Source organism: Muscardinus avellanarius, assembly GCF_963383645.1.
Source record: "Muscardinus avellanarius genome assembly, chromosome: 2".
NCBI classification, from domain to species: Eukaryota; Metazoa; Chordata; class Mammalia; order Rodentia; family Gliridae; genus Muscardinus; species Muscardinus avellanarius.
In genome coordinates this window covers 55,455,778-55,599,956 of record NC_137787.1, presented here as the reverse complement: position 1 = coordinate 55,599,956, position 144,179 = coordinate 55,455,778, and the positions used below count along the sequence as shown (strand labels likewise).

General features: G+C 36.0%; 1 protein-coding gene across 1 annotated transcript; it reads left to right on the top strand.

Annotated features, from left to right (window-relative positions):
- Nucleotides 1–44,918: 44,918 nt before the first annotated feature.
- UBE2E3 (ubiquitin conjugating enzyme E2 E3) lies at nucleotides 44,919–127,263 on the top strand (the record flags this gene model as incomplete). The annotated part of the gene is made up of 5 exons (XM_080688991.1): nucleotides 44,919–45,112; nucleotides 46,889–46,939; nucleotides 121,106–121,238; nucleotides 125,546–125,693; nucleotides 127,124–127,263. The coding sequence occupies 5 exons, from the start codon at nucleotides 44,919–44,921 to the stop codon at nucleotides 127,219–127,221; spliced, it is 624 nt and encodes a 207-aa protein (XP_080545117.1). The 3' UTR covers nucleotides 127,222–127,263.
- Between the last annotated feature and the right edge of the window lie 16,916 nt (nucleotides 127,264–144,179).

Sequence of the window (144,179 nt, the reverse complement as noted above, 5' to 3'; positions counted from 1 at the left end):
TTTATTAACTTTAATTTTAAACTTTTTATCATCATTACTTGCAAAGCTATTTCATCATGAATTCTTCTAAAGCTTACAGGTTTAACTTTTATGTTTAAGTCTACATGCCCCCATATTTTTTGTATATGATATTATATAAGTAGGGGTAATCATGTTTATCATTTCCCATATGGCCATTGGTTGAAAAACTTTACTTCACTATAGAATAGCTTTGATACTTGGCTGCCAAATCATTTTATCATATGCAAATGGATAAATTGAAGGCTTTTTATTTTGTGCCATTGAGCTAATTGTTTATATTTTTACCAGTACTATACTATTTTGATCACTGTTTTTATACAACTCTTAAAATTAAGTAGTGTAAGCCTTCCAGTTTTTAACATTATTTTGTCTATCATAGGTTCTTTAAATTTTCCATATCAGTTTTAGAAATGGCTTGTCAGCTTCTTAAAAGCTTCTTAAATCTTGTGGCTGTTTTTATTAAGATTCCCTTGAATACACAGATCAATTTGGAAAGAATTTACATTTTAAAAAATATTGAATTTCCCCACCAAAAACAAGGTGTATTATTTTTATCTGGGTCTGCTTTAGTTGTTCTTAGCAATGTTTTATAGTTTCCAGTGTACCATTTCTGCACTTCTTTCGTTAAATTTATTTTTAAGAATTGTATGGGTTTTGGATGCTACTATAAATGATTTTTAAAGTTTTTTTCAATTGTTCATTGATAATGTAGAGAAAAATAATTGATTTCTGTACACTTGGATTTGGATTCTCAACACATTAAGTACAGTTATTTTTAGAAGTGTTTTTAAAATATTTTGGGATTTTCTATACACCATCCTATAAATATTTTTAAAATATTTCCTCTGTTTTCTAAGAGTAAGTCTGTTTTCCTGTCACTAAGTTGGCTAGAACATTCATGGAGTACAATGTAAAACAGAAGTGGTGATGGAAGGAGTTTTATCTCAACAGTAAGCAACAGGATTTTTGTATGTGTGTTCCATCAGATGGATGAAGTTTTCATCTATTCCTAGTTTCCTGTGAATTTTTGTTTTGGTGAATTTGTGAATGAGTGTTCATATTTTGTCTAATGATGTTTCTGCCTTTCTTACAATGACTATGGGTTTTCATGCTTTAATCTGCTACAATGTGACCCAAATTATATTGATTTTTGAATGTTAAAATAGTTGTACGTTGTATACTAAATCCAGTTTGGTCATGACATATTTTAGTTTTAATATATCGCTTAATTTGATATGCTAATATTTTGTTAAGATTTCTTGCATCTGTATCTATTAAAGATATTGGTTTATCATTTTCTTCTTAGAATAATGTTATAGTTATTTAGTTCCACAGTTTAGATGATAGTATTATGCTGGCCACATAACTGAATTGAGAATTGTTTTTAATCCTATCCTGAGTTTACATAAATTTGGTATTATTTCTTAGTTACATAACTAATAGAACTCATCAGGGAAGCTATCAGGCAGGCCCAGGGGTTTTTTGTATGAAGAGTTTTTATTAAAAAGTCTATCTCTAGCTGGGTATAGTGGCGGATGCCTATAATCCCCTTGGGCAGCTGAGACAGGAGAATCACAGGTTCAAGGCCAGCCTCAGCAACAAAGTGAAATTCTGTTTCAAAATAAAAAATAAAGTGGCTGGCGGTATAGCTCAGAGGTAGAATGTCCCTACCACAAAAAAGAAAAATAAAAAATAAAATAAATTCAATTTTTATAATGGTACAGGTTGTACTGGTTCTTTATTGCTATGTAGCAAATTATCTCTAAATTTGAGCTGCTTAAGAGAACAAACAATGATCAAGTCACAATTCTGTGAGTCAGGAATCCTGGAGCAGCTAATCCAGAATGTCTCATTAGGTTTCAGTGACCAGCCAGCCGAAGCTGCAGTCATCTGAAGACTCCGTCGGAGAGGACCCCACTTCGAGCTTACTCACACAGGATTCCACCGGGCTCAGGACCTTGCTAGTTGTTGGATGGAAGTTAAACCAGTGACCTACTATCACAACATGACATCTGGCCTCTGACAGAGTGAGAAATCTAAGAGAGAGAGAGAGACCAAGTCAGAAACCAGAATGTCCTTTTAACTGAATGTCTGAAGTGGCATGTGATAATTTCTGTTGTATTCATTTGGTCATGCAGATCAGTCTTGGTAGAACACAAAGATGTAAATACCAATATTGCAAAAAACACAAATTAACACAATGCTCAGGAGTAGAAAAATGAAGGTATGCTTTACACAATAAAGAAACATTGGTCCCAACAATATAGTTACAAATATTGTTGAGTGTCCATCAAATGCCAAATGAAGAAAGGTAGCTACAAATGGCTATGAATCAGCAAACAGGCATATTCTTTGGCCTAAGATTCTACCTGTAGGAATTTACCTTGAGAAAATACCTGAATGAGTACAACTAGAGTTATGTGCAAAGATTATTCAGTGTTATTTAGCAAACTATGCAAAAAATATATGTTTTGAAATAGAAAACAGATAAAGTTAGTATTTCATAGCCACAAAATTATTTTTAAAAGAATATTCATCAATATTGAAAATATTTTAAAACTGGTTTTAAGTAAAACAAAACCAAGTCATGATATAGAGCTTTCATAGAATGATCTCACTATAATAAATATGTATGTATAAAGAAAAGCCTAGAAGTTATTACACAACATATTAAGTTATTTAAGTGGACATCTATTGTTTTATCTTATTTCAAATCTATTTCTTGTTCTCCTTCTCCTAATAACAAAACTCAATTATCCCTCTCTTATCTTTAGTGCAGTGACTGGGTGAAATTAACTCAAAGCCAAGGTCCACCAAAGAGTTGGCAAATGACCCTCAACTAGTCATTGTATTACCAGCCACAAATACTGATTCAGGGATAGGATTGAGAATCAAACCCAAGACTTTTGCCTGAACTTAAGTCTGCAGCCAGAATAGCCATGTTGCTGTTGACAGGAGGACAAGAGATGGAGGGAAACCTGATGGCATCATTTGATTCTGCATCTTCTGCTAACCCAGGGTCCACACCTCACTCAGGCTCTCATTTCTTCCCCACCACATACACCCCCTACTTTCATTAGCTCTACTACATGGCAGTTGGACTGAACTAGGAAAAAGGAAGAAAGGATAGACAGACAGAAGGAATAATAATGAAATTTAGTATTTTGGGGGGCAGTGCAAGTTGATTTTAGACAAATGAAGACAGATACAATGTTGTCTTCAAATAGATTAATGACTCACTTATAGAAACACAAAAATAATTATATTTCATTCAATGATACAGAGAGATATGTTTGCTTCAATATAAGCAACATAGTATTTTAACATTTGAGTTGGATAAAAGTAAAATGATATCCCTTGCATTTAGGGTACTGGAAGAATCCAAACAGGTATTGTATGGCAATCTTCAGAGTTTTATACAGGAGATTCATTCCAACTCTACCAGAAAGGCAGACAAAATGACTTTTAAGCCACTTAGACTGGATGGGTAACTAATTAGGGAATCCTAGGCTTTGTTTTATCTTTTCATTTCTGAAATAATAAATTAGTTCTCACACAACACACTTGTTTTTAACATAATTCAATATATGTCCAAGAGAGGATATTTGGGGAAAAGCTTTATTTACAATTTTCTAGTAGCAAAAATAATGAGGTTCTGATCTTTCTGTGACTCAGAACAATCAATAGTCAATGCATTAAATAAAAACAACCTATCAGGACAAAATTTCATTTTGAAAAATAAGACTAGTACTCTTCATTACACTTAAGTTACTCTGAAGTTTTCTTTAGATAAATTTTAAAAGACTACACAGAATATCAGGGAAAGCAAAAATTATATTTTTATTGGAATGGGACTCGTGTTTCTTATGCACACATGAGCATGACAAAATAAAAGAAACAAAAAATAATGAGTCTCTAAACCTTCAGAATTTGGCTAATAGAATAAAATCCCAGGTCCTTATAAAAATTTACACCTAAGTATTTCTCTAAACAATAAAAGTTTTATTTTGATAGATATCTTTTTACAAATGTATAGACACATTTATTACTTTCTTGACTTATCAGAGACTAAAAAAATATTTTTAAAATGCCTCAATGACCCATACAATTATGATATGCTCAACTAAAAAAACTTAAAGATTTACACAATTATCACTGTAATACTCAGTTTATATTGATGCCCTCAGAGTCTGCTGAAGCATACATCTATACATAAAATCCTACATTAGCACCCCATTGACATATGTTTTCTTTTTTTGTGTGTGTGTGGTACTGGGGGTGGAACCCAGAGGCTCTCTACCTTCGGGCTATACTCCCAGACCTATTTTTGGAAACAGGGTCTCACTAAGTTGCTGAGAGCCTCACTAAGTAGCTGAGGCTGGCTTCGAACCTGCGCGATCCTCCTGTCTCAGCCTCCCAAGTGCGGGGATTACAAGCGTGCGCCACCACGCCTGGCTGACATATGTTTTGATTAGTGTGATTCCTTTTTAAATTTTTTGTTTTTCTTCCTTACTGTCAGGTTCTAACCTGTCATTCTTTAATGCTGTTCATAAAGCTTTTAACTCAGAACCAGGGAGTAGAATGGGCATTCTGAAGGGGAATGGGGAGTTTTGGTCAAAGGATGCAAACTTTCAGATAAAAGATGAATATATTCTGAAGACCTAATGTACAGCATGATGAAAAGCCACTCTTTATTTTGAAAAATGGACCCTAGTAAAGAACAAACGTACACTTGAAAGACAAGATCAAAATAATGGACTGAGAGCTGGGCGTGTTGGTGCACACCTATAATCCCTGTACTTGGGAGGCTGAGACAGGAGGATCAAAGGTTCAAGGACAGCCTCAGCAAATAGTGAGACTCACATTAACCTAGCAATAAACTGTTTCCAAATAAAAAATAAAATCAGGGTAGGGGTGTAAGCTCTAAGGTAGCATGCCTCTGGGTTCAATCTCCAGTAGCACACGCGCACACACACACACACACACACACACACACACACACACTAGTGGACTGAGTTCCCAAGTGGGCCATTTCTTTCTCCGAAGAATTTAAAAAAAATAAAAGAAATACTGTTTGGTATGGTGGCACATGCCTATAATCACAGTACTTGGGGGACTGAGATAGAAGGATCACAAGTTCAGGGCTAGCTTCAACAATTTAGTGATACCTTCAGCAACTTAGCAGGACCCTGTTTTAAAATGAAAAATAAAAAGAGCTGGGGATGTAGCTAAGAGGTAGAATGCCCCTGAGTTCAATCCCCAGTACCAAAGGAGGAGGAGGAGGAGGAGGAGGAGGAGGAGGAGGAGGAGGAGGAGGAGGAGGAGGAGGAGGGGAAACAGACATTCTTCCTTTAAGTTATACTGCCACCCCTTTTCTTCTTTCTTTTATTTATTTATTTTTTTCTGCAAAACTAGGGACTGAACTCAGGGACATTCTACCTCCAAGCCACACTCCCAGCCCTATTTTTTAATTCCTCAGTTTGAAACAGTGTCTCATTAAGTAGCTGAGGCTGTGAACCTGTGATCTTCCTGTTTCAGCCTCCCAAGTACTGGGATTACAGGCGTGCCCCACCATACCTGGTTCACTTTTCCCTCCCTCCCTCCCTCCCTCCCTTCCTTCCTTCCTTCCTCCCTCCCTTCCTTCCTTCCTTCCTCCCTTCCTTCCTTTCTTCCTTTATTTATTTGAAACAGGGTCTCACTAAGTTGCTTAGGGGCGAGAGTCTTGCTAAATCGCACAGGCTTATCTCAAACCTGAGAGCCTCCTGTCTCAGCCTCCTCATAAGTACCGGGAGTACAGGCATGTGCCACCACATTCAGCACAGAATGTATGGCATTTTTACAATGAATTCATCTGCAGTTTAAAATTCCTGGAAGAGAAAAAAGTGGAAAATCTTAGTTCCTGATGTCCTCCCCTGCAATACTAGAGTGGCAGAGACCACTCTAGTATTGAGAATTTGTGATAGTTTTAAAACCATCAAAACTTGATGGTTTGTAGGAGGGCTGATTCCTAAAAGAAAAGGAAAATTGACAGAGACAAAACATGTTTAACATGCTAACACTTGTTACAGGAGACCTTCTCTACCACCACTGCCATCATTTGTCAAGTTTTAGGAAACTTGATCTTTAAAAAAAAGAAACTGTCCCCTTTCAGCTTAACTTGAGAAGAATTCACATTTTCCATTCAAATGCAAATAGCTTATAAGAACAGTGATGTTTAGAATATACATAAATTATATTATTAAATCTATAAAAATTTTTCTTATTAGTTTTTCAAGCTATGACTTTATTTAGTTCTGGAAATTTCCAAAGTATTATTTCTTTAAATATAACTTTCCCACTATTTCATTTAAACACTTCCTCCAGAATTCCTATTAGAGGTACATTAGAATCTCCCCATCTAAGCCTGGCACTGTGGTGCATATCTGTAATCTCAGTACTTGGAAAGCTGAGACAGAAGGGCCATGGATTAGAGACCAGCTACAGCAATTTAGCAAGGCCCCCAGGAACTTAGCAAGATCCTATTTCAAAAATTTTTTAAAGTTTGAAAAAGAAATAAAGGGCTAGGGGTATTGCTCAGAGATAGACTGTCCCCCCACATTGAACTCAATCCCCAGTACCCCTGGTCCCCCCAAAACACAACAACAAAAGTCCTCCACATCTATCTTCTCCAAATCTTTAATTGCCTTTCCATGTTTTAATCTGCTTTTTCTTTTCAATATTTTGGGTGAATTCTTCAGACTCTCTTCATTCATCAATTCTTCTACTCTACCTATGTTTCGATGAATATATTGCTGCCTAATAAATCTTTCAAATTTCAGTAGTTTAAAACAAGAACAACTTATTTCTCACAAGTTTGTGGCTAGGTGAGTTTTCCTGTTTCTCTTGCCTGGACTTGATCATGGAGCAACATTCACCTGACAGGTCAGCCAGGGCCTGGGCTCTGCGGGGCCCAGGGATGACTAAGAGGCTGAAAGCTTCGCCCACGTCCTCTCTCACCACCCAGGAGGCAAAGGCAGGCTCTTCTGTGCTGGTGGTTTCATTGTTCCCAGCAGCAGGAGTATATGCTCAGGTGTTTTTGAAGTGTGTACTTGCGTCACCTTGGCTAGTGACCCATTGGCTAGAGAGGTGGGGAGATACAGTCCAGCTGTTGATGAAGAGATGACAAAGACTGTGTGGCCACTGTTTTCAAACCACCTGGCTAGAGCCTAGCCATCTATATTTTGTTCTGAAAATATTTTTTTTTAATTTCCAATATGTCTGGTTCTTTGAATATCCACATTGGGGAGGCAATTGAGATTGAGCCTAAGAGGATTCTATCTTCCAGCTACATCCAGCCCTTTCTTTCTTTTTTCCTTTTTCTCTTTCTTTCTTTTTTCCTTCTTTCTTTCTCTTTCTTTCTTTCTTTTTTGAAACAGGGTCTTGCTAAGTTGCTGAGACTGTCCTCGAACCTCTGATCTTCCAGTCTTAGTCACACATGTTCTAAGATTATAAGCATGTCCACCATGGCCAGATTGCATATATTTTTAATATACATTTTGTTTCATATATCACCTTTGTTCTTTGTTGTAAATATCATTATTTGATCTCTCTCTCTCTCTTCTTCTGAGCTACATACCCAGCCCTTTTTAAATTTTATTTTTAGTTTGAAAGAGGTTCTCACTAAGTTTCTAAGACTGACTTCAAATCTGTGACTCTCCTGTCTCAGCCTCCCAAGTACTGGGATTATGAGCATGTACCACTGTGTCTGGTTTTATTTTTATTTCTGAAATTATAAGCTTATTTCACCAGATGTGACAACTGCAATGAAAAAAGATTGTTCCTTGGCTTGAAGTTATTATAGCAAAAGCTGAGACCCTATAAAGCTAAGCATTTGGAAAGAGAAAAGAAACACTCGCTTTATGGTGAGTATATCAAATGCAGATGACTCAAGGCTTTTCTAATTCAAATATCCAAGTTCTTCTCTATCTCAAAGCAATGAAGAGATAAAACAGAGAGATGATACCCAACCAAGACGCAGGTCACTGGGGAACAGGCCTAAGCACCTTAGACACAAAGCTCAGAAAAGCGTTGATGGATCCAAAACTGAACCCAGGATGCTTGTTTTTAAAAATAGCCGGGCGTGGTGGCGCATGCTTGTAATCCCAGCATTCGGGAGGCTGAGACCTGGAGGATCGTGGTTCGCGGACAGCCTCAGCTACTTAGTGAGGCCCTCTGCAACTCAGTAAGACCCGGTTTCAAAATAAAGAATAAAAAGTAGGACAGGGGTGTAGCTTGGAGGTCAAATGCCCCTGAGTTCCATCCCCAAACCCACACAAAAAAAAATTGACATGGCACACACAAAAAATAAGTTAATGAATATCTTGTTAAAACTCAAATAGAAGCCAGGAGTGGTGGCGCACACTTGTAATCTCCACATTTGGGGGGCTGAGAGAAGAGGATCGCAGTTTGTGGACAGCCTCAGCTATTCCTTAGTGAAGCCCTTTGCAATTCAGTGAGACCCTGTTTCAAAATAAAGAATAAAAAATAAGTCTGAGGGTGTTGCCCAAAGGTAGAATTTCTCTGGGTTCCATCCCCAGTACCACACACACACACACACACACACACACACACACACACACACAAACACCTCAAATAGAAAAATTCTGAAAGTTTTTTACAAGAAAAGGAATAAATAGTATTAAATATTTAGTATATATTAGTATATATTAGTATAGTCTAAGAGTATATAAAATGCCATTAACACTGTCCTTATGAATAAATATCATTTTATCTGAGATGACATTCGAAATATTTAACATCCTTAAGGTGTGGGCAAGACCTATGTAGAAGGCTGCAGAGTCAACTGGAGCAAAGGTACAGAGGCTCCTCACTAGCCTGACACCGCACATCCCACACTGGGTTGTAGGAAGTGCAGTGGGCCTCAGGGGAGCAACAGGACCACAGAGGTAAGGGACTATAGCTATGAGTAGTAGAAACTCTATCATAGTGACTTCTAAGAACAGGCTTTCATGTCATAAAAAAAAAGATTAGATGTGAGTATCTCAGAGCTTGGCCAGCTGCACAGTGACATCATAAGGGACCCAGGCTCTTTTCAATTGTTTTGCACCACCCTAGCCACTCTTATTATGCATTCATTCTTTTTTTTTTTTTTTAGTGTGGTGGTTGTCATATGCAGGGTCTTACCTATGCTAACCAAGCAATCTACAACAAAGGTATATCCATTCCTGGTCCTTGAGTTTCAGGAAAAGATAAAATGGAAGAGGGAAGAAGTTGTTTCTATCTTGGGAGAGCTAAAACTTTTGAGGACTTTCAATTGCTCCTTTTGCAGTATTATGTTGTGCTACCTGCTCCAAATGGAGGTCAGTACTTTTGTGATCCAATATATTTTGTTACCTTGAATAAAAATAAGAATTTATTAATAAAGGTAAAGAAGAAAATAAATATTGGCTGGGTAAAAAGCAGCATATATCTATTAGTTTGGATATGTGTGTCCCCCTAGAAGTCTTATGTTCAAACTTAATCCCAATGTGATGGTATTTGGAGGTGGGACCTTTGGGAAATAATTAGGTCTTGGTATATCATGAAGATGGAGTCCTTGTGAATAGGATTAATGCCAGGATAAGAAGAGGTCAGTGAACTCGCTTGCTGTCTTTTTGCCAGGTGAGGATACAGTGAGAAGACACCAGTGTACAACCCAGAAGAAACCCATTGCCAAAAATATGCTGGTCCCCTGATATCAGAGTGTCAACTCTCAGAACTGCAAAGACCAAATGTGTATTCATGAGGCCCCCCAAGCCTATGGTGTTTTGTTATAGCAGTCCAAGTTGGTGAAGACAATACCATGCTTATCTAAAACTCCACTGAAAATTATAGTTGACTCTATCAGTAAGGTTTTTAATCTTTCTAAAAAAGTCTTAAAATAACAATGTACAGTTTACTCTACAAGGTTTTAACATATGTATTGTGTCACTCAGTAAATTTATATTCAAATCACATTTGAAAAAATGTTTATAATCCCAACCTCATGTTTAAGTGGAAATCAATGTACTACTAATATTCTATTTCCAAACATGTATAAATAATCATATTTCTAAGCCAAATTTCATCCATGTTAAAAACCGATATATTCTTCAATGATGATCACATAAAAGCTCATGAGTGAGTGTAGGTTTAATTTTACTATCATTTAAGAAGAGAAAAAGAGCATAATTTTTTTAACTATATGTAGACAAGGCAATAAAATGTAAGGGAATTATTAACTTAATTTCTTTTAAATCTCAGTTACCTGCCACTTTTAGGTAGTGACTTTTTGCTCTTCCCAATCCTGATTCTTTTCTAAGGTGATCTTCAGTTTCCTTGTCTTTTATATTTTTGTTTTACTTAATTTTCCTCCTAATCATATCATAATTTTTACAAAAGATGTATAGAGGTTTTCTCCAAATTTCCCAGCACTTTTTACCTCTACTCTAAAATCCAGGATTCCCATCTGTCTGGGAAGAAGCTTTTCATAGGTTCCCATGCAGCAAATGCAATGCAGTAAGTTATGCTCCCAGTTTAGAAACATCTGCAATGAAATAATATGTAAGAGTTCACTGGAGAATAACCTTTGCATATAATGTCTGAGCTTTGGCTTATTTAATCTGAATTCCAGTTTTAGAAGAGAAATGTTCTCAGAATAGTTTTCTTCTGGCAATTGTTGATACTGCTGAATCCTCTCCTCTCAGTGCAGCAGAGTGAATGGAAATCAGGTAGAGACAAATGTATAAAAATGATGTCTCAGTGAAGTACATAGAGTGTTATAATGCCCAATTGAAAACTAAACAATTCTTACCGGGCGTGGTGGCGCATGCTTGTAATCCCTGCGCTTGGGAGGCAGAGACAGGAGGATCGCGCAGGTTCGAAGCCAGCCACGCGCGCTGGCTTAGGAGACCCTGTTTCCAAATAAAAATGTAAAAATAGGTCTGGGAGTATAGCCCGGAAGTATAAGGGCTTCCAGAAACCCCAGTACCACCAAAAAAAAAAAAAAAAAAAAAAACTAAACAATTCTTTGGGGAAAAAAGTAAAGGTTGACAAGACAATTCTTGAGTAGACATTAGTTCTATATTTGGACTCTACAAATGTGCAATTCAAATTAACTCAGTGTAAATACACTAAAATACTTATTACATGGGTTTAAGTTCATTTACCCTGCAATTTATGTCACTAATGACAGGTGTGTAGTCATGACCTCTTTTTCTTCTTTTCTCAAAGCCCAGACAAATGCCTGTTTGACACTGATTGGACTCAGTGAGTCATCTATATCTAATTAGAGATAGCTTTAAACTTGGCCAGAATTTGGTGACACTATAAAATGTCATATCCTGCTAATGAGACTATAAATTGGTTGAACTTTTTGGAAGATCATTTGGTAACATATCAAGAATCTTAAAAAGGCATAGCAATTCCACTGTATGCTTCTATCTGATTGCTTCCTTTTATTAAAAAAATAGCTTTATGTAGAAAGATGTTTATCATAGTATATTTGTAAACGAAAAAGGGGGAAATAACCTAATTATTAGGTTATTGGGAGATCATCTAACATATGGTCAAAGATAGAGTGAAAAAAGTAGTTTTAAATACTGTACATAATATCACCTAAATTTTACAATTTTTCATACAATAAAGACCCAAAAGAGAAAAATACTGAAAGGAAATTCAACCATGCAGCAGTCATATCTACATAATAAAATTGCATCCTTCTAAGAAAACCTTATTCACGTATCTGATCAATTCCTTAGAATACATTCCTAAACAAAATTATCCAGTATGAAGTATATGGTTATATTTTGAGAGTTGTAGGCGACATCTTCAAATGGTCATCTAGCCAGGCATGTGAATGTCACACACCTGTCGCCCTAGATACTTGGAAGTATGAGACAGGAGGATTGCTTCAGACAAGTTTGAGACCAACTTAGCAAGACCTCTTTAAAAAAGTCAAGTAGTCATCAATGGTATTATACCAACTTTTATAAATTCACTGTTAGCAAACTAATTCCTATCTGCACCTGACTTTTTAAATCTTCTTTATGTTCTTTTATTGTCCAAATTAATTAAACTAAATGTGAAATTACAAGAACTAAAAAATTATTACAAATATATAAGACATGGATAAGTATATAGTATTAGAAATGCAGACATAATAATGTAGAACATCCCCTACCCAACAGGAGTTGGGAATTTCTAGGAACCAGCCTAAGACATACACATCAATCAAAGACCTGCCTACCTTCCTCCCTTTAACTGGCTGGTGAATATTTTTATTAAGTGGCTCATCATCCGTATCACATTAAAAGTGCAAAAAAAAAAAAAAACACACACTCCTCTGGCATCCTCATTGCCACCAGTGGCACATCTTTTCCTCACACTTAAAACTTGTTCTGTCTTTGATTTCTCCTCTCTTGTCCACAATATTGTGTCACCAATTCATAAAAATTTCCTGAAACTTTCCTATCTTTTTCCCTATTCCTATACCTCCTTATCCTAGCACAGAAATTTATTACCTCTCTTATACTACACACACACACACACACACACACACACACACACACACACACACAGCACCTACTCTGCATATTATGCTATGGTAATGATATTAGACAGATGCTGTCTCCCCATTATGGAATTTAGAGTCCAGCAAGCGAGGCAGACAGAACATAAGTGACACATGATATAATTAATCATATAACGACAACTGATGATGTTTCGCAGAAGCAAGACTAAGAGTTATAACAGCAAATAACTATCTGGGTATGATGGTGCATGCTTGCAATCCCAGTACTTGGGAGGCTGTGACTGAAGGATCACAAGTTCGAGACCAACTCAGTGATTTATCAAGACTCAGCCACAAAGCAAGACTCTGTTTCCAAACAAAAAATAAAAAAAGCTAGAGGTATAACTGCCCCTGGTTTCAGCCCCTAGTAGCCCCCCCACACACACACACACAAGCAAATAACTATAGACATCGAGTCGAGCTCAAGTGAGGATTTCTTTTTTTTTCTTCTTCTTGTTTTTCAGTACTGGGGATGGAACCCAGGGTCATTCTACCTCTGAGTTACACCCCCAGCCCTATTTTCTATTCCTTATTCTGAAATAGGTCTCACTGAATTGCAAAGAACATCACTAAGTAGCTGAGGCTATCCTTGAACCACCATCCCTGTCTCAGCTTCCCAAATTCTAGGATTACAAATGTTAGGATTTCTTAGAGAACTGCCATATACCTTGAGCTCTTAAGCAGCTGCATTAACTTCTGTGAATCAGGGAGACAGCAGCCTAGGCATTAAGAATAATGTCATGTCTTCAAAGAAATGGAGGGGGATATGACTTGTGTCATTTAAGACTGAGGGAAAGCCAGTTTGTACACAGGCCAGGGAGAAGGAAAAATGGCCTTCTATGAGGCTGGCAAGGCAGGGTGCCAGGTTGGTAGTTCCTTGTAGAATGTGTAGTACATCACAGCCCTCAGCCTAAAATTAGCTTCTCTGCCTCTAGGGAAAAATCCTTCAATCATTATTACCACTACAAGTAGGTAGATTACCCTAAAAGATCTGTTGGAACATATCAGCCTTCTGTCTAAAACATAACAGGAAAAGAATAGCATCAAAAACTAAAAATCATCATGAAGTGACTCACCACTGACAAGAACCCAAGCAGACTCCTGAGGCTTCAGTATGGATTGAATTGTATTTCCTCAAATTCATATATTAAAGTACTAATCCCCTAGTACATCATATTATGGCTGTTTTTGGAAATTAGGATACTATAGAAATAATTGGTTAAAATGAGGTCAAGCCAGTGTTGGGTGGGCGGCTAATTCAGCATGATCAGAGTCCTTAAAAATGAGAATATTTGGACACATACACACTGGGAAAATGCAATGTGACAATGGCAGTTTTGCTGCCATGAGACAAAGAAGTACTGAAAGTAGGAGAGAGCCCTGGAACAGATCCTTCACCTTTATCTCTGATCACCACAATACTCTCTTCCCAAAGGTCTCGAGGTTTTTTAGAACTAAAAAAGGTTTAGAAAACGTGGGTCTGAGATGACCCTACATATAATAAGGCATATTAAATTCAGAAACCCATAATTTAAGTGTCTTGGTTCATTTTGTGTTGCTGTCACAAAATAACTGAGTCTGAGGACTTTATAAAAAAAATGTTAACAATTCTGGTGACTGGGTGGCTGCGAAATCCAAACAGGATGGTGCAGGTATCAGGGAGAATCCCTCTGATTGGCTTATAACATACAGGAGACTTAGAAAGGTGAATGGCCTAGTGAGGAAGGAACTAAGTACTTGAATGGCCCTGCTGTATAACAGCCCTCTTTCATAAGAACTAATCTAGTCACACAGGACTTGACCACTCATTAATTCCTTCCTACTAATGGTGATAACCATAATTTGATCAACTCTCACTAGGCCCCAGCTCTTAAAGTTTCTAGCACTTTAATACCATTACATTGGGAACTGTGGACCCAACATATACACCTTTGGGGGAGAACTATGTCTAAATCATAGGATTAAAAACGATACCACAAATAAAGATATATTCCTATCCTATTAAAGGTCTAGTTCTAGTATTAAGTATAAATAAAGAAAATTAAGCAAATAAAATAAAATAGCTTTTAAACAGGATGATAATGTCTGCCATTAATTATTCAGACATGCATAGTAATCTATGTGTTTTTTGGGGGGAATGGTTTTTCAAGTTATAAAATAGAAACTCTTGTCTTCCTAACTAGATTACTATTTGTTCATTAAAGCCCAACAGAAGTAGAAAGTTATATTTTCATGGTGATAGTAACTTACTTGCTAGTTTATTTTAAAGAATCACTATCTAAAGACATATGTTAGTGTGTGAATAAAATATGGCTAACCTAAACTTAAAATAAAATGATTTCCCCTTTTGTTAAAAGGAAAAGTTAAAGGATACTAATGGTAATAGTTCAATGGATATGGTAGTATCTATCACAAATGATGGCTCTTATATGTCATATTTTGATTATAAAGAATCCAAATTATGTGTAAACCTAAAAAATTCACTTGATACAAATTCTGAATAAGCATAAATTATGATTTTAATAACTATTAGAGAAATTGTGCTCAGAATATGCTGTCTCAAAAGTCACATAACATAAATTTATCTAAAACATTAACTTATAAGGCTTTCCTTTTTCTATTTGTTTTTATTCCCATAAACTTTACCTGTAATATACTGCTATTTTGTTTTGTATCTGCATTTGAAATACAGAAAATGGGTTTTTACTAGGCAGCTGTAAGAGGTTCCCGAATGGTCCCTCCTCCCTCTGTTCACACCCGTGTATCACCTCCCCTTGCTGGCCTTAGTGACTCACTTCTAAAAAGTACAATATGACAGAAGTAATGTTTTATCCCTTTTGAGGTTATAAAAAGACTACAGGTCTGTCTTGAATAGTCTTGCTCACTCTCTTGTTCATTCTTAAATCTTGCTTTTTCTTGAATTGCTCTTAAGGAAGTCAGCTACCATATTGTGAGGCAGTCCTGTGAAAACATACTTGTGAATTATCTTGGAAGTGGAGTTTCTGAGGCTTGCCAATAGCCACACACAACTGAGCTCAAAAGCAAATACTTCTTCAGATGAGATGACAGCCCTGCATGGCAGCTGGATTGCAACCTCATGAGCGACCTTGATCCAGAATTATCCAGCCAAGTCATTCCCAAATTTCTGATTCACAGAAACTGTGTGAGGTGATAAATATTTCTTGTTTTAACTCCTAAACTTTGGGATAATTTGTTACACAACAATAAATACCCATTACAACATTTAACTCATCAGTTTTGTTTTGTTTTGTTTTGTTTTGTCTGGAAGTTTGCCCAATTATACTTCAGGGATTGGGAGTGGTTACATTCAGTAGAGATTTCTAAAGTCAACCATAGTGGAGTATAATGCTCATTGTGTTCTACATGATGTGTGTAAATTTATTTTTAAAGATTTTGGTGAAATTCCTCACAAGGAAAAGAAAACAATAAGAAGTAGAAACTTAAGTATTTTAGTATTTATTATGTATAATAAATAGTCATGCCACTGTGTTTAGATGCATATATCTTCAAATATAAAAAATCTCTCATGTATTCAGAATATACGGTTCATTCATTCCTTCCTTCATTCAATTTCTCATTAATCTTTTAGAAAGCAGCTGTTGAGCCCCTATTACGACCAGTCATTGCACTAGGAAATGGAGGTATCAACTGGAGCACAGACAACCTATTGTAAATAGTACTTACAATAGAAGACATTTAATTGACAGAAATGGAAGTTGGCCATGGGTGTTATTAGCATAGTCCAAGGCCTTAGGAGGATGAGGAAAGGTTTCCTTTAGAAAGATATACCTGATAAATAGTATATAATCAACTAAAAGAACACATGAGAGAGTATTTCAAGGAGAAAGGTGTGTGCCAAAGCAGAAACAGAGTTTAGATCTTTGGAAGCACTTTAAGTTGTTTATTATAGCTGTAAGGGAACGAGTGGAGGTTTATGGTGACAGTAAGAAAGAAAACTAGGGTGATGGCAGGGTAGACCTTCAAAGGATCTGTGTACCAACCTAAGAATTCAGGCATAGCAATTTATTTCCCACAGATGAGTTACATCAGAATCACTTGAAACACAAAAATTATAGACTGCCATGTTGCACTAGAGACCCACTGAATCAGAATCTGAGAAAGGACATGAGACATTCCAATAAGCTTTCCTGCAGTGTTTGTAAAAATTTGTGTTAAAAAATGGGCCATTTTTGTGGAAAAACAAATTGTAACTGACACCCACGAGTATTTCCAAATGAACTACAAACAAAACAAAATTGTGAAACCAATGAAATTTAAACCTAATAACATCAATTTAAAGTGTGGGATGATACTTGCTGACCTAAGTCACTGTTTCCGTAGAAACTATAAGTCTGCATGCTGCTTCAGTACCAGATCTTTAAAGTGTAGCCTGTCGGTGTGATTGTATGTCACATGATGACTCATCTACTACTTTTTCTCTTGAACTGCTATGATTTTTTTCATACAACTCACTTTGATAGCATTTCATCTTAAAATTTTTATGAGCCAAGCATGGTGACACATACTTGTAATCCCAGTACTTGGGAGGCTGAGAGAGGAGGATTAGGAGGCTGATCCTGAATTACTGATAGTCTCAGCAATTCAGTGAGGCCCTCTGCAATTTAATGAGGCCCTATTTCCAAATAAGAAATAAAATTGGACTGGGGGTGTAGCTGAGAGGTAGAATGCCCCTGAGTTCAAGCCTCAGTACCACAAAATAAATAATTTTATGAATATTAAATCCATGTACTCCCTAGGGTTAAGTTAATTTACAAGTGACTAAAAATCCAAACAACTAACTTAAACTGGATGTATATTTATTAACCTTTCATAGAATCCTGGAAAGGTGATACTGGCTTGGTATAGTCTGAACAGCATCAGCACCACAGGCTTCTTGTACACTATCTTGTTGCTCTGCCTACATGACCCCAAATGAATCTAAACCACTCAACTAAGAAGGCTACTGTAGGACTAGGCATGAAACTAGATTCCAGAGAAGAATGGGGAAAAAAGGAAGGAGAGGGCATGCCTTTTCTTTGTAAGGATACATCCCAAGAGACTCCACGTGTTACCTTTAAGAATATTCCATGGCCTCACTGAGCTGAAAGGAATGCTGGGAAATATAGCCTTCATAATAAGCAGCCATGTCATATTATTACTGAGGAAAAGGAGACAAAAGATTACCTCATTCTTTTCTTTTATCATTAGCCAACAATACAAAAATAAAAATAGAGCAGGACATTGAACAAGATGGTCACTGAAATCATTCAGAACCTGTTGTAATTGTCTTAGATAATCATGAAAGTGAAAGTAACACCTTATTTTTTAATTTTATCACAAGACCCAAAAGAAAATAGGACCCCAGCTTGAGTAAAAAAGGTGAGATTAAAGTACAGTCAGATTTCAAAATTAATGCTAGACAATGTAGAGCCATTAAAAAGTGTGTAAGTGTGTGTGTGTGTGTGTGTGTGTGTGTGTGTGTGTGTGTGTGCACGCACATACACAAATGTGCATGCCGGGGATTAAACCCAAAAGTACTCTACCATTACCACACCCCCAGCCCTTTTGAGATATTTATGTTCCTAAGTTGCTGATGTTGGCCTTAAACTTGAGATTCTCCTGCCTCAGCCACCAAATATTCTGGAATTACAGGCACACACCACTGAACCCTGCCCATTAATGAATTTGTAAGTTTATGCTAAGAATATACTAGTTCTCAAGCTGAGATGAGCTATACCTAAAACCTGTAGAATTGATTTCTAAACACGTTCAACAACATATGTCTTGTCTATGTGATTAAAAAAAAAACAAAAGTAGAACATAATCTTCAGTAAAATCAGGGACTGAGCACAAGGTAAAGGAGGAGAACATTTTAGAAGGCCTGTATTAAATAGTTTGACAATCCTTTATAAAGACCATGCTGGAAGAACTATAAAAAAGGTATTTGAAGAATACCCTAGGAATGTGAAGTCCAGTAAAGGGTTTTATTTCAAATGACAAGGTAAATTCAGGGCGTTATCAAGTCACTAAACTTTCTGTTATTTAGAAGATCAACCTGGGTAGACTTACATTATTATATGGCTTGAACCATGTGGATATGGATAGCCTTGCTATGTAGAGTCTTTGAGTAAATGAGGAGCGACAGGAACCATTTGCTCTTACATTTATTCACCTGCCAATGTGCTACATGCTCTTTGTTTTCTAAGTTTCAACTGTGAGTCACATATTGTTCTACATATTGAGAATGTTGTGAAAACAAAATAAAGTTGATCCCTGTCCTCTTGGTATTAACACTTTAGTGATGAAGAAAGATGCACGGGGAAATAAATATTATATTATAAATTGTGGTAAACTCGCTTACAAATTGTGACATAAAGAGTAAAGGGCAAAACCAGAGGTCTAAGTAAGAGACTGTAAGGCGATTTATGTGTAGTACTTTCTCTGAAGGAAACAATTTTCATTTTAAACAATTTTACAGATAATTATGGGATATCCTCTTAGAAAAGTCACAATACATTATATATAGAGAGAATGGAACTTGGAAAAGAAGCTGGCATTGGAGTTAAAGATTTTGTGTCCATCAACGTATTAGAGTTTAGTTACAGCCATGGATCCTCCTTAGAACACTAGGAGAAAATATATACAGACATCAAATTGTCAATTATTTCAATCAGAGTACTTTTTGCAATAGGTTTTCAAAGCATCTACATTGATTAATTTTATTCTGAGAATCGGTTACATTCTTGCATCAGTACAGGATCTAAAAATTATTTTAAGTAATATTTTTATTCTTTTTTTGCAGGTCTGGGGGTGGAACCAAGGGGCATTCAACCTCTGAGCTACACCCCCTGCCCATTTTTTTTTTTTACTTTGAAACAGGGTCTCACTACGTTGCAGAGGGCCTCACTAAGTAGCTGAGGCTGTCCACAAAACGTGATCCTCCAGTCTCAGCTTCCAGAATGCTAAGATTATAAGCATGTGCCACCATGCCCAGCTTCACGTAATTTTTATTAAATAACATTATTAATAAACACAAAAATTGTTACTAATGGGGTCACTGTGCTTTCATAAGTTCCATTTTGAAAGCGTGTGAGACTGAGAGACAGGCTTAATGCTTAAAGAGCACATTATGCTTCGATAGCTGCCAGGTTCCCAGGGTTGGCTTCAGCACATACTGTGGGTCCACAGGTTGGTAACGGCTTCAGCACATACTGTGGGTCCACAGGTTGGTAACTCAAAATCTTCCACCTTAGTTTCCTTCTCTGCAAAATGGTGATAGGCCTTGTACATGTGGAGGGAGGGGAAAAGATAAGGAAAATGCAGACAAGCCTGTGATGCATGACAGGTTCTCTGATTGTTGGTCATAGTCTTCCCGTTAAAAGAATCGGCAATGGTAAGTAGTAGGAGTTTATGCTTGTTCTGAAAAAGCAAGTGGGACATTTAGGGCTATAGAATTATCAATATTCTGATATTTCCCGTTAATGCTGCTATTTCTTATATGACCACAAAAGATAGGTTTGTTTCTTTCCTGTGTTTGAGGTAGAGGCATGGGAGACAAAGGAGCAAGGAACACAGATTTTTCAAGATCTCCATTTGTTCCTGGGATTTCCAATGCTTGTTATTGCTAATAAGTGTAATATTTCTCAATTTCAGACGTGTAAGATTATTATTCTTTATTGAAATATTATTATTTTAATATATGAATACTATTAGATTTCCTTAATTATTGGACTTGATGTGGGTAAGTTGAAGAGCTTATTAACTTTACCCCTTTGTTCTATTTAAACATTTTTAGCCTGAGAATGCAGTATTTTTATAATTCAAAATAGTTAAAATTTTTAACAAAAAGTAAACAAAAAAATTGAGTTACATAAAAAGCTAGCCAACGTGTGACTTTAATGGAATCCTAAAAATGTTCATCAGCAATAATACAGGTAGAAGTGTCCTTCTTCCTTTTAATGTAGAAGTAAAATGGTTTAAAAGTAGGAGTGAAATGCTTTAAAATTTGCTCTATTGTTAATGTTTTCCAGTGTTAACTTAGCTAACTCTGTAGAAGACTTCATTTTAAAGTGGGTTAGTGTCATGAATAGCCGTCAAGGCCAGAGGACTGCTCAGGACAATGGACTTCCAACGTGCTACTTTAAGAGCTTCTTTCTCAGGAACTTCCTGTCAGCCATTAAGTATGGGAATGTCTGAATTGAAGACAAGATGCACTCCCTTGAGATTGGAGCCAAGCATTAATTTCATTTTTGTTATGATGTAGATGGTGATAAATGATGTGTATAACATTTTTAAGTCTTTACAATGTTTTTGCATCTATTATCTCATTCTTCAGAATCACTGTGTGGAACAGGCAAATATAGGTAAGATTCTACCTTTAAGACCATTTTCTAATGGTCTGTTGTGTCTTTTTCATATAAGCTGTTTTGTTAGCTATACCAGCCCAAGCTTCTGACTTCATAGCCCGTTGTTTGTTTGTCTGTTTTCAGTATTGGGGATGGAACCCAGGGCATTTTACCTCCAAGATAGACCCCCAGCCCTATTTTTTTATCCTTTATTTTGAAATAGGTCTCACTGAGTTGCAAAGGGCCTTACTAAGTAGTAGCTGAGGCTGTCTGCAAACTGCAATCCTCCTGTCTCAGCCTCCTAAGTGAATGCTGGGATTGCAAGTATGCATTACCACACCCAGATTCCCATTTTCCAGCTAGTTAACAGAAATAATTATGAGATTAAATGTGTTTTCATTTGTTCCCTAGCCATTTATGTTTCTTCCTTTGTTAATTGCTGGCTCTTCATTTTTGAACAATTTTCTACTGCTTAGTTTGTAATTTTTTGTTTATTTCAGTGAGGTCAAGATAGTATATGTATTAATAATTTGTATAGGTATTGCAAATGTCTTCTCTCTGGTTATAGGTTACCTGTTCAATTTTCATGGTATCTTTTGATAAAAGAAATGCTTCATGTTAACTGAATTTAATTTTTTTTCAATAAATAGGTCTTTAATCCAGGCAAAGCTTAATTTTATACATTGGAGGGATCTAATATTTTTTCCCATATGAAATACCAAGTGTGCAAAATGCTATTATGCAACAAAGGCATCTAATTGGCCTTTGTCCTTAGGGCTTGGGACAATTTATTGAGTGGGATCTGGATCTATTTATTAAATTCCATCTTCCCCCCACTGTTCTGAACAGGTAGCATGCTCATCTTGTCTCTATTTATCTTGAGCAGGCCTTTTTTTTTATTATTCCTATGCTTATACCATATTGCCTGATATAGCTTTTAGTTTGGGTATTTGGAAAATCACACATTTTTCCCCACTTGCTCATTTTCAAAATTATCTTGGCTACTTTTATTCCCTTTCTTTTTCAGGCATATTTTAGAGTTGGCTTTGTCAAGTTACACACCAAGATTAAAGTCAAGATTCTAATTGGAATTGCTAAGAATTTACAGGACAATTTAGAACAAATTGATATTTTGTACTATAGAATCTATAATTATTAACATAGTAATATACTTTATTTAGATCATTTTTATTATTTCTAAAATCTTTTAATATTTTCCATAAAGATCTTGCACTTTTTTTTTTCAGCACTGGGGATGGAACCCAGGGCAGTCACACTCCTTCTCCCAGCCCTATTTTTTTTTTAATTTTTTATTTTTTATGTGTGTGTGTGGTACTGGGGGTGAAACCCAGGGGCTTTTCTACCTCTGGGCTATACTCTCAGACCTATTTTTTTTTAATATTTTATTTGGAAACAGGGTCCCACTAAGTTGCTGAGAACCTCACTAAGTAGATGAAACTGGCTTCCAACCTGTGTGATCCTCCAGTCTCAGCCTCCCAAGTGCTGGTGTTACAAATGTGGGCCACCATGCCCGTCTCCCAGACCTATTTTTTATTCTTTTTTTTTTTTTTGCGGGTCTGAGGATGGAACCCAGGGGCATTCAATCTCCAAGCTACACCCTGCCCATTTTTTTAATTCTTTATTTTGAAACATGCTCTCACTAAGTTAGGAGGGCCTCACTAAGTAGCTGAGGCTGTCTTTGAACAGTGGTCCTCCGGTCTCAGACTCCTGAATGCTGTGATTACAAGTGTGCACCACCACACCTGGCTTTTACTTTGTTTTGAAACAGGGTCTCACTGAATTACAAAGGGCCTCACTAGGTAGCTGAAGCTGCCCACAAACCACGATCCTCCTGTCTCTGCCTCTCAAATGCTGGGATTATAAACATGAGCCACCACACCCGGCTACATGTTGCAATTTTAAGTCAATTCTTTTAATGACTTTTGAATTACTTTTTACTGATACATAGGAGCATAACTTATTTTGGTATTGACTTTTCTTACTACCTCAATTTGCTTGAAAAGCTAATAATGAGAACAAACACATATATGATGCTTATGTACTAGCATTTACATATATAAGCTCAATCTGCAGAGCTACTCAATGATGCTGATATGGGTACTATCATTTTTCTTATTTTACATATGTAAAACTGAGGAGTAGGGTTCAAAAAAAAAAAAAAAACTCCAGTGTCAAACATGGAATAAGTGGCAGAGTCAATATTTGAAGCTCTGCTAACTGGCTCCAGAGACTATGCTCTCAATCATTAGGTTATCATAGTTCTCTGTAGAGGTTTTTTTTTTTTTTGGCATTTTCATGTGGATAATTATCTGTGAATAATGACAATGTTACTCCTCCCTTTCTTATACTTACACTTTGTATTCCTTTTTCTTAGGCCACTATAATCTTCAACTCAATATTGAACATAAGCTATAATGACATGTCACCTTGTCCTGCTCCTGATTTCAAATATACCAAGATTTTACTGGTAAGATGTCATTTAGTCCTCACAAAAGCCCTGTGAGAAAGCAGGTAATCATTACTGCTGCCATTGTATAGACATAGGAATCAGTCTGGACCCAAGAGTTGAAATAAACAGGCTCAGTATCTTACAACTCAAGTTTTAGAGCTAGAGTTTTCATCTAGGTCTATTGATTCCAAAGCCTTTTTCTTAACCATTATTATTTCCAATATGCCCTTGCTGCGTGCATAAGTATGTATGTGTATTTATAAAAAACTAAGAGGTAAAACCATACATGTTCCCTTAGAATTGCTTTTATTTCCAAAAGAAATAGCTAGATCATTGTTAAAAGCAAAAATTTGCACAGACCTCCAATAAGCAAGACAGATAAAAGTGATTGCTCTGGATAAACCTGGGATGGATGATCCAAAGCTGAATCTGTTCTTTCCACCTGCCCTCGTAGCCCCCCTGGAGGTACCTATGATTCCCTCAGCACCTGGAACTGAACCTGACACCTCTGATTTTGACTCTCTTTCCTTTTCTAAGCTCATGGTAAATAGTTGTCTCATTTATTGGAAACTGATACATATCTTCCCTTTACCCAAGTTCTTTCCCAGCAGTTACTGGGGCACTGAACAGGTCAGAGTCCCTCAGACACTATTTACTGAACCTCAGTTGCAATGGCCTGAATGGAGACATTCTGTGTTGGCCCAGGACTGGTTTTTCCTACTTGTTTTGCTTTGTTTTGTTCTGTTGGTTTTTTCCCCTACAGTACAACCAATCTTCCAGTTGTCTAATAGCAATTCAGTAGAAGGAAAGAAGTCCTCAAAGCTTTCTTAAATTACATTTTTATATGCTTCAGCGACAGCTGATCTCAGAAATAAGTTGCTGACGGGGGTGGGGACTGAGCATCTGCTGAGAGATTCTCAGCTGGCTGTTCTGTACTAGCAGTCTGAGTGTCACTTTTGCACCAGGATTTTCAGAGAATGTTTCAAAATTAATGTACACTATTTGCATATAGTTTATACTTTTCTACTTATGGAAGGGCTTTCTATAGACATCGTACAGGAAAAAAAACAGGTTATTATATTCATCAAACTACTTCATTATCTTCATTATGTTATGACCTCCCTCTTTTGGTAGCCATGGGTATGGCCTTCTACTCTAGACATCCTAGAATATGTCACAACTTTAATGGAAAACTCAATATTTTACAAAGAAAATTTCCCTAATTAAATTATAATAATTCTAACAATGTACAATGTGTACAATGTGTATCTAAATTAAGCATAAGTGGTATGTTGCATAATGGTTCCTAAAGACATCTAGGTCCTAAGTCCTGGAACCTACAAATATTACTTATGTGGTAAAAGAAAGCTTATAGATGTGATTAATCTTGCAATGGGAGGATTATCCTAAAGTATCCAGGTGAGCCCTAAATGTTATAGCAAGGATCCATGTGAAAAAGAGGGAGAGATTTGACTTAAAGGCCACAGGCCATCTCAGCAGAGAGGCAGAGAGAGCTGTTCTGATGCTATGCTATTGGCTTTGAAGGAGAAGGAAGGGGCCACGGGCTGAGGCATGCTAGAACTGCCGCTCTAGAAGCCAGAGAAGTCCAGGGAATAGATTCTTGCCTAGAACCTCTGGGGAGGGCACGGCTCTGCCAGCCCCTTAACTCATTCCAGTGATACTGATTTCAGATCTCTGCTTGGCAAAATTGTAAGAGAATCAATATTTGTTGTTTTAAGATACAAAGTATGCAGTAATGTGTTCTATCAGCCATAGAAAAAATAATACAACATGGTTTGTACTGTACATGGCAAAAAAGATAAGAGGAATTTTTTAGAAATCATAGACAAAGTAATTATAAAATTATCACTGTGTAAATTTTCAAACCCCTGAGAATTCTGGACTAAGAATTTATAATCTGAAGATTTTGTTGTGTCTACACCATCTTCCTCTTTTTAGGTTAACTCTTAACCCACTAAAATCAACAAAAACCATAGAACAGTATCAGTACTGGATATTCATATCAGTTCTTATATAAAATGAGAAAAAGAAAAAGTACTGAGTTTTCTCAAAACTATAATTATTTGCTTTTAAATGTTATATGCTTTATTAGTATTTCTTTGTAAAACCATGTTCTATATTACACATTGCATACATGTATTGAAACATCACATGGGAGTCCATTAATATGCATAATTTTATGTATCAATCAAATTTAATAAGAAAATTAGAGAATATGGCTCAGATATAGTCAAACTTCTATGTTTTTAATAACACTGTTTTAGTTTTTTCTTTCTGTGAATCTGCCAATCAACTATCTATTTTTATTTAACTCATTTGCCATCACAATAAATAGATTTTAAATGAAAAAGTTATATTTGAAAAGTAAAACCATATTATAACAGGATTTTTTTTTTTTTTTGCAGTACTGGGGATAGTTTTTATTATTTTGAAACAGGGTCTCACTGAGTTGCAAAAGGCCTCACTAAGTAGCTGAGGCTGTCCTTGAACCATGATCCTCCTGTCTCAGCCTCCCTCCCGAATGCTGGGATTACAAACATGTTCCACCATGCCTGGCTAACAGGATGTTTTAAAAAACAATATTAAGTAGTAACAAGGCAGCAAGCAAAATGAAAAGTTAGCAATTAGCCCTACCGTTTTTTAGAAATTCTACTTGTCTATTAATTCTATTGGTCTATTAATAAGCTTAATAAACATTTACTAATGCAGACCAGTCAATCATAAAATTATTCTATTTTATTATCTATTTTAAGTACATATATCTGATGCGTCAAGTTACCACAATTCTGGGACAACCATGGTCAGCAGATTAGAAGTCTAAGGTGAGTCTCACTGGAGGAGGAGGTTCTCTTCAGAGTCTAGGGGAGCAACCCTCTTGATTTCTCCAGCTTCTAGAGACTCCTGCATTCTTTGCTTTGCAGCTCCTTCCTCCATCTTCAATGTCAGCAAAAGCAAACTGAGTCCTTTTGATACCACATCTCTTTCTCTGACTCCTTTCCCTGATTCTTCAGCTTTGAATGATCCTTATGACTGAATGGGCCACCTGGAAATTATAGGATACTCTTCCTGTTTGAAGATCAACTGATTAGCTTCCTTAATTCCATTTGCAACCTTAATTTCCCTTTGCCCTATAATGTAAAGTGCTCACGAGTTCCAGGGTATAGAGGACAGACATTTATTGGGGGAAATGAGGAACACTATTCTCTATATTACATTAACAAACCCAGCTATAATATCAACCAAGACAGAAGTATTAGAATCAATGTGTCTTAATTTTTATTATTTCCTTAGGATAAATTATGAGCATTGCAATTGCTGAGCTGTTGTAAAAGTTTTGAAGCATATTGTCAAATGTGCAAAAACATCCAGCATAATCATTTAGTCACTACTCAAATATACTTCTCTTTAGCCTTCCTTAGTCCCAGAGGCAAAATAATAACAAATGTTAGGTATTCTGCTAAGAGCTGATGATACAGCATTGAGCCAGCGAAGTCCCTGCCTTTTGATGAATGTATAGACTTGTTAATAAGACATACATTAATTAGATAGCAACACACAAATGTGTTAAAATGAACTAACTTAGGTAATCCTTCTACATGTCCCTTGTACTTTGTATGTAAGTCCATTCTGACAATTACCTCAGTCTTGTTTGCTTAGCTGTGTTTCTCCTTGCTAGATTTAGTCACTTGAGGGCAAGGACAATCATTTGTCACTAGAGTGTCTAAATAAGATCAGGGTCTCTGGAATCAGACTGAGTCTGCATGCTGGTTCCACACTTAATGTGTCTCTGGACAATTTTTTTGTGTGTGTGTGTGGTACTGGGGATGGAATTTAGGGGCATTCTACCTCCTAGCTATACCCCCAGCCCTATTTTGTGTTTTTTATTTTGAAACAGGGTCTCACTGAGTTGCAAAGGGCCTCGCTAGTAGCTGAGGCTGTCCACAAACTGTGACCCTCCTGTCTCAGCCTCTCAAATGCTGGGATTACTCTTTGGAAAATGATTTAACCTCTCTATGTCTTGGTTTCTTTATCTATACAATGGTGATAGTTGTAATGGTTACCTTGTAGTACTGGGCCTGAAGCGAGTCTATAGAACAGAGAATAGCACTTGACATGTAACCATTGTTTATAATCATAAATAACTGCTGGTTATAATCATCTGTACAAATGGAGTACAGTTTAAATGTTTATAGTGTCTAACATCTTAAACATGTTAACTTAATATACAAATCCACTTAGATATATTAATAATTCTGAGTTTTTAATAGAGTTCGTAGTTTGACAAATATAACTACTCTTAAAAATTAGTATATGCTTAGCTGGGCGTGGTGGCGCACGCTTGTAATCCCCGCGCTTGGGAGGCTGAGACAGGAGGATCGTGTAGGTTCGAAACCAGCCTCAGCTACTTAGTGAGGCTCTCAGCAACTTAGTGAGACCCTGTTTCTAAATAAAATATAAAATGGGTCTGAGAGTATAGCCCGGAGGTAGAAAGCCTCTGGGTTCCACCTCCAGTATCACACCCACACACAAAAAATTAGTATATGCTTAGTTTGGCATGGCCGTACATGTCTGTAATTCCAGTATTTGGGAGGCTGAGAGAGGAGAATTGTGGACTCAAAGCCAGCTTCAGGAACTTGGTGAAACCCTGTTTCAAAAAAAAAAAAAATGCCTGGAGGTGTAGCACAGAGGTAGAACACCCCTGTACTCAATCCCTAGTAGCAAAAAAGAAAGTATGTGATTTTGCCATATTACATGAAATTAAAAATTTCATTCTAAAATACATTATTACTTTATGAACCTCTAAGACAAACTGTTTTCAGCTAAACTATAGGGTAAACTATTACATCAAATTAAAAAGTCAATTCTAAAATGCATCATTATATGTCAACATATAATAGAGCAACAGACAAGTTCATGCAGTATCAGCAATGACAACTGTATTGCAGAGGTTGCTTGGCTGAGAGTGATTTAAAACAGCATTGATTGGATGGTACATTTCAATCTCAGAGATGTTAAAATGTACATGTTAGAATCAATAAAATTATATATATGTAATATCTATCTATCTATCTATCTATCTTTCTATTAGGAATATCCTTAGAACATGATTCTTGATTTCCACCCTTGGTAGTAGCTGAAATGGTCTATGATGGGGGATGGTTGCAGTTTTGCTGAGACACATACTGCACACGTTTCCTGTCTGGTGCACAGGACACGGTTACTCGGCAAATGAGCCTGGTGGGTTGAGCATTCAACACAGTCATGAGTGCAACAGTGCAGAAATTCACACTCCTTGCCACTCTGTGCCTAAATTTATGAACATGCAAAAATTTACTATAGCCCTCATGAATGTCAAAGGCCTAATGTGGGGCAGTTATAAACAAATAACTGAACAATTCAAAATAGCAAACATTTATTCAGGCCTTATCATGTGCCAGGCACTATGGTAAGGGCTCTGTCAACATTTTCCTACTTAATCTCCCACAGGCCAGGCATGGTGGTGCATGTTTGTCATCCCAGTTCTTGGGAGGCCAAGACAGGAAGATCACAAGTTCACGATCAGCCTCACCAACTTAGTGAGGCTCTTTGCAACTTAATGAGACCCTGTTTCAAAATGAAAAAATAAAATAGGGCTGGGAATGTCTCTCAGAAGTAGAATGCCCCTAGGCTCAATCCCTAGTAACACACACACACACACACACACACACACACACACACACACACTCAAAAGACTCCCATAATTAACAGGGTTACCTAAAAGATGTATAAATATACCTATCCCCCTTTTTTTATGAAAAAATTAAGTTCCTAGACTAGATAAGTAATGTGTATTAGGAAACATGGGTAGGAGGAGCCAAGCCAGGATTTGAGTCCTTATTTGTTTGAATATAATTAGCATACTACATTGTCTTCTATATTAGTTACATGGATTACATCTAAGCAAATACATAACTGTTTTCAACTTATTAAAATTAAGTTAGAGGGGATTTTTCATTCTGTGCTCTGATTCATCTTTCTTACTGGATAATTCAGGAAAACATACTTTATAAAAGTGAACATAATTTAAAGAGCAATAATGCAAAATATAGATTTATCCTAGTTCACTATACTGAAAATGTCTAAAATTAACTTACTAATTATACCCGCTACTTTTTTTTTTTTTTTGGTGGTACTGGGGTTCCTGGAAGCCCAAATACCTCCGGGCTACACTCCCAGATCTATTTTATACTTTTTTAAAATTTGGAAACAGGGTCTCTTAAGCCAGCGCGGCTGACTTCGAACCTGTGCAATCCTCCTGTCTCTGCCTCCCAAGCGCGGGGATTACAAGCGTGCACCACCACGCCTGGCTAATACCTGCTACTTTACCAATTAAAACTTATGCATTGCCTTAGAACTAAACAGTAATGTGCATATAGAAAATATATATATGTATATATTAAAACACTTCTTTGTAAAAGAATTGATGAATTAAGAATAGTTATTGAAAGAACTCCACAAATTAAGAATAGTTATTATAGATCAAAATATTGGGAAGCTCACCAAGTGCTGTATTCATATATTTACTATCACTCTGAACTACATATATCATGATATGACACTACAATGCACCAATAAAAGTATATATAAAATATTGAGGAAACTTATTCACTTGTGTAGTTGTCTTAATATCATCTATAAATTTATTTATTCATTGGTGGTACTAGGGTTCCTGGAAGCCCTTCTACCTCTAGGTTACACTCCCAGACCTATTTTATATTTTTTATTTGGAAGCAGAATCTCTATGCCAGCGAGGCTGGCTTCAAACCAGTGCAATCATCCTGTCTCCGCCTCCCAAGCGCGGGGATTACAAGCGTGCGCCACCATGTCCGGCTATTTCCTTATAACAGGGTTTTACTAAGTAGCTGAGGCTGGCTAGGAACCTGCAATCCTCCTATCTCAGCCTCCTAAATATTGGGATCACAAACTTGCACCACCATACGCAGTGGTCTATAGCAATTTGAACAATCACTAATATTTGCTCTTTAATTTATAAAATAGACATTCTTTTCTTACTATTTTTCTATTCATGCGTTCTTAGCATCCCTGTCACTAAGTTGGATAAAACAGTGGTTTTCAAACTTGATTAACTACTGGAATGACTTGGGAAAGTTTTAAAAATTCTAATGTCTATATCTCACCCCAGAGTTTATTATTAAATTGATTTAGAGTATGACCTGTGCATCAGGACTTTTAAAAGCTCCCCAATCATGCTGAAATGATTATCATATGCAGTCAAAGCTGAGGACAACTAATATAAAGTTATATAATAGAAAATACATCTGTGAGTTTGAGAAAAAAAGCTGACTCAAATAGCTTAACAGTGATTCTTTTGAATTAGCTACAGATTTCAATGTATATGTTATATCTGTTCTTGTAACACCATAGATAATGGAGACTTAGTTATGCTGCCAAATACACAGGCATTTCACGGACAAAAAAAAAAATGAAACCAGATCATTATCTCATTACAACTCTGCTCCTAAAATTATCTTATTTGTTTCTGGGATTCTGTTACAAATTTGTGTTTGGATCTTAGCACCAGAAAATCCAATAGTACTACTGTCTTGGGGGAGGGGAGTAGATGTGGCAGTAACAAGGTTTAAAATTTATAACTTGCCATCTTGGGCAGTAATCCTGGCCAAGTTTCTGAAAAGACAATTTGACACACTAATAAAACTTCTGCCAAAATAATCTTTTGCAGAGCCAAAGTAACTTTAGGTATGATAAACTGGCCCCAAAACATGAACTTATGAAATAAACAATTGTTACTGGCTATCTGTATTTCTAATGTTGCTCTTTGCTTAAAAAACATACACAGCAGAAAGCAATATTTTATATAGCAAGTAGTAGAAATCAAATAGGCCTCCAAATAATAATAATTTCTCTTCAGATAGAATTTTATAATTTTTAAAGATTCTTCACAATCAAGTTCTTTACTTTGGTTTCTATGGTGATTTAAAGTCACCTCACTTCTTGGTAATGTTCTTTTTTAAATAAAGGTTTTTATAACTCAAGCGGTTTGCTAATAAGGTAATTTAAAAGAAAATTCATGATTGGTTGATGAGAAGCGATCATGATGCTGTCAAGAAATATAAGTAATTCGCTAGGCTGTTTATATCTGGTATTATTGCTGCTTCTAATTAGTATATTTACCTCTGGTTCAGATTCTATCATTATTCTTCAGTTCTCCACTTTACATAGTTCTTTAGTGTTATATCTTCTAAATAGACAATTGGCAACCGCAGTAGCAAACACTGCGTAAGAGGAAAATATGACCTCTTAAGAGGAAAGTGTCATCTACTGGGATTTGATGTTAGCAAATGAATATTCATTCAAATAAACATCTGTTACTTCCAGAAGCCACCACAGTAAATCAGTTCTAAGAAGTTTTATAGAAATGAATATCATATCACCTTCCCTTACCCCAAATCAATCTCTCTGCAATGGGATCCCTTTCCTTTGAATTTTACATCACACATATAGCAATAAAACACATTGTAGCTACTTAGCTTAGGCAATACAGAGCTTAGGCAGAGAGATGCTCCTGAGGTCAGTCCCTGAAAGCCCTTTTTAATTCTTTCATAATTGTGGCACCCAAGTTAGGTGGGTTTGTAAAGTTTTGTGGTTGTGAATGCTGTAATGATGATCTGCATTTACAGTGTCTTTTAACAAACAAATGTTCATTCTTGGAGTGAATTTACTATCTGTGCACACACATTCACATGTATATGTATATAAAAACATTCATACGCAGTCTGTTTTACCAAAGTATACTCAGATCAAGCTATTAATCCAAAAATTTATAGCAGACTAGATACAGATTGCTTAGTAATTCTGGGAATTTTCTCCAGACAACTCCTTTAAATGTCTCTTATTTTTATATACATCACAGTTAAATGCACAAATATAACTTATCAATGTTTTATGTTCTCTACAGAAGCTAAGAAACTTCAGTATTCTCTTAACTATTACTCAGCCTACATTAAGCACATACACACTCTTTATTCCCATTATCAAGTAAAGAGTCTAATCAATGTTAATATGTTCCTAAATATGAATCTGGTGCTATTTTATAAATGTAAAAGAAAATGTTAAATTTTAATAAGAAATACTGTGTATTTAATATTTGGCCATCTCTTCTAATCCTGAAGTAGGATATCAAACATTATCATTAACAATCTCTTACTTTTTAAGGATTAGTCTGCTTCGGGAGACTTTCATTCTGTTAGGAATGACTAGCCACCAGGTTACACACCAATAAGGAACAATTGTGAATTAACTTTAGTTGTTCTCTTTTAATGGAAACTGAGAGCATAGGATGATATATACATTTGGTTTAACAAATACAATAATTTAAAATTTAGGTCAACATTATAACAGGCTGAAAGGGTTAGTAGAGAAAAGGGACATAAAGAAATGACATAAAGAAAGAGAATGAACTAGTGAGAAACTGGTAGAAGAGAAAGTGTCCAGAAGCACTTTCTAATGTTTACAGGTACTCCCTCATATGTCTCCTCTCATTGGACAGTCTCTGTCAACCCCATAATCCAAAGCAATCCCCATGGTGCTCCTCAACCACAGCTCTTCCTCATTCTTCACTGGCCGTCTCTCCAGCCTCTCTCAGAGGTCCTAATCATTTCCCTGCCAAGTGGGGAGCAAATGATGCTATCAGCTCCTTCTCCTCCTTCCCATCCTCGCACCTGGGATGCAGCTTCTTTGCTCAGCAGTAGCAGCACACAGACCCTGAGAGTCCATCCTTTACTAATCATGTGCCTTTGGGCAAGTGGTTTTACCTTTCTTTGTTTAGTTTCCTTGTTTGTAATATTAATGTATACTAAGTTTCTGCCCGTTGGGGTGATTTAGGGCACTGTATGAGTCAATGTCTATAAATGACAGCATGAAAGATTGTAAGTACTACAGAAATGTTTGCTATATTTATTGCACAAATAAGTACTGAGTTCCAGCAGAGTGCAAGGCACTGGCGATACAATCGTGATGGCAGAGAGTGGGTGAGAAAGCCCAGTATCTAAAGTATCTCATCTAGAAGGTTAATTTCTCAATTTTAATCTCTTTTTTAAAAAGAGGATAAACTGGGCATGGTGGTGCATGCTTCAATTCCAGTACTTGGAAGGCTGAGACAGGAGGATCAAACAGGTTCAAAGCCAGCCTCAGCTACTTAGTGAGGCTCTCAGCAACTTAGATCCTGTTTCCAAATAAAATATAAAATAGGTCTGGGAGTGTAGCCCAGAGGTAGAAAGCCCCTATGTTCCTTCCCCAGTAAAACACACACACACACACACACACACACACACACACACACACACACACGCACACACACAATAACTTGCTACAATGCAAAAAACAATTCAACTGCAATTTTTAACTATATAATTATCCTAAGATAGAACTTGTTTCCCATCTAGTCAACCAGTGCTTACTTCCTCAGAGCCTGCTCCATGTGTGTGCACGCTTATGAGCGTGTGGATTGAAGGTCGACATGTTACCCACATTAAAAATGGTTTTCTCATTTGTTAAATAGGCACTCAATGATTGTTGAGTAGGCATACAAATTTGCCTTTTGCATCTTCTGGCCTCCCCTCTAATGTACTCAAGGATGGTAAAAGCACAATTCTAAGGGGCTACTTATTACATAAAGAAAAGGTTTTAAAAGAAATTCATTCCATTTGTTTTTAGGTGTGAAGCTCTTGTTCTGGGTCTTGAGGTCCTCCCTCTTAAACCATCCTCTCAGATTACAAACCCTTCAGGGCAGATATGGTATTTTTGGCACATATCTTCTATCACCATGCTTTGTCCATTAAAAGGTATTTGTTATATATTTAAATGAATAAAGTATTTGCTATCCAAATCTTTTATTTCCTAAGTTCAATGTGTGTGTGTGTGTGTGTGTGTGTGTGTGTGTGTGTCTAAGCAACAGCCATACTGTAAGTCACAGACTTTTTAAAAAAAGATATTTTTTAGCTGGTCATTGTGGTACTTGCCTTAATGCCAGTACTTAGGAGGCCTGAGATAGAAGGATCACAGGTTCTAGACCAGCCTCAGAAATTTAGCAAGGCTCTTAGTGAATTAGCAAGGCCCTTGGTCAGACCTTCTTTCAAAATAAAAAAAATTAAAAGGGTTGGGGGTATTGCTTGGAAGTAGGATGCTCCTAAATTCAATCCCCAATAATAACAATAAAAACAAGAGCTATTTTTCTAAAGACAGAAAAAAAAAATCAAGTTTAGAGTTAATCTGGCCAGGAAGTAGAAATCTCACCTGATACAAACAACATTATTAAAATGAACAATGGCATCAATTACTTTTTTTTTTTTACAAAATTCCAAACAAGCATAATTACTGGCACGCATTTCCCCATTTAAATTGACAGCTGGTTTGGACACACATATGTTCATTAGCCAAAATAACAGAGGGAAATGGAATGGCTGGTTATGGTATACTTTATTTAAGAAAGACACATTTTTAAAAGTCAAACTGAATTTCAACACTTAATCAACTCATGTAGATACCTATGGCCTTAAATAATTGCTGGCATAAGTCTTGTCTTTAAGTACTGTTAGTGTTTAAAAAAAAAAAGCAACCAACCATATTACTTACTTCAGTTTGTTCAACATTGCTTATTTAAACAAGAATATAAATTGTTGGGATTCCAGAATTGGATCTGACCTTCAGACTCCTTCATCTTGCTGATGAAAGTTCTGACATGTAAGAGGCTGTAGTATTATAGCCAGAACTAGAACCTACCGGCCAGCTTTCTGCATCGATAGCCATAATGCTCTGATTAAGAGGTAGAGAAAGTTGCATCAAATAAGCAACAGTTTTATTCTCTATCAATCTTCCTAAATCCTTCTTCCAATGAGTCTGAGATTGGTTGAGGCTGATTGGTGTTAATCTTCACTACAAGCATTTAGCTTTATAGAACACATAACTTGATCTCATCTGTGCAGACATTTTATTAAGAGCTAAGGAACATTCTATTGCCCTACTGTGGCATTAGGAAAGAACATAAACCTGTAACCCAATAGTCATTCTCTGACCATGTTTCTATTAGAAGTGTGGTTATAAAATATGGTCATTGTTCTCCCTAACATTCATTTCAGAGGTTAAGTTCATATAACAAAAGCCCTTATTTTATTTGAATGTATATACCTGTTGTTCTTTAATTTCTCAAAATACTTTTGGATTCCTGTATTCTTGGCCTATATTACTTTTCAGGAATATTGGTTCCATAAATATCTGTATTCTTGGCCTATACTACTTTTCAGGAATATTGGTTCCATAAATATATTAGGAAGTATGAAAATATCATTTTTCTTGTCATTGCTATTCTATAACATTTACTTTCCTCAGCTTTCAATGTGAAGTTGACTTAATCATCATTCAGAAATTATTTTCTAAATAGTACATGCCAAGTACTGAATGAGAAAGAGAGAGAGAAAGAGAGAGGGAGACCCTCTCTTAATTTTAGTAGGGGAGAAAAATATTAAAGAAATAGTCACACAAATATTTATTTACAAACTGCGATAAGTATTATATATGAATTGTTATAACAATATTACCAAATATGTATTTCCATATCAAAAACAATCTCTTTCATGTGTATGGACAAGAGTGAGAAAAGATGTCAGATTTCCAAGAACTTCCTGATGACACCCTGGTGACTTAAGAGACTGGACTCTGCCAAAATAGATATGAGAGAATCATGAAAAGAGGACAGAATTCCAAACTTCTGCCTACTATTCTGTCAGAAGCTAGCTAGGGAAGCCATTTAGTGTCTTTGACCCTCAGTTTTGTCAACACAGCCTAGTACCTCAACATCCTCTTTCTGGATTATAAATGTTGGTACCAAATAGTCATTACCTGATGAGCCTGAGTTGGATTTGTTCCCTATTTCTAGTGCATGCACATGTACACGTTCAGACACACATACACACACACGCACGAGTATGTATTCTTACTCAAAATTATTTATGGTGTTTGTTTTAACCCACTTAAAACACTCTGCCATATTCACTTTATCAGAGTTCTTTGGGGATGTTACAAACCAAAGAAATTAAGATCATATGCACCTTGAAATTTTACTAACATACCTTTGCCATCTTTTGTAACTTATGATGTAGCTCTAGAATGGACCTGAAAAAACCTAAATTATTACTCTAGACATGGAAACATTATCCATATAAAATATTTAGATTTTTTCCTTAGTTCTAAAGATATTCACTAGAATATAAACATGTTTACAATGTCAAACTAAACTATTTTATTTGCAGCACCAAATGAAAGCATATTGCTCATTATTGAGTCTTTTCCCCAATTAAATAACTATGTGTACAATACAGAAGATCTAGCCAGAATAACAAGTAAACAGGCTTCATAATCCAAAATGATTATTTGCATATTTTTCCAAATCTCTTTTATATATTTTCTCACAAAATCATTGTGTATACAATTTTGTTTTCCGAAGCAAAAATCATACACCTAACCTGATTTTAACCTGAGATTCTGTAAAACATCTCAGAAAAATTTAAGTGACGTTAGGTAAAAAATCAGTTAAGAAAATGGTATACATCTCTTGTTAGTCTTAACTAAGCAGGACAAGAGCTGAACTTACAGGAAATAATTTATCAGCAGAGAAATTGATGATAAAATGATGGCTGTATAATACACACACACACACACACACACACATATATATATATATATATATTTTTTTTTTTTTGGGTGGTACTGGGGTTCCCGGAATCCCTTCTACCTCCGGGCTACTCTCCCAGACCTTTTATGTTTTTATTTGGAAACAGGGTCTAGTAAGCCAGCACGGTTGGCTTCGAACCAGCACGATCCTCCTGTCTCTGCCTCCCAAGCGCAGGGATTACAAGCGTGCGCCACCACACCCGGCAGATAGTTGTATCATATTTTATCAAATGAATACATCATAATTTATTAAGGCATGGCTCTTATGTTGTACAATTTGAATGGTTTTCATTTTTATATGGTATAAATTACTTTGGAATATACATTGTCAGGCATATGGAATTAAATATTCTGGGTTATTTCCTTAGGATAGATTTCCAGAAGTAGAATTACTAGGTTAAAGGGTATGAATATTTTTATGACTCTTGACACCCATTGCCAAATTGCTTTCCAAAAAGGTTCTATCAATTTACATTATATATCCTACCAGCAATATAGGTAATGTATTACCCTACCACCAATATAGGAAAGTGCCCTTCTCATAATAGTCTCACAGGTATTTGGCATTACACAGTTTTTAAATGTGTAAATTTTGTAGGGAAAAAACATTCTACCTTGTTTTAATCTGCATTCCTTAAAATTTTAAGGAAAAAGGATGCTTTTGTATATAGTTTAATAACCTTAAATTTTTGATATGTTTTTTTCTCTGTGTTTTGATATTTTCATAACCCTATTCAGAACTGTCTTGGATACATACTAATCCCTCATAGTACAAACCATTTCCTAAAGTCTGTGGTTTTAATTTTGTGTGTATGTGTTTAGGAAGGCATATTGCGGATTCAAATTTGTACCTTGTCAAATACATGGTTGCTCCTGTAATTTTATTTTTTAGTGCTAGGCATTGAACTCAGGAGTACCCTACCATTGAGCGACATCCCCCATCCTGTTTTTTTCTTCATTTAAAATAAGGTATTGCTAAGTTACTTTATGCTGGCCTTGAAACTGTGATCTTCCTGTCTTAGCCTCCCAGTACTAGGGTTATAGATGTGGGCCGTCATACCTAGCTTTTGTTGCTTTTTAATATACTAAATAATTACTCCTATTTATATTAAGTATTTATATTATTCTAGTCTTTCTAAGAAGTGACTTTTTAAAAACAACTCTTTATGTTGATGCATGATAAAAGGCATGATTTTAAGTGATTTTTTTCCATGTTGGCAGTAGTTACCTTAATATCATTAACTACAATCCTTCTTTTCTGTGTGTTTTAGATTAAGTCTCATCTGTCGCATATGAAGTTATCTTTTAGTTACTTATTTCCCAGAGCTTATTATTTTATTTACTGTGGAGTATTCTCATCTGTCTTTTCAGGATTTAAAAAACAGTCTTCCAGTCAGGCATGGTGGCTCACTCTTGTAATCCCAGTACTTGGGAGGTTTAGACAGGAGAACTGTAGGCTCATGGCCAGCCTCAGCTACTGAGTGAAGCCCTACACAATTTAGCGAGACCATGTTCCAAAATAAAGATTAGAAAATAGGTCTGGGGGTAGCTCCGAGGTAGAATGTCTCTGGATTCAATCCCTAGTACTGCCAAAAAAAAAAAAAAAAAAAAAAAGTATTTTCTTATATCAGCTTTAACATTTTGACAAATTCTACTTTCATCCTCTTTCTTGAATTTATAAAAACATACCAAAAAACTCTATTAAAACAAAATAGCATATATTTACATCTTTTTTCTCTTCTTCATAATAGTGGTACTCGCTCATTAAAGAAAACTAGGAAAATACTGGGCACAAAAGAAAAAAGGTTATTCTTAGTCACTCTAAAATATAATTAACCACATGGAGTATTTTCCTTTTAGACATTTTTGCTTTGCTTGCTGTAAAGTTACGGTGCATATTCATCCAACAATATTTGTTGAATGCTTACTCTGTGCTGGAGACTACTTAGGCTTTAATATCAGATTAAAATCATAATGTTTTTTATTTTTGCCTACTAATCACATTTATTTATTTATTTATTTATTTACATATTATTTTTATAGTACCAGGGATTGAACCCAGGGACATTCTACACATCCAGCCCGATTTTAATTTTTATTTGAAACAGGATCTCTCTACGTTTCTGAGGGCCTTGCTAAGTTGCTGAGGTTGGCCTTGAACCTGTGATTCTCCTGTCTCAGCCTCCCAAGTACCAGGATTACCAGTATGCGCCACCTTGCCTGGCTCACCTATTATTTACATAACTGCAAATTTCATTACAGAGGTGAATCAGTTTGCAATCATTATCCTGTTGTTAGACATTTTCAATTTTATTTTCTCCACTTTATGGAATGTTTCCTTAAGATACATCTCTTAAAGTAGAGAAAATTGGTAAAAGGTTGTGACTATATTTAAGGCTCTTTTTTTTTTTGTGTGTGTGTGTGATACTGGAGATGGAACCCAGAGGCATTCTACCTTCGAGCTACACCCCCAGCCATATTTTTTATTCTTCTTTTTAGGAACAGGGTCTCATTGATTTGCAAAGGGCCTCATTAAGTAGCTGAGGCTGTCATCAAACTGGGATCCTTCTGTCTCAGCCTCACAAATGCTGGGATTATGAGTGTGCACCACCACGTCCAGTTTAAGGCTCTTGATACACTTTCAACTTGTTTTTTAAACAGCTTTTACTGTTCTAGATTTTTACTGTTCCTGGAAATGGACAATGGGAAGGTTTTTGTGTGTGTGTGTCTTGAACCAATTTCCCAATAGTAATTATAATCCCTATTATTTTTGATCAGTATCTCACATTTCTTTGATAACTAGCAAGGCTGAAATATTTTCAGTAAGCAAAATAAATCTTTAAAAATTGTTCTACGTATATCTTTTGCACTACTGAAGTGTTTGTGTTTGTTTCATGTGTATGAGCTGTTTAAAGAATAAAGACATGGCCCTTTTTAGAATTACCTTCCTCTAGAGTTATGTCAAAGAAGAAAAGAGAGAAGAGATGACTGAGTTAGCTGTTCTGAAGACCCTGAAGTCTAACCATGGCTTCCAAGTCTTCTTGTCCCTAGTGTCCAGCCTCTGGTGTGGCACCAGCAGGCTTTTTCACATGACACCTGAGGCACACCTGGATGTTAAGCAGTCCAGTGATTCTGGGGTCCAAAAGCACCAGGATTAACAATGCCACACTTGGCTCTGTAAACTATAGCTGGCTGAGAAATTTCTTTCTAGTAAACTAATCATTTTTAGGGGTAGAAAGATAAAATTTTATACCTAGAGGAAAGAAGGATACAAGGAATTAAAAAGCATCAGAAACAACAACAACAACAACAACAACAAAAAGGGGGTTAAATGACAGGGATCAAGTGGGAAGAAACAAAAACCCTAAAGTTAAACAAATAATTAGTTTTTATTTTACATCTATTACATGAGAGGCATGTTTCCGGCCATGTTGTGTGAGTTATGGTCTATAAGCCCTACTTTAACCTATATACTTATTCAATTTAAAGACTTCTTAGGTAGCTGATGTGTGTGTGTTCATTCCTGTATAAGTAGGTGACACTGAGATCCACTGAAAGGTTCAGGAAAAAATGTATTGGAAACTAGACAGATGTAAGGGATTCTGGGGCTTGCCTTGCCTGTCCTTAATAATAATGAGTGGTCTGTTTTGGTTATAACATTTGGTGGAAAAAAGAGAAGAGGCAATTACATTAATATCTGTTGTGATTAGAGTTGGGGTCCTCTCGGGATTGTGAATGAGAGTCTGGCAGTACACCCTATCAACAAGGAGTAAAAGAGATGGAGGGGGAATCAGTCTTCTTGTGTTAGCTGGTGTCTGCCTCTGTGGTATATCACTTTGAGGAACCTTATGGAAATTTTTATACATATTATGAAATAATTAGTGTTAGATTAAAATTTATATGCCTTCAAGAGTGCCTATAAAACATGATCCCTGATTTCAAAGATAGACACAGAAAAAAATAAGGGAAAATAAGTACAGAACAAAGTGTCCTATGAGGAAGAACTTCACATTAGAAACAATTTGTACCTCACAAATTGCTTCTAGTCAAGGTAGTGATGTTTTGTTACCTTACAGGAGAACTATAAGCAAGAAATAATCACTTGAACAACACCTTTAGTCAGTGGATGGGAGGGAGCTGGGTACCTGACATTGTGGGGACAGGCCATTACTCTCCCCAACTTTAGGGACCCATTCATTCTCTTTATGGTGACTTAAACACCATAGAAGGCATTAATACTGCATACCTCTGAAGTTCCAGGTGTTTTTGCCAAGAACACTATCTATAATATCACTGGGCCTGTTGATCCCTCTGGATTCAGTTCGATGTTACTTCTTCTAATCCATAGTCCCAACTCCCCAAATTCTAAGATGCATTAATAATTCCTAGCTACTACTTGATAGTTAATAATGTTCCACTCGCATTCTGTATACTCCTTTAAAGCACCACTTCCCATTCTGTACCTATTTTCAGGATGCCCCACTACATGTTAATCTGGCAAGCACATAATCCATATTTCACTCCAATTTCTCCAGCATTTAGTAGTTTCTAAATATTCTGTTGAAGAGGACTCTATGACTCAAAATTTACTGAAGACTCCTGGTCTTTTTGAGCAAGGGATGTACAACCTTTGATACAACCTCCTTTTACATATGAGAAAAATTAAGTTAGAACATCTAACTTATGCAGGGTCACATACACTTAGCAGAATGATTAGAATCCAGTTTCCTTGTTGGCTTTTACTTCTATAAAAGATGCTACTAAAACACACTATCTTTATCTCCCCGTCTACCAGCCCCATTCAAATCCTACGAGCAACTGGCTTGGGGGCCTTCAGGATATTTTTGAGACACTAAATATTCTAAAAGAAATCTCCTTTAACATATAGCATAGCTTCCCCGTTCCAAGCAATTCCCTGGGAATTGCTGTAAAGTTGGGGGACTCTTATGCTTATGTTTTCACTAACAAACTCTTCCTACAAAGCACCCTTTGATCCAGTCAACTAAAAAGTGTTTGTCCACATGAACTCTGTGTTTTGCCTCGAGAAACGAGAGGCATTCTTTCTGTTCATTTTGGCCAGACTATCCTTCCTGTCAACCTGGAAAATTCTAATTATCTGTTCCACTTCTGGACTGGGAACCAGCACGAAGTAGAGCGACTTGGCTGAATGAATGAATGAAGTTTATGTGTCTAGCCCCATATGGCCTTGATAAAGTTCACTTGACTGAGGTGTCTTTGGAGAGTTAAGGAAATGCAAGCAACCCTTTACCAAAACTTTTCTATCTGGAGAAAAAGTAATGCTGGCTCACTCCATCTTTTCTTCTTTCCCTTAATTCCAGTTCACTTATTATTACTTCCATTCTCACTTCTTCCATAAACGTGTCATTCTCCCAGTACCTCTGTCCCTGGATACTTGTGGGAGAGGGATCCACAAATTCCTTTGACACTCCATCACTGGGACAAGTTCTGAGTAGCTGGAGAAGGTCTGGGCTGCATACAGGAAGTTTTTGTACTTCTATGCGCTTCGTGCCTGGGGCAAAACCTGCAGAGGCCACCTGAAGATTCTGCAAAAAGATCTGTAGAACTACCCTTCCCTCTCTGCATCTGAAGCTTTCCAGTGTGGACATTCTGACCCAGTATCACCTAGGGCTTCTTCTTCTTTTTTTTTTTTTTTTTTTTTTTCAGAACTGGCACTTCGCGTGCAAGGCAGAGCAGTCCTGTAGAAAAAGTGTCAGGGTAGAGGTCCCCTCACCAAACCCAAACTACCTGTCCTCACTTTTCAAAATCTTAGGCGGGACATTTAAATCACTGTGTGGGGTTTTTAACTTTTGAAAGCATCCGAAGGGCAGCCTCCTTTGGCCGGCTGGGCGCCCAAAGGTCAGCAAAGGCTGGTCCCCTGGTCTCAAAACCCTTCTTCTACCTGCCGCCAAGCGCAGGACCCCACCGGGCCCCTCCCGGAGCTCACAGTCCCGCGCTGCGGGCTGCCCCCCCCCTCCACCCAGCCGCCCGCAGTCTCCGGGCTCCCCGTGGGGACGCGGGGTCTCGGGAGCGCGCGGGGGCCGCGCAGCCCCGGGGGCGGGGAGCGCAGTGGGCAGCCTCGCCCCGGGCTGCCCAGGCCGAGAGCCGCCCGCGCCCCCGCCGGCCCCGGCTCGGGCTCCGCGGCCCAAGGCGCCGGGGCCGCCCCGCCGGGTCCCCGCCGCGCTCTTTGTCCTGGCGGCGCGCGGGCCGCCGCGTGCGCCCCCCCCGGGTGCGCGGAGAGCGCGCGCCCGCCGCCGCTCCGCCGGGCCCGCCGCGGGCACGCGCACGCGCGCCGCCGCCCCTCCCCCGCGCGCGCCCGCCCGCCCGCCGGCCTCGGAACTTGCTGACTGCGCGGCCGGGAGGAGCCGAGCCGAGCGGAGCCGAGCCGGGCCGGGCGGCGGCGGCCACAGCGCCCGCGCGCGGGGTCCCCGCGTCCTCCGCCGGCCTCGCCCGCCCGCCGAGCGCCCACCCCCGCGCCGCGCCGCGCCGCGCGGCGCCCCCCTCCGGCCGGAGCCCGGCACTGCACGGCCCCGGCCACTTTCCATGTTCCACACTCCCCGGCCGGAGCCGCCGCGGCTTCTTTTCCTCCCTCCCCCCGGCCCCCCGGCCGCCTCCATTTCCTCCGGGCAGCGCTCCGCGCCTCCCCCTCAGCGTAGCGGCGCCGGCGGCGGCGGCCGAGGTGAGCGGCGGCCGCGTGGGGCGGCGGGGGCGGGGGCGCAGCTTTGTTCGCGGGGCCGGCGGCGGGCGGCGGGCCGGGCCGGGCCGGGCCTCGCCACAAAGGGCCGCGGGCTGCGGGGCCGCCGCCGGCCGCCTCGCCCGCGCCGCGCGGAAATTTGTTGCACTTCTTTGGGGCTTTTGTTTGTTTGTTTTCCCTCGGGCTTTTTTCCCCTTCCTCCCCCTTCCCTCGCGCTCTCGCTCTTTTCGGTATTTTGGACAAAATGTCGGTCCGCGAGGTGGAGGCTGAGCGAGGCGCCGGCGCGGCGTCGGGAGCCCCGCGGAAGGTGCAGTTCGGATCCTGCTTTTCCCAGGGAGGCGGCTCGGGCTCGGCCCCGTGAATCTTCGCTGCCGGCGCGGGAGGCGGCGAGGGGGTTGATGTATTTAAAAAAAAAAAAAAAAAAACCAAACATTTTCCCCCCACCCCCTCCCCGTGTGTGGTGTTTAAAGGGTTTACGTGCACCGAGGAGGGATCGCCACCTTAAATAAGCATATGGGCGATTAACAGGGTATGTTTTCCTCTTGGGAAGGGAATTTGGTAGCTCTGACCGGTGTCAGTCTGTAAATATTTAGACGTTATTAGTGAGTTTTTAACATTTTTCAGCGGGATCTGTTATTTACAACGTGTCATATGTTATTAATGCTCGTTGCCTAAGTTCCCTGGCAAATCTGTTTCGTGCCTTCTGAGAAAGTAGACAATTGATAGATTGTCCAAGGGATGGAAAAAAATGTGAGTGGGTTTTCTAACTTGAGTTTGGTAAATCCCTTAACGTTGGCGTTGTAAGACTCATCACCTCCCCTGTAACCTTGCGGTGCAGTAAGTGTGAACACTTTGGAAGCCTTTGCAAACCTAAAGTCACCCTACGATTTTAGGTGCATAGTAAAGGAAGAAAATGGTGTTGATTAATGTCCTAGATTTAACATTTCTCCCCTGCTTCTCTTTGAAAGTTTTAGAAGACATAACTTCACCAAGATGTCCAGTGATAGGCAGAGGTCCGATGATGAGAGCCCCAGCACCAGCAGTGGCAGTTCCGATGCGGACCAGCGAGACCCAGCCGCTCCAGAGCCTGAAGAACAAGAAGAAAGAAAACCTTCTGCCACCCAGCAGAAGAAAAACACCAAACTTTCTAGCAAAACCACTGCTAAGTTATCCACTAGTGCTAAAAGGTAATGTGTAAGAGGAGGATTAAGCACATTGTCAGATTGTCTTCCAAGCAGAGGGATGCTTGTGTTGGTTGTATACCAGTAGCTATAGTTCAGAAATATTCCACGGTTAATTTCATTTGTACTTGAATGAATTGGGATTCTTTAGGTGGCATATAAGTGACCTCACTAGAATTATACTTTAAAGCAAACTTATTCTGTACTTTGGTAAAGTTCAGGATGAATGTCCTGGGTAGAGATTGGGCTGATGTTCTGACAGACTGCAAGGAAAATTTGGTGAACCCAAACTAGATGATACATTGAAGATGTTTCCTTTTGTGAGTCATATTCTTTTTAAGTGAAATTGACATATGTAGAGATCAGCAAGGTCTCTCTTGATGAAACTTAATGATCAGAAATGATTACATTTGCTAGAAAAATTTTAAATCCTTGGCTGTGGCTGTGTTTGAAAGCAGGTTACAAATTGTGCTTAGAATTTGCTTTTAGTTTTACAAACAAGGTTGTAAATCCTGCAGTACAGGTACAACTTTCTGAAGTTATAGTTATCCCTCCTTGCTCTTGTGAGGGCAAATAGAACTGAAAAGTAGCCATTTACAATTTTAGATGTCACTTGTAGATTGAAAACTTTCATTGTCCTTTTGCCTCTTCACTCTAAAACTTGTGGATATGCTTGACATGTTAATAATACTCAACAGTAGGACAAACATATTTTGTTGGGTATAAGTGAAAGATCATTTGTTTCCTGCTGACTCTATTTTCTGTGATGGCAAAAAGAAAAAATGGGACTCCATCAATGGCAGTAGTATCCAGTGCAACTCTAGTAATTATGCATAAATTGTATCTTTAGCATTACCTAGTATTGACATTTTGTTGATTTTTATTGATCCAGAACTAAAGGAAAAAGGAAATGCAGAAATTGATCCAAGAATTGTTCTACATAGTGATTCAGAAATATTCATAATTTTCTGTAGATTTTTACCATTAATCAAGTATTAAAAATTCGAGATGTTTTATTGAACAGCAGCAGTCTTCGAAATACTTTGAAATCCATCTCTATTTGTAATTTTGTGGAGAGGAACATATCAAACACATCTTAAGTTTTGAAAGCATTTTAAATTTGAAGGAAATCAGATTGCTTCCCTTTCCCCCTTTAACTAAATGTACCCTTTAACTAAACGCAACACATCTTATCCTCTTTTCTCCAAAATTATTAAATTTAAGTACTGTCCCTAAGCTTAAAGGAAATAGAAGTAGTTAAATAAGAATGCCAGCATAGTCTTTGGAAGTTTTTCATGTAAATTTTAAACTTTTTTTTTGACAAATAAAATATTGTCAAACTATTAATGTGTTCTTACAGTAGTAGCTCGTTAGTTTTTACCACAGTAAAAGTGACTTGAAGTCATTGTGAAATATTCTAGTGCTTTCCCTCCTCCTTTTTTGTCTCATTTGCATATAAGCTTGAAAAGAGAATTTCTTTGGTAAAAAGTGTTTTAAAATAGATTTTATATTCTTTATTGAGTAGTAGTGGAGGAGTATTTCTCAAATCAGGTGTAAATGACTTATCTATTGACAGTAGCAAGTGAGGAAAAAAGCTGTAAAGTTTCTGTTAAGGGATTTGGGTTATGCCTTTGAGAACAAAGAGGAAGCAGCCATGTTAGCATTACTGAAGGCAAAGCCAGCCTTGCATTTAACTGCATGGTGGTAGAGGGCAGTGTAATTCCCCGGTTATTCTGTAGACTACCTCAAATCCTTTTTTGTCTGTTCTCATTTCACTAACAGAATTCAGAAGGAGCTAGCTGAAATAACCCTTGATCCTCCTCCTAACTGCAGGTAAGAAACAAATTTTGTTGTTTTGATTTTAAATTGTGGGAGAAAGCATTGAGAGTTTAACGTATCATCCTTGGATATATATGTGCAGCAGAAAAGGCTAAGCTACATTTGCTTCCTTAGAGCTTTGCAAGTGCATTAAACTAAACTGTCAAAGTGAATTAAACAAAATTGGGAGAAAAATACTCTTTAGCATGTATCATATATTGTGAACTTATGAATACACTGATTTTGTGCTTTTTGCTGAAATTGGTATGATTAGTGCTGATTTTTCTGTTGTATTTCTGTGAAACATGTTTATTCGCATGTATATTGCAGAAACTTCTAAAATTTTAAGATTTAAGTTACTGCTTGTGTGTAATCTGAACTGACCTTCCAAATTTAGGAATTGCTGAATGTGGTGTTATAAAATGTAAATGCAGTAAAGAGGAGTATGGTTTTTCTGTTTGATTTATTCAGTAACTTGCCCTAGCAAATGTTACTTGCCAAGCTAATGGTTTCAGTTGTTTTCTAGAGAATGTCTTGTTGGGATTATTTTTTAAGCAAATTTTGTAATTAGTTGGGAAAATTCTGAGTAAGTAGTAAGTGATTTGGAATCGTAAGAATTATTTCAGGAAAACTCAGGTAGAGTAATGTAAAATTATTGGTTGGCATGAGAGATGCATTGAAAGTAGCTGATTGATAGTGTTTTTCATTGCATCTTACATGTGCTTGGTTTGTTTTTAAACAGTGAGTATAGCTCATAAAATTAATCCTGTTTAGAGAGCAATAGTGTAAATAATTTGCATAGAGAGATGTACTCAAGACTAAGAGGGGCTGTTGTAATTAAGGCACTATTATGGTTTGATGCAAAAATGTTTGTGTCTAACCTGTGTTTTTGTTACAAATTGTGTTCATTTAATGTTGATCAGACTAGTCTCCAAAGTCTACTTGAGACATCATATGGTGTAGTCTATTTGCTTCTTATTGTGCTGTGTTAACCATATCCTCAATTAAGGTGATCTGATCCTGATTTATCCAGTGAATTAGCGACTTATATTTGTAGTTTAAACAATTTTAGTTGTGAAAATAGGCATTAATGTGAATTATAAACAGATAGTGCTATGTCAGATATCAAATTATTAGTTAAGAGCTGTGCTGTCTAATAATGTATCCACTAGCTATACCTGGCTATTGACTGTTTCTGTTTTTGCTAGTCCAAAATGAGATGTGCGAAAATGTGAAATACACATTAGATTTCAAAATCTTAATATAATAAAAGAACACAAAATTTAAAAAGACATATATCAAAATGTGAAGTTTGATGTTTAATGAATATTATTAAGATTAACTTCAGTTTATCATTGTGGCTTATATTTTTGTTGAACAGTGCCTCTTAAGAGAATTAAGTAAAACAGAGTATTTTCCTTCTAGACTTCTAAACGGTCTGTCAAATCTGTAGTCATTTAAGGAGGTCAAGTTAAATTTGCTCTGTGGAAGAATCACTTAACTTGCAGAGTGTATTTTGATATTTCCCATTATGAAAAATGTAAAGATCTAGCAATTTAAAACCCTTAAAATGTTTTAAAATTGCACATGAGGTCAAACTTTCTTAAAGATTTCTGTTGATATTCTTCAAATGACATAAACTAGTGTATGCGCATATGTCTAGAGATCACAGTAGACATGTGTTGAATGCCCTCAGAGCAGTAGCCTAGAAACCTCCTTCACATGTTTAACCTAGGAATGTTTCCACAAGGTTACTGATGATTATTTTAAAGGGAGTAGAATCTGTCTATGAGTTAGAAAGTAAGTTTCACTTACATATTTTTATATACTGGATTTTAAATAGTTTGTGAGATGATGCTTAACATTTAGTTATTAAACAAGTGAAATAACATAGAATACTGATCTATTTGTGTTGTCCCTTGTCACAGTCTTTGATGATTTTCAGCTATTTCAGATGACATCCTTTAGTTATTCTTTCATACTTGAGAGGTGTTTTTTTGTGTGTGACTATAAGTGATTAAAGAGGAAATACAATCTTAAGTGTTGGTGTAGGAGATGGGAAGTTGCTTCTTATTACTTTGGGAATAGGCCTTTTTTCTATATATCTCACAGGTTAAAAAAAAAATCCAGGTAATTTGTGTGTCTTTGGATTCTTTTGGTTAGGAAAAGGTCTAGACCTTGTCCTCAAGAGCAATTTGGAATATTAAGTGTTGAGTGGAGGCATTTCAGAGTCTCTATAGTAAGCCTAAATTTGTATTGTGTTTTTGCCTTGAGGTCAAATACATGTTAGATTGTGGTGGTAATGTGTTTTTAATTCGTATGTGTATAAGTAAGAATTTTAACTTTATGGTGGTTGTATGGTTTAAATCTGTTAATTTATTTTGTAATAAAAATGGGATTTCACATATATAAGTATGTTTAGAATGTGGGTTCATATTGCTTAAGATGTTTGAAATCTAATACTTTCTACTTTCAAGTCTAGTTATTTAATCAGAATTCCATTATGGTTTGGAATATGATTTTTACAAGCTTGTCAAAGTATGTGACAGATTTAATTCTTAGGGAAGAAATGTAAAGTATGTCTGTGTACATTTAAGAAAAAGTTGAATGAAGTACAGGAAAACTCAGTAAAACCAAAATTACTCAGACTTGAGAGATTTCTTGTAAATCTTTTCCATTTTAATTAAAAGAATAATTTCTAGTCATGTAGTTAGGTCTCATATACATACACACAGACATCCAGGGTAATAGAGTAGATTTAATTCTCAAATTAAGTGTGTGGCTTTAAACATGTTTGATTATAGCCAGGTGTGGTGGTGCATACTTGTCATTCCAGCACTTGGGAGGCTGAGATGGGAGGATTACAAGTTTGTAGCCAGCCTCAGTGACATGAGACCCTCTGCACCTTAAACCCTGCTCCAAAATAAACAACAAAATCGGTGTGGGAGTGTAGCTCAGAGGTAGAATTCCCTTGAGTTCAATCCCTATTACCCTACAACACACAAAAGAGTTTATGTTTCAATAGGATTGAAAAAAAATTTTCCTGATAGAAAGCTTGATAAAGGTGTTGTTAGTGTTATTTCTGACATTTCAGGTTTTAGGTATTGGGGAGTCATGGGCCAATGTATTCTATACACAGGGATATAATATTTATTAGCTTAAATTTATACTCTTTATATCCTGTGTTTTACATTAGTGTATAAATAATTGATACACCAATGAGAATAAAGGGAATTTGTGGGCAGTCAGTTCTGTTTTTTAGAGAAAGAAAGTTATTGACTAGAATTGTTAAGTAATGTGTTAGGATATTTATGTTCTATTTATTTCCCAAAGGGCATTCTTGTTTAAATATAGTCAGCTTTGGGCATACAAAAAAAGTTTAGAAAGATACTGAGTTTCTAACTTAATAGCCATTTTTCTCATATGTGAAAGAGTACAAATAACACTTCTGAAGTATTTGCTAATATTTTATATTGAATCTCTGTTTAAAAAAAAAAAGACATTCTGGGGTATTTGTAAATACTTTTTGGGTTTGGGAAAGGCCTTAGTGGGGATAGTACAGTTTCAAGTTTGTATTATGAATAGTATGTTGATGAGTAAAACCTGAATCCAGATACCATGATACTAGCAAGTTTTGTTAGCTTCTTTTTTTTAAAAAACAAGAATAAGTTCTAAACCAGAAGCTGGCAACCCTTGCTCATAAGTCTTAATTGTGTGAGGAAGAACTCTACTTCTTTCTGATAGTTGCCATTCTTTCTGCCATTTTCCAGCTTAGACTAGAACTTTGCCATTTTTAAGGTGATCACAGACCAGCAGAGTCTGTCTGCATCACTGGTGAGATTGTTAAAAGTCAGAATGTTGCTTCTACCTAACCAGAGGCACCAAGTCGGTCTGAATTAACAGGATTCCCAGCCGAATTCTCTGTTAAGGTTTGAAAATTCTGGACTTGGAGCATGACAGACTGACTAGGTTTCCAGTCATGCTCTGCCATTTACTGGCATGTCACTTTGCTTAAATTAGAGGATGTTTTTGTCCTTCAGTTTCCTCAGTTGTAAAATGGTTAAAATGACACCCCTTCCACCTTAGAGGACTGTTATAAGGGTTAAGTGAATATATTTAAAGTTTCATAACAGTAGAAATTGATTCAGTGAAGTAGCCACAGCATGATTTAGTAGGAAAGACAGTTTAGCAGCATGCTGTTTCATGCTCTCATAAACATCCTACAAAAGGAAGAATTTATCTTAATTAATTTATCACCTAATTATTGAGTACTTATCAAACTGTTTTTAATGTTAGTAAAGGCAGTTCCTTGGAACTTGAGTAAGAAATGAAATTGTCAAACACATTGGGTGTAAATAAACAAATGTTATATCCTTTTAAAAATATCCATAATGTTAGTGAAATTTATTCAGTTACGGATGCTGTTATTGGTGAAGTATACTAAAAATTTTTAGATAGGGATGACGGTTATGTTTTTCTTCTTTATAAATATCCCATTTAAAGATTTGTGATTTTACTGAAAATGTGATTGTATGAATATTTTTAAATTCACACTCAAAATGATATGGTTTATCAGTTCCTTAAACATGGTATGAAATTCGAGGCAAAACAGTAACTTTGGATTGGAGAAAATTTATATTTTTTATAATTGTGTTACTTAATATGATTATTTAAAGATTAATAGCTGTTTTTGTTTATAAACAGATTGATAATCACAGTAACCCTGATCCCCCCATATATACTAGTACAGAATGACTTAGTACTAGTGTTATTAAAAACATTTTCCAAAGGAGTGACTGACTGTATTAAAAGATTATTCCTCTCTTTTAAAGTTCACTTTTTAAATTAGACATCTATACATTCATTGCAGATACTTTAAGTAGAAAGTAGGTGAAAACATTGTGTGTTTTTTTAGAAGTTAAATGATTATTTTGCCACTACATGCTGCAGATGGTTGTTTTCCTTTTTGTAGTTAACCATTTGGTACCTTTTTCTCTCCTTTAATACTTTGCTCTATCAGCAGCTGGATTATGTTTAGTTATCAGGAAAATCAACAAGTCTTATTAGAGCACAAGGACATTCAGATCAAGAAGGGAGAACATGATCTTGTATTCTTTTCTCTACAAATATGAATTTAAAATACCCAATAAAATCACTTCAGATCTAGAGAAGTAGAAAATGATTTCTTTTTCCTCCTATACTTTTGACAGGGAATTATGCTTGGGGACATAGAAACCAGAAGATGAAATGTCTTTAAATTTTTAATCTTTTGCATCTGGTGGTTCTTAACTAGGACAGTTTTTGCTTCTCCCCCAACACTCATTGTAGGGGGCTGTTGTTTTTACTGGAGATGTTTTTGCTTTTCAGCACTGGAGAAGGGGGATACTATATTTAGCAGGTGAAAGCCAGAGATGATGCTGTTTACCCTTCAATGTATAGCAAAGAATTGTGTGAATGAAAACATCTGTAGTACTAAGGTTGAAAAACCCTGCTATAGATATTTGTTCCTATATGTTGCTTTTTGAAATTTTGAATAATTTACTTCTGTTTTCCTGCTTTGTTAGTGATGCCTGATTAAATACATTGACCCACACCTTCCTCCATCCTAGTGTCCCTACTGCCTGTCAATCCCATGCTAGAATTACATGATATGCTTGCTATCTGTATGTGTGTTACTTTTTGTGTGAAACCACATGAATAGCTACCATGAGTACTTGCTAAATTAAGGTTTTTTGAGGTCAGTGATGCTTGTAGCAGTATTTCTATTTTTTTATATCTTCTACCAATTAGTAATACCTCTGTATGATCTAGCTGTAGACTGATTGTATCTATTATGTTCTACTAGGAATCTTGAAATAACATCAAGGAGAAATATCACTGGAAAATCATCAACATTCAGTTTTACATTGCATTATGTATTGGTTAGAAAGCCATGTGCTGTTCATTTGGTGTTTGCGTTCATCTTTAAGACGATTTAGAAGCTACTTCCGTTCTATTATCACAAGTCCACAATCCTTTATTTCAAACTCTTGGTGCCAGATGTATTTCAGAATGCAGAAAATTTCAGGTTTTAGAAAGGTCACATAATTTGACTTATTGTATGTAGTATCCCCTGTAGTACTCCATAATCAAATACATTAATATTTTACACCAAGAAATTATGAATATTCATACTAAGTGAGCTAAGTAAAAGCTACAAATAGCTTCATAGTTGGTGTTGCTACCAGGTGATTTTGTGTCACCCTTAATTACCTTAAAAGTATTTGTGACCCCATATTACTTCTAGTTTTATAGTGATAATGACTGCAACTACTACTCATCGTGAAAGGGTGTTTTATAGTCTTGCTTTGCTTTCCTTTTCATCTGTTTCTTAATAGCTGATTTTAGTTTCTCAGTTGTTATTTCTGGAGCATTGCTTTTTTTATTTTATAATTTGTTTGCTTAACTAGAACAAATGTTAGATTCTTGATTTTAGAATTCTTTTTTCTTAAAACCAAACTGTAAATACAAGTTTCTTTTAATGTTCTGTGTATATTGGATTACTTTTCCACTTTGCTTTCAAAATAATTAACTTTTAATTGTTGTATTATCTAGGTATACAAAATTACACAGAAAAGAAGAAACCCTTTATGCAGAAAATTATACTTTAATACTTATAAGTATTAAGATACTTTAACACTTAAAAATAAAACATGCCATTTTTATATGTTCATTTTGTCTTGTAGTATTTACGTACAATTAAGCTATAAAATGAGACATTAAGTTTTGCTAGCTGTGTTATGATTACAAACCTAGGTTAGTGGCTTGACATATAAAGGTTTATTTCATTCATATTAAGTCTACTGCAGGTCCACACACTCCTGGGCAGCTCTTCTACTTGTTAAGTCAGATTCATGCTGCTTGTATCCTGTAGTTAGGCCATTTGAAATGTGTGTCCAGGCAAGAGCTGGAGGTTCAAATGCCAAATTTAAATGCTTTGGTCTGGAAATAAGGCATGGATTAGTCATACAGCCTTGACTACCAGCAAGGTGGCTAAAAAATATGAGGGAGTATATGGATATTTAGTGAAAGATCCATTGCTCTGACATAAAGGATATGTACTTCCATGAATAGGCAACTTTCACCCTCTTTTCAGTAGTAATTGAGTACCAACCTGGCATTGTACTAGGTTCCACAGTACAATAACCTATTAATACAGTATTTTATTTAATTCTCAAAGCAACTTAATGAAGTAAATATCTTTATTTTTGCTTATATTTCAAAACAATTTAAGAATTACTGAGACACTTGCCAGATGTCATATATGTAGTACATATATATGACAGATCTAAGGCATAAATCTAGGCTTACTTATGATGGTAACAATTTTTGCTTTTATACAGTACTGTTTGAAAAAGCTGGTATAAGCATTCAGCGTTGATTGTAGTCCTGTGGTTACATGCTTAGTATATCACCTTGGTTTTCTTATCTCTTGAGGGATCCAAAATACTGATCCTGTAGGGCTTTAGAATCTGGCAGGTAAGGTCTAGTAGTGAGTTGAAGCAAGAAGAGCATCTTTCTTTAGTTTAGAGGTGTTAGCTCTTTATATTTTTCCTTTCATTTCCTTTCTTTTTTTCCCCCCTTCATTCAGAAGTATTTTTTTTTTTCAGGGAGCATTCCCAAAGTTGTCAGCTCTCTTGTCCTCTTTCTTTTTAAGGACAGAGGAAAGGAATTGAATGTGATTATAGTGGAAAAAGTAAATCTTTCCTGCTTTGTAGTTCATTGTTTATGGCTTTCTTGTAGGTAAAAAAAAGCATATAAAATTTACCTCTACATATTTTTCTCTGGGTTACTGTGAAACAGTCCAAAATTTATGGAGTGTTTTGAGGCTGGAAACAATTCTCTGCAGATAATAATTCTTTGTGCTTTATAAAGGAAAGCTCCAATCACATAGCATTTTAGAGGATTTTTAAAGCTCATAAGTCAGCAACATTTGCATGTGTTAATCTTTTAATACTGGTACCAGTTCTGAATTTTTTAGAAATTTGGCTTATTAGTTTCTTATTTATTTTCAGTACTTTGAAAGTTTTATTTAAATACTGCTTTTTCCTAAACTTGTGATTTTATGCAAAAAGTATTTCCAGATAATAAAATTTGCTTTTTTCTAATAAGTCTCTATATAAGAGAAGCTGGTTTCTTTGAGCAAAACTAGCCTAATGTTCTGAGGGTTTATATAGCTCCTTTTTTGTGTGTGGCACTGGGGATATAACCCAGGGGCCTTCTACCTCCAGGCCCTCAGACCTGTTTTATTTTTTATTTAGAAACAGTGTGGCTAAATTGCTGAGAACCTCACTAAGATGCTCTGAGGCTAGCTTCAAACCTGCACTCCTGTCTCAGCCACCCAAGTGCTGGGATTACAAGTGTGTGCCACCAAGCCTGGCTATACAGCTCATTTTAGGTCAATGAAACTAGTGAGTTTTATGGATCAGATCTGTGTCTTCTCTCCTGTTTAAATGTAATAATCTGTCTTTTCTCTTGTTTAAATGTAATATTAAAAGCCGGGCGTGGTGGCGCACGCTTGTAATCCCCGCGCTTGGGAGGCGGAGACAGGAGGATCACGCAGGTTCGAAGCCAGCCGTGCTGGCGTAAGAGACCCTGTTTCAAAAATATAAAATAGGTCTGGGAGTGTAGCCCGGAGGTAGAAGGGCTTCCAGGAACCCCAGTACCACCAAAAAAAAAAAAAAAAAAAAAAAAAAAATGTAATATTAAAGTTATCATTCTAAAGATTTGAGATTTTTGTCTCTGTTAACATTGATTTTACAAGCATGCATAGGTAAATAGCAGAAGCTAATTTATGGCATCTATTTTGGATGCAACAGGTTTTAGTTAACCATCAGAATAGTATCACTACTGAGGGTCAAATTTTTAGGATTGTTAAAATTTTTAAAATGCTAGCCTCTTCTGCTTGGTTTTTGGTATATATAATAATTTTTTAAAATTTTATAATTATCTGCAACAAATAACAATTTTAAAAGGAATTAGGGTTTCACAGTACAAACTCATTGTTTGAGGTTTAATCTACCTGTTTTGGAGGTATTCTGACCGCTTATGTCATTCCAAAGTTTCTCTGCTATTTCACTGTCTCTGAGTAAATATACCTTATCATTCTGTTTAAGTTCCACCTTGTCTGGGGAAAAATAAAGATATCTCTAGTCCAAAATTGCTTTGGGGAGTATAGCTCCATATCTTGCTGTGAATGAGAGGCCTAGGGAAACATTAATTTTGTTATTTTATTTTATTTATAAATCATCATGATGATCCTTCCTTTACACCCATACTTCTGTTTGTTCTGTTTGTTCCCTTTCTGAAGGTGATTATTTGCAGTTTTGCAATTTGAATTTTTACAGGCCTTTTACAAATGGATTATTATTTTATGTTGAGTTTTAGTACGTCAAGAATCCCTTTATGCAGAGTACCCAAGAGAATGGATCTCAGAAGATTGTGACTACATATTTTTATGGCTTTCTGTTGCTTTCTGTAGTCTTCTCAGTTAACAGCGACAACAAAATATATACGGTACTATAAGCACTAGCCTTATGATTTTTTTCTTGTTTCACACTATATTCTAAGTATTGTGGGTTATTTGTTGGATTTGTGATACAAATGCTTGTACTAAATTTACCTGGTATCACAATGAAGAAAAATGGTATAATAATGAAGTAAAACCTGGCAGTTAATTACTTTAAACACAAAATTAGGGTCATGTGACCTAAATGGATTTCAGTGGCAATTTTAACTAGTGTACCTTTAGTTTTTATTTTATATATACCAGTGTCTTTTAAAAAAAATTAAAAGATTTTTTTTGTTGTTGTTGTACCTTCCGAGATGCTTAATATCCCTGTTGCTATTAGTGGACTTTGTTAAAATATTATGTTCTTTTTTAAATCCTAAAATATAAATATGTTGCAAAATGACATGTTCCAATCACTTTTCCCTTCTGCTGAGGTTTATTAACTTTTTCAATTATATTTTTATTATAGAGAATTTGCAACATAGGAAGAAAGACTAGTATGAACCCTAGTGTTGCTTTCATCCTGTAGCAATAGCTATCATTGTTTTCACCCTTCCATATCATATTAAACCACATCTCAACATTATTTCATTTGTATTTTTAAAGATAAATCTATCTTACTATTCATTCTCAAGAGATAAGAGACTCCCTTTAACCATAACAACATTTATAACTAAGTACTTTTATAGTAGTACTGTAATTATTCAAATTTACAAGTGTCTCATGAGTATGAGACATATATCCCTCCTCTACTTATTTGAATCAGGATCCACATAAGTAGGTACATTGTGAGTGATTGATATGACTTCTGTATTTTCTAAATTGTAAGCTTCTCCTCAATTTATTTTTTCATTTTTGCAATTATTGAAGAAACATGGCTGTTTTCTAGAGTCTGTATTTTCCTTATTGCATTCCTACCATGTAGTTTAATATTTATTTTTGTTTTCAGCATTTTTTGTAAATTTGAGGACAAATCATGAGGCTTAATGAAATTCAAGCTGAATTTTCTTTTTTTTTCTTCTTTTGGCAAAACTTCTTCATAGGTGGTAGTACGCTTTTCTATCTGGAAGCATCTAAGATTTGACTGTGTTTCTGTGATATTAGCAGCCATTGGAATACATCTCTAAAGAAACACCTTCATGTTCTGTTTGGTTACCAGTCCTGTAAGTTACATAGTAAAGACAATAAATGCATATTCTTTTTCCTTTGTTTACCAGATTTTGTTTTGGCTTCTTTCTTTTTCTAAATAATGAGTTGGTTTTCTAGTGTCCTTTTCAGAATCATTAATTCATACTTTTTGTGTTTAGTCTGGCAGTATTTTTGTATGTTGCTGTTGTCTTTACAGGACTTTCTAATTTTAAATACACTTCAAGTTAAATTATCTTGCTTTGAGAAAACTTAGTTGTATAAAAACTGCCTGGATATATTTGATGGTAAAATAATGCAAATTAATGCATTTGACTTAACTGTTGCCCTAGATATTATTTTAAAAACTTAATACTTATTGAAACTATTGTAATAAACATATGACATTTTTTAACCCACTCTGTCACTTGTGGAAAGATAATTAAGTTAGCATTAGAATAACTGAAATATTTTCATTGGAACTGGGGTCTCAAGTTTTGAATTAAATGGAACAGTAGATTCATGTGAAAGGTGAACCTCTAACAGAATCAAATTAATCACAAGAATTGAATTAAAAATTAACCCTCTTGTTTCCTACAAGGCAAGCAGCTTTTTAAATGTTTAGTGTTTCTCATGGGGCACCTTAGGCATTTTCGGCTGGATTTTGCTTTGCCTTGGAGGATATTAAATGTTCATAAACCCAGCTGACTAAAATCTACCTCATTATGTTGTGGCTATTCCACCCACCCCCAGTTTTTAAGTGTATGGGGTCAGGGAATGATTTATCATTTCCATTTGCAAATTTCTGATCTAGATTCCACATTGTAGTGACAGCACACCATAAGGCTATAATAAACTATTTTTATATAGCATCACTTTCAGTAATACATAACTTTTAATAGATTTTTATGTAAAGTCTATCATGACCAAGTTTGTGTGGTTTTTACTGCATATATAATTATCTGTTATGTCAAAAATACTTTTTTCTCCAGCACATTTCTTACTTTCCCTTGCTCTGAAGTCACATAGTAAATTTGAGCTTTGTGATGAATTTAACATGTTTATGTGCATATACTCTTGTCAGTATGTGATGTTTTTTATGCTTGCAATCTTTTTGTTTGTGAATTTTATTTTATGTACAGGAAAACCTGTTTTCTTAATAGGTTTTTCTGTTAGCTAATTACCTTAAATGGTGCTTTTCCTTTTCTCTTATTTCTAATCTTTATCCAATTCTTAATCTCTTTGTTCTGAGAGATATTTTTTAAGCCTGTTTTATTTTGTCATTTATTTTCTTCTCTTTAACCACTTATCTTTATGTGTGCGTGTGTGTGTGTGTGTGTGTGTGTGTGTATAGCCCGTTCTCCATTTAGTGTGTTATATTTTCCTTGTCTTTTTATAATCTGGTTTTTCCTAATCCATTTATTTCAGAAGGATCATTTGGTAATCTTGTCAGTATTTTGTTCATTTGACTCATTCTTCATACTTTTGTATACCCACCTTATAACTTTAGTTTCTTTTTTTATTTTTGGCAGAACTGGGGATTGAACTCGGGAGCATTCTACCTCCAACATATACCCCACTAGCCCTATTTTTTTATTCTTTATTTTGAAACAAGATCTAAGTTGCGGAGGGCCTCACTAAGTACCTGAGGCTGCCCGTCAAACTTGTGATCTCCGCCGCCCAAGTACTGAGATTACAAGTTGCGCCACTATGCCTGGCTTCATCTTCTTCTTTTTTGATGTTCCAGAAATCTCTCTTCTTACTACATTTTATTATTTAGTGTTTCTTCCTATAGGCTATAATCTATTCTTTTCATCCTTGTATCTTTTATCCTTTCTCATCTCTGCACTCATATCACGTTATTTCACTGCTTCCTTTTGATTATGGAATTTCCTCAGAATCTCAGTGGTTGTTTACCAAAATTTTCTGTGTTTGGGTCCTAGATTAACCTTTATTTTCATTTTCTATTATGTATAAAAGCCCTGTGTCCTAGCAAAAGTGAAGTGTTTCTCACCCCCTGGCTATAAAGTGTGTTTTCTGGGCTCTGCACCATCGTTTATCTTCTCTCATTTCCTAGAATAGCTTTTATCCTTCAAATCCTAAAGATACTTTAATGTCTATTTCAATCCTGTGCCTTGTTGTGAAGCCTTTCCTTTACATATCTTACAAGAGACTTACATGCTATTTATTTCACTGGTACTTACTGCTTCTTGTCATGTTCCCTTGCTTCCAAAATGCAGTAGGCACAAGAACTGGGTACAGATTTTATGTTCTTTTAATTTTAGCTCTTAGTATAACACCCTTACACTAAATATGAAAATAACACAGTTGAAATTTAGTTGAAAGTAGTTCTGAGGCTAGTACCAAGCAGTGCTGTTTTGACCATATATCTTGGTTTACGTATATTATCTTTGAGTAAATATTAGTACAGTTTTTCACTTTCAGAATTGCCTGTTTGTATGATAAATTATTGGATCAGGTTACTGTAATGCTATAAATGGGTGGTGTTCAGATTGGGCTTGATGAATCAAGAGATTGTTGTAATGAGAAATTACCTAAATCAGAGATTATGGTTGAGTAGATTGAGCGTGGCCTAAGAAGGTATATTTTAAGAAGCATGTCCAAAGATTCCATAAAAGTGGTCTTATAATCATTCTTTGAAAAATAGCCCCCTGAGGCGTACAGCTTTTGTTGGGTAGGGAGAATGGGGAAAAGTGCAAGAGAAGATAACTGAACTGCTGTTTTTCTTTAATGAAGCTAGAGAAGAACAGGTAAGAACATGTTCTACTTGATCTAAATGGCTAGGTATTTTCTAACCTAAGCACCCCTATACTTTGCTTTTGTCATTAACATAGAAACCTTTTAGTGATAGGATGTGGGGGAGTCCATGTTAGAACATTAACCCTAAGTGTTTGAGTTAATGAAAGCATGAACATTTACAGTGAACAGCTAAAAATTGATGCAAATAATAACTTTGTAAAATGTAGTTTAGAATAAGATTGAGTGAGCTAGAACACTGGTTCCCTAAATCTTACTAGTAGGTATTTCCAAAGAAAAGAGTAAAAAAATCTTTACAGTAGTCCTTCCTACAGATAAAGAGGTGAGACATCAAAACCATGAATTAATTAGTTATTTTATAAATAACACCTTTCAATTCACAGTTTATATATTAAATACTTTTTTCATAGATTTAAGGTGAGATGTCTTAAACTTAAAGGGGTGGATAAGTTTCTATGTTATCTTTTATTCTGGAGCATAAGAAAAGATGGAAAACTACTTTAAACATATTTTGAGTCAAATATGGTTCAAATTCTCAAGCGTCAAACTAGTATTACTAATAAATGTTTAATTTCACTGATGAACAAGATTATTAAAATTGTAAGAACAAGAGGATTTCATTTATTATGATATCCCTCTCCACAATAGCAAGGTTGTTGGTTCCTAGGCTTCCAAGAATGGCAGTTTCTGGTACTCTGATTTATATACCACAACAATATGCTAAAGAAGAGAAATTGTTGAGTACTTTAACATATACCACAATGTCAAAAAGAAGCATTTGGTATATTTTATCTATCATTTGTGATGAATTAATCACTTGGATTGTTTCTACCTTTTGGCTACTGTAATTAGTGTTGTAAAGAACATTTGTATACAAGCATTAGTTTGAATACCATTTTGGGGTATATTTTTAGGAGTGGAGTTGTTATGACAGGTGACAATTTCTCTGTTCAATTTGGAGAATAACTATAGAATTTCTTTTTAAAAAGGCTGTGCTGTTTTGTGTGTGTGTTTTGGGGTGTGGGAGGGTGGTACTAGGGATTCAACCCAGGAGCATTCTACCTTAAAGCTACACTTCCAGTCCTTTTTATTTTTTGTTTGGCGAACCTTATGTTTCAGGCAATTCGCCACCATCAGTGTATAGGGGTTTCAGTCTCTCCACATCCTCACTATACTTTTTTTTTCTATTTTTTAAAATTATAGCGATTCTGGTGTGTGAAGTGGCATCTCATTGTCATTTTAATTTGCGTCTCTAATGACAGATGTTCAGCATCATTTGACATATTTTAGCTAATTCACAGTTTAAATGTAGTGGAAGAGTTCTTTCTTAAAACATTGTGCTTTCTTTTGCAAAAATCCCAATATTCAGTTTATTGAAAATACTTGGATTATTCCTTTTAAATTATTTAGAGGGAAAGGCAAGAATGCTTCATTGTGTTACATAGGGATTATAATACAGTTTGAAAAAGAAAATAAAGACAAAGATTGAAGTACTAACCACCTCAACCCCAAAACAGAACAGAAAAAATGATAATAAAAAATTATCCTGATTAAATCTAGGACATCCAAATGACTCAGATAAAGGGCTTCAGAGTTAGACAAATATGAGTTTAAGTCCCAGTTTCACAGTCGAGTCTGAAAACATGAAAAAGTTATTTACCTCTTCTGGTTCTCAGAAATATGGGTAATCTTACTTCATTTTCTTGATTTTATTAGGTACTATATACCCGTTGTATATAATGCATAATGTTTAGTAGTGGTAATGGAAAAATAAATAAGCATGTTTATGAAAGAACATTTTGAAAAATGAGATACCAAAACCAATTGTAATACAAAGATATATTTTAAAAAGTGGTTCAGCACACACCTTTAATCTCAGAACTTCAGAGGCTGAGATAGGAAGATTGCAGGTTCAAGGCCATTTTTAGCAACTTAGTAACCCTGCTTCAAAAAAATTGCTGGGAATGTAGAAAGTCCTGGGTTCAACAGGGGAAAAAAAAAGTGGTTTGGGCCCACAAATAGTAATAATCCGTGGGATAGACTGAAATATATTATACAGTAAGATAATTGTTTTGTTTCTCTAGTAAGACTAAGACCATTAGGTTCAGCAGCTATCTTTTGTTCTCTTCATTCTCACTGTGTTAGCTCTGTTTCTAGCACATGGTGAACGCATGCTTATTGTTTTAACGTTTTGCTGACTATATGTTCAGATTGGGTCACAGTGTACACTTTTTTAAAAAATCGTTGAGCAAAGTGTGGTGGCTCATGCCTGTAATCCCTCCACTTGCGAGGCTGAGACAGGAAGATTACAGGTTCCAGGCCAGCCTCAGCAACTTAGGGAGACCTAGTTTCAAAGTAAAGAATAAAATAGAGTTGGGGATGTGGCTCAGAGGTAGAATACACCCCTGGGCTTGATTCTCAGTACCATTAAAACAACAACCAAAATACCTCCATTAGAGTAGCTTTTTAAAACAGAGGGTTGTCTATTGAGAGTGATTGAAATTTGCATATGTAAAGTGATTTAAGAAAATTGTTAATCACATCTTTTAAAACATAAGCTCCAGATAGTTGAAAAATCTTACATATTGTAAAATGTCAAGCTGTTGGAAACTTTGGAAAAATGAATGTATTTGGTTCTACAACATTCACATTGTAAAACTCCAGAGAGTACCAGTCACACTGCATTCTATTCAGTGTAGCACAACCCGGAGTGCAGTGTGAAGAGTACTTGCTGGAGTTGCACACTGTGGTGGACATGAATAGACTCTAAAGAATAACTGTAATTTTGAATGTATAAGCAAATCATAGGAAATGGTTGAAATTCCAGTAAGTAAAGTAAGAATTCTTGTGCTTTGTAAAGAAAAAAATTAAACAGAAAAATGTTTACATCAGTATCACAAAAAGTATGTATTATACATAAAGTTAACTCATCAGTGATAAAAGTATCATGATTCACTATGATTACATGAAGATAATGAATTCATACAAGCTCTTAAAAAGGCGAAAAATAGAAACAGCTTTGGAGTGATTGCACTCCCTTAGATTGCTTCAAAAACCTGTTGAAAGCAATAAACCAACTCTTCAGGAAAATATTTGAGATTTTGGGGCTTTGGAGACCACAGTGTCTTTTAAACTCTAATTTCACAAATGTGAATTAGTACATTTCAGGTAAATTAGTGTGAATAATTGAAAAAAGATAAAATGTGTCACATATTTTCTACTGTAAATTGCAGATAGATGGAAATATAGGAAAGATAGGAGAGAAATATCAGCGTAGCATTCAGAAAGTCGAGAACTTGGTGTTTGAAAGTAGCATTTTAAAAGCTTAAAAGGCTGAGGAAGAGAAACATACTATATTTTCTTTGTTTAGGGGAAGTCCTTCTGCTCTCCCACTGTAAATATGTAGAGTAGGAGAACGGGAAGTGGAAATCTGACAAAAAAAGTCAATTTGGAGAAAGGGTGGGTTGATAGAATGGGCAGAAAAGTGAAGGAAAAATAAAAGATTAGAAGTCTGAAGTGATCTCACAAGTTCTCTTAGAAGGTTAGGGTCTTGAAGGTTAAGATCTTGTCATGTAAGGGCCATAGGAAATGTTTGTAGAGTATTGGAAAGAGGAATTAGAATTTAGAAGGTAGTAGATGAGCCTATAACTTGAATTGTGGTAGTTAAAAGATATCTGGGTAACTGACCAATGAATGATGTTTGCAGGACAACAATCTGGATGCAATTCACCTTTCAAATCTATTTAAATACACTGTTTTCAAATATAGATGGGGGTTTAAATTTTTTAAAATTATTTTATCCTCTAAGAAGATAATGCTATAGTCACTGTTAAATATTCGGTGATGAGGCTGGGCATGGTGGTGCAGGTGTGTAATCTCAGCACTTGAGAGGATTGCAGGTTCATACCCAACCTCAGCTATTTAGTGAGGTTCTCTGCAACTTAGACCTTGTTTCAAAATAAAGAATTAAAAAATAGGGCTGGGAGAGTGTAGCTCAGAGGTAAAATGTCACAGGGTTCAATTCCTAGTAACACACGCAGGCATACACGTGTGTGTGCACATACACAAAAGATCAAAAAAAAAAATTAAAAAAAATGGTTGACTAAAAATCATGTTTCTCCACTTCTTTGGATGTTTACTAAGCTATACTTTTCTAGCTGTTACACCTAGATTCAAAGGCATGATTATTCCGAGTGCCAGACATACCTTATAGAAGCCCAGGTGGCATTAAGTGGAAATGTGTGTGATCTTTTACACCTAGCTTTTGATGGCTAGTGAAGTTTTAGGGATTAGATTGGCATTATGGTTGGTCTGTCAGTCACCAATCAAGTTGGTCTATCTTGGAATGGATTTGTTTTAATAGATTTCAGGTTTTAATGAAAATGCATATCTTATTGGCTGCATGTGAAAAGCACTGGGACATTGGTAACCACATAATTATCTTCTGATCTATTTTCAAGTGTAGTTTATATTAATTAATGTTTACTTTATATTTCTCAATAAGGTTTCCTAAGAGATTTATAAAAATACATAAAAGGGTGACAAGAAATACAGAATAAATGGAGTGCCTACCAGTTTACAAAGTCTCTTTTATAAGACTAGGAATGATAACAAATGCAGAAAATCTTTTAAGACCATAGATTTGAATGTCATAGTTTAGAAGAGTCCTTTTCAATGCAAATATAATATAAACCACATATGTAATTTTTAATTTTCTAGTAGCCATATTAAAAATTAAAAATAAATGTGGAATAACTTTGAGTAATTTTAAGTTAGATATCAGAGTGACTAATTTAACTAATATGACTAATATAAAAATTAGTAATGAGGTGTGTCAGTGCTAGAGTCCTTATATGACATGAGCAAGGCCCTGGCATTGATCTTCTGAGATATTACTGTTTTTTTTTTGTATCATACTTTTGAGGTCTACTATATATTTACAGTTAGTTTAGGTCAGAGTAAGCATATTTTAAGGACTTAAAAAGTCACAGGTAAACAGTGGCTCTATGTTAGAATATTTGCCATATATTCTTTCACCTTTCATGGTTTGTCTTTCGTCCCCTCGTACCTTTTCTATTGTGTATAGATTGCAAGAATTGGGACACCCTAGTTTGTGAAAGTGAGATTAACAATCTTTCTTGGCTAAAAGTAATTAGATACGAAAGATGAAAAGAAGGCTCATTAGTTGGTACAGAAAAGATTTGGTGTGAAACAAGTAACTCTCTGCCCATGAATCTTTATATTATGTTATCTTATGTAGTATATGTATATTTTTTGTTTTGAGAGTTTTTGAGAAAGGAAAATATATGATAAGCATAATTTTTGTGATAGCAAGTATATTTGGCTTAAGTTGGGTTTCTAGATGGAAGAGTTTGTTTAGTAAGGGGGTTATTTGGGCTCCTATCCTGGCCTTGGAGGCCCCAGCTCCGGCCTTGCCTCAAGGCAGGCTCTGATCCCCACCTTGCTGGCACCGGCACCAGCCTAACCCCTGGGCAGGCTCTGATTCAGGCCTCGGAGGCCCTAGCACCGGCCTTGCCTCACGGCACACTCCGATCCCGGCCTCATTGGCCCTGACACTGGCCTAACCCATTGGCAGGCTTCAATACTGGCCTCGGAGGCCCCAGCACCGGTCTTGCCTCATGACAGTCTCCGATCCCGGCCTTGCTGGCCCCAGCACCGGCCTAACCCCTCATCAAGCTCCGACTTTGCCTCACGACAGGCTCAGATCCCGACCTTGCTGATACTTGCACCTGCCTAACCCCTTGGCAGGCTCCGATGCCGGCCTCAGAGGTCCCAGCACCGTCCTTGCCTCACGGCATTCTCCAATCCCGGCCTCGCTGGACCTGGCACCAGCCTAACCCATCGGCAGGCCCCGATACTGGCCTTGGAGGCCCCAACACCAGCCTTGCCTCACGGCAGGTTCCGATCCCAGCCTCACTGGCCCTGGCCCCAGCCTAATCCTTTGGCAGGCTCCGATCCCAGCCTCGGAGGCCCCAGCGCCGGCCTTGCCTCATGGCAGGCTCCAAACCTGGCCTCGCTGGCCCCAGCACTGACCTAAGCCCTCGACAGGCTCCGATCCCAGCCTTGCTGGCCTCAGCAACGGCCTTACCCCTCAGCAGGCTCCAATCCCGGCCTCGGAGGCCCCAGCACTGGCCTTGCCTCACGGCAGGCTCCGATCCCTGCCTCGCTGGCTCTGGCACCGGCCTAACTCATTGGTGGGCTTTGATCCCGGCCTTGGAGGCCCCAGCACTGGCCTTGCCTCACGACAGGCTTTGGTCTCGGCCTCGCTGGCCCCGGCACCGGCCCAACCCATCGGCAGGCTCCAATCCAGGCCTCGGAGGCCTCAGCGGCCTTGCTTCAACACAGGCTCCGATCCCAGCCTCGCTGGACATGGCACCAGCCTAACCCCTCGGCAGGCTCCGATCCCAGCCTCGGAGGCCTCAGTAGTGGCCTTGCCTCACGGCAGGCTCCGATCCCGGCCTTGCTGTCCCTGGCACCGGCCTAACTTTTGGCAGGTTCCAATCCTGGCCTCTGAGGCCCCAGCACTGGCCTTGCCTCACGGCAGGCTCCAATCCCAGCTTTGGTGTTCCCATCACCAGCCTCACCCCTCGGCAGGCTCTGATCCGAGCACCCTCTTCACCTAGCAATTGTCCCACATTCCGAGGGTGCGTGGTGGTAGTATTCTGCCTCTGGGGTTATTTCTTCAAAAGTTCCATGTGCAATGCATCAGATCTCTGCCTTCCCTGAGTTCTGGCTGCTGCCATTGCCACTGCCTCCACCATTTCAAATCTTTCCCAAGCTCTTTTTTCACTCTGCATGTTGTCCAGTGTTCCTAAGCATGCATGGCCGTAGCGTTCCTCGTTTGGGGTAATTTCTCTAGAAGATAGGTTGGTAGGATCAGATTTCTGCCTCTCCCAAATACAAGTCTCCATCGCCATCGTGGCAGCCGCTTCCAATATCTCCTTACTCCTAGGTCTCATCTAAACTCTCTCCTTACAAGTGATGTCCAGGATTCTTAAAGATCTAGAGAAGAAGCAGTCCTCCTTCGCGGGGAATTTTTCCAAAAGTTCCAGTTCAGTTGGATAAGTTTTGTCTGCATCTCCAGTATCCTGGCAGCCACCGCGGCCATCTTGACCCCTCTCCAATATTTTTTTTCCTTTTTCTTTTCCTTTTTTTCCTTTTTTTTTTTTTTTTTAATAAGAGAAGACAGTATGTTTGGTTCGAGGAGGTTGTGGGATCAGGCACTTGGTAGCACTGTGGCCCAGACCCTGGTTCTTCTGGAGGTCCGGCATGCCCTGCGTGACCCCTGCCTGGAGCCCAGGGACTTGAGACCCGGGTCCCGGCTTTTCCAGGGGTCCGATGTGCCCCACACGACCCCCGCCCAGGGCCTAGGGCCTTGCAACCCGGGCCCCGGTTTTTCCAGGCTTCCAATGTGCCCTATGTGACCCCGCCCGGGGCCCAGGGTCCTGCGACCCGGGCCCCGGTTCTTCCGGGGGTCCTGCATGCCCCGCGTGACCCCCGCCCGGGGCCCAGTGCCTTATGACCTGGGCCCCGGTTTTTCTGGTAGTCCGGTGTGCCCCATGCAACCCCGCCCTGGGCCCAGGGTCCTGCGACCCGGGCCCTGGTTCTGATATCTTCTATTTCACCCTAGTCCTCATCTTTCTCTATTAGGGTAGCTCAGTTAACCTGTTTTATACCTTGGAGACATTTGGTTGCAATATCCTGGTTTATAGCTTCCTCTTAACAGAACTGTTGAAGAATTTGTTATGATTATATAATTGTACATGTTTCTCTGCTCCATTTAACATATCTACTTTTATAGTTTTAATAATTTGAGTATCTATGTCTTAGTACTTTTATGAATATGAAATTACATTTGAGTTGCGAAATGGCAAAGATGTTTATAAAAGATTAGGTTAATTAGATTTTCCAAATGCCTTTATGAAAACAAGTTAACTTATTAGTTAAATTTCAGGTGAAAGTCTTGAACTATTTTAGAAAAGCCCAAGGCCAAGATTTTGGCTTATGTATATAACTATAAAGTACTTGGTAGCACTGTGGCCCAGGCCCTGGTTCTTCCGGAGATCTGGCGTGCCCCGTGTGACCTTAATACCAGTGGTTGGTCTAAGGCATAGGAGGTTGCCATACCTGAAACAGAACGAGTGAGAACTAAAATTTAGCACTAGGGTAGGAAAGTTTTTCTGACAAGATTCTCTTGATTTGGCATTAGATTCAAAAGTATAGAGGTTTGCTCATGTAAGCTTGCCCTTACTTGATTTACAGGGGCTCTACTTTAACCAGTGTATATTTATTTAGTTCAGATTTTGTCATCTTCCCCTATATTTCATGAAGATTAATACTTCTCGGTCTAGAGTGATATGATAAAGCACAATATTTTCATTTAACATTGAATTTCAGATCAACAATGAATAATTTGAATATGTCCCAAGTGTACATGGGACATTTTAATATGCATACTATATATTAAGAGCATATGGAACACTTTTTGTTTATCTGAATTGAAATTTAACTGGGTGCTCTGTTTCTCTCTAATTGAAATTTCTATGTAATTAGAGATTAATAGGCAGTTGTATGAAACACTTTAGAGAGATTTTACTGTATTTTTATTTGCCAAATGTTAATCTTCTCTGGGTTCTTTGGTACTTTTGGTGTTTTATAATGAGAGCAGACTAGTCTGAGGCAAAGAGAAGTGGCTTGGAACTAAGTAAGCCTTAGTTCACCCTTTTCTTTCTTCCTTTATGCTTGGAAAGACATGGGCAAATGACTGTGAAACATTGTTCTCTAATGAGGAGACCCACCTTGGAGCTGAACTTAAATTAGTCCATTTGGCCTTTCGTTGGATAAGTTTTTGTCTCCTACCACCTGTGGAGGAACACTGCCTGAACATATTTTTTAAGCCACTTCCTAGAAAGCATCACAGTGAATAGAGGTAAGTGGAACAGAAGGTGCTACTGCAGTGTCCTTTCTACACCAGTGCTATCCAAAAGAACTTTCTATAATAGTAGAAGTGTTCGATATATGCCATATGTGGGAATTGAGTACTTCAGATATGGTTAATGTGAATAAGGAACTGAATTCATAATTTAATTCTAATTATTCTAAATTTAAATACCACATGTAATGCCTAGCATGTCAAATGGAGATTTGAACCTTTGCCATTATTTCTAAAGCTATGGAATAGACAATTTATCCTTGTTCCCCAAGCATCCAGTAAAACTAAAACCACAAATACAGTATTTTGTATTCTGAATCATTGATTCAGTCCAGCTTTTTTTTTTTTTTTTTTTTTTTCCCCCCCAGTACTGGTAATTGAATCCAGGGGCATTCTACCTCTGAGCTACACCCCCAGTCCTGTATCTTATTTTGAAGCAGAATTTCACTAAGTTGCAGAGGACCTCACTAGCTGAGGCTGTCAAAGAACTGTAATCCTCTTGTTTCCAACCTCCCAAATGCTGGGATTACAAATGTGTACCATCAACTTGAACTTTGACTTTTTTGATAAAACCACTAATTGTGACATTATGGGGTCTCTGTAATTTAGACAGATATGATTGGCATACAAATTATGTAGTTTTTTTATGTTTGGTGTATGCACACATGTGTGTCTTCTGCATGAGGTTTAAAACTGCAAGTAATTCTCATGTTTATTGGGCAATTATTTTGTGCTAGACATTATATGAAAGCAACTTTATGAATGTTATCCTCACTTTAGAGATGAGAGAACTTAGTTACAGAGAATGAAGTATTTGCCTCGGGCCATGTGGTTGGTGAAAGGTGGAGCCAAGATTTGAAATCACACAGTCTGACTCCAAAGTTTATGATCTTTAATGTGTACTGGTCTTAAAATGGTCATATACATTTCATTTGTCTTGGTAGAATATGACTGCTGCAAATGAATTCATTTGTTTTAGCTGGGATCTAGTTGGATCTATACTACGGCTCTAATTAGGTAAGGGAAGTTTTTTTCTAAGTCATGGAGGCAGCTCAAGGTGCCAGCAGGATGAGGTTATGGTGAAGTATCTAGGGGTAAAGGAGGGTAGAGGAATTCTGTAGAGCCTTTGGATTGGGAATGGGGAATGCCAGTGGACATACTAAAGCAGGTCAGAGAGCATTGTGTATGCGTAAGTCAGATCTGCTTTCTACATGTCAACATTAAACAGATACTGAGATATACTGAGATGTCTAGTTTCTTGAGGGCTCAATTTGAAATAGTCTTATAAATTTGACCATGATTCTCCATTATTTGACAAAGCTGTTCAGTCTCCCAGTACTTTTCTCGTCAATTTTTTCCAGTGGAAATATAAAATTAATTGAGTGAAACAATATTGAATTTTTGAAATATTTTTATTAGTCCATTATAATTGTATGTGATAATGAGATTCATAGTGGTATGTTTAAAACATTATTTGAACCGGGCATGGTGGCTCATGTTTGTAATTCCTGCGCTTGGAAGGTGGAGACAGAAGGATCACGCAGGTTCGAAGCCAGCTGTGCTGGCTTAAGAGACCCTGTTTCCAAATAATAATATAAAAAATAGCTCTGGGAGTGTAGCCCGGAGGTAGAAGGGCTTCCAGAAACTTCAGTACCCACCTCCCCACACACAAAATTATTTGGTGTATTTCCTCCCCAATACCTGATAGAGATAAATAATGGTATGTTCATAACATTATTTGATGTATTTCCTTAGTAATACTTCTCTTTTCCTTTCACTTCTATTTTCCCCAATCCCTTTATACTGCTTTACTTATTTCTCTATTAATTTTCACTAGTCCTTTTTTTCCCCTCAAGTTCCCACATATGAGAGAAAACATGTGACCCTTAATTTTTCTGAATCTGACTGGTTTCACTTAGCATGATGCGCTAGTTGTATTCATTTTCCTGCAAATGATATAATTTTGTTCTTATGGCTGAGTAAAACTTTATATTCTTTATTTATTTTTCTGTTTATGGACACCTAAGCTGATCCTATAATTTGACTAGTGTGAATTGTGTTGCTCCAAACATGGGTATACACATATCTCTATAGTATTCTGGCTTTAATTCTTTTGGAAAGATAATGCGAAGTGGTATAATTGGATTTTTTGGTGGTCTCATTCCTAGTCTTTTGAGGAACCATAGTGATTGTAGTAATTTACAGTCTCACCAACAGTAAAGTAAGTATCCCCCAACCCCCACATCATTGCCAGCAGTTCATTATTGTTCCTTTTTTTTCCTTTCTTCCCTCTCTCCTTGTGGTACTAGGGATTGAACCTATGGTCACTCTATTTCCAGGCTACACTCTCAGCCCTGTTTAATTTTTTGTTTTGTTTTGTTTTGTTTTGAAATAGTGTCTCCCTAGGTTTCTGACAGTCTTGCTGCATCACTAAGCTGCCTGCCTCAACTTCCCAAGTACTGGGGGATTATAGGCATGTGCCACCATGTTTGGCTTGTTTGTTTTCTTGATTGCTATTCTCACTGGAGTGAGATGAAATGTCAGTGGAGTTTTGGTTTGTATTTTCCTGATAGCAAAAAATGTTAGATTTTTTAATATATTTGTTTGCTTTGTGTTTCTTCTTTTCTATGGAGAAATGTCTTAGTTCACATTGCCCATTTATTGATTGGATTGATTATTTTTTATGCTTTTTAAGTTCTTTATTCTAGATATTGATCTTTTTTAGGCAAAGATTTTTTCCCTTTCTGTAGGCTCTCCAGACTCTGGATTCTTTTCTTTGCTATACAGAAGCTTTCTAATTTGATAATACCTACATATTAATTTTTGGTTTTATTTTTTGAGCGTATAGGTCTTATTAAGGTAGTTGCTGCTTGTGCCTGTATGTTGGAGAATTGGTCTTAGGTTTTTTTTCAAACTTTTCTGGTCTGTTTTCTAGGTCCTCCATCCAGTTTGATTTGATTTTTATGTAGAGTGCGAGAGCTGGGGATCTTCTTTTACTCTCCTTCATATCAGTATCCAGTTTGAATATGCTATCTTTTCTTCACTCTATGTTTTTGACATCTTTATCAAGGGTCAAATGGCAATAGCTTTGTGGATTTGTCTCTTTTCTATTCCATTAGTCTATGAGTCTATTTTTACTTCAGGATATGTTGTTTTTGTTACTATAACTCTGTAGTATAATTTGAAATTGAGTATGGTAATGATTCCAACACTGTTCTCATTGCTCAAATTGCTTTGGCTTTTCTAGCTTTTCTAGATCTTTCATTCTTTCATATTAATTTTAGTACTTTTTTATTGGTGCATTGTAGTCACATCTTAATGAGGTACAAATGGTAGAGGCATACATGCACACATCACTCATTTAGTCTTTCCCTACTTCCCACCCTATTCCCTCCCCCTTCCTCCTTCCCATGTTTGGCTTAATGATTGCTTTTGATTTGTTTGTGAATGTACATGATATACATTCATGAATTTCCTTCCCATTTACCTCAGGTCACCTTATTTGCTCATCTGTGGTTTCTCCTTTTTCTTCAGAGTTCCCTAGCTTCTGCATATTAAGGAGAGCATCTGATTGACTTTTTACTTTATGTGACTGACTAACCTCACATAATGTTCTCTAGTTACGTCCATTTCTCTGCAAATAACATAATTTTGTTTTTCTTTATGGCTGTGTGAACTTTTGTATATGGTGAGAAATAGTCTAGTTTCTTTCTTCTGCATGTGAATATCCAGTTTCTTCAGCACCACTTGTGGAAGACTCTCCTTTCTTTAGTGTGTGTTCTTGTTTTTGTTGGAAATCAATCAACTATAAATACATGGTTCTATTTCTGTGATCTCTGTTCTGTTTCATTGGTCTGTGTGTGTTTTTATGCTGTGGTACTTTGCTCTTTTGGTTACTGTCACTTTGTAGTGTGCATGTAAGGTATTGTAATACCTCTTTTCTTTGTTCTTTTTGCCCAAGATCCCTTCAGCTATTCAGGATCTTTTGTGGTTCCATAGAAATATTATAATTGTTTTCTCTATTTCTGGGAAGACTGTCATCAGTATTTTGATAGGAATTACTTTGAATCTGTAGGTTGTATTGGGTAGTGTGGACATAATTTTAATGGCATTAAGTCTTCTAATCCATGAACATAGAATGTCTTTCCCTTTTTTAAGTGTTGTCTCTGATTTCTTTTATCAGTGTTATTTAATTTTTATTGTAGAACTCATTCACATCTTTCGATAAATACATTTTTATGGTGGGTTTTTTGGGAGTTATTGTTCCCTTGATTACTTTTTCAACAGTTTTGATGCCATTTATTTTTGTTGATTTTGTATTCTGCGATCTTACTGGATCTGTCAATTCTAACAGCATTTATAATTAAATCTTTAGGTTTTTTTTATACTCAGAATCATTGCTTGTAAATAGATAATTTGACTTCTTCCTTTCCTCTTTGGATGCCCTTTATTTCTTTCTTTTGCTTTATTGCTCTTTTTAAGACAAAAATACCATATTAAATAAGAGTATTGAAAGTGAATATCTACTTTGTTCTTGATCTTACAGGAAACAATTTTAGCTTCTTTCCATTTAGAATGATACAGATTGTTGGTTTGTCATATGTAGTCCTTATTGTGTTGAGATATGTTCCTCTTATTGCTAAATTTTTGAGAATTTACTTATAAAGGGTTGTTGACATTTACTGAATATTATGAGTTATTGAGGTGATCATATTGGTTTTGTTCTTTTTGTGTTTATCAGTTTGTGTGTTGATAAATTCCATTTATACTGTGTAATTCTTTTTATATGCTATTGGATTCCATTTGCTGGTCTTTGTGTTCATCTTGGATTTATTGGGCATGCAAATTCAAGTTGATCATCAAAATAAGACACTCAGAGTTGCTCAGCAAGGCAGAACTTTTTACTTCTGCAGATGAGTGTGCAGTTAACAAAAAGTCTGGTAAGGAAGCACACAAAGTTGGCACTCCAGGTTTTTGTCCCTGATGTGATCCATCCCCTTTCCTTGATTAGTGGGGGATTGGGTTCACAAGTCTGCACAATTGGCTATTTTCTGAGATAGATGGGAATTCCGAAACAGCTTGGCAAAGAAACCGCCTGTAATGATTGGCTTAACTTTTTGGACAGGCAGGAGTTTGAGAAGTAAAGTTTAAGATTCTGGTCAACAAAAGGTTATATGAGCTAAAATCGCTGCTGTTTGACCTTTTTTTGTGTGTGTGGATCTGGGGATGGAACCCAGGGGCATTTGACCTCCAAGCTACACCCCCTTCCCTATTTTTTATTGTTTATTTTGAAACAGGGTCACACTTAGTTGTGTAGAGCCTCACTAAGTAGCTGAGACTGTCTGCAGACCGCGATCCTCCAGTCTCAGCCTCCTGAATGCTAGAATTACAAGCATACGCCACCACACCTGGCTGCTGTTTGACCTTTTGACAGAAAATATTTTATACTTCTTTCAGGTACTGATCTGAAGTTTTGTTTTTTTGTTGTGCTTTTGTTGGGCAACATTATATGGGTAAGGTGGCCTCATGGAATGAATTAGAAACTCCCATTTAGTACTTTGGAGTTTAAGATGAATTGATATTATTCTTTAAAAATATGGTAATTCAACAGTGAAGCCATTATTGGGAGATTCTTTGTTACTAATTCAATCCCACTACTTGGTATTGGTGTGTACAAGTTTTCAGTATCTTCATGGTTCAATTTTGGTCAGTCTAGAAATTTATCTATTCCTCTGTCTTCTAACTTGTTGGCATATAGTTGCACATAATAGTTTTTTTTAATTGATCTTTTATATTTCTATAATATCAGTTGTAATGTTTCATTTTTCATCTCTGATTCTTTATTTGGTTCTTCTCATATTTTTCTCAGTTTTTCAGTTTTATCTTTTAAAGAAACAAACTAGGTTTTCCTTCATGTCTGCTCTGATCATTGTTATTTCTTCGCCTAATTTTGAGTCTGGTTTGTTTTTGTTCTCATACAGAATTGTTTGATCAGGTTGTTTATTTGGAATCTTTTGTATTTTTTATGTAGGGATTATTCCTATAAACTTCTCTCAGTATTGCTTTTGCCCATAGGTTTTGACATATTGTGTTTTCATTTGTTCTAAGAACGTTTTTGATCTCCCTTTGGATTTTTTTTAGTAGCCCAGTTTTCATTTAGTAGCATGTTCTGTTTCGTGTGTTTGTACAACTTCTAAAGTTCTTCTTGTGTGCAATGATTTCAGCTTTTTAAAAATTTGTTAAAATTGACTTATTTTGTCTGGATATGCCCATTGATGAAAGTAGGGTATTGAAGTTCCCAAACCATCACTATATTAGTCTTCTCTCGTTTTTGACCTGATCTTTGCTTTATGTAATTGGGTGTTCTAATATTTGATACATATATGTATAACCATTTCTTCCTGTTGAGTTGACTCTTTATCATTATCTACTGACCTTTATTTTTATAGCATTTGATTTAAAGTGTTTTTGATACTGAGTATCAAAAAAATTCTCCCTTTGCACTATACCCCTATCCCTTTTTTATTTTGAAACAGGGTCTCAAATTGCTGTTACAGGCCTCAGGAACAGGCATTCTTCCTGTTCAGCTTTCCAAGTACTGGTGAACAGGCATGAGTCATCATGTAGTAAAAACTACACTTTTTAAGTGTAGTTCCTTCTGCACACTTGGCTTATTCACATTATATCTTTTTCCATCTTTTAGCTATTAATCTGTGTCTCTTTACTGGTGAAGTGAGTATTTTGTGGGCAGCATAGAGTTTAGTTTTGTTTTTAAATTTAGTCAGCCAGTCTTTATCTTTTAATTGACTTACCTGTTTTCATTCATGGTTATTATTGATATATAGAAATGTACTCTTGAAATTTTGTTAATTTTTGTTTCTGCCTGTTTTGTATATACTTTACTCCTTTGTTCACCCTTCTTGGTTTGGTGGTTTTCTGTAATAAATAGGGGTTATTTTCTTTTTCTCTTGCATTTTTGGTGTACTTTTGAGTTTTATACATTTGTGTGTTTCCATGATGGTATCATCCTCTTGTTTCTAATGTTTAGTCTAACTTAAGCATGTTTAGTAGAGCCAGTTTGGTGGTGATGAAAAACCATTAGTTTTTTATTTAAGAGTGGATTCATTTCTGAAAAAAATGGCTTTGCTGGGTATAGTATTTGTAAGTTTTTTTTCCCTTAGAGCATTAAGTATATAATTCATTTTCTCCTGGTCCCTAAGGTATCTATTGAATTAAGTATTGTTTTTCTTATTTTTTATTTTTGGTGGTACTGGGGTTCCTGGAAGCCCTTCTACCTCCATGCTACACTCCCAGACCTACTTTATACTTTTTTAAAATTTGGAAATGGGTCTCTTAAGCCAGCGCGGCTGGCTTTGAACCTGTGTGATCCTCCTGTCTCTGCCTCCCAATCACGGGGATTACAAGTGTGCCGCCACCATGCCTGACTAAGTAATGTTTTCTTAAGTCATAATTTAGTACACTATTATTATTTTTCTTGGTATTTTAACTTTTCCAGTGTCATTAATACATTCTATTTTATTTTGTATTGTTTACCCTCAAATATATTTGTATTTTGATATGGCAAAAACTATATTTTCAAATTTTAGCCAGTATATGGTGACAAGTATAATCATATTCTAGCCATATCTATTTTTTGCCTATTCTGGATTACAGTATTGTTTACCAATTAGAAATAGAGTAAAATGAATGTCCTTGTAAAAGTATTATTTTTTCCTAGAATAGTGATTGTTTTAGTTTTTTTTTTTTTTTTGGTGGTTGTTTTGCTTCCATTCACTGTGACAAAATACCTGGATAACCAACTTATAAGGATAAAAGGTTTATTTTGGCACATGTTTTTAGAGGTTGCAGCCTGTGGTTTCTAGCCCAGGCTGGGTAATGTTTGAACATCAATGGTAATGGTTGAACAAAGCTGTTCATTTCATGGAGGTCAGGAAGCAAAGCATGAGAACAAGGAATTGGGGGGCCCCAATATCCTCTTCAATGGCACACTTCCAATAAAATAGCTTTCTTTCACTAAAAACTCATCTCCTAAAGGGCCCACCACCTCATAGAAGTTCCACAGGCTGTTGGCCAAACTTTTAATGCAAAGCCCTTGGAAGACATTTAAGATCTAACCATAACAGTGGTATAATAATTAGAAAATGTGTATTTGTGTTTGCTTATATTAATTGTATTTCTTTATGCAATCCTCACCTCATTTATGTATTTTTAATGTTTAATTTTTTTTTTTTTTTTTTTTTTGCAGTACAGGGGGTGCAATCCAGGGGCATTCTACCTCCGAGCTATACTCCTACCTCTATTTTTTAGTCTTATTTTTTGAAACATGGTCTCACTGAGTTGTGAAGGGCCTTGCTAAGTAGCTGAAGCTGTCTGTGAACCGTGATCCTCAGGTCTCCACCTCCTAAAGGCTGGGATTACAAGTGTGCACTACCATGCCCAGCCTCAATCCTCATCTTTTTCAGAGAAATAAATGTAGAAGGTTTATATGAGAGCTGATTACAGGGCTAACATGTTACTATAATGTCCTGGGTTGAAAAGCTATTTTTTGATATGGCTACTTTTAGCTTTTTTAAATTCTTTCATAGCATCTGGTATTTTTAGCTATAGAAGCAAAAAGGATATATGTGTATTTCTAGGTTTTGCCTATCTACCCAATTTATTTACTTTCCAATAAGGGAGATGAACTGCAAAAAATATGTAGAGTTTTAATACTTGTATCAGCTTGAAAATTTTCCTTGCTTACAATGTAAAAGTTCTAGCTGAATTGATTTAGCTTTAATTAGATATTGGTAATTGATTTGTGGCTACCAAAAATGGGTTTAGAAGTACTTGCTTTTATAGTTACATTTGAAAGGAAATCAGTAGCTAGTAGAAGTTTTCTAAAAATCATGTTAAACTTTCATTTTTCTATATTTGTATAAATGTTTTCTAGTGGGATTATAGAACAATCCTGTGACTGATGAAACAGATTTAGGGGAAGGAAAACTTTGTTTGCTAAAAAGAGGTGTAATATAGGGGGATGAATACATTTACATCCTGTTGGCTGTTTTAGCTTTCTTTCTTTTCCCCACATTTCACACCTACATTGATTCACTTATTGACAGCATTCAAAAATGCCTTGGATTTTTTTTCTTGTACTTTGATTGCCTTTTTAAAAAAAGAACCTAGGGATTTATTTATTAATGAGTGCCTTAAGTTAAAACTTTCTACTGATGAATTGTCACCTTCAGCTTCACATCATACAACTTCAGGACCTTTATGGGTTTATAAGTCCCTCACTTGGTAAAATTTAAGAGAGACTTATGAAATTGGGCACAAAGTCATTGATTCATTTTTTTTCTTATTTTTTTCTGATCTAGGAATGGAACCTAGGGACATTCTACCTCTGAGCTACACCTCCAGCCTTATTTTTATTCTTTATTTTGAAACAGGGCCTCACTAAGTTGCAGAACCTCACTAAGTAGCTGAGGCTTTCCCTGAATCCTCCTGTCTCGCCCTCCCCAAGTTACTGGGATTACTAGCATGTGCCACCACCATGCCTGTCTTGATCCAATTTTTATAAGAGTCTGTGAAAGAAAGGCAAGATCTCTAGGATGTGCTTCTCTTAGTCCATTTTTTGTTGCTGTTACTGAATACCTAAGATTGGGTAGTTCATAATGAACAGAATTTATTGGCTCAAGGTTCTGGAGGCTAGGAGACCCAGTACCAGGAAGGCCCATCTAGAAAGTGATTTCGTGCTATGTTGTTTTACAGAGGAATTTGAGGGAGGGAGGGAGGGAGGGAGGGAGGGAGGGAGGGAGGGAGGGAGGGAGAGAGAGAGAGAGAGAGAGAGAGAGAGAGAGAGAGAGAGAGAGAGAGAGAGAGAGACGAGAACTTTCAGAGCAAAAGAGCAGAACTCATCCTTTTATAACAGCCTACTTCCTGATAAGGGCATAAATACATTCATGAGGATGATGCCCTCACAGCCAGTCACTTCTCAAAGGTATCATCTCTGAATACTGTCACAATGACAGTCAAATTTTAGCTTGAATTCTGGTGGGAATAGAAATTCAAATGATAGTATCCAGTGTTCATTTTAGGTAACTTAGTAATAAACAAGCAGAATTTTCTTTTTGATAGGTAACTTGGGGACTACAAAAGGATCTATAATTTAGAAGTGTCATTTCTGTTGGTTGTTAGGTAATATTCTTCCATTCTTCAATTTTCATCTAAATGTTAGCCCTCTGAGCTATAACTTATTTAATCATAGAGGTCCTCTGGCCAGTAGTGTTAAAAATTAGATTATTCCACTAGTTATTATTTTTTATTTTGGTTTTTAAAGTGAACGAACCATGTGTCCTCATTTAAACTGCTTTTAGAATGAACAAATGCTAAGGATTGACTAACATATTTTTAATCATTTAATTCCACATTATAAACAATGATTTTATTTATTTGATTTAGAATTCCAAGTTTTATTAGGCAAAATGGATTTCATAGTGTTTCATGTTTTCCTAACAGTTTTAGCATTAGAATTAAACTACCATTTTATGTGGAAGGGCAGCTTTACTTTGTTCAGCTGCAAAGTTGTAAACTTGGTTATTAGGTTGGAAGGAAAAAATTTTGTCTTTTTAGAAAGTAAGCCTTGATGGGTCACTAGCTCCATATTTTTGTCTCTGTATTTTTGTCTTAATAATAAGCATGTTTCTTTCTTGCAGCAACACTAAATAGATTAGAAACACTGATTAATTTTAATCTTTTAAGCAATAGTGTATATTTCAAATTTTCAAATATAATTACACAATATTTTATTTGGTGTTCAGTTGACAGTCATAGTATTTGTCAATTGTGATTGTCATTTGAGTGAGTATTGTCTTATTTGCATTATTTCTTAGGTGGTTTTGCTATATATTTTAGATACTTTAGCTTTTTAAGGAAAAGACGAACATGGTGAAGTTGTGATTGGGTGGGTGTTCATGTGTGTGAGTGCTCTCCTGGATCCAGCTTTATGTATGTAACTGATTTTAAGTAATTTATCTGACAAACAAATATTATCAAATATGAGCATAAGCAATCTCTTTGCTAAGCCTGAAGCCAGTTTGGAAGTTCTGACTAATAAAATGGGTGCACTGTATTCTATATACTGCTAATAATTTGAGATATGCACACATACCTATATCTATTTATCTTTATGTACATATTCTGATTAAAATTTAGGTTTTGAATTGAGATATTATCCCATTTGATAATGTCATACACTAAAGTTTTAATAGCTAACACATTTGTAATTATTAGTTTAGACATTGAGGAATTTTGATATTTCTTACTTAGAGGAATGTTTATTCCTGTAAGTTAATATAAATTTATGCTTATAGGCCCTCTACTTAGTGTTCGACATTACTTGGTGTCCAGAATATAATAGAGAACAAGTCATTCTTGTCCACTCCCATATATTCTTTCCTAAAAAGGTGTCAGGAGGACATGTTGATTTTTAAAAATTGTATATAAGTGCATCAGTGGAAGAATTCTGTGTTATGATAGTGACTGTAGAAATTGTGTTTATTAACCTATTACCTAATAAGTTACCCTATTTAGGCCATTAAAGTAAGAAAACATTATCTCCTATTTTCTCTGAGTTGAAAATTTGGGAAAGTATTAACTGGTTCAGGGTCTTTCACGAAGTTGCAGTCACAGTATCAGGAGGCTGTAATTATTTAAGGACTACTTAATTAGATTAGATAGAGATACTGTGTGAGTGTGGGTGTACATGTCTTTGTGTGAGTGTATAGTTTATATAATAAAATTTTACATAAATCTATTTGTGGTTAAAATCTAGGTTGTTGAATTCAGGTGTTAAGCCATTCGATGACATTAGACATTAGACTTAAGTTTTATTGTCTAACTTGTAGCCAGATACCTAACTTCTAAAATAAGTGGTCTAACTGGAAGGAAAGATGATTATCTCCATATGGCCTGTTCTTCCTTAAATTTTATGTCTTGGTTTCAAAAGCAAATATTTTTAAGGAGTGGAAGGTGGAGAAGGCAAGATAAAGGGAGCAAGCACATGCACAAGGTGGAATGTGCATTACCTTTACTGAACAAGTTTTGGAAGTCATGCAGAATCACTTCTGTTACAGTCTCTTCATCAAGAGAATCACAAAGCTCTGCATAATTTTTTTTTTTTTTTTTTGGTGGTACTGGGGTTCCTGGAAGCCCTTCTACCTCTGGGTTACACTCCCAGACCCATTTTTTAAAAATATATTTTTATTTGGAAAAAGTCTCCTAAGCCAGCACGGCTGGCTTCAAACCTGCGTGATCCTCCTATCTCCGCCCCCCAAGCATGGGGATTACAGGCATGCGCTACCACTCCTGGCAGCTCTGCATAAATTTAAAGGGAGGAGAAGCAGATCAGATCTCTTAGTGGGGAATGACAAGGTTCTGGAAAAGCTTTTGGACAAGAAATATTGATGTCATTCTTGGAAAAATACAATCTGCTGCAGAGGTCGAATTAGAAGGGATGCTGGAAGAACAATGAACATGTACCTAGTATCCTAAGAAAGCAATAATGCTAATGAAAGTGGAGGTGGAAAGATGCAGATAAATAGGAGAGACAGGCTGAAGGATGGACAGAGTATTGATTACAGGATGTGGATGATGAACGTGATGAAATGTTGGGGGTTACTCCCAGGTTTCTGACATGAAAAGTGAAGTGACTATGGATCCATACTCTGGGATGGGAAATCCCATTGGATGTGGGGATTAATGTTTTTGTAGTGGGCTGGGTAGAAAAAGATTTAAGTTCTTTCCTGAACAAAAGGAGTTTGAGTTACTTGAGAGACATTCAGTGGAAATTGAATGTTGCTAAGTCTATCTCAGGGAAGCAGTCTGCATCAGAAATAATATTTTTGAGAATTTTGGATTATATATAGCAGTAGATATGAATAAAGTTCACTTTGAATATAGACTGAGAAAAGGAGGAGAAAAAAGCCTCAAGTAATGTCACCTTATAATGGATTGACTAGGTAAGTTCTATTTAGCCATCAAGACTGAGAAGGGTTAGCTTATGAAGGTGGAAGAAAACAAGGAGATTCTATGCCATGGAAATTTAATATTTTAAGGGTGTATCAGAGTCAAGTAAGTAGAGGATGAAATAATGTTTCCTGGATTTATCTTTTTTTTGAAGTGATTTCAGCAAAGCTGTGTTTGAAAGGAAATGGGAGTAAAGACAAGATGGAGGGATGTGAAAAATGAGAGGCTAGGGAGAAAGTGATCAGGCAGCTTTTAATTAAGATCAAGGAAGGAAAGGAAGAGACTGCGGCTAGCAGCTGCAAAGGAATTTGAAGTAAGTAATTGTTATTTGGTGTGATGGCTCCTGTTTGGTCCCAGATTGAAATGGTAGGATTTCTTGAACTCAGGAGTTTCAAGGCCAGATTGGGCAACATAGTTTTGACAAAAGAAAAAAAAATGTTTTATTTTTATCTTTTACAGTGGAAGGGGTTCAACAACTTTAAGTGTTTATTTAAAAATTAAGAGAGTGCAATACGGGCAGAACCCTGCCCATGTTGTTAGTTTAATATATAAAGTAAGGATCTGCAAAAGAATATTTATTTAGAAAGTCATTTTAAATATTGAGACACAGAGAACAAGTGCATTTTAGATACCATTCTTAAAAAATAACTTCCTGTGTAATGGCTAACTATTATATTTAGTTACATATTGCTGCCTTTTTTTTTTATTTAGTTGGGCATTATATTCTAAACAAAACTATTTTCTTTAAGACTATGATATTAAGATAGAAATTTGGATTGCTTTGCTTTTCCTGATACTCAAATTTAAAACGGGGTTTGAGGTCTAATCTATGTTCATAATTGGCAATGTTATAAGGAAAAAACTAAGAAATGGAAGGTAGGTGAAGATATAAAACCCTGGAGTGCTTAAACGTGCTATAAAATGTTGTAAATGTCACTGAATTTTAATAAGTAATATCCTTTTTTCAATCTACTATGACTTTTCAGTTAAAATTTTGTTTACAAAAGGAATTTGTTTACTATAGCTCTGCCTAAAATATAAAAGTTTTAAAATTTTATGGCCCAGTGTATCTAGCCACCTCCCATTTAACCAAACCAGGACATTTTAAAATGCAGACTTTTTACTTTATCATACAAACTTTATGTGGTTTTTTGGGAACCAAATTGGTAATTTGGATTTCTTTTGGTTTCAGTAAATCTAGATCATTTGTCAATAACTGCAGTATTAGTATCTAATGGAATTTTACTGTAAGGATGAATGAAAATGAAGGATTTTACTTTTTTTTTGTAGTATTGGGGATGGAACCCAGGGGGCATTCTACCTCAGAGCTGCACTCCCAGCCCTATGTTTTATTCTTTATTTTGAAACAGGGTCTCACTAAGTTTAGGAGGGCCTCACTAAGTAGCTGAGGCTGTCCACTAACCATAATCCTCCTGTCTCAGCCTCCCCAAATGCTTGGATTACAAGTGTGTGCCACCTTGCCTGGCTTAAAGGATTTTACATTTAACAGAGACCAAGTGGTAAAATATATGAAATAATATAATCTCAAGGACACAGCGCACTAATAGAAGACTGTAAGACAATGCCAGATTTCTTAGAAAAGCAGACAATTTCCATCTTATGACAAAGGCAATACAATTCTTACTTTGAATTTATCACATCAACAGATGAGAGTGAATCAGAAGTGAGTTAATTGGCTTAAGAAGTTCTGAAGAAATAATAGACATTTAAAAAAAAAGATACTATAAATATCAAAGTTGAATTATATTCTCCCTCCAAATAGAGATATACTAAAAGGAGATACACTAAAAAGCAGTTTTACAGAACCCTGGAATACTTCTAATTAATCACTGATGGATTGGATTATGTGATTAATGGATCATTCTAAATATGAGACAAAGATTGAGTCAGTAACTAATATGCTGCTAAATGTAATAGCTTCAACTAGAAATTAGGTTATCTCCTCACTAGCCAATATTGTTTCTGTTTCATTCTGTGAAACATGTTAGAGCTTTAAGAACAAGGCCAGAGAAATTATCAGTGCATATTAAAGTTTGTTCAACTAAACTAGCTTTATAAGGAATAGTATGCCAAATAACTATGGGAACTTCTGGAGCAGGTCTAGAAAACCAGTTCTCTACATTGGGCAACAGGAGAGACAAAGTTCTCTGGTCTCAGATTGTTCGTTTTAAACAAGTCAGAAGTACTAAAACTCAAGTACATTTCTAGCTCTAAAATTTATGAGAATATGTGTTTCTGAAGTTCTTAGTTGGCAGACATTAAATCATTGGAACATGTCCAGTCAATACCCCAAATTTGCTTCCCATAAATGCTATTCTGAGGCATATTGACTTTGCATTTATCTCTTTTTTTCTCCTATAATATAAACTTTGAACCTCCTGCTGTTATTTCATTTTGTTAGTTAGAAAGCACAGAATGGATTTTATTTTCATTTTGCATTTTGAAGGAATAGTAGAAACTGTAGAACTTCCAGGAGTTGTGGACTTCATTTGTAATTATATAAAGATTTGTTTCATTAGAGGGCATAATGTACAATTTATTTTTTTAAGTCTAATATTTACTGTTTTGTGGGAAAGTTGATGTATTGGTTTCCTAGTGCTATCATAACAAAGTACCACAAACTGGGTAGCTTTAAACATAAACTTGTGGAAAAAAAAAAAAGTAAACATAACTTGTAAAACTTAGAGCAGCTGGCAAAGGTGTTCTCCATTGTAAGGTGTGGGCAGAGCCATTCTCCCTTTGATATCTGTAGGGGAGATTCTTCCTTTGCTTCTCCTAGCTTGTGATGGTTATAGGCAATCCTTGGCATTCTTTGACTTGTAGATGTACCATTTCAGTCGGTAATTTTTTTTTCTCTTAGTGTTTCTATTTCTTGTAAGGAAACAAATTATATAGGTTTAAGAACCTAACCTTCACCAGAACGACTTCATTTTACTTATACCTTCAATGACTCTTTCCAAATATGGCTTCATTTTAGAGTATTAGGTTTTAGGATCTTATTTAAGGGGGGGGGGCACACAGTTGATGGTAAAATTTTGATCATAAATAATATTACACTAAAACCAAAATTACTGTCCTCCTTTGTACTCATTTCAACAGATTCCTACCACCTTTCCATCTGCCAAACAAATGTTATTCAGCTCTTTATTGTTTCTTGAATCTAAGACAAAAGTCTTAGTGCAGATTTGTAGAGAACATTCTAACTAGTCTTCACAGTTAAAGTGAGTTTTATATGTAATAGGTTAGAAAAAAATATTAGATTGTTATGGAAAGTATGGAACTCTTCTTACCATATCCAGAATTCCCATTGTGAATGTAAAATCTAGTGATATAGTTGTAAGTGACTAGGTAAAGTAAAATTTTATTAATTTTTTAGATTTAAGGAATGGTAGAAGGTAGGAAAGAAGGGAATTTTTATTCTTCTGTTGTAATATTTTACTTTGAAATGTTTCAGTGTTTGTCTGGGCACTTGAAACTAATGAAAGAGTTATTGCAGGCTTTATTTTATAGACTACTACTATACATGCAAAACAATAAACCATGACTAAAGTCTCCGTTGTCAGTGATATTTGTTAAACATAATTACAATTAAATTAATGCTTTGCCCACTTACTGGATGATAAGGAGTTTTGCTACATAAAAGAACCACAATTGCTCTGTCCTACCAAAAGGCAGAGGACTTTGATCATGTGAGGCATTCCTTACCAGATTCAGTAATGGCCATGTTTTCAAGTCATGCTTTAACATGATACGAGTATTTGGGGGGTATAAAAATCAGATATCTGATATAGCAAAAGGGTCTAGAGCATGGACTCCATCTTGGTACCATCCATCTTTAGATGATTAAGTTTTTTACTTGAGTTCTTTTACCTTTTTTTGTACAATGAGTATAATAATAGTGTGTTTAGTGTGCTTTTAGTATAAAAATTAAATGGGTTGGTATGTGAAAAGTGCGTAAAACTGTCCAACATTAAGTTATTATGCAAAAACTGTTAGCATCATCATTTAATACCATCATCCTTAACTTCAGTAGACCCTTTTTACTTTTCTTTATTGGCATGGGTGATATGGCTATTGAAAATGATGTGTTTTGTGATACGTATGTTTGTAACTTCTAGCTCACTTGCTTGCTTTTGATATGTGATCGCATTCTTGCCCTTCTATGTCATTGTAAGAAATCAAGAAGGGAAAGAGATAATGAACATGTATGTACAGGCCTCCATTATGAGCCAGAAGTTGATATGGGTTTTAGGAATGAGTTGCCAAAGGATTATTTTTAAAAAAATTCATTACTATCTTTTGTCTTCTAAGATTATTCTTTTGATTGACTTTTCAGAAAATGATTGACAGTATAGATACTGTAAGATGAAATTTTAAAGTGAATTAAAATAAGATTAGAAAAAAGACTTCATTTTATCATCCAGTCATCTTGTGAGAAAAATAAACCAGAAAAGCTTCCAGTAAAGAAGAAAAATGTGTTTTGGAAACTGACTTCCAGTTATCATGAAGATAAACATGACAATAAGTAGATTATATAAACTCTAATAAAATAGAATTGTAATAGATCTATAAATTAACTTTGATTTTTAAATTTATTTTCAAACTCATAAAAATGTAATAGTAATAAACAACCATGTATATGTGAGTCAGTGTTATAGTGCTCTAATCTTAAACACCTTACTGTGAATACAGGTAAACCTGCACAAAGCTAAAAATTTACTTGAATGCCAGCCATTTACATTTTATTATGAGTAATTATTTCTCTAAAGCAATTTGATTTAGCTATTTATAAGCTAAAATCTATAAACTCTAAAAAGCAAAATACAGTATGTGATCTCCAGAATCATAGAAATGAAGTAAGGATAGTAATTTTTTTAACCTATGTACTATTGCTTGAATTGTAGTAATTCAAATGTATTCATTTCAAAAGTAGCCTTTTCTGATGCATTATTATGATATTGTTTCCCATAAGCTCTATTAATAAAAGTAGAACAATAGAAAAATAATCATTTAAGTGACAGGATAGCCAATTAAAAAAAATAAAAATTTTTAGAATCTAGCACAGCTTTTCTTGTGGCATTAGTCAGTCATATGTAAGAGGGTTCTGGGACCAAAGTTTAAAGTACAGGTTCAGTGTTCCTAATTCCAAACACCAAAACATTTTCAAATGAAAAACTTGAGTACTACTATGGTGTTACAGTGGAAAATTTCATATCTGATCTCATGTGATGGGGTACAGTCAAAACATAGGTTCTAGGACTAAATATTACATAAAATTACCTTCAGGCTATATTTATATGGTGTATAGAAACCACAAATAAATTTCATGTTTATATTTGAGTCAGTCATCTACATATCTTCTTATGCTAAGATTCTAAAATTTGAAAAAAATCCCACTCTGAAACATATCTGGTACCAACCATCTTGGATAATGGCTACTCAGCCTGCATTCTCGGAGAATTAAAAATAACAGATCATTATATGTCCTGGCATTGACTTTGTCATTGAAGATATTATCTATTTTTTCCCCTGACAATTGATTTTGAAATATATTTAGCTCTGTTCGGCAAGATAGCTTTGTATTTTCTTACTGAATTTATTATGACAACAGGTATAAATAACCTGGATATATGCCATTTAAAAATACTCTTTTTTAGAACACTTGTTTTTAGGTACCTTTAATCAGAGTTGTTAAATACCACATGTCAATTAGGCATTTAAATGACCATTCTCTGATACTGAATTTTTTTTTTCAGAAATAAGGGAAGTATGTGTCTATTATATTAAGTTAATTCTAGATTGAAATTATGATCCATGCCCCTAACCTTTTTTTGGGGAGGGGGTACTGGGGATAGACCCCAGGGCATTCTATCTTCGAGCTATACCCCCAAGCCTATTTTTTATTCTTTATTTTGAAACAAGTTTTCACTAAGTTGGAGAGGGCCTCATTAAAGTAGCTGAGGCTGGCCAAGAACCTATGATCCTCCTGTCTCAGCTTCCCAAGTACTGGGATTACAAGAGAGAGCCACAAAACCAGGCAGATTGAGGATTATTTTTGCTTATTTAGTAGTTTTGATGTTTGCTACTTTTTCAGCTCTATTTTTCTGTTCATTTTGGAGAATATGGCACTATTTCTTTTTTTTAGTAGTTCCCTTGAAATTATACTCTGCCTGCTATTTATTTATTTATTTATTTATTTTATTTATTTATTTTTTTTGTGTGTGGTACTGGGGTAGAACCCATGAGCATTCTACCTCAAAGCTATTCCGATTTTAATTCTTTATTTTGAAACAAGGTCTTACCCTGTTTATTAGTAGTAGCTAATCCTAAGGCTGTCTGCAAATCACAATCCTCCTGTCTCAGCCTCCCAAACGCTGGGATTACAAGCATGCACCACCAGGCCTGGCTCTGACTGCCTTTTTAAAGATGTCATGTAACCCAAGGAATGTGGAAGAGTTTAACTTAATCAGCTGCTTTCCTGATTTAAAGATTTTCAGATTTTTGAAATGTCATTGTTTTTGTGTAACTTAAAATTTGCCAGGCTTTCCCAGTTGCCATTATATAATGCATGTAACCTGTCCTTATCTTCCAAGAGTTATTTTCTGAATTGAGAAACCAAGCTTCAGGGAGGTGTACTGTATTAGCAAAAACTGAAAACTAAAATTGCTGATAATCGCTCTTCTGAGATTTTATTTTCTGAAGAAGCAGAAGCTTCTAATGCCTCCTTGAACAGATTCTATATCCAACTTTCCTTGAAAGGAGCCTGAAAAAACGGACTATTATATTGAAGTAGTATCTTACGAAAGCTGAAGTGAACATCATTATTTCAAAGGAGAAGAAAAAGAGAATATGGCTTACTCATCTGGTAGCAGTTATGTGAAATGACACATATTCACCATTAATTTTTAATTGGTGACATTTTTTGATAGCTTCTGCTGATTGATAGAAATGTATACTATCATTTCATATACATGAACTGCAGAAAAATTATTTAAGTCACCTATTTATATGACCCCTATTAGAGGGAATCTTTGGTAGATAATGTGGAAAGATAATGGAGTTTACAAGAAACAGTATGAGTAATTTAGTGATTCTCAGTATCTTTTTCTTATCTTAGTACTTTCTCATTCTGTATTATTAATTCTTTAGCTGATAATTGCTTTTCTCTCTAAATAAAAACTTAGTATGTCTTTCACAATGTAAAAGAGAGCCAGGTCATGGTGGCACACACTCGTAATCCCCGCGCATGGGAGGCGGAGACAGGATTGCACAAGTTCGAAGCCAGCTGGTCTGGCATAAGAGACCCTGTTTCCAAAAATAAAAAAGTATAAAATAGGTCTGGGAGTGTATCCTGGAGGTAGAAGAGCTTCCAGGAACCCCAGTACCACCAAAAAAAAAAAAAAAAGTAAAAGAGAAATTTTAGGATTTATCACCATGATTTGGAGATGAAAGGAAGATAGAATATTATCATTTTTAAATGTACAACTGATTTAGAATCACAAGTCCTCTCATACACGATGTCCTATTTCCTAGAACTAGCATACCACAATACTATTTTATGCTGAACTCAGAATTCAGAATCAGTAATTTGTATTTAATTTCTTTTTATAGAAAGTTTCAGTGAGGTATTGAGAGAACAAAATGTTACTTTTCAGCAGGTGAATTGCTTGAGTAATGGAAAAAATTAGAATTTGAACTTATAGTTGTTATCATTGTATTGGAAAATGTAGTTAACATTTAAAAGAAGTGATAGTAACATCTTTAGGGGAAGAATTAGATATAATAAGCAATTTAGGAAAGGTTAGCAAAAGAGAAAGGTAAGAAAACTAGTATTTTAAATAATTTAGATAATTGACAAAATCCCTTTTGGGAGAGCTTCATTATCCAATCAATGATTGAATCATTTAATTCATGTACCTTATAGCAAAGTAGGTGTGTCAGTTATTTGTATGCATTTTCAATGGTAAAAAATGAAACCTATAAGTAAAAGACTTCTAGGATGCCTGTTATTCTCTGATTTGTCTGATACTGGTCCTTTTCTGGAGGTATTCTTTTGTGGTTGCAATATTTCTCCCACCTGCTAATTATTCTTTTTTAATTTAAACGATTTTTTTATTACTGTCATGGAAGTAATTACCATTTTGTTGATTAAACATAACTTTTGTATTTGAGAGGGGAAGCTGAGGTGGGAGGATCACAGTTTTGAGACCAGCCTCAGCAACTCAGTGAGACCTTGACTTAAAATAAAAATAAATACTACATGGGAAACAAAGAAAGGGCTGGGAATGTATCTTAAGTAGTAAAGCACCCCTGTGTTTCGTTCCCAGGACAAAATAAGAACAACAACAAAAACAGTTCAGAAGAGTGTGAGCTAATTTACAGTTATAGCATATTACTCACTATGCATATATATTAAGTATATATTGCATATTATATGTTAATATATAATAATATATTACTCTTATTAGTAATATATAATATAATACTCTTGTTAGTAACATAATGTAATATATATTATAATAATATAATACTCTTATTAGTAATATATAATGCTATCCTGTATATTCCCAGTTTTTTTTTTTTTTTTGCCATGGAGACAGAGGGTTATATATTAGATACATAAGTTTGTAATAAATTATTTTTAACTTTTAATAGTCAGCTTTAATTTTAGAATTCTAGATTTATGTAATGTTGAACCTCTACAGTTAAATATTATTTCTTCAGTGTGGTATGTGATGTCAATTAATAGAGATATCCTGCTTTTCTTAAGTGGTAGTTTTGAAATACCAAGTTTCTAATTGAAATGGGCATGCTGGAAGAACTGTCACAACAGGCAGCATGTTGACCATTTTATTTATTTATTTATTATTATTATTATTATTATTATTATTATTATTATTATTATTTTTTTTTTTTGGTGGTACTGGGGTTCTTGGAAACCCTTCTACCTCTGGCTATACTCCCAGACCTATTTTTATACTTTTTTAAAATTGGAAACAGGGTCTCTTGAAGCGCCTGCGTGATCCTCCTGTCTCCACCTCCCAAGCGAGGGGATTACAAAAGTGCACCACCACCCCTGGCATGTTGAACATTTTAAACACTATAAGATAAAGCTACACATACTTATTAGAATGGTTATAATGTAAAAAACAAAGCCAAATCACACCAAGTGTTGGAAAGATTTGTAACAGTTGAAATTGTCATACATTGCTATTGAGAAAGCAAAATGGTATAGCCACTTTAAATAGCAGCTTTACAGTTTGTTGTAAACATATTTTTATCATGTGATTCAGGGTTATGGCTTGAACTATATATATCCCCTGAAAAGGTGTTTCTAAAGCCCTAACCTTAAGAATGTGACCTATTTTGGAAATACGGGATATTAGTCAGCTTGTTTTATCAGTTTGACAAAACATCAAAAATAAACACCTTAAAAGAGGAAAGAAGTTGTGTTAGGTTTCCAGAGATTCCAATTTATTTGGGAGTTTGGCAAGGCTGTCGTGGTTAAGAGTTGGGGTGAAGCAGAGCTGCTCACCTCAGAGTGTCCAGCAAATAGATGGGGAGGCGTGACTATGAACAAGATATACTTTTCAGAGACATACCCTGAGTGAACCATTCCCTGTAAATAGGACTCACCTCCTAACGTCCCAATCACCTCTCGACGGCACCACCAACTGCAGACCAGTCCTTCAACACATGAGCCATTAGGGGTCATTCTGGAGCCACATTTTAACATAGGTCATTGCAAATGCAGTCACAAAAGTCTACATATATTTTGCTTCTAAATACACAAAATTCTACAAAAGGAAAAACTGCATTGTCAGAAAACTGATCAGTGCTTTCCAGGGGTAGAGGTGGATAGAGGGAAGATCGATAGCAAAGAAACAAGAGGAAACTTTGAGGTGGTAGAAATGTTCTCTGTCATGAATGCAGTGATATCAACTGTATATCTTGGTTACAACTTAGCAAATTGTTAAATTCAAAAGGGTAAATTCAATTATAAATCAAATTAAATCACCATGAAGCTGATTAAATATTTTAAAAACAAATATATGGTTACACCAAATATACTTTGAGGTCAAGTACAAAATCATTTGTTTTAAAATTGTACAAATGGTAATTTGAAATGTGACAAAATCTGATAACTGTCATTTACAAAATAAAAAATGTTGCATTGCACTAATAGTAATGTTAAAGACTGATTTCAAAGAGTTGAATAAAATTTTTGGTAAAATCTGAATGTTGAGAATATTATTAGTTACAAATAAGGATGATTTAAAATATTTGCAGTTAAACATGTCGATGTCTTTTCCCCATCCCCTAACCCTGGCATCCACTAATTTGTTTTCTGACCCTATACCCTTTTCTAGGATGTTTTGTCAGTTGAAATATGTAGTGTATAGACTTTTGTGATTGGGTTTGTTCATTTAGTGGGCATTTAAACTCATTCACGTAGCTTCCTTGATATCTCTAAAAATTTATAGACTTAAATGTATGGGGGGTATAATTTTTGTATCTTAGTAAAAAAAACCCGGAATATTGCCTTATAGTTAGACATTCATAGAACTCTCTTGTATATCCAGTTTAGCAATGATGATACATTCTTAATCTTTCCATGGAACATTGAACTGTTTCTAGAACACATACTGCATTTAGCTGTTTCCATATCTGTAAATTTAATCGGATGGCATCTTATTTTTCCTTTTCTCCCTACCACATCCTATCTTTTAGGATGCATTTAATAAATTAGTGGGTAGGAAACATTTTTTTAATAAAGAATCAATTTTATGTCATAATGAATTTTAATATCAGCGAAACATTTATTGAATAGCTTAACGTGGTAAATTAACTCTAGCTGCTTTGAATATATAAAATAATACAACATATAAACTTTTAGGTTATAATAAACAACTTTTATTAATTTACGTTATAAAGGGCAAGAGTGGATAATCACCAGAGTTTTCAGATGGATCATAGGATAATAATATTGGTAAAACTAGTCAAATGCTGTGGTATACATGCCTGTAATACTAGTACTTGAAAGTCTGAAATGGGAGGATTGCAGATTTTGAGACCAGCTTTAGCACATTAGACCCTGTTTAAAAAAACCAAAAGGCTGTTATGTGTAGTGGTGAGATAAAATGCCTCTGGGTTCAACCTCCAGTACATGTGTGTGTGAGAGTGTGTGTGTGTGTGTGTGTTATCTGTAGCTATGATATCAAAACTAATTGTAGTTTAAAATTTCACTTAACAAAATAGGTACTGGTATTTTAAAAAAAAAAAATTATTCCCCTTACTGTCATATTGTTAGCTTGATCAAAGAGGCTGCAGTAAATGAAACATTCCTTACCTTATCAGAGCAGAAGACTTGAATTTTCATAATAGGTGCTTAGAGATTTCTTCTAATGCTTCAGCATATTTCCTTTTCTCTAAAGACATACAATGAAGAGTAATGTTTTAAAGGTTCACTGACTTTTTCTTTTAAAAGTAGAATTTAGTGCTTATAGGGAGTATCCAATAGTACTTGAGCTAGTCTTTTATCTCTCTTCACAGAGGCACTGAACAGTAAATAATAAAAATTTTGACTATAATATTTTTTCTATAGATGATCAGTGTAGTTCTATCTAATTATTAAAGTGGATGTTAGGTTTTTTTTCCTTTGAGTGATTTGCAACATAAGGATTCTTAATACCAGAAATTGTAGAAATGTTTTGTCAGAATTATATTGATGGTCATTGCTTTTAGTTGGTGAACTGAATGACAGCCAACCTACTGGCAAGAGGCAGTGTGGTTTGGAAAAGCACTGGATTGTCAGGAGGTCTCATCCCTACTATCCTAAAGTGGAGGGTTCATCTGGGCAGAACGTAGTTTCTTAGGCCTATTGACTATATAAACATACTCGTACCTGTTCTTTAGATGATAGAAATCAAGTGCAGATGAGAAAATAGTTGAAGGCTTTGCAAATGAGGAAATAGTTGAAGTCTTCTGCTACATTTTTCAAAACTAAAAAATTAATATTGTTAAATAATTATTAACTAAAGTCTATACTTTTTTCTTTTTCTCTTTTCTTTTTTTTTTCTTTTTTTTGCGGGTCTGGGGGTAGAACCCAGGGTCATTCTACCACTGAGCTACACCCTCTGCCCTATTTTTTTATTCTTTATTTTAAAACCGGGTCTCACTGAGTTGCAGAGGGCCTCACTAAGTAGCTGAGGCTGTCCACGAACCGAGATTTCTCTGGTCTCAGCCTCCCAAATGGTGGGATTACAAGCGTGTGCCACCATGCCCGGCCTTTTTTCAGATTTCACCATTTTTATTAATGCCTTTTTGTCACAAATCCATTATTGCAGACTATATTGGAGTTATTTGTCACATCTCTTTAGCCCATCAATTTTCAGTCATAATCTTAAGCTTTCCGATACTTGAAAATTAGTGTTTATCTTAGGAAACAATATGCACTGAACATCGCTGCATCTTTTTTTAACTTGAGTTTGTGAAATTTAGGCTATTTTCTATTCCTCTAACTGCTGTTTATACAGTTCATATTTTCTGACTTGGCCTCAAGCTGCTGTGCTCTTATAGTTGGCCCTCCATCAATGTGAACTAATCAAAAAGTCAGATAACAAAGATGTATTAGGTTAAGTTCAAAGAGAAAAGGAGAAGTCACTTCTGACATTGGGGAGGACCCTTCTGCTTATTCCTTAAATCCAGATAAAGAATATTGAAAGAGACAGGAGTGGTCAGCAAGGTAGGGAGGAAAGCATGAGTAAGGACCTAAAGAATTTTCTAAGTATGCTTATTAAAACACTATTGAACTTGGAGTCAAAAAACAGATTATAATTCAGGTTCTGCCACATACTAGCTCTGTGGCTTTGAAGGAGTTCCTGACCTTGGTTTCAGCATTTGTAAAACAAGAGGGTTGCACTAAAATGATCTCTAAAGGCCTTTCAATTTTAAACACTCATAATTTAATCTCATGTCAGATATTTGGGTTGGAAGTGGAGCTTCCTTTTTTCACTGTAACTACAAAGGTAGGTGCCAGCATACACAGAATGGGAGGATAAATGGGTAATTTGCCTGTTACACATCTGGTAAATGTAACCATGCTTTAAGTTTCTTAAAGGATTTCCACGCTTTTCTTGGCTCCAGTTGTTTCATAAGAGATATTATTTTAAAGGACTTGGAAAATGATTGCTATAGGGGCTGATGAAATACATTAACTCACCATTTTAAATAATGATTATTATTATTAATATTATTATTATTAATATTATTATTATTTTTTTTTTTTTTTAGTGGTGGTGGTACTGGGAATTGAACCCATGAGTGTTTCTATTTCTGAGCTACACCCCCAGCTTTATTTATTTATTTATTTATTTATTTATTTATTTGCGGGTCTGGGGGTGGAACCCAGGGGCATTCGACCTCTGAGCTACACCCCTAGCCCTATTTTTTATTCTTTATTTTGAAACCGGATCTCACTGAGTTGCAGAGGGCCTCACTAGGCAGCTGAGGCTGTCTGCGATCCTCCGGTCTCAGCCTCCCGAATGCTGGGATTACAAGTGTGCGTTACCACTCCGGCTTATGTTTTTGTTTTTAATAACAGGGTCTTACTAGGTTGTTGGGAGTCTCACTTTTTTGCTAAGGCTGTATGCCAACTTGTAATCCTCCTGTCTCAGGCTCCCAAGTACTAGTTTATAGGTAAGCACCACTGTGCCCAGCTGTTTATCTTTTATAATAAATGTGTAATTGAACTGGGCATAGTGGCACACACTTGTAATCCCAGCATTTGGGAGGTTGAGACAGGAGGATCACGGTACATGGTCAGCCTCAGCTACTTAGTGAGGCCTTCCACCCAACTCAGTGAGTCCCTGTTTCAAAATAAAGAATAAAAAGTGGGGTTGGTGGTGTAACTCGAAGGTAGAATGCCCGGGTTCCATCCCCAGTACCCCTCCGACACACACGTAATTGTCGTAGGGTATTTGTTAAGACAAAAGCAAAAAAAAATCAACTATATAAACATGGAGGGAACCATTATTAATATTTCCACCAATTTTAAAAATATGCTACATATATTTATACAGTAGAAATATTAGTATAGTTTTTTATTTTTTTATTTTTTATTTTTTTTAATTTTGAATTGGTGCACTGTATTCATACATCATAGTGGGATACAAAAAAACTTTTGTAGACATACATACACACATCACCCAGTCAGCCCCTACCCGATCCCCACCCCATTCCCTCCTCATCCATCCTTCCCATGCTTGGCTTAGTGGTTGACATCTAGTATTATTGCTATTTATCCAAAATTAAAAATGATAATCTCACATAACAGTTTCACTTGTCTGATACTAAGCTTTTGATAACTTAAAGATAACATTTCAAGATTTCTTTTTGCTTTCTTTCTTACCAGAGAATATTTTCTTTCTTTTTTTTTTTAGGTGAAACTATCATATATTTATTTATTTATTTTTCAGAAAAAAATCTATCCTAATATGGAATATGGACTCTAGATACCCAAAACAATCTCGAAAAAGAACAAAGCTAGAAGATATATATTTTCTGATTTCAAACCATATAAAGCTACAATATTTGAAACAGTGTAGTACTGTTCTAAAGGCAGATATATAAACCATTGGAGTTAAATACAAGCCTAGAGCTAAATTCTTCCATATATTGTCAAATTATTTTTGACAAGGTTTCCACGAACATTTGGTGGAGGAAATAATAATCTTTTAACTAAATATTGTTGAAAAATAATAATTACATGAAAAAGAATAAAATTGGAACCTTACCTAACACATATACAAATATTAACTCAAAATAGATAAAAGACCTAAATATAAATATTAAGACTATAAACTTTTAGAAGAAAATCTGGGTCATAAAACCTCCCAACATTGAAATTGGCAGTGATTTCTTGGATATGATTTCAATGGCACAGGCAACAGAAGAGTATACAAACTCCCTAAAAAATAAAAAAAATATTATATATCCAAACACAATGTAAACAGAGTTAAAAGTTACTGATAGAATGGGATAAAATATTTCCAAATGCTATACCTGAAGGTATATTAATATTCCAAGTAGAAATCCTAAAAATTAACAACAATAAAAGCAAATAATACAATTTAGAGATATGTAAAAGACTAACATAAATAATGAATCTCCACAGATAACCAATCTTAGTTGTCTGATGGATGGAAAATCTTGTTTCTCTGGTTCTGGTGTGTGTTACCTATTTCTTCTTTGTAGTTAATCTCTTTGAGTATTTTCTCTAGCGCTGGTTTTGAAGACATGAATTCCTTCAGTTTCTGTTTGTTGTGGAAGCTTCTTATTACTCCATCTAATTTAATAGAAAGTTTTGCTGGGTAGGAAATTTTTGGCTGGAAGTTGTTTTCTTTCAGAGTTTGGAATATGTTACTCCAAGCCCTTCTGGCTCTCATGACTTGGTTTGGGAAGTCTGGAGTGATTCTAATTGGTTTGCCTCTGAATGTCACTTGGCCCTTTGTTTTTGTTGCCTTTAAGATTCTCTGCTTGGCTTCCACATTGGTCATTTTGACAATTATGTGGCGTGGGGATCCTCTTCTTCGATCCTGTCTGAAGGGAGTTCTATAAGTTTCCTGGATCTGTGTATCAACCTCTTGCTCTATGTTTAGAAAATTTTCTGCTATTACTTCCTTGAAGAGATTGTTGATCCCTTTGGTTTCACCTTCTTTTCCCTCCTCTATTCCAATTATTCTTAGGTTAGCTCTCTTAAAATGGACCCATATTTCTTCAATGTCAGATTCCTGCTGTCGGATATTTTTTTCTAGATTAGAAACTATGCGTTCATTTTTGGATTGCTCATCTTCTAAGAGCGAGATTCTATTCTCCATGTGGTCTAATCGGTTGTTTGTACTTTGAATTGAGGCCTTTACTTCATTAATTGCATCCTTTATCTCTTTTTGGCTCTCTCTCAGTTCTTTTTGAAGCACCTCTATTATTTCTACAGTTATTTTCCTGATTTGATCTTCTAGAAATCTGTGGATTTCTGTTTTATCGGGTTCTGATGTTGTGGGGTTGTGGGCATTCATCGCTCCATTGTTATTCCACTTTCCCATGATTTCAGAAGTTTGTGCCTTCTCTGGGTTCTTCCCTTGGGTCACTATGACTTCACTTAAGGTGCTCTGGATCTCGAGTCTGTGGTATCTCAGACCTCACTACTCCTTTACTGGGTTGTATCACAGAGTCTCAGACCCAGGGAGTCGATAGAGGCTGCTTTAGCCTATGGGGGGTGCCAGGTTGGGCATTCTCCTATGGTGTGATATCTCTGCCACCGCCACTCCCCCACTGGGTCAACTACCTGGGAGTGCAGTACTGGGAGTTCTCCTCTGGGGCCCACAATTTGACCCACTGTCGTTGGGTGTGCTGATGTAGCTGTAGTGGACTTGGTGAATTCGCTGCTGCTGCCGTCGGTGGCAATATGGTGCCGCTGTCACGCCCTCAGCCGTGAGGCTGGCGTATTTCTTCTCTGGTTTTGAGCTCCGCTCTGAGTCCCCCGGCTTGATGTCTGCCGCTTCTCTCTGGAGCCTGGTGGGCTGTTGAGTGCGTTGGTCTGTAGCCGTAGCCATCTGGTGAAATCACCGCTGCTGCCGGCAGTAAGGCACTGCCGCCGCGTCCTCGGGCTTGAGGCTTGCGTATCTCCTCTGTGTCTCTGAGCTGTGTTCTGAGACCTCCTCTTTTCTGGAGCCTGGTGATTTTTTTGTTTCTCTGGTGATGGTGTTTTCTGGCTATGAAAGGTGCTGATTTTGTGGTAATGGAGATTGGTTGTTAGCGGGGGCTCTTAAGCCCCGCTTTTCTCCGTTGCCATCTTCCCGGAAGTCTTAGTATAGTTTTGTGACTTGCTTTTTTCCCTTAATCTGTCATATCATTAGCCTTCAGAATTCTGATTTTTGTTAGCTGTGTCATTACTGATTGAAAACTATAAGTAACTTTAACTGTTAGACTTTTGTTTGACATTTAAGTTTATTTTTACTTTCACCTTTTATTGAAGCCCCCTTGTCAAAACCCTTTATCCACATCTCTGTTTATTCTCTTCACATTACTTCTCAGAAGTACGATTACTTGAGCAAATGGTCCTTGGCTTATGTGGCTTGGAATTTTTAAGAAGTTCTATTACTTTCAGTAGTAGTGTTTGAGCATAACTCTCCCTCCATACTTTTGCCATTGTTAGGTAAGAGAGTTGTTGGCCTTTGGCAGGCCAAGTTTTATTTTAAAGATTATTTTGATTTTGCTGAATTTGTGTGACAGTTTTACAGGCAAGAATAATGTTCATCAAGAAAGTACCTGAAGAATAAGAGTGAATAATGGAAAATATATAATGCCACAACTAAAGATTTAGAAACTGACGATATGTAGTTTGTATGAAACAGGAAGAAATCTCTTATGCAATAACTATATAGTGTGTGTGTTAATGTCCATGATGTCATATATATCAAGAAATAGTGTTCTAAACACTGACTCTAAAGACAAACCTAGAACATAAGAGATGGAAGTAGAAAAGGACTGTTAGTACTAGAAAATATTGGAAGTGGTAGAGAGTGCAGATTTCCATTAATAAGAAATTGTATGTTTTTCAAGGTCTTACCTTAATAAGCTTTTGCTTACTGCATCAACCACTTTTGTAATTTTTTAAAGTTCTTACATAATTCCACTACTGTGCCAGTTGAACTGTTTTATGTCACAGATTAAACTTTTCTTGATCTCACTTAATGAATCTTTTGCTATTTTATACTATATGCTTATAGATAACATACCATTGAAATTATGAAATGATTTCTTTATCTTAACTTTTTGTTTGTGGTACTGGGGATTGAACCCACGGGCATTCTACCTTCAAGGTACACCCCTATTTTTTATTCTTTATTTTTAAACAGGGTCTCAGTAAATTGCAGGGGGCCTCACTAAATATATGAGGCTGTCCTCAACCCTGTGATTCTCTTATCTCAGCCTCCAAAGTACTGGGATTACATGCATACACTACCACACCTGGTTATTTTAACTTTTAAAATTGTTTATGGGCCATTAGTTTCTGGTGTGATTTTACTAGGCTCTTCCAAAGTTACAGGTATCAAACGGAAGTTCTGCTTTAAAAGTATTTTGTAGCATAACACTCAATGTCCAATGATGTGTGGTTCTTTTAGAATTAGTTATATATAATTAATAGTGCATTATTTTTGGTTTTCTCAATACATAGAATTTTCAAAGTATTAGAAGTTTTGCAAATCTTTTAGAATTTTAGATTTTGTATACCTATTAGAATTTTTTAAATCCTTTGCTCCTGCTTTATAGTAGACAGGGAAAGAAATGGCAAGAAAGGACCTTAAATCTGCTATTGCTATTCAATGCTAAAAGATAAATGTACAAGAAAAGTTACATGTGAACTCTGAATAAGACTATTGTTGACATTTTCTCATTTCATCAATAATTAAGAGAAGCTCTTAGGGTAGTTATTATAGGAGCTTTCTGAGGTAGCAATAGGAAAGTTTTCAAGGAGATTGATGTGTTTTTTGGTTGTAACCAACAAACAGAGCAGCATTACCTTCATAAATTCACTACAATTCAAAGATGAAATTTGAGTTTGGTCAGAAAGTTATAATAGGAGTTATAGTTATGAAGCCTAGGTAATTAGCTCATACCTGAAGAGTAGAATGCTTTGTTTCTATTTTATTTCTCCCTTCTTTTTGCATATCAAATATTCCCTTTTCCTCAGTAGTGATGAATCCTGGCTACACATTATATATTACATGATGAGCTTTAAAGTGTCTATAAAAGCTCAGACCACACCCCAGGCTAATTACATTAGAAACTTGGGACAGTCTTTGAACTGGAAATCAGTAATTCTTAAAACTCCTCTTGTTTTCACTTTGTAGCCAAATTGGTGTCTGTGGTTTCAGATTTAGTAACATCATCAGTTTATGTAATAGTAATTTAAAAAGTTCTTCATTAGAATCACGCTGTTCCTTCCCATCCTTTCTCCTTACCTAGTGAACCAGTGTTTAATGGATGGGAGTATAGCCTTGCCCTAGATATGCTGGGACAAAAAATAAAAGCATCATTTTTTAATTTTTTAATTTATTTTATTTTTTTATTATTACTTATTTTTGGTGCTACTGGGGTTCCTGGAAGCCCTTCTACCTCTGGGCTACACTCACAGACCTATTTTTTTATATTTTTATTTGGAAACAGGGTCTCTTAAACCAGCATGGCTGGCTTTAAACCTGTGCAATCCTCCTGTCTCTGCCTCCCAAGCGTGGGGATTACCAGCGTGCACCACTATGCCTGGCAGCATCAATTTTTTCAATACTGTTTTTTTTTTGTTGTTGTTTTTTTGGTGGTACTGGGGTTCCTGGAAGCCCTTCTACCTCTGGGCTACACTCCCAGACCTATTTTTACTTTTTTTTTTGGAAACAGGGTCTCCTAAGCCAGTGCACGCTGCTGGCTTCGAACCTGCGCGATTCTCCTGTCTCTGCCTCCCAAGCGCAGGGATTACAAGCGTGCGCCACCACGCCCGGCTCACTACTGTTTTTTCTGTGCTCTCTTTTTTTAATTGGAGGAAGGTAATTTTATTTAAGTGACTTTGCATTTCCATTGTTTTCTGTTGATAATTTGATGGTTAGTATTTGTATAATCACTGTGAGGGTAAGGATTTATGTCTATTTTGTTCATCACTGGGTTTTTAGTACCTAACAACACCAGGCATATTGTAGGTACTCAGCAAATGTTACAAAAATAAATCATTAAGACTGCATTTTGGGAGTACCACACTGTTAACCTTTATGTGCTACTTATATCAGGGGGTTTTGTAATTATATTACCCACTGAGGGGAAGAAGACCTTTCATAAAATTGAAGCTTAGCAGTAATTAGATATATTTATTTTCCAAATTTTTTGCAGGACAGGTTCTGTATAAGCATTATTAACTTTTGAACAAAAATGTAGCACACAGCACAAACAATTTTTGGTAGAAGGCACATTTCTGTACCTGGTCCTTGTGTGTCAAACTCTAAAACAAAATAAGCAGAAAAGACTAATAGACAAACATAAAATTATGTTTAGTTCGTTGATGCTGAACTTAGTACATGACATGCTTATCATTTGCTAGTTGTCTTTTACCTAACATAGGTTGTCTTAAAGTAGGTAAGAAATGAAAATGAGTTACCTGTCAAATATGACTGACTTGTGATAGAGATTTATAGTATATTGGCAGGATGGCTTAAATATTGGATGAGTCCTTTAACTTAAGTGTACAAAGAATGGGTAGAAGAAAGGTACCTAAGAAGGTGCTAAGTATTTTCAGCCTTTCTAAAAGCTGCTATTAATCTGTGTTATTTCAGAGTTGAGGAATCTTCTTTCGTCAGTTCTTGAGTTTTAGATTAAGGATATAAAAGTTTATCATAGAAATTTAATATTCTTTATAGGATTTTTTTCTTTAGTGCCAAACAACTAAAGCACAACTATTAGTGCTTTATTTATATGAGACTCACTAGAAGCTTTTTTTGCTTTTGTGTGTGTGTGTGTGTGTGTGTGTGTGTGTGTGTGTGTGTGTGGTACTGGGGGTGGAACCCAGGGCCTTTACTACCTCTGGGTTGTACCCCCAGACCTATTTTATACTTTATTTGGAAACAGGGTCTCTCTAAGTTGCTGAGAGCCTCACTAAGTAACTGAGGCTGGCTTCGAACCTGTGTGCTCCTCCTGTCTCAGCCTCTAAAATGCTGAGATTACAAGTGTGTGCCACCATGCCCAGCTTTCGCTCTTGGTTTTTTTTTTTTTTTTTTTTTTTTTTTTTGCGGGTTTGGGGATGGAACCCAGGGGCATTCGACCTCCGAGCTACACCCCCTGCCCTATTTTTTATTCTTTATTTTGAAACCAGGTCTCATTGAGGGTGCAGAGGGCCTCACTAAGTAGCTGAGGCTGTCCTCAAACCATGATCCTCCGGTCTCAGCCTCCCGAATGCAGGATTACAAGCATGCACCACCACGCCTGGCTCGCTCTTGTTTTTTGAACTTAAAAAGAAAGCATTTTCTCCAACGTAGAAAATAATGTAGAGTAGAAAGAGTAGAAAATGAAGGGTAAGTTTCTTTTCCCTCCAGAATGCCAGAGTTGTCTTAGAGGTAACCAGTATTAGCGTTTTCTTTTTTCCTTGGTTTAGTTCATATTGTCAGTTTACATATACAAACAGCCTTTTTTAGTTTATTGTTTTTTAGTTTTTATGTATACTTCTTTCCCATTTAGCAAATGTCTTAAAGATTATTTCAAATTACTTTGCTAATTTTCCTTGCTGTGAGCTGGATGTAATCCACATCAACAGGTGAAGTCTTCCTTAGTTTGTAACACTCTTCACAATTAGCTTCACTCTTTCCCTAACCTGGCCCTAATCCACTTGCAGGACTGTAAAATACTACCCATATGCTACAGTCTCACAAATTTATGTCTACAGCCCAGGGCCCATGCCCCCCCCCTCCATGTGTCTGTCTGTCTCTTTCTCTCTCCCTCTCACAACACACACACACACACATGCACACACGCACTCACGCGCGTGAGATACATCTATCTTTTGGATTTCAAAGATTTCTTAATCCTATTGTGTCTAAAACCAGTTTCTTCTTAAATGTCCAAATCTTAGCAAGTGGCATCTGTATCATCACAGTTTGAACAGTCCACAAAACTGGAAGTTTTTCTTGATTCCCCCTCCTCTCTTACCCTCCACATTTCAAAACTGTGAGTTTTGTTGGTTTATTATTTTAACCATCTAGATGCCTTTTAAGCTCATCTTCTTTTACTTTTTTTACTTCTATAATTCAGTCTACTGTCATCTTTCACTGGTTATTATAGTAATCTCCATTATGTAGAATAAATTCTACAGAGAAACCTTGATGACACTTCTCAAAATGTAGATATTAGTATTACCTACCCTCTCTTGTTTAGTCTTTTTATAGCTTTCTGCTATGAGTTGTTTAACTGCAACCCAGAAGTCCATATGTTAAAGCTTAGTCCTAGGGTGAGGCCTTTTGGGAGGTCCTTAGGTCATTGTAAGTATTTCCTTGAAGGGGATTGTGGGGCCCTGGTCTTTTTCTGGCTTTTTTTTTTTTTTAATATTTTCTGTCATTGGGCAATTTTTTTCTGACACAAGTTTTCCACCATTGCCATCTGACCTCCTCATTAAGAGGCTCAAGTAATGAATCCTCCTGTTCTTGGACTAGAACTTCAAAAGCTGCACATCAGATTAAACCTTTTTTTGTTATTGGTTAATTATCTTAGGTCTTTCATTATAGTATCATGAAACTGAGTAAGAGACTTGGAAAGATTTTATGGGGACTCTTGTTAATCCTTTCCTCATCAGTTCACCTCTCATTGAACTTCCTTGCATTCTCTTTGCTTCTACCATGTTGTCCTTATTGCTAGCCACTGCTATTCACCTTGCTTCCTGCTGCGTCACGACATTTGCATATGCTACCCAGTCTTTCACAATTTTTTCTTCTCACTTCCTAATTAGCTCCCACTGGATGTTTTAGATATCTTTAAACTTTGCTTCCTCTGAATCTTCCTTGATCTTCCTAACTAGGTCACATTTCCCTGGCAAGGCATACCTCTCCTTTATAACATTTGTCACATTATTTTTGTATTTTTTTTGTTTGGGTTTATTTTATTAACAGCTATATCTTCAACTAGGTTATAATCTCAAGGCAGTGGCCATTATATAATTAATTTCTAGGTACTCAGCACAAGTTAGTAGATACTCAATAAATCTTAATGAGTTTGTTTTCTCCATTGAACCTAAAAGTTTTATATCTTGCATATTATAAAAGTTCAGATACTTATTTTAAATTCATAAGGCACAATATGGATTAATAAGCAGTCCCATTTCCAAATTGAATGTAATAGCGATCAGTTTCTCTCTTCACCAGAATTCAGTTTTATAAGAAGTCATTCTGGGGGAGGGGAACAGGAATATAAAATAATAGAGAACTAACAGATAACTAGGTCTTTCATTTTAGTTAGCAGAAATTATTTCCCTCTATCATTTTCCTAGCCATCTCTCTTCCCTGATTATCTATATTAAAGCTCTCCCTAGTGAATTATGAACTTCTAATTTATTTTCAACCTAGAAGAATATGGCTTTTTCCAAAACACTCAGGAATTACAACTGTGTGCTTATAATTTTTTTTATATAAGTTTGGGAGAAAGTACAAATTTTAAAGGCCACTTAGGTTTCCACTCTAGTCCAGACATATACATTTAGCATTTGGTATACTTAACCTGTTTAAATTTGTTCTACATGCTGGGGTATTTCAAACTGCAAACTACTATTGATAACCTTGTTAAGTGAAAAACTCATTGATGGCCGAGTGTGCTTGTAATCCCAGTACTTGGGAGGCTGACAGGAGGCTCACACAGATTCAAAGCCAGCCTCAGCTAGTTAGTGAGGCTCTCAGTAACTTAGTGAGACCCTGTCTCCAAATAAAATATAAAATAGGTCTGGGAGTGTAGCCCAGAGGTAGAAAGCCCCTTGGTTCCATCCTCAGTACCACCAAAAGAAAAAAAAAGAAAGAAAAACATTGATAACCAAGATTTTATTTTCCCCCTCTTCTTGTGTTCTGGTAAAGGGAGAATTCTATAGGCTTCATCTGAGAGAGGAGGTTATTCTTGTGATGTCCCTGTTAGTAGAAGTGATGAATCTCTTGGACAGAGCAATTTTTTAAAATTAAATCAGTTATTTCACCTCACTGTGAATATGAATTTAAAAATGAAGGACATAAGTGTAAGACTGTGATCATAGTATTAGCTAAAGGCCATGTACTTATTAGTGTTGACATTTAATTTCACTATCCCCACAGTTTATCCTTCTAGCACCAGTGCCTGGTACATACTAGATGTTCAAAATATTTGACTGACTGAGCTTGGATGTTAAAGAATTATTTAATCTTGTGTTTGATTGTACTTTTAGAAATGTTTTCACCTGCATTTATACAAGCATACTTTACAATGAATAATATCTGGACTAGAATTCTTTTTTTTTTTTTTTTGTGGTGGTACTGGGGTTCCTGGAAACCCTTCTACCTCTGGGCTACACTCCCAGACCTAATTTTATATTTTGATTTGGAAACAGGGTGACTTCAAACCTGCGCGATCCTCCTGTCTCTACCTCCCAAGTGCGGGGATTACAAGTGTGCACCACCATGCCCGGCCTAGAATTCTTATTCTCTATATTTATACTCAATAGACCTGACTGCATTTGGATGAGGAATGTCATAACAGGTCTTAGATAGACTAAAAAAGCACAAGCTTTACAGTAGAAGTTTTGAAGAAAGACTATTTGGTAATTATTGGAATACGGAAGTCTTGTAGTCGGTACAGGTAGAAGTCTCTAGGTAATGCTTTAAATACTTTCAAGGTCATTAGTCTTTCTTTACATACACCTAACTGCTAGAAGTGCACATTAATTCTTTCAGATACATGATTTTGCAAACTGCAAATTCATTTACATGCAAGTGTAATAGACACATACTGCTTTTTAGGAATATTTCAAAATAGTCAAAACTTTAATTCAATCTAAAACAAAAAACTGAAAATAAATATTGTTTCTTTCTCTGTAACCATGTAGCAGAAAGAAGAAAATTATTTATATTATTCATTCAATATATGAAAAGAAAACCAGGCCTCAAAAATCTTACTTTTGCATATCACCATAATTTACAGAAGGGCCAGGAAGTTACACAAGCATTTTGTAGTAATTTATGTAAAAGTTAAAATGGTAAAGAATGGTTTAAAACTCCCTTTTTTTTTTTTTTAAGGAATTAGGGTATGCTTACACAAGTTTATGGAGAGAATTTACTGTTTATAGGAACAATTTCTGAAAGTTATTGAGTGTTTTAGAAAAGAGTTACATGCTAGTATAAGTTTTTTTTTCTTTTTCTTTTTCTTTGGGGGGGGGGTGTCTGGGGATGGAACCCAGGGGCATTCAATCTCTGAGCTATACCCTTTGCCCTGTTTTTTTATTCTTTATTTTGAAACAGGGTCTCACTAAGTTGCAGAGGGCCTCACTAAGTAGCTAAGACTTTCTGCAAACCACAAGCCTCTGGTCTCAGCCTCCTAAGTGCTGGGATTACAAGCATGCAGCACAACGCCTGGCTCTACTATAAGTTTTTAATGCATATAAATTGTACTTGTTTGAAAGGTGCTGCCTTTTTTTCTTCCTGTTTTAAAAAAATTGAATTGCATTACAATTCATTGTAATTGTTTCTTTCATATTTGGTGGTAAACATAAAAGGCACTAAAGCTTATCTTGTCACCACCTGTTTTGTTCAACAAGGTTCTCTTCAGAAACATAATCCCTAAATTGATGAGGGATTACTATAGTTAATGCTTAAAATGAAACAAAAAAGTTAACCTGAAGTATAAGAAGAATTAAATGTGATATATTATTTTGGCATTGGGGATTGAATGCAGGGAAATTCTGTCTTAAAGCTATATCCCTCACCCTCCCTTTTTTTTATTTTGATGTACAGTTTGCTAGGTTGCTGAGGGTCTCCCTAAGTTCCTGAGCCTAATCTCCAATGTGATCATCCTGTCTCAAGCTTTCAAGTACTAGGTTCATAGGCATGTGCTGCCATGCCTACCTTAAATATGTTATTTTTGAAAAGTGTTTAGTATTAAAAGCTATTACAGAATCACTTTTAATTTGTGTTATCAGATACTTTTATTTATGAATTTGTTAACACTTCATTTTTGGTAGAAGCTGAATAATTAAGAATGTTTACTGGGATACAGTGCTTTAAAAATTGTGATGAAGTCATTTTAAAGAAGATTTTTGCCACAGTGGTACATGCCTGTAATATCAGTAGTTGGAGGCAGATATAGATTCAAGGCCAGCCTCAGCAACATAGTGAGGCCCCCCAGTAACCTAGGGAGACCCTGTTTCAAAATAAAATAGGGCTGGCCAAGGAGGGTTCAGAGGTAGAATGCCCCTGGGTCCACAGTAACACCAAAAAAAAAAAAAAAAAAAAAGGAGAAAGAAAGATAATAGCTATATATAGGACCATGGGCAAGTCAATTGAGCTCTTGGTGTTTCATTTTCTCCTCTATCATATTGTGATAAAATCTCTTAGTAAATTACTAAGGATCAATATAGATAACATCTGAAGTGGCTGGCATAAAGCTGATATTCCATAAAATGTTTTTTCTTTACTGACATAGTAAAATAAAGCTCTGCTGCACTTAGAAAACTTTTATTTTAATATAAGTACAGAAATAAATACTATGTGGCTAACAGTCTGATAATCCTCACATATTTTAACTCAAACATGTTTTTTTATAACTTTATTTTGGTGCATTGTAGTCACACATCTTCATGGGATACAAGATGGTAGAGGCATACATGCACACATCACTCATTTAGCCCTTGCCCAGTTCCCATCCCATCCCTACCCCCTTTCTCTCTCCTCATGTTTGGCTTAAGTGATTAAGTGAAATTATACAGTTGACGCTTGTTTGTATTTCCTTCCTAATCTCATTCCTCTTTCTCCCCAGAAGTAGTGATCTGTATTTTTTTGTACAGAATTTCTTTCAAATTTACACTTAAAATATTAAACTTATTAAATTTCTTTTTAATGTAGTATATATTCATAGAGGAATACATGATTTGTATATTTAATCCTATATTTTATTTTTTAAATTTTTTCCTTTAATATTTAAAAATTTTTATTGGTGCATTGTCATAATTCATCTTATTGGGGTACAAGATGGTAGAGACATACATGCACACATTACTCATTTAGCCCTTCCTGTTTCTACTCCATTCCCTCCCCCTCCCTCCTTCTCATGTTTGGCCTAGTGATTGATGTGTTTATGAATGTACATCATATACATTAGATAATTTTCCTCTTCCCCCTCTCATTCTCTTCAGTTAGGTCACCTTATTTGCTCATCTATGGTTTCTCCTTCCTAGTCTAGAGTTCCTTCTATGACCCTTTTTCTCCCTAGCTTCCACATGTTAGGGAGAACATCTGGTTTTTTACTTTTTGTGACTAATCTCACTTAGTATAATGTTCTCAAATTCCATCCATTTCCTCACAAATGATGTAATTTTCTTCTTTATAGCTCAGTAAAATTCCATTGTGTACATAGTCCATAGTTTTGTGATCCATTCATTTGTTGATAGACATTTTGGCTGGTTCCATAGTTTGGCCATTGTAAATTGTGCGGCTGTAAACATAAATATACATGTATTAGTTTGGTAGTTTGGTTTTCATTCTCTGGGGTAGATACCCAGAAATGGTATTGCTGGATCTTACGGTAGATTTGTTCCCATTCTTCTGAGAATACTCCATACTGTTTTCCAAAGTGGTTGTATAATTTGCAATCTCACCAACATTATATTAGAGTTTCTACTTCTCCACATCCTTGCCAGCATTTGTTGCTTGTTTTTTTAAAGATTGCCATTCTAATTGGAGTTAGGTGAAATCTCAGGGTAGTTTTGATTTGCATCTCTGATTGCTAATGATGTTGAACATTTTTCAAACATTTACTGGCAATATGAATTTCTTCTGTGAATTGTCTATTTAGTTCATTTGCCCTTTTATTTTCAATAGTGGGAATTGAAGTCAGGGGAATTATACCTCTGAAGCTACACCCTGAGCCCCCTCCTTCCCTCCCTCCCTCCCTTCCTTCCACCTTCCTTCCAGTCAGCAGTACTGGGGATTGAACCAAGGGGCATTCTACCTGAGATACTCCAGCCCTGTTTTTTAGTTTTTATTTTGAAACAGAGTTTCACTAAGTAGCTGTGGCTGGCCATGAATTTATGCTCCTCCTATCTCAGCTTCCCAAATACTGGGATTACAAGCATGCACCACCATGCCAGGCTCCCTATTTTTTATTCTTTATTTTGAAACAAGTTCTCACAAAGGTATGGAGGGCCTCTCTAAGTTGCTGAGACTAGTTGCAAACCTGTGATCTTCCTACCTCATCCTCCCAAGTACTGGGATTGCAAGCCTGTACCACCAAGACCAGATGGCTTGCCCATTTTTGTTTTGTTTATATGTTTTCTTAGTGTTAAGTTTCTTGAGTTCTTTTTATATTCTAGATATTAGTCCTCTATCGGAAGAATAATTGGCAAAAATTTTCTCTCATTCTTTTGCTCTCTGTTGAGGCTCTTGATAAGTTTCTTTGCGGTACAGAAGACCTTGCATCTCCTTAAGTGGGCATAGGTCCAACACTTCAACACATAGGCACAGGTAAAAAACTTGAACAAGACCCCAAAGGCAGAGGAAATTAAATGGAGGAGGATCAGTCTTGGGATTGCATTAAACTGAAGAGCTTCCACTGAGATCTGTCTTGCTGAAAAATTCTTGTTTTTCATTTTAATTGCTATAACATTTATTTCTTATTGATGAACAATTAGGTTTTCTGCAGTTTTTCACTATCATAAGTAATGCTAAGTTGAATATCTTTGTTTTTAATATTCTTCTTAGTACTCAAGAAAATATATATTTTTGCCACACACACACACTCTGAAATGTATATTACTGGCCCCAGAAAGTTTGCAATGAACTTTTTCTGTTTCTTAACTCATCCTAACGTAGTTCTCTTTAAGCTTTCTTTCCCTCCTTCCATAATATTCATACTAAGATGTTAAGTTATAGCTTCATTTTAGGAAAAGCTCTATCAATGTTAGGAGCAGTTGTTTTAGTGAGATTAATAGTGATTGATTTAAATTTCCAATATTATTCATGTTTGTTTTAGTGAGATTAATAGTGATTGGTTTTAATTTCCAATATTATCTATTTCAAATGAAATTAAAATTCTGAAGTATTCTTTTGCAATAAAAATGTGTACCAATTCTAATAACTATCACAATGGTTAACCCAACCTAATGAAGTATCATTTTATATGTGGGGATTTTTTAAAAATGTATTTATAGTGAATAGATGTGCTAGCTTTTATAAATGCTATTCTGTTTCTGATACTGCTAGCTATTTTTTTTAGGGAATCATATCTAAAATGATCAATTACTTGCTTTCAAGTTAAAAATGTTTTTTATATAAAAGCATTTTGTATAGAATCTACAGACACTGTATATTTCTGAATTACTGAAGTATTTTATATGCTTCAGTTTAAAAAGTATGTGATTTTACTTATGATTGATTTGTTGTTACTAAAATGTCTTATTTCTTGAGTTGGTTTATTAATCTTATCTGGCTATTAAGATTGTAGAAAACAGCCAGGCGTGGTGATGCACACTTGTAATTCCTGAGCTTGGGAGGCGGAGACAGGAGGCTTAAGAGACCCTGTTTCCAAATAAAAAAAAAAAGTAGGAAATAGGTCAGGGAGTGTAGCCTGGAGGTAGAAGGGCTTCCAGGAACCCCAGTACCACCAACACACACACACACACACACACACACACACACACACACACACACACACACACACACACGATTGCAGAAAAGAAAGGTAGTTGGCACAACCATATCCTCTAAGAAAATAAATAGCCCAAACTATAAAATAATCATCAGGGTAACTAATTCTTAAATTGACATGACTTGTTGAAATTTGGGTGTTAATAAAACACTAATTAGGATCTTGGTAATGTCAAGAATTAAAATACTTTAGATTCCTTTAAAATGTTTATTGACCTGACTGCTTAGGATATATGGTAATTACTTTTAAGAAAATTTTGAAATTTTTTTTTTTTTTTTTTTTTTTGTGGTACTGGGTTCCTGGAAGCCCTTCTACCTCCGGGCTACACTCCCAGACCTATATTTTTTTATATTTTTGAAACAGGGTCTCTTACGCAAGTGCGGCTGGCTTCGAACCTGCGAGATCCTCCTGTCTCCGCCTCCCAAGCGCGGGAATTACAAGCGTGCGCCACCACGCCCGGCGAAAATTTTGAATTTTAAAAGTATCTGGATATAGCCTGAGTGCTAAAGTGTTACCAATTAGAATACTTGATTTTATACATTATTTGGCTCCAGCCTGTCCTTTTTATATATCTGCAAATAATCAAAGAAATCCCATTCATGTTTGTTTCCCATATTTCTACTTCTTGTATTATCAAATCCTAGTCCTCATCGTTGTTGAAGGGCATGGCCACTGTTAGACCAGGGTAGTTTCCTTTTCTTATTTTCTTTGCCGTGCTTCTTCAGTTCCAGGGAATCCCCTTTCACCATTTTCATACTTGCTGGTCACTTTATTACCTTGCTTTCCTCTTTTTTCCTGACTTCCCTGTCTTAGGCTGATTGATGGGCTGTCCATTTGCCTCCCTCAACATAGCATACCTATTCATCACTTTTACTGTTCTGTTTCCTCTACCCTTCATTTTCCAATCACTTTAGCACTTTAATTTTTCAAGATTAATCTTTTCTTCTTACCTTCCCTTCTTTGTGACCACAATCTTACACGTTTTGCCCCTGTTCCTGCCTTGGTTATAAAGCTGTATTTGAGAGAGTAGGCAAAAATGAGAAGCCAGAGTGAATACCTGGGGGCAACAGGTCAAGCTGAGGGCATTGTTGATTATGCATTTTTAAAATGTTTAGCATGACACTATGATAAATAAAATATAACATTTTCTTTCTAGTATTTTTCATTGAGAAGTGTTTTAAATATGCATTTACTCATTTTATGTTATGGGGAAAATGGTTTAAATGAACTTTTAAATTAAATATTGTCAGCTTTGAAACCACAATTTGTATAATTGTGTTCAAGACCAAAATACTTGATTTTGTGTGTGTGTGTGTGTGTGTGTGTGTGTGTGTGTGTGTGTGAGTCTGTAGATGGAACCCAGGGGTATTCAACGTCCAAGCTATTCCCCCTGCCCTAGTTTTTATTCTTTATTTTGAAACCAGGTCTCACTGAGTTGCAGAGGGCCTCAATAAGTAGCTGAAGCTATCCATGAACCACTATCCTCTGGTCTCAGCCTCCTGAATGTTGGGATTGCAGGCATAAGCATGCGCCACCACGCCTGGCTCAAAATACTTGATTTTAAGGAAAGTTTTTAGAACATGTCTCTTGATAAGTTAGAAACTATTTTTATATGCCAACCCTTAGAAAAATATTTATTTATTGCTTTAATGTTCTGAACTTTATTTGTATTTTTAATTAATGCTATATTTATATGTTTATTTGATAGCAGTTTTAGATTTGCAGCTAACTTGAATGAAAAGTACAGAGTCCTATAGACCCTTTCATTGCACACATGTACAATTTTCTTATTATCATTCCATACCACAGTGATGTATTTTTTTTTACAATCTATGAATTTACTTTGACACATTCTTAACACCCAGATTCCCTTGTTTACATTAGAATTCACTGTTGGTGTTATGTATTTAACAGATTTTGGCAAATATATAGTGGCATATATCTAACCGCTGTCCTATCGTACAGAATAGGTCCATAGCCATAACATTACTCTGTGCTTTTTCTGTTTAGCCTTTCCTCCCCAATAACTTCTGACAACCACTGATTTTTTTACTATTGTCATAGTTTTGCTTCTTCCAGGATGTCATGTAGTGAAATTATATAATATATAGCCTTTTCATATTGGCTTCTTTCATTTAATATTAATTTAAGGTTCCTCGAACTCTTTTCATGGCTTGATACTCGTTTCTTTTTAGCACTGAATAGTATTCCATCATCTTGGGTGTGCCACAGTTTCTATATACATTCATCTTCTAAAAAACATCTTGGTTACTTTCAAGTTTTAGCAATTATGAATAAAACTGCTATAAACATCCATGTGCAGGTTTTTGTGTGGACATAAGTTTCCAGCTCATGGGTAAATACCAACAAATGCTGTTGCTGAATCATATGCTAAGATATGTTTAATTTTATAAGAAACTGCCAAACTGTCTTCCAAAATGGATATCCACATGCAAAAAAAAAAAAAAATGAATCTAGACATTTTGTATTCTCACAAGCAATGAATAAGAATTCATGCTTCATATCCTACCAGCATTTAGTGTTGTCAGTGTTTTGGATTTAGGCCATTCTAATGGATATATAGTAGTATGTCAGTGTTTTAATTGTGATTTCCTAATGACATGAGGTTGAATGTCTTCATATGCTTTTTTGCCATCCGATGTTGTCTTGATGAGGTACACAGGTCTTTGGTCTATTTTTAAAAATGCATTGTTTGTTATTGTAGATTTTAATAGTTCTTTGTGTACTTTGGATACCAGTTGTTTATTAAGTGTTCTTTTGCATATATTTTCTCTTCTTTTCTATGTCTGTGTCTTCTTTTCTCCTAGTCTGGTTTGTCTTCTCTTTCTCTTGATACTGTCTTTTGCAGAGCAGTAGTTTAAGTTTTAATAAAGTCAAGTTTATCAGTTATTTGTTTATGGCTTGTATGCTTTTAATGTTATCTGTACAAGATCATCACCATGTTCAAGATCATCTGGGTTTTCTCTTATGTTATCTTCTAGCAGTTTGTTTTATACCTTGGGTCTATGACCCATTTTGAGTAAATTTTTGTGAAGAGTTTAAGGCTGGTGTTTAGATTTATTTATATATATATATATAGTGTCCAGTTATTCCTGCATCATTTGTTGAAGAAGCCATCTTTATCTTACTGCATTTTCTTTTCAATGAATAGTTAACTGAAGCTGGTAAAGTAGTGCATGCCTAGAATTCCAGCTACTCTGAAGGTTGAGTCAGGAGGATTACAAGTTGGAGGCCAACCTGGGCAACTTAGATTGTCTCAAAATAAATAAAAAGGGTTGGGGTATAGCTTATATATCTCAGTAGTGGTACAGGTCCTGGGTTCAATCCTCAACATGCCAAAAAAAAAAAAAATCTTTAAAACAAGATCGTTAACTGTTTATGGTATGTTTTTGAGGGGGCTTTCTTTTGTGTTCTTTTTGTTTCTCTGTCTTTTCACTAGTACCACACTGTCTTGATTTTTGTACCTTCATAGTAAGTTTTAAAATAACATAGTCTTAGTCCTCTAACTTTGTTCTCTCTTTCCTGAGTTAGCTGTTCTGGGACTTTTACTTTTCCATATAAACATTAGAATCAGGTTTTTGACACCCACAATATAATTTTCTGGGCTTTTTGTTCTATTTTCATTGAGTGTGTATATGAAGGTGGAAGAATTGATATTTAGTGTTCCTATGCATAGTTGTATAGAATACCACTTTTCCTTCTTAGATTTTACCTTTATTTTCAAGACTTAGTGCTTTAAAATTTAGTTGAGATTTATAAGTCCTATTAAGGTTGTATCTTTTTAATAACTTAGTTATTTTATTACAGAAGCCATAAAATCAGACATATATACATATATACATAGGTGTGCGCGCGCGCGCGCGCACACACACACACACTACTAGGAATTGAATTCAGGGGCTATATCTTGAGCCTATTTTATTTTGAAACATTAGATTGCTGAGGCTCACTTTGAACCTTCAATCCTCCTATAATCAGCCTCCCAAGTATGCCATACATCTTGTCTGCCAACATGCCTGCTCAGACTCATTTTAAATAAATTTGCTTACTTAAATTTTTCTAATTTCAAATGCATATTACATAAGAATGCACATTTTAATAATTTAAATGTACTATATTTTCCACAATTTTTGTGAAGTTTTAGGTCATTGTTATATGTCCTTTTTTCTTTGCATTTAGTTCAGCTCATTTTGAGACTTTTTACCTTAGAGATTAAAAACAAGCATACATAGAGTTTTTAGTATGAATCTCTTTATTTGCCTTAGTACACGATTAAAAAGTTGAATTTACAAAGAACATTGTGTTAGGAAAAAATGTGTATTTGTAAAGTGAACCCATTATTAATCATTTAAAAGTTATTACAGGAAATCACTGCTGTGTTGCAGAAAGTATATGTGACCCTTGCCATAAAAGAAATTGCAGAATTAGTATCTAAACAATGAGAAACAATGTTGCTAAGGGTGTCAGTCCTGATGACACAAATGTTTGAAATAATATAACTTATTAACAGTAAAAGCCTCTGACAATAATGTTTGCATATATCAGCCTACCACTTATCTTTATATCATATCATTTATCTACCTTTTAATTTTGTTGTTTGATATTTAAAAGGCTAAATGGTTTATAAAGGAAAAATAATTAGAATAAGGATTTTTCATGTGTTAAATTGTATTTAAACAAAAAATGGAGCCTTTAGTTAGGTAGTTTAATGATTGGTCTTTCTTTTTAACTTACCCTAAATGAAATTGCCATTAGCTGAAACAGGAGTGTAGTTGGAATATTAGGAATTTGATTTAGGATGTGATAAATTTGAGATACTTTTCAAGATTGTTGGATTTAAATATTAAATTTTACAATAAAGGCTTAGTAATTGTATGTATATCTCTGGAATTCAGAATAAAAATTGGAGTTAAGTGAATATTAGTGCTTTTGAATAAAGTTGCATGGGATCATCAAAAGATTACATGTACATAGAAAACAAGAGGTTGAGCTTTTTGCAGGACTGGCATTGTTTAGAAGTTAGGAAAATAGAAAATGAAGAGGGGGCAGGAAAGTGAAAATGAAAACCAATAAAGGTTGTTATTCTAGCAACAAAACCAAGAAAGCATGTCAAGAAGGAAGTGGTTGCTTCTATCAGATGTTGCTGGAACATATAAGATCGGGATGGAGTAATGATCACTGGAGTGACGAGGTCTTTGGTGACCTTGGATAAGAGCTGTTTCAGTGGAGGGATGGAAAGGAAAACCTGTGTGGAATGGTCGGATAAAAACAGGAGGGGAGAAATTGGACACAGCAGGTAGAGATAACACTTTGAAGTTTTGCTGTAAAGGAATGATCATTGGGATGGAAGTTGGAAGGGGAAGAGAAACAGGTTGAAAGGCATTGTTGGATTCAGTGGACAGTTTCACTAGAGAGGGGAAAATAGATAATTGGATACAGATTGGAGAATTGCTACAATGCTGCTCTGTGAAACAGAAAAGGAGAGGGAAAATGGGAACTAGTGAAAAAGTATGACACACACCTGTTATGAAACTGTCGGAGTTTATCGCTCATTTCGATGGCCCCCATCAGGCCTCAGTGACAAGTCAGTTGCTAGCCTATAAATGCTTTGCTTGGATTAGTCAATTCAGTCCTGCAGCTGTTCTGATCCCAAACCCCTTACAACCCCTTTCCCACCCTCTCCATGCCTTGAGTTCCAGATGGTACTTTTGTAAGAATGAAAAAGGGCCCCTTAGTCCAAACAAGGCAGCCAACACAAAAGTGGGATGTTAGCCCTTACTCCCCTTAGGCTCAGTGTCTTTGAGTATAGTAAAGAAATGGCAGTAGCATAGCCTCATCCTGCCCAGTCTACTTAAGTCAACAGAAAAGTCACATTGAACAGCCTGGTAAGTAGAAAGAAAGCAAATTTAAAAACTGCCTTTGGTGTGGGAATTCAGCTCTTCTGCTCACTGGTAGAAAAGATTTAAGATGAGTCGTTACTCTCTGTTGATACTTAAAGTATAAAAGGATGGTTTTGGCTTTAGGCCCATTCTTTTCAGTTTAATATTTTGTGATCTATTAAAATATAGTGATTTCCAAACTTTCCTACTATCCAACCATCTGAAATATAACACAGTTCTGCATAAAAATCCAAAAACATCTCTGAGGCAATTTTGCTTTTTTGGAGAACAGCTCCCCTTGAGTACTCATATAAAAAGAAGTATAAGAAAACCTTCCAGGGAAATATGGACTAGTTATATGCTTTGTTCTTATTCTGGGTCATTTTTGAAGCTCTGGTACATATGGAAAATTATTTAACTCTCTGAATTTAGTTTTCTCATCTGAAAATAGAAATACAACACTATTATACCCACTTAAAAAGTTTTTAAGGAGAAGTAAGTGAATTACACCAGTATAGTGCTCTAAACAATGCCTGGCTTATAGTTAAATTGTAGCTAACATTATTTAGTACTATTATACTAATAGAGTCATACATCCTAAAAAGAGTTTAGAAACATTTTACTAGAACATCTGAAACTATGAAAGGTCTGATACTATAATTTTATAATTATTACCTTGAATTACGAAGTGAAAAATTAACATGGAATGATACCATTGAGTCAGTTTAAACTTTTGTGTGTGTGTGGGGTACTTGGGGGTAGACCCTTTCTACCTCTGGGCTATACTCCCAGACCTATTTTATTTTATTGAAGATTTAAAGAAGTTTATTAAAAGATAGAAATACAGAGGATAGGTACAGCTCCATACCAGACTGGCATGGAGGGGTGACTCAAATGAATACACCCGGCCTATTTTTTATTTTATTTGGAAACAGGATCTCACTAAGTTGCTGAGAGCTTCACTAAGTAGCTGAGGCTGGCTTCAAATCTGTGCCATCCTCCTGTCTCAGCCTCCCAAGCATGAGGATTACAAGCATGCACCACCATGCCCGGCCAATTTAAACTTTTTATAAAGTGAAAGCTCAATTTTATGTTTTTAGTTACATTGAATATTCACGTGAAGAAGGCATACCTGATTCTCATATAACAGAATAATAAGCCATTTCTATAGTTGGTGCCAGTTTAAAATCTATTAATTGGTTTTTATTTAAAATCTATTAATTGGTTTGTTTTTATTTTCAAGAAAACCTTTTCCTTATATAGTCAGAGTAGTAAAATTTTTACTGTGCATATATATCTACCCTAAAGATAGATTATTGAAACCTCTGTAAATTTAATCACACCATCAGGTTTGTACACCTCTTTTGTATGATTTATTTCTCAAGGGCACACATTAAATTATTGATAGTATTATTTACCTGAAGTTTTCTAGTGTATGCTTTTACAGACTTAGTAATATGTAGTTCAGTGAATTAAAGTGTTGTTAGTGTAATTGAATTATTATGCTGGTTTGTGTTTTTTTAAATAGGACCTGCAAGTCATTTCTAAATTATTAGTGTGTGTGTGTGTGTGTGTGTGTGTGTGTGTGTGTGTGTGTGTGTGTTTTACTGGGAATGGAACCCCAGGGGTATTCTATCTCCAAGGTACTCCCCAGCCCTATTTTTTTAGCCTTTATTTTGAAACAGGGTCTCACTGAGATGCAAAGGGCCTTATTAAGTAGTAGCTGAGGCTGTCTGCAAACCGCATTTCTCCTGTCTTAGCCTCCCAAATTCTGGGGATTACATGCAGGCACCACCATGCCTGCTCTTAATGGTTATTTTAAAAGAGTAAAAGCCTTATATATACATATGTTTAGAAGCCAAGATAATTCTTTATATAAAGACTAGAGAAAGTAGAAGTCTGTAAGGTACATTAAAGAGAATTTAAGGAGTATTAGAGTTGTTTTACTAACAAGAAGTTGTATTTAGATTTTATTTGAACTCTCTCATCTGTATGTAATAAATAAACTTATGATGTTGAACACATGGCATCAAAATGTAACTGACTTAATAGCACCTGGCACTCAGATCTTGGCTTCTAACAACATGCCCCCACTTCCCAAAGAAACCAGGGCTTCTTAAAAAAATGGTTCATTAGAAGGCCAGGAGCCTGGAGAATCTTGTTAAACGAAAAAAGGAGAATATTTCCTCAAAATGATGATGGCATGTTATAGGGATGTAGGAGCCAAATCTACATGGGCCAAATCTGGGATAATTTGAGCATCAACATATTTAAAAGCAATAGTGAATAATAAAGCATTGGGAAAAAAAGAAATCCATGAGATCATACCAATAATACATTTCAAGTGCCAGCTACGTGTGGAAAGAAGTACTGGAATTGAGAAATCATGATTTTGCCACCATCATCGTAAAGTTCAAAGAATCACGTAGGTGTTAAATCTTGGGGAGAAATTTTGATGAGCAAAATATTTACATGGTCTTAAAGTATCTGCCCAAAGATTGCTTAGTTATTGCGGAAAAAGATAGTAACTACTCAGTAGAGAAATTGGACAACACCATACCATGTCTGTGTGATGAAACTTATTGCCCCTGAGGGACAGGTGAATATCATTTGCCTCCAGATGTGATACCCTGAGAAGGCTACATCACTCATATACCACTCTGTCCAGAAATTGTGTTACGTAAATCTGATAATGGGGAAACTCCAGACAGGCTCGAGGTGATGAGCATTCCTTCCCTTCCTCCTTTCTTTCCAGGACTATATTCGTAAATATGTTAGTTACAAAAGTGGAAGGCTGAAAGGACCCATTGTTAAAGGAGACTAAAGATATAAGACATACTGAATCCCAAGACTGCAACTTGTGACTGGAGAAAAAAAATTTTTTTTAAGGTATTACTGAGACAGTTGGCAGTTTCATAATGCCAATCATAAAGTACTGTATTGACTTAGCTACTGAAATTTTAACTATTGAAACTTATAGGATATTGTTTGTAGGAAATGCACAAATATATTTATATTGAAAGGGCTAGGATGAGCAATACTCTCAGATGGCTTAGAACCTTGTGTGTGTGTGTGTGTGTGTGTGTGTGTGTGTGTGTGTGTGTGTGTGTGTAGAAAGAAAGAGAAAAGACAAAATGCGGCAAAATACTAATAGAAGTAGAATCCCAGTAAAGTTACTCAGGTGTTCTTTGTATGTTTGTTGGATTTGTTTGTAAGTATGAAATATTTATACACATGCACAAACACATCAGATACTTATCTCTCATTGCTCTCTGTTGCTAATTTAACTTTAAATACTTCATTGGTTTTAAGGTGTTAACATGTGTTATCTACAGGTATACATACTGACTTTAATTTCTTTTAAATAGTGCTGGGCCTAAAGGAGATAACATTTATGAATGGAGATCAACTATACTTGGTCCACCCGGTTCTGTATATGAAGGTGGTGTTTTTTTTCTGGATATCACATTTTCATCAGATTATCCATTTAAGCCACCAAAGGTAAGAACCTAGAGTATATTAAGTACATCTTTCAATATTCTCCAAAATAAGTTATTCTTGAGTATAAATACATATTAATGACATTTTAATTTCATTGTTATTCATGGATTGATAGGGAAACTCTTAACAGAACTAGTAATTTTAAAACTGAAAGTAATTGACTTCTGCCTTTTATATATAACTTCATATTCAACACAGGGTTTCTTAGTTATAAATAAAACTATATACTTTCCTTGTATTTCAAGAAAACAGATTAAGAACCTTCCTTAAGAATCATATTAGGATAAAGAGTAAACTTATTTCCTTCAGCAGCTATTGAGACCTGTTTCATTACCCAGTACCAAAAAAACAGCTTATTTGATGGCTTCAGTAGTAATGGTTTAATAATGTAAATGTTTACTTTCTTTTTAAAATAAGCAAAAACTAGAAAACATAGCAAAGAAAAGGAAATCTAGTAATATTTAGTAAATTCCTTTTGTGCCCTCTGGGTGCAATATAGATAGAAACAGGTTGGCAGGGCTACTCCTTTACCTTTTCATTGGCTCTTACTTCATTTCAAGAACAAAGAAGGATTGATTTGCACCTTGTAATGACTGTCAGTTATTTTGCAAAGCTTAAAACATATTTGACTGGCTTTCCTCTCATTCTAAAATGATCAAGCCATAGGTATAAACCACAAGAATCATACAAACTCTTGTTACAGAGACATCTAGGGAAAAGTGTGTTATTAAGTCTGTAGCCCTTAACTATGATGAAATGTTTTCTTTTCAACATGGTTTTTTATGTTCCATATACTACTTGTCACTTATGTAGTGGTTTAGTAAATGTATGTGTAGAAATAATCTGTTTTAAAGAAGAGCATTACTCAACAAAGCATTATTGTGCACAGTAGCAATAGTTCCACCTAGTGGTATTTACCTCAAATTGCAGATATATTCTAGGTATTTGCTCCTAATTAGTTATAGATATTTGTTTGTTTGTTTGTTTTTGAGTGCTTTACCATGTGTTTCCTCAGAATTTAAGATATTAAAATTACCATCTTTTTTAATGCACCCAGGTCTGGAGAGTCTTTGAATCAGTGAAATAAAGGCATAAAACCTTCACCTTTATTACACCACAAACTGTATTCATATTCAAATTGACATGAATTTTATGTTAGCATATCTACTAACTGCTTAGTTTGCATTTACTAGTTAAGTTGTGTTATAGAAAAAATAAAACCTGAGTGAGCCTCATGACTATGTTTATAAAGTGATACTTCTACATACCTAATTTTTTAATATTTGAAATTTAACATGTTAGCAAAAATAGGTTTTGTTTGTGGTACTAGAGAATGAGCCATAGGACATTCTACCTTTGAGCAGCACCCCCAGCACTATTTAATTTTTATTTTGAAAATGTTCATTTGGTTCTTTCCTCTTGCTTATGGTTTATAGTAATAAACATTCTCTCTTTTTTTTTTTTTTTTGGCGGGTCTGGGGATGGAACTCAGGGGCATTTGACCTCCAAGCTACACCCCCTGCCCTATTTTTTATTCTTTATTTTGAAACCGGGTCTCACTGAGTTGCAGAGGGCCTCACTTAGTAGCTGAGGCTGTCCGCTACCCTGATCCTCCGGTCTCAGCCTCCAAAATGCTGGGATTACAAGTGTGCGTCACCACGCCCAGCTACTACTAAGCATTCTTAAGGTATATAGTTGGAGAAGTTAAACATAAATAAGATTTGTTCTTATCTTAGTGTTAATAACAATGCTCTACAGGACTTAACTTTTTTTGAAGTTCACATGAGGTGTTGAACTTCATGAAGAATAATAAAATATAATTCCGTTATGTTCATAGATACTATCTATTTTTATTAACAGCTGAAAGGATTATTTATTATTATTATTATTATTATTTTTTGGCGGGTCTGGGGATGGAACCCAGAGGCATTTGACCTCTGAGCTACACCCCCTACCCAATTTTTTTTTTTTTTTTGAAACAGGGTCTCACTGAGTTGCGAAAGGGCCTCACTAAGTAGCTGAGGCTGTTTGCGAACCATGATCCTCCTGTCTCAGCCTCCCAAATGCTGGGATTACAGGCATGCGTCACCATGCCTGGCTAGCTGAAAGGATTTAAAATATTAATTTTATTTGTGAACTACTTTTATAGCTATTGAATAGTCATTTGTTAGTGGTCTGAATATATGTTATTCCCATATTCTAGAGCAGGATTTATATAATAAAAATAAAATGCAAAGCTACATGTATAATTTTCAATTTTTGAGTAGCCACACAAAGATAAGAAATATTTTGGTATATTTTATTTAATTCAGTATATCTAAAATATTGGTATTTCAACATGTAATCAATGAAAGTTGTTTTTTTTTTTTTTTTTTTTTTTTTTTTTTTTCCTGTGGTATTGGTTATTTAATCCTGGGCATTCTGCCTCTGAGCTATACCCTCAGCCCCTTTTATTTTTTATTTTGAAACAGGGTTTCCTATGTTGTGGAGGGCCTTACTAAGTTGCTAAACCAATACTACTGTCTTAGCCTCCCAAGTACTGGTATTTAGCCATGTGCCACCATGTCTGGATATAAATATTATTAATGAGATCTTTACATTCTGTTTTTGGTACTAAGTCTTTGAAATCTGTTATGTACCTTATACCTTCAGACTATCTAAATTTATTGTTATCATATTATTTTTTAGGTTTTTTCTTTTTTTTTTTTTTTTTTGGTGGTACTGGGAATGGAACCCATGGGCCTTCTACTTCCGGGCTATACTCCCGGACCTATTTTATATTTTATTTGGAAACAGGGTATCTTAAGCTAGCTGAGGCTGGCTTTGAACCTGCCAAGACAGGGATCCTTCTGTCTCAGCCTCCCAAGCCTGGGGATTACAAGTGTGCACCACCACGCCTAGCTCTTTTGTAGTGGGTTTTGAACCAGGGACATTCTACCTCTGAATGAATGATACCCCCAGCCCTATTTTGTTATTTTAAAACAACAAATAAGTTAAGTTGTGCTAAGTAACCACATGCTGGCCTTTGAATTTGTTAGTCTCCTGTTTTAGCCTCCAGGTATTGAGATTACAGATAGACATCACTATGCCCAGCTGAGACCATCTTAATTAGAATAGCTGTAATTAAGATCTCTGCAGTCACATGTAACCGCAGTGTATTATGTTAGAGCAGTTTTAGAAGGGTGTGGTCTCCTTTTTGTCCTCCTCCCCCCACTAAACATTGTTCATGTGGGGTCTATGTGTTTTTATCTCCTTCTCACCCTCTCCCCTCTCTCCATATTCCTTCTCAGAAAGATAATTTTGAGATTTTTAAAAATATTTTCTTCACAGATTCCACTTTGAAACTCACACTGGCGTCTCCTTTCTTCTCCTTCCATGCTGCCATGTGCTTTCAACTACTCAAAAAGGGCTTCGTCCTTCCTTTTTTGATTATATTAGATATAGTAGTAATGGGTATTAAGATGATAGCTGATGAGAGAGATGGACTAGATTAAGATTATATAAATAAGCAACAAAGTCATTAATGCACAGTTTATAAATTTTTGAGAAATGCCCAATATGGGTAGCTGACCTGATGAAGTGATGTTAGACTATTAGTTCTAACAGATAGAAGTACTTTTTTTATAACTCCAAATTATGAATGAACTACTCAGTTGTTTTAAAACGTGCCAGTATTTTTTTTTTTTCATTTATCTTCTTTTCTCACAAATGTCAGGAATATCAGTCTCCGTTAACTCAGTAGCTGGAAACCATGCTTATTTTAATGTTTTAGTCTAACGGGATAGTGAACCAAGTATGGAAATGGAAAGCTTAAGAGTAGAAAGGTAGTGCTGATGGTCTCACTAACTTTCTCCTCAATCCTTCTCTATTATTTTTGACATGTGGCAACTAGTTGAATTTATATAGATCATTCCAACTAAAAAAACTAATAGAGCTTTTATGTTAAGGAAGAGTTTTCTTCAGTTCCTCATACATTTCTTATTCCCTCTTTTTTTTGTCTTTCTGTATGTGCATGTGCACACAGGTACATATGGTATATGCATGCATATATGCATAGAATTACTGTGATTCACTTAAAGATTTAATTGATCAGCTACTCACTTTGTTTTAAAATCAATATATACTAGGTGAAAACAAGTTTCTTTCAACTGAATAAAACTAATAATAAATTTTATTGATAAATGTAATCTCAAGATCTAGTTAAATTAGTTGCTATTTAACATCATATATGACACATTACTGTGAAATTTTTTGTTGATAATAAAGCATTCATTTTTTGTGTGTGTTTTTAATGTGATTGTACTTAGGTTACTTTCCGCACCAGAATCTATCACTGCAACATCAACAGTCAGGGAGTCATCTGTCTGGACATCCTTAAAGACAACTGGAGTCCTGCTTTGACTATTTCAAAAGTTTTGCTGTCTATTTGTTCTCTTTTGACAGACTGCAACCCTGGTAAGCAAATCTTTCTAACCATATGCAGAAAAGCTTCAAAACTCAGTGCATTTTTTTGGTTGCCTTACGTGTTGGAGAAATAAATAAAGATGAGTATAAAACATTTTGTGAAAAAATTATTGATACCATTTCAATTAGACTAAGCCAAAGGTTTCTCAGTAACTTCTTTGAGTTTGCTAATGGTATATCACTGTACAATTACTTTCTCACCATCATTCATAGAATGTCTACTTTGTAAAATATGTAGCAGCACAAATAATTTCTATCAGGAAGTGTGCAATGTCTTTGACACTGGCACAACCTTTTCTTTCTCCTTCCATGCTGCCATGTGCTTCAGCTACTCAGAAGTGAAGGGCTTCTCCTTTTCTTTTTGGGTTATATCAGATGTAGTAGGAATGAATATTAAGATGATAACTGATGAGAGAGGTGGACCAGATTAAGAGTATATAAATCAGCATTAAAATCATTAATGCACAGTTCATAAATTTTTCAGAAACGCATAATATGAGTACCTAACCTGATGAAATGATGTTAGACTTGTAGTCTCACATGTTATCTATTTGGTCATTTTAAAAGAAGTTGACTTACTTTTTTAAAATACTTGCTATGTCACTAAAGGTTATTACTATTGTCATAGGCTCAGCAGTTAGACATATGTGATAGATAAGGAAATTCATTATGTTGTCATTTATTAAAGCAAAAGATTAGGAGTGACCCATGTCCATTAATTGAGGATGCAGTTATTAAAAGAATGAATCAGCTCTGTATGAATTGACAGGGAAAGATACATTAAGTGAACAGTTTCTCAGGAAAAGTATATACACACATCCTAAATGCTTATAAAATGTAAATAAAAATCTCTGGAAAGAAACACTGTAAATAATAATTGTTGCCTTGAGAAGATTCTGAGTAGTTGGGAGTGAGGTTTTACTTTCTTACTGGTTAATAGGAACACTTCAAATGTAATATCATGTATACATAATTTTAGAAAAATTAATTTAGAATAAAAATTTAAAAATATATCTTAGATTCAGTATTTATTTAAAAATTCAATTTAAAACAGAATGACAATTAAGTTTTTAAATGAATAGCATTGTATCCTAAGATCAGGGTTTTTGTAAAAAATGTTTTTAAATTACCAAAATAATTCATAAATACAACCACCCACCATACTTTTACTGTTTAGTAAAATGTCATGACTAAATTTTTATATTAAAAATGTGTCTTTTATAAAAAATCCTATCTATTAACTCAGTAGTTATTTTGTAGTGAAAGGCTTTCCTAATTTGGATATTAATACATACAAGTGATATTACTTTAAGAATTTTTTTAAAAGCCACTATGAAATATGTTTTAATATAATATAATGTTAGAATTGTACCTTTAAGGATATCACATAATATCTTTTAATGTTGTTTCTACTTTTCCAGCGGATCCTCTGGTTGGAAGCATAGCCACTCAGTATTTGACCAACAGAGCAGAACATGACAGGATAGCCAGACAGTGGACCAAGAGATACGCCACATAATTCATATAATTTGTACGCAGTGTGAAGGAGCAGAAGGCATCTTCTCACTGTGCTGCAAATCTTTATAGCCTTTACAATACGGACTTCTGTGTATATGTTATACTGATTCTACTCTCTGCTTTTATCCTTTGGAGACTGGGAGACTCCCCCAAAAGGTAAATGCTATCAAGAGTAGAACTTTGTAGCTGTAGATTAGTTATGTTTAAAACGCCTACTTGCAAGTCTTGCTTCTTTGGGATATCAAAATGTATTTTGTGATGTACTAAGGATACTGGTCCTGAAGTCTACCAAATATTATAGTGCATTTTAGCCTAATTCATTATCTGTATGAAGTTATAAAAGTAGCTGTAGATGACTAGGAATTATGTCATTTGTATTAAACCCAGATCTATTTCTGAGTATGTGGTTCATGCTGTTGTGAAAATGTTTTACCTTTGTCAGTTTGTAATGAGAGGATTTCCTTTTACCCTTTGTAGCTCAGAGAGCACTGATGTATCATCTCAAACACAATAAACATGCTCCTGAAGGCATAGTTTCCTGTCGTAATGTTTCAAGTCAATCTTGTCATAAGGTGTGTCTGAGATGATTGTTGATGAAATAAAGATGTGGCTATGAAGATGGGCTATTAAGAACTAGTACATATGAATGAATTATTAAATTGAAAAAGTTAAAATCTTATTAAATGTGTACTTTTTTCCTTTAAATCTTAATGAAAAATTAAATTAAATATACAAAACTGGATTTTAAAACCATTGATCTCAAAAAACATGAAGTTTTACTTTGATATAATACATTATTTGAGCTAAAAATAAAATGCTGGCTCACTTTGTCTCTCTGGTAATATATTTTGCAATATTTTGCTTCAAATTGATGATTTCCAGCATTGAAAAATAATAACTTTGATCTGGTAGCTATTCTTTGGTGCCTTTTTTCTTTTTCATCCTGGTCTTGAATTTTTATGGTGCATTACCATTCTTACTGTGACAATTGGCCAGCCAATATAGCCAGAGGCACAGTTGAATGCAAACCCCTTGTCTGCCCTAAAGGTAGAAGAGATTGTTTTAGTGTGCAGACATGTCATTATTTCTTAATTGAAAACAGAGCAAATTGTAACGGTTTTATAATTAATTTCTTCCTATTTGTAAGTTTTAAGTATATTATTGAGCTTTCTTGGGGGTTATAAACAGTGTAATCTGTTTTTCCCTGTGACTGGGATAATTATGTATGGTCATGTAATTGAGATTATAGTAAATGAAGCAAGTGTCTTCTCCAATCCTAAAATTGGTAGTTGAGAGTATCATTTAGGCTGAGACAGGATCTGGGTTCGCAACCAGCCTCAGCTACTTAGTAAGGCCCTCCACAACTTAGTGAGACCCTGTTTCAAAATAAAGAATAAAAAATCAAGATGAGGGTATAGCTCAAAGGTAGAATGCCCTTGGGTTCAATCCCCAGCACTGCAAGAAAATTAATTCATTAATTAAATAAAAAATAAACTTAAAGGAGTAGCATCATTAGCATTAAAGGTACATTGTTTCAAGATAGTACAGCAAAACATATATAGTAGCATATATCATCACTAAGAATAGTGGCTCCTATTTCAGTATTTGTCAGTAGAGGTCTTAAATCAGATTAAAAATAAAACTAAACTTATATATCTGTTTTTCATTTAAGCACCCCACTGCCCCAAAATATTTTATTACAAAGGAATACCAAGGAAAATGGTATTATTTTTGAGGGTTTAGGTATGTTTGCGAGAACCTCTTAGATTTGACTATTTTAAGCAGAAACTAATGACCTTTCATGCAGTTCATGTCAATGTGATAAGAGTGGCATCCTTTTATGTATGCTAAAAAGATTTTTATGAACTGCCAGTGAGCTGTAAAAAGTACTTTCTGCCCTACAGCCAAGACTGTCCATTCTACATGCTAGAATAATAAACTTTTCTCTTGACACTAGGAAAGCTATTTAGGGATACTATGATTAGACTTTCTTCAGTTACTAAGAGTCTAATTACCAACCTGTTTGCTTTTTGGCCTGGGGCAAAGTATAGGAAAATTAGTCATTTTAAAAATTAGCAACTTTTCCACAAACTACATTTGTGGCCTTGAATAAGACAATTTTTTGAGTTTCAGTTCAGTTATGAAACATGAGAGTTGAGTTTGATTATTTCTCTGTTCTCTATTACCCATCAAACTGAGTAATGCTAATCTCATAATGTTTTTCCCCCTGCTTGTTCTGCTTTCTCTTTCAGGGAACTAGCTACCCTTTCAAATGGGTTAATAAGTTTCTAGATGTTCTAATAAACTAGTCTAAAATGAGAGGCATATTCTCCTAAGTTTGGGAGAAGATAATCAAAAGAGCATATTTTAAAAATAACAAATACCATTTATTTTCTGAATATAAGTTTCTTTAAGATTTTGATTGGAGGAGTTCTCATTCTCTGTTTTTTTTAATAGAACCTCCTCTACCAATCCATATAAATTATTAGCGACACCCCACACAAAGCTTTGCTTTAGATGTAAATTGTGGCATTTCAAACAAAACCCAGACTTTTTCTTACCCATTAAAAGTAAATTTTACAAGCTAGAAGTTGAAATGTAATTTTGAAGTGTTTTAGAATGGCAGTAGCCAGAGGCATCCATTGAGCCCAGAGTGTTCAAGGATCATGTGCCCACAGAGGAACTGGGCAGTGCACCACTGTGTGCGAGCTGTACTTTAGTTACTGATGTACCCTGTTTTGTTTAGTACCCCTGAAGAGCTGTAGGAGTGTAGGTAGTGATAGTTCTCAATTGGCAGAGTTGGAACTGATCTTCAGACAGGTTAAATAACTTGTTCCAGATTACACAGCCAATAACAGTTTGGAGGTCCAGCCTCTACTCTTCTACTGGGCTAAGAGTCTTTATAGCATTGCAAGTTATGTTGAATACATATACATAAGTTATAACTGTTTTCTGAGAAAGTAGATGATCATAGGTTAAATAATTAAAACTTCTGAAATTTACAATATGAAAAACTTTATATTTTAGTATATTCTGTTTTAATATTTTATTTTAGTCTCGAATGTAACTTTAACAAAATTGGACTTGTTTCCAGTGAATGAGGTAGGTTTATTAATATTCTTCCTTAGATATTGGACATAAACTTTTACCATCACCGATTTCCCTTTTTTCCAAATTTAAGAATGAGACAGGCAATGTTGTTTAAAATAAACTACACATTACAGAATCACACCAAGAAATTTATATTGGTAATAAATAAAGTAGATTTCAAACCAAAGGTATTTTAGTTACTTAGACAATACCATTTTTAAAAAAAATCACAAGTAGTCACAGGGATAAAATTTAATTTACATTCAATGTTACCGATGTATGTGCTACTACCTTTTCTATTAAGAACTTGTATTGTTTTCTGATAATCTACATATAAAACTTAGAATCAACCTATTGACTTGTACATATTCTTAAAACAATACAAGAATGACTACATGATAAAATTTAATTCAGTTTTAGTCCTATGGCTTCAGATACTAATATAAGTTTTAAGTGTGCTAGTACAGTACATTGACACATTTTTAGTCACCATTTATATTGTGTTCTTTGGACAGATTTACAGCATGACCTGAAATACCAATTATTTTTCTCAGACTGTTGCAGCTTAAGAGGCTGATTTATGATTGTTTAATAGTTACATTATTAGTTCAGTTTGTATTTCTTATTTTAGGTAAATCAAACATACAAATCTCTTTGTTTTATGTGTAGGCAAATAAGCTTTTCAAGCAATAACAAAATAAAAATAGTTCATAGTTACATTTTAGTAGATACACATTATTTCAAATTAAACAGACTTTTTCTAATAACTACTTTGTCAGCATTTTCTTATAAAGTTCTTCAATAATTAAAGTGTGTATCCTTTCAGTGTATAATAGACTGTTTCAATACAGTGAAATCATAGTCCTTTTAAAATGGTTATGAAATGAATTGCTGAGACTGCTTCAAGTAATTGCATCGCCAACAGTAATGAACGGTGTTAGCGCCTTGATCATTACCAGACAGCATCAACCTTGTTAGAATTAGAAACGAGCGATGCTCTATGTCCTGTGTACTTCTTTTTTTTTTATTTTTTTTATTTTTATTTTTATTTTTTTTTTAACAATTTTTATTGAACATAAATAGTATACATTTACACTATATTTGGTGCCCTCTCCCCCCCCCGCCCCCATTTTCCCTTCCCCCCTCCCACCAATGGTTGTCCAGGTTAACCATATCTTATTCATAATTTTACACATGTTCAAGTGTAGACCCTTATTAATCAAGACCGGCCTTCCTCCTCTCCTATCTTACCATCTAAACTTAGCTAGTATTTCCCCTTCAATATCTGGAGACCCACTGGTATTCTTTGTGTTTCCTAGTTTGGGCATATTAGAGGAAACATATGTATCTTCTTCTTCTGTGCTTGGCTGATCTCACTTAACATTATGTTCTCCAGGGCTTTCCATCTTCTTTCAAATGATATAATTTTGTTCTTCTTTATGGCTGAATAGAATTCCATTGTGTGTATTTCCCACAGTTTTGCTATCCATTCATCTGTTGATGGTGATCTGGGTTGGTTCCATATTTTGGCTATTACAAATTGTGCTGCTATGAACATAGGTATGCATATGTTGCTGTAGTTCTCTGAATTCAACCCCTTTGGAAAGATACCCAGGAGTGGTATAGCTGGGTCATATGGTGGATCTATTCCCACCTTTCTTAGGAATCTCCACACAGATCTCCATAGTGGTTGAACTAGTTTGCATTCCCACCAACAGTGTAAAAGAGTTCCTCTTTCCCCACATCCTCGCCAGCATTTGTTGTTGTTTGATTTTTTTATGTTTGCTACCCTGACTGGGGTTAGATGGAATCTCAGTGTAGTTTTGATTTGCATCTCCCTGATGGCCAGTGATGAAGAACATCTTTTCATGTATCTATTAGCCCTTTGTATCTCTTCTTTTGTGAAGTGTCTATTTAGTTCATTTGCCCATTTCTTGATTGGGTTGTTTGTTTTGCTAGTGTAGAGTCTTTTGAGCTCTTTGTATACTCTGGATATTAGCCCCCTATCAGAATGGTGGCTGGTAAAGATCCTTTCCCATTCTGTAGGCTTCCTCTTTAGGTTATTGATAGTTTCCTTTGATGAGAAGAAACTTTTTAGTTTGATGTTATCCCACTTGTTTATTCTTGCTTTAATTTCCCGAGCTTTGGAGGTTTTGTTGAGAAAGTTACTGCCTGTGCCAATATGTTGTAGTGTTGAACCTATGCTCTCCTCTACTAGCTTCACAGTCTCAGGTCTAATTTCTAAGTCTTTGATCCATCTTGAGTTGATTCCTGTGTTTGGTGAGATATAGGGGTTTAGATTCATCTTTTTACAAATGGTTAGCCAGTTCTCCCAACACCACTTGTTGAAAAGGCTGTCTTTTCTCCAGCGTATGTGTTTGGCCCCTTTGTCAAAGATTAATTGACTAAAGATGTGTGGGTTTGTTTCTGTGTCTTCTATTCTAATCCACTGGTCAGTATATCTGTTTTTGTGCCAGTACCATGCTGTTTTTACTACTATTGCTCTATAGTATAGTTTGAAGTCTGGGATTGTAATGCCTCCTGCATGTTTCTTGTTATTGAGAATTGCTTTGGCTATTCTAGGTCTTTTCTTTCTCCATATGAAATTCATGATTGATTTTTCTAGGTCTCTGAAGAATGCCACTGGTATTTTAATGGGAATTGCATTGAACCTATAGATCAGTTTTGGCAGAATGGCCATTTTGATGATATTTATTCTGCCTATCCATGAGCACGGGAGATCTTTCCATCTTCCAAGGTCTTCCTCAATTTCTTTCTTTAATGTTTTATAGTTTTTGTTGTAGAGGTCTTTTACATCTTGGGTTAGGTTTATTCCTAGGTATTTTATTGGTTTTGAGGTTATAGTGAATGGAATTGTTGTTTTTATTTCTTTCATTGTGGATTCGTTGTTGGCATAAAGAAAAGCCACTGATTTCTTTAGGTTGATTTTATAACCTGCGACTTTGCTGAATTTGTCAATCAGGTCCAGAAGTCTTTTGGTTGAGTTCTTTGGGTCTTCCAGATAGAGGATCATGTCATCTGCGAATAAGGATAATTTTAATTCCTCTCTTCCTATGTGAATTCCTTTGATTTCCTTCTCTTGTCTGATTGCTGCAGCAAGAGTCTCAAGGACTATGTTGAAAAGGAGTGGTGATAGTGGGCATCCTTGTCTTGTTCCTGACTGTAGCGGAAATTCTTGCAGTTTTTTCCCATTCAATATAATGTTGGCTTTGGGTTTGCAGTATATTGCCTTAATGATGTTGAGATACTTTCCTTCTATCCCAATTTTTTGCAGTGTTTTTAACATAAATGGGTGTTGGATTTTGTCGAATGCTTTTTCAGCATCTATTGCTATGATGATGTGGTTTTTGTTCTTGATTCTATTTATGTGGTGAATAACATGTATTGATTTGCGTATGTTGAACCAGCCTTGTTTTTCTGGGATGAAACCGACTTGGTCATGATGTATTATTCTCTTGATATAGTTTTGAATGCGTATAGCTAGTATTTTGTTTAGAATTTTTGCATCTATGTTCATTAAGGATATTGGTCTGTAATTTTCCTTTCTTGAAGTATCTTTATTTGGTTTGGGGATTAATGTGATACTGGCCTCATAGAAGGAATTTGGGAGAGTTCCATCTCTTTCAATTTCCCGGAACACGTTATGCAGTATTGGTATTAGTTGTTCACTGAAGGTTTTGTAAAATTCAGCTGGGAACCCATCTGGGCCTGGGCTTTTCTTTGGTGGAAGAATTTTTATTGCCATTTCTATTTCTTTGGTTGTTATTGGTTGGTTTAGGCTTGCTATGTCCTCTTGGCTAAGTGTAGGAAGGTTAACTGTGCTTAGAAATCTATCAATTTCTTCCAGGTTTTCAAGTCTATTGGAGTATAAATTTTTAAAGTAGTTTCTGATAATATTTTGAATTTCTTCACTATCTGTGGTGATATCTCCTTTTTCATTTCTAATTTTGATAATTTGAGTTGATTCTCTTTTTCTTTTGATTAGGTTGGCCAGGGGTTTATCAATTCTATTAATCTTTTCAAAGAACCAACTTTTTGTTTTATTGATTCTCTGAATTGTTTTTTTGTTCTCTATTTCATTTATTTCTGCTCTAATTTTGATGATTTCTTGCCTTCTGCTGGCTTTGGGAGTAGACTGTTGCAGAATTTCTAGATCCTTGAGTTGTGTCATTAGGTTCTTTACTTGGTGGTTCTCCGTCCTTTTTATGTGGGCACTCAATGCAATAAACTTTCCTCTTAGTACTGCCTTCATGGTGTCCCATAGGTTTTGGTAGGTTGTGTCTCTGTTTTCGTTTGTTTCCATAAATTTCTTTATTTCTTCCCTAATTTCTGCTCTTACCCATTCGTCATTCAATAGAGTATCATTCATTCTCCATGAATTTGAATACTTTCTTTCAAGTTTCCTGTTGTTGATTTCTACTTTTATTCCGTTGTGATCTGAAAAGATGCAAGGAATTATATTACATTTTTTGAATTTGCTGGTATTTTCTTTGTGTCCCAGGATGTGATCAATTTTGGAGAAGGTTCCATGGGCTGCTGAGAAGAAAGTGTATTCTGTAGTTCCTGGTTGAAATACTCTGAAAATGTCTATTAGGTCCATTTGGTTTATGGTTTCCTTTAGTTCTAACACGTCTTTACTCAACTTTTGCCTTGAAGATCGGTCCAGTGGTGTGAGAGGCGTATTAAAGTCTCCCAGAATTATTGTATTTGGGTCTACTTGGGATCTTATGTCCAGAAGGGTTTGTTTTACAAATGTGGTTGCACCCATATTTGGGGCATAAATATTTACTATCATTATATCTTCTTGGTATATTGTTCCTTTTAGTAAAAGGAGGTGCCCTGATTTGTCTCTTTTGATGTGTTTTAGTTTAAAGTCTGTTTTGTTGGATATTAGGGTTGCTACCCCTGCTCTTTTTTGGTCACTGGTGGCATGGTATATCTTTTTCCATCCTTTCACCTTCAGCCTGTGAATGTCTTTGGCTGTGAGGTGTGTTTCTTGCAGACAGCATATATTTGGATTATGTTTCCTAATCCACATTGCCAGTCTATGTCTTTTGATTGGTGAGTTAAGTCCTTTGACATTAAGAGATATTATTGAAATATGATTTTTGTTTTCTGCCATTTTGTGTTTTGTCTACTCTTGGGTGGTGTGATCTTTCTTCTTTACTTAAGTGGCCCACTTATTAACTTCCTCTCTTCTCTGATTCTGAAGTCTGCTTCTTTTTTCTTCCTTATGGTTTATTTCTTTAAGAATTTTCTCTAGTGTTGGCTTTGAATTCATGAATTTTTTGAGATTCTGTTTATCGTGAAAGACTTTGGATTCGCCATTGATCTTGAATAGTAGTTTTGCTGGATAGATTAATCTGGGCTGGAAGTTATTTTCTTCCAGGGTCTGAATCACGTCGTACCAGTCTCTCCTAGCATTCCTAACCTGGGTTGTATAGTCTGGGGTGATTCTTATTGTTTTGCCTCTATATGTTACCCGACCTTTTTTTCTCGCTGCTTTTAAGATTCCTTCCTTAGCCTCTATATTGGTCATTTTGGTTATTATGTGGCGTGGAGTGGTCATTCTTTGGTTTTGTCTCAGTGGAGTTCTGTATGCCTCCTGGACTTGAAGATCGAAGTCTCTTTCCATATTTGGAAAATTCTCTGAGATTATTTCCTTGAAGATATTACAGATGCCCTTGGTCTGTACCTCTATCCCTTCCTCAATGCCTATTATCCGTAAATTAGGGCGCTTCATATTATCCCATAATTGCTGGATGTTTAGGTTTTGTTGCTGTAAAGATTTCTGTATATCGCTGACTGTGTTTTCGGTTTGGGATGTACTGTCTTCTAATATTGATATTCTGTTTTCCATTTCATCTAATCTTCCAGAGTTTCTTTCAATTGCTGTCTTCATTTCACTTATTGCCTCTTTCATTTCATTCCAGACCTCTTTCTGATTCTTTTTTAGTGTTTCTAATTCACCTCTAACCTCCTCTATACTTGATCTGAATCCTTTCATCATATTGAACAACAAGATTCTGAACTCCCCTTCTTGCATTTCTAGTAGGTCAGTATTCGTGATTTCTGCTGTCTCTTCATAATTCCTCGTTCTCATATTTGTAGCGTTCTCTGTCCTGTTTTTCTGGTTTCTACCCATCGTTCGCGAGTATTATGCTTAGTCAAATCTTAATATTAGGAGTTGGGGTATCGGCTAGTCAGCAGAGCCTTTCCAGTGTTGAGGGTGGGTGATGTGGGAGGAGCTGGGGTGATTGGTAAAGGAGTCAGATTAGGTAGAGGATATGTTTAGGTTGAGAAAGACTTTAAGTATGGTAAGGTGAAATCTTGCTAGGAATGAGAGAGAGTTAACTACTAGGACTCTTGTCGTTCGTGGAGTAATTATGGATGTAAGAAATACGTAGGGTATTAGACCAGGAGGTATATTATGTGGAAAAGTTTTGGGGGAGAAAAGTATGTAGGGTTAGTGTGGGAAGGTTTGTAAATAGGGGTGATGGAAGGAGCAGACAGACATAAAAAAAAAAGAATAGAAAAAAAATCCACACAAGGTACCAAGACTATTATGTAATCCAAGAAAAAGGGAGGAAAACCAATCAAAGGAGGAGAATGAAAATAAAGGAAGGAAAGCGGAAGAAAGAGGAAAAAAGAACAAGAATAAAATAAAAGGAACTAGCAGCTGTGTGAAATAAAAAAATAAGGCAAACAATCCAATATATATATATATATATAAAAACAACATGTGAAAGTAAGAGAAGTGTGGGTTAAAAGAAAAAAAAAATAAAACAGCAATAACCATACCAAAACAAAAGCACTGTAAAAGCAAAATAAAACAAAACATCCACATTAAAAGTAAAATAAACAGTCCTCCTTATTTACGCATATGGGATCAGGTCTATATAGTATGTGCTATCTGATTGCTTTGGTAACTTTCAGGATACCATCCAATGTCTCTTAGTTTTCTTTGTACTCTATTTTTTATCTACTTAGGTCACTCTGGGTGTTTGGACACCTTGTCTCCTTTAGCTGCTTTAGGTTTATGTGTCCGGATGTCTGGTTTCACTTTTATTTAATTCTGTACAATTCACAGGTTCTGCGCAATTCTAACCTGTGGTCAGTACCTCTGCACTCACCACCCTAGGCTCCAACCTGTGCTTCCCTACAACATGGGTGGAGAATGACCAAGGTATAATTAGAACCTCCCCCTGAGGTCCTGTGCAGATATTGTGGCCCTCTGGAGTTTCCTGTGTCTCTGGAAATTCCAGCTGGGTTAGCCGGTGTGGTCCCAAGATGTACCCTGGGCAAATGGATGCTGGTTCCTGGATGCCCACGCTTGCTGCCAGAGCTCTGCCTATTCCAAGAGTGCAGGCTGGGTGTGCTGCTTTTACTGGACCCAGGAGTGAGTGGATGCAGCTGTCTGTTGCTGCTGGTATGCTCTTCCAAGGTGTATTGAGCTGAGTTCTCTCTTAGAACTAAGCATCTGGCTACCAGGAGAGTAGGAACACCTAGCGGTGGGCCAGGAGTGCAGGATAGGTGCTCAAGGATCCAGTGCGTGGTGCCCAGTAATGGTCTCTGCCTCCCGCGGGATGTAGAAACTGGGGGTGCCCCAAGGAGATTTCCGGTTTACACAGACAGGGCTTTCGCAGCCTGGAAGGCTGTCTCTGGCAAGGTGGCGGGGGCGGGGGGGGGGGCGAGACACATAGGAAGGCTCCAATTTAGTGAGAGAGTGGCCCAGGCACTGACTGCTAGCAGGGGACGGGGCGCAGACAAGGTGCGCAGAGGAGAGTGCTCGGGTCTGAGGCTTGGGCGTGCTGGGGGGGTCTGCACTTCCCTGGGCGCCCGCAGGTACCTGTCTTCCTTGGTTCAGGATTCGTGGGAGTCTCTATGCTGTTGTGGTCCAGTCGCTGGTGAACACACAGAATTCTGACGGTGGGTGCTGCTCGCTGTTTTCAGTCCTGGATTATCTTGCTGCGGGACTATCGGGACTATCGGGCAGGCAGCTCCGCGGGCCCGCGAAAGCAGCCCGCCGCTGAACAGTGTTCAGATCCGATTGTATCTGCAGCTGGTCCGGTGTCCGATCTATGTTCTTCTTCTTCTTCAAGTTCAGAGTTCCCCCGAGGTACCAGGATTTGATTTGGTTCCTGGTATGTATTTATTTTGTTGATTAAGACACAGCTTTCTAAGTATTTGAACTTTATTTGCTTCAGCTACTGAGGAGTGCTGTGTCCCTCAGTCGCCATTTTGGAAAAAACAAAAAACTGTCCTGTGTACTTCTAAGGCATATTCATGCCTTGCCTTACTTTCCTCTTTTCTCTTTACTTGGTTAAACTTAGAAGCACCTCTCCTAGAACTCCAGAATTCTCTTTCATTTTTGCCACCTGCTGTTTTCTTAGCTGCTTATGGCTCCAGTAGTTGATGAGACTGGAAGTATAAGACGGATTTTAAGTGACAATTGTCAATATGTTAAAAGGAATACATATTGAAAAGCTAAGCTCAAGGGGGAAAAGTTTAAGCAGTAGATGACCCAAGTTTATGCCTAAGGACAGTTTAAACATTGTTTGATATTTTTTGTCATTAATGTAATCATATGTAAGGAAAGTGATGTAACTTTGAGTAAGCAGCAAAGCGCTTGGGCCTAGCCCTGAATATATTCTGAAATACAAAGCACTATAATATAACAAAAAGAATTGTGTGATAAATCTAGCTATTACCAACAACACATATTGGGACAGATATAATTTCACTTTAAGTCTTCTATTTCTATAGGTTACCTTATGAAATCTGGTGAGGCTAAAGCCAGTCTTATAAGTGTGCCTAACAGGTCACTAAAAAGCATCTTTCTCCCTGATTTATCTCAAGTCCACCTTCCATGATGAAACTCTTTTGTTATACCTGTTCTGTTGTTATGTACCTATTAGTTTGTCAGTTTTTCTGGGATTGGCATTGTCTAAAAATACATCAGAAATAATAAAAGGAAATTGATTGTATACATGTTTTCAAATACTAGCAAGAAGCCAGGTGCCCGCCTTGGCAGTGATTGTCCTTTTAAAGCCAAGAATGCCCCTCTCATGGAGTCAGGGGTAAAGAGAGTTATACTGTATTGTCCTTTAACTGATCTCCACTGTGAATGTTCTACAAATTTTAAGTGCTTGCTAATTGAAAGGTTTTTTTCAGGCAGTATGATAACATGCAGAGATGAGAACATCTTCACATCCTTTTAGTTTATCATTTTCCTGTCCTCATAGATTTTTTTCCTCTTCCTAACAGAAGAGAACACATCTTGCTAATGTGTATCCATTACAAATGGATGTTGAATGAGAAATTGAACAGATGTCTCTGCTGATTTAGCAACGAAAATATTAGTATAATGTTTGATAAGTTTATTCAATCTATATAATGTTAAACATGCTAGAAAGTAGCTGATGCTTTTAAAATAATTACTGTCTTTCAAATTACTCTTAGTTCCCAGTGTCTCCAGCTAGCATTTTGTCATTTTACTATATTCGTTTTTAATACCTTATTCCTATTTCTGGATAATGAGCTTTGCGAAGATAATATCTACACTCTCTCTATTTCAGTACCTAGCCTGGTGTCTTAATATGATATATATTTGCTGAGTGAATGAGTGACTATTATATCATGGGAATAAATTCCCTCCTTAGGCTATCCAGAGACTAAAGCTTATCAACATGTCTTCTTAATTCCTCATCATACTGAGTGTTATGTATGTGGTAGGTGCTACTTATATGCCTGTTAAGATAAATATAGGAAGTTAGCAGAAGCATATTCATATAACCTGCTCAAGGTTTACTTGCCCAAAAGTCCATAAATATACCAAAATGCTTTCTGTCCTACAAAATTTCCATTACCATTACTATCTTCTTAATTGATGTATTTATCTTGTTCCCTTCTGTTAGTAAAAATAAAAGTGGTGCAAAGAAGTTCATGTACAGTAATGTACTACTTACTGACATTTTGATTAATGGAGCACACAAGTGATGGTGGTCCCATAAGGTTCGCTTTGTGTAGCCATCTTAATTTGTATAAATACATTGTATGATGCTTGTATCACAGTGAGATCAGCTAACAGTACATTTCTTAGAATGAATTTTCATCATTAAGTGACACCTGTTTCTGCTTCTAGTATTCTTTTGGGGAAATAGGAATAATGAATTAATGGCCTTTGAGGAAATTCTTTTAAGAGAAATACTTTGGCTGGGTGTGGTGGCACACACCTGTAATCAACACTTGGGAGGCTGAGATAAGATGATTATAACTTGGATGCTGAATGTCTCTAGGTTCCTTCCCCATTACCCAACCAACAAATAAATAAAAACCTTAAAACCAGTATGTAGCTTGAGGGGCTCTCCATGAGTAATGAAAATCTTTTATTGAAATATCCAATTTTTTTTTTTTTTGCTTCTAAATTTTGTGAGAAACATACATAGAACAAGATAAAGGGTCTCTTTTTTTTTCTTTATTGCCTGTTGTTATTCTTTTGCCAGTAGGGTATAATAGAAGGGTGACAGGGTAAGAGCCCTCTGATTCCAAAAGTACCATTCAAACACCTTCTTAATTATCTCTTGAGTATTTAAGTCAGGTGGGCAAACTCAAGTCTGTTGTCTACTTCTAGGCTTAGCTCAATTCATAGTGAGAAAAACCTGTGGAAAAAGCAGCTGCTGGCAGACACTGAGCACCAGAAGTCCTGACAATAGAGACCCAAGTGTATAAGGAAAGTTAAAGATTTCCTTAACTTTGAGATTGAGACTGGGGGATGTACTTTAAATTTCATTTAGAAAGTGATCAAGAAACAATATATGAGAAATACAAAAAGATAGGGAGTAAAATTGTGGCTAAATGCATCCTGTCCACACAACTCCCAAATGATGAATATTTAAAATATCTATGTATGCATTATTTCTGTGTGTATGTGTGTGTGTGTGTGTGTGTGTGTGTGTGTGTGTGTGTAGTACTGGGAATTGAACCCAGAGACATTCTACCTCCAAGCTATACCTCCAGCCTGGTTATATTTATTTGGAAAAAGAGTCTAGCTAGGTTGGTGAGAGTCTCACTACTTGGCTGAGGCTGCCCTCAAACTTGGGGTCTTCCTGTCTCAGCCTTCCAAGTACTGGGATTATAAGCATGCATCACCATGCTCAGTTTATTTTTCTTTTTAAATGACATTTTAAAAACTAAGATCATAATTTACATATATATATATATATATATATATCATCATCATCATCTTAATCATATGCCCTAGAAATAAAGGATCCAATTAATTTCACTGAATAAGTTATCAGTTGTGTACTCTGGCAAGTATTTTAGATACTTAAGATTAGTAGTAAATAGAGTTCACAAAAGTCCTTGTTCTTATGGAACTTGATTTCTAGTGCAGAGACCAAAATAGTAAAGCAGGTGTGTGTGTGTGTGTGTGTGTGTGTGCGCGTGCGCTGAGAGAGAAAGGAGAAGTTGCTCTTCACTAATAAAAAGGGTATTTTGGAAAGACCTCACTGGAGGGAGCTGAACTCCCTGTGGTGCAAAGACTCCATGGCAAGAGCAAGCCTTATTCATTCAAGATGAGAAATCAGGAGATGTATGCAAGGCCAGGTCAGGATGGTGACAGATGGACAGAACAGGTAGGGTCTTGCAGCCCATTGTAAAGAGTATGGCTAGTCTTCCAAATAAGATGAGAAACCACTGGCCAGTTTTTCTAACCCCAAAAGACAGGATATGACTTAAGTTTGGTTAGAATCTGATTATAGTTAGGAAAAAGACTTAGAATAGGATGGGGGTAGGAAATTAGGAACAAAGTAGTCAGTTAGGAGACTAGTACAGTAGTCTAGGAAAGAGGTACTGGTGACTTCAACCTTGGTGGCAGTAATTTAAGTAGTTAAGTGATCAGGTTCTGGTTGAAGATAGAGCTCAAATGGTAAGGAAAGAATCAGTATAAAGCTTGAGTAAACTGGAAGGATGTCCTAAGGTGAGAAGTTTGGGGATGGAGCAGGGTTGAAAGAAAGGTTAAGAGCTTAGTTTTTGACAGGTTAGGGTTTAAATGCCTATTAAATATCGAAATGGAGGTGTTAGGACAGTAGATAAGGAAATGTGGACTTCCAAGAATCAATTCTAGACCAGAGATGTACATTTGGGATGCAAGTACACAGGGGCATAGAGAGGTATGAGAAAGCCTGGCTGTTTGGGGATGGATTCTCCTAGAGGAGAAAGAAGCCTGAGCACTGCAATGTTAAGAAGCTGAGATGTCGAGTTAGAAGAACCCAGGAAAGACCAAAAGAAGCAAAAAGAAAATCCGGAGTCTTTCAAAAGTGTAGAAATGATCTACTCCATCAGATGCCACCGATGAGTCAAATAAGACGAAGGCTGAAATAGCCATTTTACTTAGCAACACTGGAGTCATAGTAATTGTTGATTTTTACAATACAGTTTTTTTGGAATGGTAAGGTCTGCATGATTGGAGGAAGAGCCAAAGGAGAGGAATGTGGGACAGTATTTTTGCTGTGTTTATTGTGCATTTAAACAAAGATAAGTGTTTTATCTGAACTTAGAAATAGGATATGATTCTTCTTTTTAAGTTAAATTGATCATAACTGCTTTGTAGAATATTTCACATGGTGACAGACTGATAGTTTAATTTTTCTTTATTTCAGAAGGGCATTGAGTTGACTTTGTTCTTTACAGTCCTAATGTTCTGTCCAAGTGCTTAGTTATGCCTTTTCTGCAGGAACATGTCAAAGTGGTGCTCTTGTCCAATGAAGGACCCCAATCCATTCTTCACATTACCCTTAGATTAATCTCAGAGAAACCTCTCTTGGACAGTGCCTGTTCCTAAGACTTCAGTGGTTGCCCATTTACCAAATTGAAGTCTTTTTGTTGCTAAATTAGTGATGTGTGCTCCATGACAAAGCAGCATTCACATAAGTTGCTGTAGATGCATTTGCTATGTATGAAATACTAGTCAGTCTTGCCAATTGCAGCAGTTCTACCTATCATTTAACAATATTTCCACAGAGAAATATCAATAGTGACTCATTGAGAATACTTCCTTAAACCACTAGTTCTTCAAGGATTTCTGCTCATAGGAATACAACTCAATGCTATGCCATTTTTATAATTTATTTTACTACTAGCAGTTGTAAATATTAATGAGTATAACCTTGTTGCTGGCCATGTTAAATTTCAGTCAAGCATCAGGAAATGGATTGCTTAAGATATTTTGTGTAGGCACACCAGTATTTTAAATGTGAACTGATGCACTTGGTGCTTCTAGACAGATGGCATGTTGCTTCTGTGCCTGAGAGTGTTTGGCAGTGCTGAAATTGAGCCTTCTGTTCAGTCCAGAATTATTCAATGATGAGCAACTTTGTGCTTTCATCCCCCTCCCCTGGATTTAAGTATTTGGAAGTGTTTTAGCTTGCATGCTAACTATGTGTAAGCACCTTTATAAAATTAGCACTACAGGCATAGGCAGGTACACAACCAGGGGGTACTACATATCAGTTTGCCTTTTGGCATCACTTGTTTCTAATTCATTTAAGTATTTTTTTCTAATAAGACCGATAAATATTTGGCCATGTTTAAAAATGAGCACAAAACTATCCAGAATTAAAGTTGTTAGTTAAGCTTATGTTAATCTCAAAAGTGCATCTTCAAATGCTACTAAAGTGAATTTAAAGGTACAAAAGGGATTAAAATACTTTGGTCACCCTTTCCTGTTTGGCTTCAATCCCTGGTTAATACCTCTTCTTAGGCATTTTGTTTGTTTATTTATTTATTTATTTATTTATTTTTGTACTGGGGACTAAACCCAAGGGATTTCTACTTCAAAGCCAG